The following is a 114561-nucleotide window of genomic DNA, read 5'->3' as shown; positions in this document are numbered from 1 at the left end:
TTGATTTACCAAAGAAACCTTATGTTTTTTACTGTGCATTATGGTTGATATTCACAGCCTAGCAAAATGTAAATAATAAGGTTTCTTTGGTGAATCAATATGAAAGTAAGTGTAGATTAGTCATGGTGATTTCAAAATGGATAACGAACAACCATTCATTTGAATGAAAGTAGTTGCTGTTAAATTGACAGCCTAGTCAAATGTAAATCATAATTGCTTTACCAAAGAAACCTTATGTTTTTTACTGTGAATTATGGTTGATATCCATCACCTAGTGAAATCTAAATGATAAAATTTATTTGGTGAATCAGTATGAAAGTAGGTGTAGATTAGTCACGGTGATTTCAAAATGGATAGCAAACAATCATTCATTTGAATGAAAGTAGTTGCTGTTAAATTCACAGCCTAGTGAAATCTAAACCATAATTGATTTGCCAAAGAAACCTTATCTGTTTTACTCTGAATTATGGTTGATATTCACAGCCAAGTGAAATCCAAATCATAAGATTTCTTTGGCCAATCAATATGAAAGAAGCTGTAGATTAGCCATGGTGATTTCAAAATTGATAGCGAACAGCCATTTATTCGAATGTAAGTAGTTGCTGTTAAATTGCAGCAGGAAAAGCGATTAATTTAATAGTGTTCTTATTTGGTTATAAACAGAAACATCACTATCACCACTTTTAATAATACAGAGTCCATATTAACAGAAGCATCACCATCACCATTTTAATAACAACACTTGATATAGTATATATTAAACTTATATAGTGTGATATATTAACAGATACCGTAGTACAATTTCTAAACAGAAGCAAAACCAACAAGCCAAAAAAACAAAAAAAACATAAATTCAACTTAACACTAAAATGTATGATATAACACCCAGATAAATTGATAAAAGGACAAAGTAAAAAAAAATTAATACCTGGTACAAGAAAGCAAGAACTCCAACCACAAATAGAACCTGTTCAAAAAATAAAATAAAATAAAATTGCATGCTCCAATGAAAGAACATCATAGACAGCAAAACGTCACAGTTCCAAGAAAAAAAAAAAGCTCAAAAGCAAAACAAAATCAAAGGCAAATAGCACAACAAAAATGAGGACCAAACTTACAAACCCAGATTGAGGAACAAACTTAAAAACCCAGATTTGCAAGCAGCAATACAGAAAGAGGAGAAAAAGCAGAAGTCGAAAGCCAAAAGGAAAGGGAAATAAGACAGCAAACGAGCGGGAAAGAAAAGAGAAATAAAAGAGAAGAGCTTACAAACCCAGATTTGCAAGCAGCAATACAGAAAAGGGAGAAAACGCAGAAGTTGAAACCAACAAGAAAGAGAAATAAGAGAGCAAACGTGCAGGAAAGAAAAGAAAAGAAAAATAAAAGAGAAGAGCTGAGCTGAAAAGCCAAATGCAAGGGATGATCAACATGTGACAGAGTGTAAACCAAAAGCAAGCAAAACATGTTTCCAGGATCGCCAACAGGCGGGAACAAAACCAAGAAGAGGGCAAAAGCGGCAAATCACTGTACAGTCTGAAAAAAAAAAAAACCCGAACACATGAAGAAAACTATGGGTGAAACAGGAAGCCCACTGTTAATGAACAGTAGCCATCCACTGGATTTTAGAAGAGAGTAACATATATGTTTGTAATTCTCAAGATAACTTATATGGTTTTGCTTTGCTTTTGCAACATTGGATAGCTGGCTACAGTGCCGTACGTAGTTAATATCTAAAGCATCTTGAAAAAAAAATTTAACAAGAGGGAAAATAAATTTTAATAATTGCATGGTGACACAATAATACAAAAAGAGCCACTTGGTACTACAATTTAGTGTTATATTTCTTCATTTGTAAGTGAAAGGTTGTAGGTTCGATTATCGCTAAATATGAATTTAAACCAAATTATTACTAATCCGGCTTAGCACAACTCTTCTGTTAGTGTAAATAATGTCGTTTGTTTAAAAATAAATAAAAATAATGCGTGTACCTTCAATGGGATGCGAAATTCTAATCCTCTCCTAGGAAAAATCAGATAGGAAGAGGATTGGTGGGATATTAGTGGAATCCTTGCAATTAAAAACAAATTAAATTAATAAATACTAATTATATTGTTCCACTTTGGAAAAAAGTACGACTTGGTCGTGGGGTGCGACAAACCTCGACAAATATGAAGTTTTTACTCAAACAATATATTATTCGTAAATAAATGTAATGCTTCGAACTTTATATCGTTTTAGGTAATTTGCTGGTATTGGGTGGGAAAAGCATTCTTTTTAATTTTAAAAAAAGATCATTCTTTTTAATTTTAAAAAAGGATTAGCATGTGACTTTATCACAGTAGTTTATCTTTTTGAGAGTCAGAAAAACTTATAGAGGCATTTTAACATCTCCACTATCATGTAATTCACTAATGCTAGAAATAGAACCTAAAATGTATTGTATAAAATACGAGCTTGAAATTCATCTTCAACAACTTAATCATCTCGTGATGATTTTGGGTGGAAAAGTTGGCCGATGATCCTTTTGGTAAACATTCAATCATGCAGGAATATATTATGCGTCAGTGCGTCGGTCGGTGTCTCACTTTTGAATTTGGAAGTCGCATCTCCTCGCATGCAAGCTAGCTTGGTCCACTCCGTCGATATTAGTTTGCTTAAGTGAGTGTTCAATCTTAGTTTAGTGATGCTCGGTGCTTAGGTGACATCTTTCAACGTTGCGAAGAGAAGTACAGAGAGTATAGTTGTTGTGGGTTTGTAAATCGGCTTGAAACGAAATGAATCTTCACCTTCGTTGTAAATTTGAAGTTTGATCGTATGCTGAATTTTAGGATGATTTCATGGGTTGGGAAAACAAAATTATGTATCAACTTATGAAATTCTGCTACCGTAATTGGGATGACAATTGAAAGAATACAAAACAAAAAAGAAATGCTTACTGCTTGTATCAAACTGTAGTTTTGATCCGTTTTCCTCTCCAAAGACACGTGTTGAATCAAACCGTCGTTTTGATCATTTTTCTCTTTATAGACATGTGTGAGTCTCCGTGTTGATCCGTTTTCCTCTTTACAAACAAGTGTTAGTCTCGCCTGTGGAAAGAAATATATTATACGTAGAGTTTATTCCGCGTGAAATATATGTTGAATTTCTTAACGAATCACCAGTGAATTTCACGATATAACACGAACATGATCCGTTTTTAACGTTTCTTAGCAGATTCACCCCTTTATCGAGCATTAACGCTCGACCCGAACATTAATTTTCATGCATATCTGAGTGATGCTATTGAGTTGTACATAATTTTACTAGACTGATCAGTACAAATTGTGCTACCAAAGTACCAAGAAATGGCAAATAATTGCAAGCCTGCTTTTGTAGAGTACTCAACCAAAATACATTCAGGCATCCAGGTCAGTAGGAAAAAACTTCTCCGTTGATACTAATTTGGAAATAAACAACTATTCTGAACAAGCCACAATATGCGTTCAACACCCCAAAATTTCGTGGTCCACTAAACGATACGACATCAGTTTACCACAATTCACTGATGTTCATCAAGTGATCCTCTTAAACGAGCAGAACTGCATTAACACACCCGTCGTTCTCTGGATTATTCGTCACCTGAGCATACTTCCCTGCATCAACCACAAAGAACAGATAAATGCAGAAACAAGTCAGAATCTAAACTATAAAAGAGTGTGATGGCAAAGCTAAATGAGATGGCATCAGCTAAAATGCCGACCACCACAAAAAAGGTTGAACTCACCCCACACAACTTTCCCAGCAGGTGTGACTAGACCCAGTTCACTGACATTCACCTGATATCCACAAAATAAGTAGATAGCGTAAAACACCAAGGGATTGGCATTATAAATGATCACATAATGAAAGATTTACCTCAATGATGGTTCCCTTGGTCAAGACATCAAGAGATGTATACATTTGACCATTAGGATTCTTCTTCACACCAATGATCTCAAGGTTAAAACTGGCTTTAAGTTCAGGGTGTGTCACGTGAGCTTTGGTAAATCGCAACCCACTGGGACGGATAAATCGCTCATACTTAGGAGGTTTCCTCGTGAAACCAGGTCCCACAAATGTAGCTTTTGTGACCATCCTCTTCCATTGCTTGGCTACAAAAAAGAATCGAGTAAATAAGCAACAGAGGACTAGGTAATACATTCACATGAAAATACTGGCATCAGTTTCAAACTTTCAATTATCCTCAATGTCATGTTATACGAACTTTAGCATGAACACATTTAGGCCGGAAATCATTATAAACGATAAATTTAGACAATAAATGAACCAACAGCACACTTTGATTGCTATGGAAGTAGAGAGGAAGAAGTTGGAGATACTTACTCTTGCGTTTTCCAGATCTAAGAATTTTGAACATCTCATCTTCAGCCACAGGCCTCACCTAGAGAAGATATAAAACAGTTAGAACATTATATCAATGATTAGCATACAACAAAAAACGAGTCGCATAGAAAAACAGAGAAAAAAAAGAAAGAGCGTGGCATGTGCTCTTACCTTGGGCAGTGGGACATCCCATTTCCCAGCTTTCTCCTTCCGCTTTTGCTTAATGGTGTTGTTCAGAATCTATTTCCAGCATAACGTCAGATAAGAAACATGAACAAATATCTTCCTTTTTAAAAAAAATATCTATTAATAGCTGGAAATCCATACTTTTGCACGTGTTGTATTGACACGATCGATCAGATATGCGGGAATAGAGCCTTCATGAACATCATCATCCACCTTGCGCCTAGTTGATGACTCCTCATGCATAATCAACCTGTGGGCATTCACAAAACATAAATTTTACTTTACATATATGTAAATCGTCAGTAGCATAACAAACAAAAGATACAATGAGGTATCAAGATAAAGACAATAGCCACTAAACAATATAAAAAGCCACAAATAAGGTCATGTAAAGTGCAGCTTATGCAGTTTAAATATGAATGTAACTATGTCTATGTGTATATGCAACAGCAAATTAATAGTCATGACAAGTGCAATATGAAACGAACTGTTAGAAGCACATCATATAAATGTAGTTTAAGTGCTGTAAGGTACATCTCAACAGTCTATTCTACTGGGAAAAAGACACTAGAGAACTCACGTTTTCTTCATGAGAGCCTTTTCAGCATAGCGCTTCTTAGCAAACATCTTACCCTTGATACCCAGAGCCTGTTCTAATACAAGCATTCCAAATGAACAAAATAAGCTTAAAGTTCCAATTTGATTGTCACTTTCCACGAAAAATAAAGGAAAAGGATTGGAATTGACCTTCTGAGCAGTCTCAGAACGCTTATGGACAAGACGAGCCTCCTTCTTGCGCTTTCGCTCGAAGTGGTCAGGTCGGTACCCATACCGCTTCCTGTGAAGGTCTATGTAATCTCCCTGCGGCTGAATTTCACAAAAAACCATTGCCAGACAATATTAAATGTGTCCTAAACATTATGAACGCTTAAAAGAAAAACAGCAAAGAGAGATGGAGAACAAACCATAGCTACTAAAAATTTGTCACTCCCTGTTTGTTGTCAGAAACTGTCACACAAAGAGCAAAACTGTCACACAGTAAGCCTCAGGACAAATCTATAAAACCATAATCACAAACATAAATTTAATTGAAGCTAAAATGGTTAACTATCAAACAGTAACAAAAAGAATTTTCCTTGACCTAGCTTACTTCCTATCCTGTGATATCATCCAACACCAACCACGTTCAAAACAAAATTTCTGTCATTTAACTTTCAAACTAGTGGAAGACTTGAGAGACAAGAGTTAGGATAGGCTGAGAGGAGGAGATGCGGCTGTAAGTGGTTTGAGAGAGGGTTGATGAGGAGGAAGGACTTTGAAAGGAACTCTGTGAGTTATCTGTGGCTAGGGTTTCTAATGTGTGGGTTAAGTGTTTTGCAATTAAGCAGCTCTAGCCTCGGATCCCATAGTTCTATAAAAAATAGCTTCCATTTTTTACATATTAGCACTAGTATACCCTATAAACACACTACCATACGCCGCATATCACCCTTTTTTCACTTTATTATAGAAACCCAAATAAAGAGCTTCACCGAATCTCCCTCTCACCCCTTTGTCTAACATGCAACCTAAATTCACACGGTTTCAATCCACAAAACTAATCACATTTTTTTAAGTCGAAGGTAAAATCACATTTCTGCGTATACAATCATGTCCTATGAGCAGAATTCTGGTAGTGCTTATCGAAACGGAGGACAAATCACAAGTCCAAAACATCATACAAAGTTACAAAAAAGTTACAAACATCAGAAACTTCTACTCTGCACTGACAGCATTGCAACTTCAAAATCTCAAGACTCGAGCTTTAAATTCACCCCATAAATTGAAATATATCTTCACATATATTAGAAATGCAGAAATACATATTCAAATTTACTCTTTCCTTTCACCCACGTTTAGCCAAAATACGCAATCACATATTTCACCTCTTTTATTTCAGAAAATAATTTGACAATAAATCAACAGGAGGTGAGTAATAAACAAAATAATTTCAAGAAAAAATATGGAATTAAAAAACGCCATATGAAGAACCAGTCGGAGTCAAAGTTCATACCTGTGAGTTTCAGTAAACCCTAGGGCCTAGGAAGAAGACGGAAGGAGGAGATGAAGAGCCAACAGGAAGAAGGCGGTGAACTGATTGGAAAGTGCTCGGGGTATATAGGTTTGTTCGTTGTGATAGACTGTGCAAAGGAACATGGTGCGCATCTGAAAGATCAATCAGAAGAAGCCACGTGTCCAGCAAGAGAGAAAATTGAGAAAAGAAAATAAAGGCGCATATCCAGCCCAGCCCACCCGCTCGTCTTCAACCGTCACGGCAGCTCATCCGCCGTAAGCCCAGCTGACATCACCAGCTCCGCCGTAAACGCCACCCGACTTAAATTGTGAAGGGAAATGGCAGGCAGTGTGAAAGGTGACGGTACGGAAGAGTTTAAAGGCCTTAGAATCACATCACTGGACGATGACAGGGACGAAGAAGAAGAACAGAAAGAGCCAGATGTTGCTATGGATGACGATGACGAAGAAGAGGAAGACGAAGAAGCAAGAAACTCTGTGATTTTAGGTTTTGTAAAAAAGACTAAGAAATCACGCTCTCTTCTTCGCCATTTCTTTCCTTCCAAGGCTGGAGGCGTTCCCGTATGCCATTAAACCCTTCAATTTCAATTTACATACTAGTCAGACTTTTCTGATGTCATATAGGCTTGGCTGGATCCAGAAAACTTGCCGTCCGGAAGATCTTGCTGCTGCGACATATGCGGTGAACCTTTGCAATTTGTGCTTCAGGTGAGGGATGCTTGAATTTCATTGATCAGATTATATCTTTATATGCCATTTCAAGTAGAGGGCGAGTTGGCGTAACGGAACGGAAACGTTGCTCCTACATGTGATCAAATGGTCACGGGTTCGAATCGTGGAACAAGCCTCTTTGCATGCAAAGCAAGAGTAAAGCAGCATACATACGAGTTCCACCCCGACTTTTGCACCAATTTTTGCAGAGCGGGAAGCCTTGTTTGCTTGGGGTCGCGCTTTTTATGCCATTTTCAAGTAGTAAAAGTTGACAATTAGATTGTGATATTTGGTCTTTGTGTTTATTGGGTGGCTAGGTATATGCGCCAGAGGAGAAGGAATCTGCATTTCACCGATTGTTTGTGTTTATGTGTACGTCAATGGCGTGTCTTCGTCGTGATCAACATGAACAATGGAAATGCCAGCGGGACGAGCCCTCTAGAAGGTATTGTTCTCCCTATCATGTCTATACCAAAGGATTTGTGGTTTTTGTTTCTGATTATGTGATGTTTTTCTTATAGCGTGAAGGTTTTCCGCTGCCAATTAAGCCTTTCTACTCAAGTGAGCCTCCGAAGAAGGATAGTACGGAGGATCCTCTTATGGCTGGAGGTAGCATATTGTATCAGTTAGCATTTACAGTTGCTAGCTTTTGCTTATGAATTATTGCTAGATTGTTTTAGCTTGTTCAACCTTGTTTATGTATATTTATGCTCCTTCAGTATTGCAATTTGACGTCTTTTAAACGCTCTTCCGATTGAAGGGATCTTTTGATGATATTTGCCTTTTGATTGTTGTAGCTGCACTATGGAATTGGTGTGGTACCTGGAAGGGGAGTAAACGCTGTACTGGTTGCAGAAAAACACTTCATTGCTCAGAGAAACATTGGGTAATTGGATTTTTTGGGTTTCTGCGGCATCTTTTTTCCCCTTTGAAGTAGCAACAGCCATCCTTAAAGCATACCAAATATGTTTTGGTGGTTTGTAGGTCAAGCATTCTCGGTCCGGTCATGAAAATGATTGTCAACGATGGAGGATTCAGCTGGCCGACAGTAGCTCTGCTAACAGTGAAACCACTTCTGCTGTAGTTCTAAAAGGCAAGTACGAAGTTGTATTTTCTTGGGAGGAGTTTTGGGTTGGCAATTTAACTGCACTTTCGAGATTGGGTGGGTTGGGTTCAAGGTCTTAATACATTCTCTTGTTTTTCAATTGTGAACAGTTGCAAGTAATAATCTATGGCCAGAGTACAAAATTATAGAGGAGCCTGAAAGTTCGTATGACACAGAGATGCCTGATGAGAGTGTGGGTACTAATTCCTTGGTCTCTAGTAACCGGATGGATGATGGGCTAATGTCGATAGCAGACAATTTTACGGTATTAATTGTTGTTCTCTCATAACTAACATTTATGTTGTCTATGTATTGGTAGAAATGAAAGTTGTGGTCTGTACTCTTCTTCCTTCATTTTTTCTCTGATAAGAGAATAATAGTTTTTAGTTGCTTGAACTCTTACACGTTTATACCTCTGTAAAAGGGTGATGGTGATAGAAAGAGCTGGGCTTCATTCCACGTGTGAATAGCCCTGGCCCCTGAACAAATACTAAGGTGAATTATTTTTTCGATAAATCCGTTCAAATCAAGATACAGATTTCTGAAGGATGTGACTTGGTGCAGAGTGTTACTTCAAAGTTTTTTGCGCTTGTTACATTCCTTGGCTTTCATTGATCATAACCAGTATTTTACTTCAAAATAGTTGATCCATTTCCATTTTTTTCTTCCAAATAACAGGTATTGTAGGAGTTCTGGTGCTAAATCCTTATGGCCTGTTTCAAGTGGCCGGCCATCCACTGCTGATATTCCTAAATATAGTTATTGTAGTGGCCCAATGTGTTTTGAATTTCAGGTACCAGATATAACAATTGTTCGTTTTGATTGAAGCCTGATTGCAAGTTTGTGCATTTCAGTTTCTTTTACTACCATGATTGCCCTTTTCTTTCCAGTCAAAATTTTAACCTTGTGAGTTTTATTGGCTTCAGATTATGCCTCAGTTGCTATTTTACTTCAACGTGAAGAATGACGTGGACTCTCTTGATTGGGCTACAATCGCCGTGTATACATGTGAAACCTCTTGTGATGCAAGTGTGGTTTACAAAGAAGAATTCGCTTGGGTTCAACTTTCTTAGCCATTTGCTTTCTTGCCAGATACTTTGTACTGTCTAGATATGAGATCAAGTCTTGCTAATATTAGTCTTGAATCAAGTTCTGTCGTTTTCGAGCTTTTCTTGAAACGTGTCTCCGATGTTATGTGCGTGGCTAAAAGACATGTCTCCGGGCAAGACAATGTGAACCTCCACAAAATAGTTGCAGTCAAAAGTGTATGCTCTCACTGTCTCAATGTGCTCTCCTTGGCATGGTTCCGTATCAGATATGTCAAATTTGCCAAGTACACTGCTGGTGCTGTATTCCCAATCAGGGACCGTCCGTGCCCAATTTCCCATTGTGTACAGTGCAATCTGCATCCCATCATTTTCAAATTTCAATTACACTTGTTGCCTTAAAAGAGTTTCGGATTAAGTACCTTTGATCGTTGTGTTTTATTCGGATTTCCAATTTTGGTTCACGTGTTTTCGATTTAGGTAATTCACGCCCTGTGTTTTAATTTGTTAACCTTGGACCATAGGAACGGGAAATTTGGAATACGAATCACTTTTCTAACAGAGAAGTGAACCAAAGAATGAAGCCTGACAAGAGGTGTAAGAGAGAATCCAAAGTTGAAGCCATTACTGCCAAAGATATGCTCTCAACTGAAGCATAAACTTTTGCCTGGAAAAGCACCCAAGTTAGCTACATTAGATGCATATATTGCCATCCTTTCATTTCTTGCAAGTTGGTTTAACGTCAGGCAAATAAACACAGATTTATTGATAGTTTAACGTCAGTTTTCATAGATGCAAACACGTGGGTGCATACACAACCTGGTAACATTTAAAGTTGTATTTGTTGCTGAGATAAAATGCTACTCCTTAGGGTATGAATATAGTGACTTATTTTAGAGTTTGGAGACTCAGGTCACACACGAGTCAAAATTTTCAAGTGCTATTGAAAGGCCAAAGATATTATACTTCTCATTTTTGCGAATTAGCTTCTGTAATTTATTAATTGTTGCAATTTAACTCCAATTATTTCTTTTGTTTTTCCGAAAAAATTAGAACTCTAAGACCATGTATTAGGTGCTTTACACTTCTATAAGGTTCCTCATTACCACATATTCCAGAAAATTAAAGACGTGTTTTTTGAGTTGCAACACTACAAGAGTTTAATAACGGATTTTTTCTTATTATAACTGATGATTTACACTAATTTACAACAAAGGAAAGAAAAAAGAGATTGAACCTGAAACGCATATTGTTCCTTTTTACATGGATATTTTACGTAGACATTGTTTCCTCTCTTTTTTTTTTTTTTTTTTTTTTTTTCCAAAAATAATGCAGTCCTGCTCCTGCACTGAGTGTTGAAGGGTTGTAGCCGGGTAGGGCATAGCGTCCGGCAGAAGCTTACTAATTATGAACCGTTTGGTAGTACTAAGCTTTCACTAAATAATTTCATCCGCATCTAACGGTTGATGAAAGTTAAAGATCATCCATCTCACATTTTTATGAACGATTATGAACCGTGAATATACGTGACTCTTGTAGTGGACCTCACGTACATTTGACGGCCAATTCATGCTCGATTATCAGCCGTTTACACAGAGTTTTCATAATAAATCACAAACACATTTAGCGGTCAAACGAATGTTAAAAATAGTTGTGTCACACATTTATAATCTCTTACGGGACATTAAACACGCGGCCCTCACGGTAAATCCACACGCATTTAACAGTCGCTGACCGTGGCCTCGAGAAAAAGCAATTAAAGAAAAAAAAAGAAAAAAAAAAGAAAGGAAAAACAGAAATAAAAACCAATTGGCAACACAATATGCAAGGAACCCAGAAAGCCCGACCCCATTGAGAGAGATACAGACAGATTCTTCTTCTGTATTTCTCTGTGTACGTATTTACACAGAAACTGAGCAAAGCCCTATTTTTCTCTTTCCAGGAGCAGTTCAAGGTTTGCGTTTTCATCATCGTCCACCTCAAAGATGGTGCGCACTGTCCATTTTTCAGCTCTATTTTTAAATTGTTAAATTTCTTCGATTCTGATTGGTTCGGTTTCATTTATGCTCATTGTTCCTGATCACTCTCTCGCTTCTCTAGGATTACTTTAACTTTTACTCTTTACTGTTTCACTTTATCATGATTTGTTCTGGAAATGACTAGTTCTGCAAATTATAGCAACTTTTTCACTCATATCATGCAAAATTTCGATTTTTCATGTTTTGAGAAGCTGGGAAAGCTGATAAAAGGGATTAAAAGATGTGTAATTAGAATTCGAGAACGTACACTGGTTACAGAGTTTTCGGGCTTTTTGGGTAATGAGAGCACTTAAAAAGGCTGTTGGTTTGTTAGGACTCGAGCCCAACCCAAAAGACTAGCCTGATAGGTGGGAGGATCGAAGGACTTAAGTACCACTACATCATTTCTGGTGTAGCCAATGTGGGATCATAACATCACACCACCCTTTGGTTATCCTGTTAAGATAGCCCTTTTCCAGGTCGCCCCCTCTGTAGCGTCGGGAGCCTAGGTTTTGATACCAATGTTAGGACTCAAGCACAAGGGAAGAATCCAACCCAAAAGACTAGCCTGATAGGTGGGAGGACCCCAATGACTTAAGTACCACTACACCATTTGTTAGGTTTTGAAGAAAATTGATGCAAAATTAAAATTTTCTAGTGTAGCCGATGTGGGATCAAAACATGGTTTCTTAGGTTTTGAAGAAAATTGATGCAAAATTAAATTTGTGGCAGGGAAAACCTTTGATGTGAATTTGAAGAAAATTTGGTTATATTTGGGGTTTTCTTGACGAAAAAAGTAACATTTAGTATTGGTAACACAAGATAGAGCCCATTACCCCCCTTTTCATTGTCTTATAAGATTACCCACATTTTAGTTACAATTTTGCAGAAATTAGTTCGTGGATGTTGATGTTATGCTAATCATATGCGTTCATTTGTTTGCGCGCGCATACACTTGCGTATACCTGAATCAATATGCATGCATAATTTGGTTTGTACTCTCTCTCTCTCCGCTTCACCTTGGCTTCTCTTTTTGACAGAACAAGTTGGGTAAAGGCCAACGCGATAAGCTCCAGCAGTTCATCATGATAACTGGAGCGAGGTAATCCGATAATCATACGCAACTTTTCTGTTTTTCTTCATTTCACGTCTTTGAATCCATGGCAGTTTTGCTCAGTGGTTTTGCTAGCTTATGCATGTCATGCATTGATATTTAGAGCACCATTTGAAACCAGTTGACATTGCATGTTGAATTGATCATGAGGAATGTTATAACTTCAACATAATTTTTGCCTTTCTAAGGGACACGTGTTTGTGTTGTGTTAGATTTGGTTGAGTTGAGCAGTTTTAATCGTCAGCTTGTTTATGTATCTTTTGAAGTTGAATTGGTTTAATTGGTCTGTGCACACACATATGTGCTTTGAATTAGACTGGTAGGCGTGTATCGTATCTTTTTCTACCCTTACTCTTGAGCAGTTTTTGTGTGATTCTTGGATTCAGTGGTCTAACTTCCCATCATATTCAGTGAAAAAGTGGCTCTGCAGGTTCTGAAGGAGAGTGATTGGCATCTTGAAGGAGCGTTTGATATCTTCTACACTCAGCCCCAGCTGCAAGCAGAGACTGATTCTAATACTGATTCTAATACCAATTCTAGACAACTGGAGGAATTATACAATACATATAAAGGCAAGCTTTACCTTTCCATTCACTCTTGTCCTCAATCTTAGACACTAATGTATATCTTTTGTTCACATTCGTAGGAAATTGAAAAGACAGAGATGTAAATCAGTTTATAAATTCACAAGCATGCGGTGTCATCAAGTTTGTAATAGATATAGATGAATTTGTTTGGAATCCTAATACTTTAGTTGTGAACGCGATGGGTTTTTTTTCTCTTCAAGCTTCTTCATCAGCTATATCTTACTCAAATATACATATTCAGGATACTGGATTGGTTCATACTGATGTACTTGAGGATTAGTGATAAATTTCTCGTTTGTAATCAGTGATACTGTGATAGCATTGTACCTAAAATCAATGGCCCATCAAATGTTTCTTTCTTCTTCTTGTTTTTTTGGTAATTTTTAACCTAAGTTTATGTGGTTAGCGGAATTTTCTTTTCACTAGTAGAATAATTCTTTTTTCTCAGATCCAGATGCTGATATGATACTTGTTGATGGTATCAGCCTCCTTTGCAACGATCTTCAGGTAACTGTTTGGTGCAGATATTAACTGTCTCAATCATTTGTCTTTAATATTGTTGTTTGTTTCTTATGATTGTTTTCTTTCGTTTTCTTGTTCTTTTATTTTGACTGACATGCGAGCTTTCATGATTTGACAGGTGGATCCTCAAGATATAGTCATGGTAGGTATATTCGAATAAACCTTGTTATGGTTAAGATGTGCATGCCTACAAAGTTCCTTTCAAGTCCGCCAAATTACTGTTTAGGCAATGTAAAAATTCAACTCTACGAAGTTCTGTCTATTTGAGCTAAAGAACCTTCTTGCTTCAAAATTCAACAGAAATTCTGACAAAATTTCATATAGATATAGTGATTTTCTGGCTGGGGCCTTTCACATGTATGGGCAGAGTCTAACTTAGATTTCTAGGGGATTAAATGTTACATTTTCAAGTTTGGAGACTATGTGTAGCGGGCTAAAATTTTGGGACATTGGTGAAATTTACTTTGAACTACATAAAAATGAAATTGGATGCAGGTAATGAAGTGTGTTTCCAATTTGATTGGTTAACTTTTGTTTTTTATTTGCCTACACTTTTTCAACTTAACCTTGTGACTTGGCTGGTTATTTTTGGTACAATGGGCTGTTGATGCAGTTAGTTGTTTCCTGGCACATGAAGGCAGCTACCATGTGTGAATTTTCCAAAGAGGAGTTCGTAGAGGGATTAGAACCACTAGGGTAGGTACAAAGGGTTTTGATGTTTGTTATATTCTTCTCTAAACCTCAAATTATAATAGGTACAGAGTCTATAACCATGAGAGAAATTCAATTAACAGAAATTTGTGTTATCTGATGGCAGGATAGATTCTTTGGACAAGTTCCGTGAAAAGATACCATTTATGAGATCCGAGCTGAAAGATGAACGTAAGTGAAATGTGATTATAGTTTTAGTTAAGTAATTAAAAATTTATTTGTATATCATTTTTTTGGTTTTTTTGTGGAAGATACTTTTGATGTTAACATATATTTGTTCAAATAGCTTGACTGTACTGTAAAGATATTGGTGTGACGAAAAATTTTGCGAGAGTACCTTTTCATCGCTGACATGATCTTCTTTTTATTTTCCAGAAAAGTTTCGAGAGATATATAATTTTGCTTTTGACTGGGCAAAGGAAAAGGTATGTGTTTTTACTTTTTAGCGCATGAAGAATTTTATTTGTTGTATTCTAGACAGTGCTTATTTCTCAAATTTGATAGATAAAACTAGAAATGAGTTCCTTGACATATATTACGATTCATGAACAAAACAAAAAAAAATTATATCTGATACAGTATCTTATATAAATTCTGGTATTAATTTGCGTGTGCACGCGTGATTATATTCCGTGTTCATAATCATATACGCGTATCTTGCTTCATTTTCATTTCAGGGTCAGAAATCTTTGGCATTGGATACTGCAATTGGAATGTGGCAATTGGTGTTTGCTGAAAAGCAGTGGCCGTATGTAGAACATTGGTGTCAGTTCTTACCGGTAAGTTACAGAGCTTATCATTTGTTGAAAGTAGCTACGCTGGGCTTGTAGTAATCATTTATATTATCGGATAGGAATCATTGCCAAGGAGTTTTGATAAATGTTACAGTTTCTCTGCAAAATGGAGGCCTCATGTTGTTACCTTTATTCCTACATCGTTCTTTTACTAAATCCTTGTCACGCCTGTTACATCTTTAGAAAGTATGTTTGTGTTGATTCGTTGAAATGGCATTATACATCCCAAATTGATTGCGAGAAATACAAAATTACCACCAAAAATATTGTGGTCTCCCATACTGCCACAGTTTCATAATTTCTTGTATTCTAGGTTATTATTTTCTTGATTCGTTCCTGTTAATATATTTTCTGTTCTGGATTCCATCATTTCAGGCTCGGCATAACAAGGCCATTTCGAGGGACACATGGTCTCAACTATTGGAGTTTGCAACGGTACTATATCAATCGTCTATGTAACAAACAAAACAACAAAAAAAAGGAACAATGCCACTCATTTCTTTTCTTTTTATTTCATTGGTTAACTTGATACTCCGCTTGTAGGCCGTGGATCCGTCACTGTCAAACTATGACGCGGAAGGTGCCTGGCCATATCTTATTGACGAATTTGTCGAGTACTTGAAGGAGAACGGAGCAATCCAAAAGGGTTAATTGCCTGAATGGAGCCAAAACTGATTAGGACTGCTTTTTGGTGAATTAGAAGTTTATCTCAGCTTATTACTGTGATTGAGGAGTACTGCCTTGTAATTGAACTCGGTTCGTCTTCAAAACAAGACGACCAAAACCTCGAGCTCTAAAATATATGATTTTTACACTTTACAATCGATTAGATCGTTGGTCTGGAATGTATATTATCTGGTACAATTTTTGCCTTTTTGTTTCGTGGAATATCTAGTACAATATCTGAATAAGTGAAGCCAGCATCTGGCGCTTACATTCTTTCTAAACAAAAATGAAATTTATATCTCACGAAAAGGAGATACTCTCTTATGCGATCAAAACACGTCACGTGGTGAGTTTTTATTGACCGAGCGTTCATTTTTTGAACACATGGTTCGTTAAATGAGTGATGTCCCAAAGACTACGCATTGGTTGCAAGAGAGAATATCTCTCACGAAGGAGGTAAGAGAACCAAGAGAATGAAAAGTACCACAAAAGGCCATCCGGTATTGTTTACAAATGGCAAACTTATAATTATACATTATCTGCCCTCCTTATTTTAGTGCTGGGTCCTCTCTTTTTCCTCAAATCTTGTTCATTTATTTACCCTCTCACAAAGAAACTCCTAATTCGTTGACAAACGTCAAAGAGTTTAAGGGTCCGTTCGTTAATGTTTTATAAAGGGAAATTTTATTTAAACCATTGTAACTTTTTTTTTTACACCTAACTTAAATTTTAAATGTTAATCGTCTATTTTACGCTATTGCATAATTACTATTAAGTACAAAATAAAATAAATAATAAAACTCAAATTTATCAATAAATCCACACACTATAATTAAACCCTAGCATTATCCTTTGTTTATCCTATGTTCTTTTCGGCTAAAACCCTAATAGCTCTAATAGAGAAAAACAAGCTTTTCTACTAATGGATGGTGATTTTGAAGTTTTGAGTCCTCCAATTAAGGTATGACTTGATTTATGGATATTTTGTTCGTTTGCTTCTTCCTTGGATTAAATTTCATACTTTTTTATATTATATTGTATTTGTTTTTCTCTGCATGTGTCTGTCTGTGCCCCAAAACACCTTGTAAGGACTTTTGATTAGTACTTAATAGACATATAACTTGATTCTTGGTGCAGATAAAGACAAATAATAAAGATGAGAATTCCAAACAACAATTAACTTCTACAACCTGGTAGTGTGATGTCTTCCTGACTCGCGTGATGATTATCATAGGCCCTGAGGAAACAAGGTTATTTGCATCATACATTCATTTAGAAGCAGAATAGAAAGATGAATGAAAAGGACTTAATGATATTATTACCCCTCAATGAACATGCCTCCATCCAAATTCAAAGCATCAAGGACAAATGTTTCCGGTAAAGTGATGGATTGAACTGGAGCTTTCATTGCATTATGTGGCATATTCAAGTCTATGGATGGGTTTGGTAGCAAAAAGAAAAAAAGCAACCATGGAAATGCCAGTCCTATAGGGCATATGCAATTATAGAGGGGCAAAGGATCCCTCTTTGAATAAAAACATTCAATTAGAGATATTATTCTGTAAAGGGAATGGGTGTAAAGATAACTTTACATTTTGAATTGGTTTTGAGAGGGTGGTTTAGGTAATAAATTTGGGTTTAAAGAGAGATTAATTCTTTAATAAAAAACAATATGGGTGAAGAGAGTAAGTTGAGTATAGAAAGAGGTTACATGGGTTCAAATAAGATTTCCTTATTATAAAACAATTTTGTATATACAAAAATGGGTGAAACTATGTTTGGTAGACTATTTTGTGAAAATAAACTTAGAAAACGAAAAATGCAGAAAACAATGGCCTATGTCCCGTAAAACATCAAATTGATGATTCCCTTATTTTTCAAGAATATTTTTCAAAATAATAGAAAATAAAAGATACATTATAGAGTTTTAATAAAAGATATAATCATGTATGTGTCATAGCTACCATAAACTATCGCCACTACCGCCATTACGACCACCAAAACAACCACCACTACCATCTTTGACACCACCACCTCCACTGCCACCACCTTCACCGCAATGCCAACACCACCTTCACCGTCTCACCGCTCCACCACCACTATCTTACCATGACCACCACTGCATGCACCGCCTCCACCACTGACTCCACCACCACCATATTATCCATCGCCATCACCCGCTCCCACCCCATGCACCTTTCACCACCATCACCACATTCTCAACCCCATTACCTCACCACAGCCACCACCACCTTTGCCATCTCCACCCTGTTACCTTCATTACTACAACAATTCCAACCACCATTGCTACCAACGCCATTGTGACCAGCTCTATTACCACTGTCGGCTATTACTACCAAATTGTTATAAATAGGGAAAAAGAGTGAGAACCTTTGAGTGAACAGGGAGTAACAAAACACTATGTTTATTTTCTTCACTGAAGTCAAACAAGAGAAATGAACATAGAGAAGGAGAGGTGACGAAAACAAAATTGTTACTTTTTGTTTTTCATCTCTTTGTACTACCGGTACGATACAAACATACCTCTATATATAGAGAGATTTCCACCCGAAATCTCTTTTAATGCATGTAGAAATTAAGCTTACAGTTCAAAATAGTAAAAACTAAACTTCTACGTATTTGAGCCATATGATTTTGACATCTATGCTTTCATCCTCCATCCTTAGCCACGTACTTGTTTAATGTGGGCATATTCACATTACTAACCTTATCATCTTTGCACGCTCTTCAAATTTTGCTCCGAATTTACATACTTGAATTCAGAGAACATATTTTTTCTTCAGTGTTGCATTTCTTTTATTTGTTGCCGATTTTGAAGGCATATAGAGAATAACAAATTGGCTAGCTTGCCAAGCTTACAAGAACTGTAAGTAGCAATCGAATTGTGAGTTCGATACTTCCATTTATTATTCAGATTAGTATTCAAAAATGCGAAGCGAGGAAATTCCGTAAATGTGAAATCCTCATGTGGCAGGTACATACAGAATAACTCTTTCAGTGCTGAAATTTCTGCAGAATTGTAAACTGAAAAAAAAAAAAAAAAAAAAAAAAACAACACTTTTAATAAGTTTGATTTTCAATGATGTATGCAAGGCTATAAACGTGACAGTATATCGTAACCTAGAAAATTTATTGAGATATTTTCTATTCATCCTGTTGTTGGGGATTTTATCGATAATTGCATAATCTTCGAAGACAGTCATGTCTTCAGAGAAGTACTATGCCAGCACCCGTTAAGCGCTAAAACCCGAACACAATGGTTACATGTAGTAGAGAGAAATGGGGAGAGAGGTACTGGGTACATCCTTTCCCAAAACCCTCCCAAGAAGGAAATCATTCATTACTTATATGTCAAAAGTACTTTGATTGTATTCATGTGAAACTTTGCTTCTATATGCTCCCATAATAACGTCACCTCTTATAAGCTCTTTTTGGGAATTATTACATTGCTGAAGCCTGAATATGGTCACCAGGAAAATTTGTGATTGTAAAAAGAAATTTTCATCATGCTTCAAGTCCTTACTTTCACTATACACACAAAGACAACTGACATAAGAGATACTCTTGTCACCATACCATCATGTGGCAAGTTCTTAATAAACGAATAGTGTACTTTTTGAACCCATGACAAACACATGTTTGATGAGTAAATCTCTTGAAACTATGTCATGGTTTCCAGAAAGAATCTCTCCAGCAGTATAGTGATGGGTTTTGATTGAGAGGACAATTATTTTCTAATTTTTGTTCCTTATTGTAAATAGGATTATAAGTAGACTTCCACACACACACACTCACATATATATATATATATATATATAGTATTGCTATCTTTTATATATTTATAATTTTTTACATGTTTTATACGATTTTAAATTCGGAAGCAACACTTTTGCTAGCTATTCGGGGCTATGCGTGGTGGCGTCCCAGTGTGATATCAACTTGAAGATACAAGGTGGCGAGATCAATTTCTGCACCCTGTTGGATATTATACTTGTGGTGTATGATGATACTATAGTCTATATAGCAACACTTTTGCTACCTACTTTTTTTTCTTCTTATTTTTACATGTTTTGCATGTGGTCCAATATCTTAATGAATAAGGTGTTGAGTTTTCACTCATACGTCCCCGATTTGAAACGTCCCTTAAATTATTGTAATACCTACGACAAAAAAAATGAGAAAAGAGACTCAACTATTGCGAGAACTGTTATGTATGAGCTATTTCCTTCAATCAGTGTTACATGCATATGCTATTGCTGTGAGAAGGAAGATGATAATAATGCACTACACTGCCCATGAGACTAAACTAAACTACAAAGGTTAAAAGAGTTAGCCAAAATGCGTTGACATAATCCTATCTAATTTTTCCACATAACAATATTATTTTGATAAACTTCGAGCAAGTTTAGTATACTAAAAGGAAGTCCAAGGTAAGTCATTTTTTTTGGTGAACGATAAATGATATCGATAAGAATTAGAGATGAACTGATACTAGCTTTGATATCAGTGGCTATGATATTGACCATACCTCAGAGTAACCAAATTAAGGAATAAAACAGAAAATTAAAGTTGATCTCATTGTAAATTAGGAAAGAAAACAGAAAATTAAAGCTGTCCCCATTGTAAATTAGGGAAGAAAACAGAAGATTGAAGTTTTCCCAATATAAATTAGGGAAAGAAAACAGAAAATGGAAGTTGTCCCATAGTAAAAAAAAAAGAGACTAGCTACCACAGTACTGTAGATGACTTTATTTCCTTGATCAAACCCTGAAAATTCATACTATAAACCCTAGGGTCTTAGGATGTCTCTACGAAACCATACTATACAGTGTTGGAATAAGCTAAGAGAGAGTTGTAGCTGTAAGGCAACTGAAAAATACTGAAGAAAGAAGGGCATGGCTACTTTCGCAAGGAAGCTATTTGTGCTTGTTTAGTTGCTACATCATCCTTCTAACTTCTGGTAATTATGTACTCTCACTCTCTCCCTCTCACACACACAACAAACACAATTATGGACAATCTTTTATGCATCATTTGTGTTATTGACATGCAGATGAGACAGTGAAGAACACCGAAGCTGTTGGACAAGAAGAAATGAAGATCACGAAAGCTGTTCAAATTGGGGATTGCACGGACCATAAACTTATTGGCTTTTGCATCAAGACCCGCATCTGTAATAGGAAATGCATAAATCAGGGTTATGAGGGCGGCAGTGTGCTACAGGCCTTGCCCTACGTAAAATAATTCCTAAATAAAATTACCATGCAAATTGCAAGATACTGCAATTAGTGTGGTGATGATAGCATTATTTTAAGTTAATTATGATTAAATAATTGAGCTAGTGAACTTGTTAAGGTACATTATATATGTGTATCATGAAATAAGATGCATGTGATTTTCGTATCATCAATCAATGAAATTATTACTGGAAGTGACTTTTTTATATATATAATTAAGCTATAGCCGACGCACAATCATAATCTTTTTTAGGTCTAATTTTCCTTCGGTGTTATCACACTTGGATAAAAGTTTATGATACACAACGAGAATATTAACCAAAACACATCATTCAAAAACAAAAGAACATAGATATTACCTTCGGTTGGAAAAATTACAGCCCTTAAAATTGACCAATTTTTAAGAATAATCTTAGAAGAAATATTAAAGAGACTTAGGAGAGAAGAAAAACTAGTTTTAGAGAAACCCCATTTGGAGTAAGACCAATACCTAGCTATGTGGTTAATACCCTTAAAATTGTACTACTTCTTAAAGGGGCGTGTGGAAAGAGTGCTACTAAAACCACCCTATTGTCTTATTTTCCCACCTACTTTTTAATTAAAATGTTAATCACATAATTATCCTTTTAGTAAAAGACTTTTAAATCCACATTTATAAATTTGTTATAACTTTAATTAAATAAACTAAAACAGAACAAAGAAAAAAAATAAAACTAACAAAACTAAACATAAATCCATCATCCTCCCAAATCATCCACGATGGACCGACGGCTATCAAATCTCCAATTTACCCTCCCTAGCAACAAACACCACCCCACTCTCCCTTCCAATTCTGATACTACCACCTCCATCCTCTCCTCCTTTTCCTCATAAACGAACGACGACGACAACCCAGATTTTAAAATCAAAGAATACCCAATTCTAGTTGGAATAAATCGATTTGGAGCAATCTGCCTCTGTATTGGAAAACTCCCCATGTGCTTCTCTCTTCCTTTCCCTTTGGTTTCTCTCTCTTTCCAAAGGAGATGCCGCCAAGCAGGTGTCAAATGTTTTGGTTTTTGATGGGGGTGGGAGGAGGTTCTGGTGCGGCTAGGGTAGTGGCAATTACGGAAGCATGAAGTTTTTTTTTATTTTTTATTTTTTTTATTTTTTTATTTTTTTTATTTTTTAAACATATTAACATTATTGTTTAAAAATTAGACATTAGAGGTTATTTTAGGAATAATGGTGGGTGGAGAAATAATATTTTAATTTTTATGGTGGGTGAAATTATAATGTGGGCGTAGAAATAGGACAATGGAGTGGGTCTATTATCACCTGTGTGGAAATCATCTCTGTTTTTTTTTTAATATATAAGACCGCTACTGTTTTTTTTGTTATTAAAAAAAAAATATATATATACACCTATGTGGTTAAATCCTTCAGTAAACTACCCAACCAAAAAATCTGAAACAGAACTGTGAATCACATTATTAAATAACAACAAAAATTGGGGGCTTACAAATAAACAGAATAAAAATTGGGATTTATTTCTAAACGGTGTTTTGTTTGGGGATTAATGCATACTAAACCCTCTGCCGAGGTTTTTTTATTTTTTATTTTATTTTTATTTCTGTAGGAAAGTTGTCTCATTGTAAATTAGGAAAGAAAACAGAAAATTGAAGTTGTTCCATTGTAAATTAGGGAAGAAAACAGAAAATTCAAGCTGTCCCATTATAAATTAGGATAAAAAAGGCTTTTTATATTAGCACTCTACAAAATGTTGAATGCACCTCCACATTAAAATTTAATATTAAATGACTTATTTACCCTACTATACAATGGCAATTTTGACCTTATAATGTTTTAAAAAAATAAAAAATTTCTAAATACACCCCAAATCACTTTTAATGTATTATTTATCTTCTTCAACTATCAAAACCCTCCGACCCTTCATTGTTGAACAAAACTCTAACTAATGAGATTACAAACATGTTAATTGAAAAAAATTATTTTTGACGAATGAAACACGAAATCGATGTTTTGGAAGCTTCACATGAGGTAAGACTTCATATTTTTTATTGTTTTAGTGATTTGACGACATCGATACTTATTTAATCTTGCTTTTGCTGCGTTATTCAAGCTTTTATGTTTGTATTCATCTTTTAGGGATCACATGGATTATATGAAGAATTAAATACCTAAAATTACCACCACATGTTAAAAACAAACGACATGGGTTTTAATGGTGGAATTGAAAACGACCCACATATGCTTTAAAGGCAGCATCTTTTGTCAAAATTCCAGTCGACATTTTTTGTCCAAATTAAATGCTTTATAAGATTTGAGAAATGTGGTGTGTATAGAAAATATGGGGCGCATGTAGAAAATGTAAGGTATATATTGAGAATGTGGGGTGTGATGGTATTATGAAGAAGTATGTGAAGTGTATTAAGATAATTTTTAATTGAAAAATCAAATGTGGGGTTTATTTAACAATTTGTAGGATGTTAATATAATAAGCCTAAAAAAAACAGAACATGATTTCGAAGTATCAGTTCGTCTCTAAGTCTTACGAATATCATTTATGGACTGTTCTATTTTCATATTCTCATATTCACATTATAAATTAGGAAAGAAATTCACAGAATTGAAATGTTCGCACTATAAACTAGGAAATAAAACAGAAAATTGAAGTTGTATAGATCATGATAAATGAGGAAAATTAACAGAAAATTGAAGTTCACCAAGTACTATGTACACTGGATTACCACACTGGTGTTACAATTTTTAAATAATCACGTTGTTTTCCTTGATAAAATCCTGAAAATCCATATTATAAAAAGCCCAGGAGTCTAAGATGTGTCTGCAAACCCATACCATATCCATATAGTGCTGGAAAGAGAGAGTCGAAGCTATAAGGCAATTGAGAAACGCACGAGAGAGAAAGGTTATGGCGACATTGGCGAGGAAGTTCTTTGTGCTTGTTTTGTTGCTCATCATCCTTCTAGCTTCCGGTAACTATGCTCATTCTCTCCCTCTCACACAAACAATTAGTAAACATATATTGGAAGAAATCAAACTCGAAACTTATTTTCTTCGTAAATCATTAGGCCGCGGTCGTCCCTATTAATTAACCCGAGGGCTTGATTTTTAACATTGAAAATTACTTAAATGATGAGTTAATATTTTATCCCCAAGCTTATTTTGAAGCTCAAAATTTAGTGAATGCATGATATATCATCTGTATTAAATTATTAATCAATCTTTTTATATATCATTTGTATTATTCACATGCAGATGAGACAGTGAAGAATACTGAAGCTATTCAAATCGGGGACTGTACAGAACTTATCGGCGGATGCACCAGGACACCTCCCTGCGTCAGAAAATGCAAGAGGCACGGTTACGATGGCGGCAAATGCTCCTTACTCCTCTGTTTGTGCAACAAGCCTTGCCCTCCATGAAATTATATTATTTTTATTTCTAAAATAATAGCCCACCATGCAAATTGCAAGGCGCTGCAATTAGTGTGGTAGGCTGGTAGCGATAGTCATAACGGTATATGAAATTTATTTATATTGTTAAGGAACATTATATGCGTATTATAATGAAATAAGATGCTTGAGATTTTGGTATCACAAATTAATGAAATTTATACGTGAACTGATCTTTTTATATATTTTGAACTTTTGAACATGCTGGAGGGCTGGAGGCAGTATAAACTCAATTAAATATCACATATAAATCATACTAATATCCACACAATCACAATCTTTTCCATGCCGAATACACAATCGCTGCATATGTGTAGATCCAATTTTCCTTCTGTCTTATGACAGATAAAAGTTCATGAGCGGCAACGAGAGTATAAACCGAAACTGATCTTTCAAAAAAAAAACAAGAATTTACAGATGGCAACAAAACTCATGGATTTCTACTTTGGGCCGGAGCCTCCAAAAACTCAATTCCAAAATATGAGTTGTAAGGGCCTATCTCTAAAGAACTTGTCCTTTTTTTTGTCACTAAAGTGCAAAATTTGTAGGTCATCTGCCAAACAAAAAATAATTGAACGTCTTAGCTTTATGAGATTTACCATATCCAAGTATATAGATGTCTATAACTAATGAGAATCCTAATTAACAGAAAACATGATTCTCCCTCTCACATGAAGCCAAAGAGCTTTGTATCCATGCCTGCCACTAGACACCCATACTTATAGTAGATGAGATGCATTGAAGTTTTGTAAATAGCCACCTCAAAGATTATTTGTTTGGAAGAGCTGGGCTTTTTTTTTTATTTTTTTTTTAAATAAATAAAATCCGACTATGCTTTGTATGAGAATTAAGAGAGGATTTCATAATAAATCTCGAAGAATTAATTAAGCAAATCGCTTATGTACGAGACATCGACAACTAACACGTGCAGCTCAAGTTCATATGACTTTGGTGGGAATCGGATTGCCTGATTTTGAGCAATTATGTTTAGTTTGTGGTTCGAATACATCTGATGTACAATTTATCCATCTGTTTTCACAAGCTCAAACGTTTAGATCCAAATTCTTATTTTTCGGTTCAACTGTGGTGACATAGCTACTTAGACATACAAACTTAGCCTTCCACTATGTTCACAGTAAGCCAAAAAGTGAGTGTGATACCAATGTATTAAACTCATATAAGAATCACACCTGTACAGCGGGCCGAAAAATTTGAGTGTGGTACCGATTATAAAACATTGTATCAAAGTATCACTCACACACTTAATTGAACTCACACTAGTGTAACATTACTGTTATAAGTATCAAACTCATACTACCTGATTCTTATATATATGCGTTACACTCACTCGAACTACTGTGGAAGGCCTTACTATGACTTAATTCAAGCTGAATCTATGTTAACAATAATGATACTTAGCCATACAAAACTAAGCGCATTTTTAATTTATGTCGCGAAGTAGCATTATTCTCACTGCAAAGGCTTTTTAATTAACCCCTAATTTTTAGCCTCTAAGGCACAGCTTGTTGAGCCTTGAACTAGGTCGACACTGGGTCTGTATGCATTTTTTCTACAAAATCCCTGAATTGAGAAGCAAGACAAGTTCCCACATGATTGTCTAGATTAAGGCCGAAAAAAAGAAAATTTCACTGGAAAGGATAGAGACTGTACTAGCAGCCAAGAGAAGTACGAGAAAAAGAATAATTGACACAAGCCAGCTTCTTACGGTGTACCCCTGTCCACTATTCTAAAAATCCCCACCTAAGCGCTATGCCTCAACGCACCGTCCGACTAGTGCTTGACTTCTTTTAGAACCTTGTCCCTGTCATGAAAGTTGCTCCCAGCCTAAGGGTGATAGGTGAACTTTTGGACTTTGGTTGTCGAAGCAAAGATGGTAGGAAATTTCCGACAAAGTTACGGATAAATTATGAGATCATTCACGTTAAGACTTTTCTTGGACAGAAAGGGAAAAAGGCCCTTCAACAGAGCGGTATATTATAATGCGGGTACAAAATAGATGATGTATTTAGCCAAACAACCTGGGAACTCATCATACAAATCAAATTTTCCATTATTTTCAAGTAGAATTGTGCGACGTCCGTCTAAATCTCCACTTCAATAAAAACGAGATCATGTGTATAAACTACTCTTCAACCAAACTCATAGCAAGCATCAAAGTGCTAAAATTTCGGAGGCACTCTTTGACAACCAATGCCTATGCTGCCACTAACGCCATGTGCTCTATGAGGTCCAAAACTCGGTTGCTGTAAGAAATACAAAAGCGTGATTTAGTCATACGCATTGAATTAGACACCATAGACTTTGAATTAACAGATACCGTGGGCAGCAAAACTGTAATATGCATGCAAAGCGTAGAGTGTGTACCTGTATCCCCACTCGTTGTCGTACCACGAAACAAGCTTGACAAAGGAGGAACTGAGTGCCAATCCAGCCTTGGCATCGAATATACTAGACCTGGAATTTGAGGAATAAATTAAAGACAGATCAGTAAAGAACTTCCACAACTGAATCTTACCGAGTAGATTCATGCTAGTGCCGCTTTCCTTTTGAAATAAGCTTAGGAAAAAGAAAAGGATCCTACCTTGAGTCACCGACAAAGTCATTGGAGACAACATCTTCTTCTGTGTATCCAAGGATGCCTCTAAGTGGCCCATCAGCAGCATACCTTCATGTAAGATATCAAAGTGAATGAGCTATCCAAAGAAGGGAGTAAGAAAGAAGCATAAAGGCAGATACTATACAAACAAAATGCAGAACATGCACCTGATCGCGGCTTTGACATCCTCATATGAAGAACTCTTCTCAAGTCGACAAGTTAAGTCCACAACAGATACATTAGGAGTTGGGACACGGAAGGCCATACCAGTGAGCTTTCCATTGAGTTCTGGTAGAACTTTTCCAACTGCCTACATTTCCAAGAAACAAAAGAGATTAGCGTACCTTTAGACCCCGAATATAATTTAAAACGCCAAAATATCTTAGGTTAGTATCACCAAGAATCTAATTTCATGTATAGTACCTTTGCAGCACCGGTAGAACTAGGGATGATGTTCTGTCCAGCTCCTCGGCCTCCTCTCCAATCCTTCATTGAAGGGCCATCGACTGTCTTCTGTGTTGCTGAACGTGTAAAACCATCAGTAAGTTAAACCCCATAACAAGTGATCTACAACGCACATACTTGAGTTTTAGAGAGAGAGAGAGAGAGAGAGAGAGAAACCTGTAGTTGCATGCACAGTGGTCATCAAACCTTCAAGAATACCAAATTCCTCATGAATCACCTACAAAATAAATTTAACGAGGTAAGATATGGCAAGAGGCCGTAGCTTGTTATGAAGTGCTAGCAACAGACATAATAGAGATAACAAACTATTTGGTGACCAATGCTAAAAAGAATTATAATTGGAAGGAAAAAGATATAATAGCAGACATGTTTTTAGATAACATCTAACATCCTGAATGATAGTTAAAATTATACTGGAGCCAAAAGTTAATATCAATAGTTTATAAGATGCAACCAAACCTTGGCAAGAGGAGCAAGGCAGTTGGTGGTACAGCTTGCATTTGAAACAATGTCCATGTTTGGCTTGTATTTATTCTCATTTACTCCTACCACAAACATGGGTGCATCAGCTGATGGGGCGGATATTACCACTTTTTTTGCACCACCCTGCAAAAGAGAAGCAATCAGAGATTAACTTGGTGTGCCAGTAACGGGCAAAACAGTGCAGAAAATTGACAAGCAACAAACCTTTTTATGTAATGCCGCCTTCTCAAGTGTTGTAAAAATCCCAGAAGATTCAACAACATACTCAACCCCATAATCACCCCAAGGAATCTCAGCAGGATCTCTGGATAAGGTTCAGAAGTTAATTCCAAAACAAATAGCTCCATATGATACTATTACAATAAGAAAAGAAAATTCTTTTGTCCACAACATTCTCTAGAGTAATAAATTACTATTGAAAATCACAGCACAATACCTTTTGCTCACAACTTTGATTTCCTTCCCATTTATTTCCAAGGTGGAATCATCCACAACACTAATTGATCCATCAAATATTCCATGTGTAGAGTCAAACTTAAACATGTAAGCCTGGACATGGAAAAAATGAAAGGAAAATTAAACCTTCATAAGAATCAAGGAAAAACACAAGAGCATTCTTGTCAGTAATAAGTTTGAAACTGGGTATACGAAGGGAGCAAAATGAAAACCCACGAAAAAAATCATCAATTTTTTACTTTTTACTTGCATGAAAATAACTGACAAAAATATCTAAAATTTCAATCTTTCAGTTACTACATACAAGATCAACTGTACCAATATTAACAGAAAGAAAAACAGGGTAATTGGAAACTGTTCAAATATGACACTTCCTATAAGTTGACTCTGTTCCACATCTAAGCACAAATTCCATAAGACTTTTTTAGTGCGGTCAAGCTTTCAATACCCAAACAGAGACGACACTGTCTAATGAACATCACTCTAATCTTAAAACATAAAGAACAACTGGCAACGATATGGCACTATTTGCTATGTAATTATGACAATGGAAATTAGCATATTGCAAATAAACACTGTTAATGCTACATCCTTATTGCTTACCATGTACTTAGGATCAACTAAAGGATCATTGACTGCTACCACTTCTATATCATCTCTAGTGGTTGCAATCCTTAGAACCAACCTTCCGATTCTACCAAAACCTGCAGGAATAGTGATTTCAGCATATACCATCACCTTTTCTAAGCCAAGACAATCTAAACATTATTAAAATGTAAACAGTGAGTTATTGATATATCAGCAGTACTATGACTAACAGCTAACAATTGTTTAGCATCCAGAAACAATTAAAGAAGCTAATGAGAAAAGCAAAAACAGTAATATTGAAATTATAGTCAAACAACTTATTACTTAGTAATCAAACTAACCTAAACTAAGCAAAGAAAACATCAATCATGCCTACAGACAAGCAAGAGAACGCACAACTTCAACGAACTTACCATTGATTCCGATCTTTGTCTTCCCACCACTCCCTGATTCTAAACAAAACAAACCAATCAAATGTAAGCTTCGGAGCAATATAAATCAATTCCATGTTTGAAAAGTATTTTTGGAGTTCTTACTCTGAACTGTGGGTGGCAGTTCAGTGGCTGTGGCCTTGATGGGTTGGACGCTCCTGGCGCTGCATATCCTAGTAAACATAACATATATCACAATCTATTACAAACAAAGCCTCAAATCAAAAAACCAAAAAGTTAAACAGATTAAATGAGACCGATTTGCTCAACTGTAAAGATGATGACCCGCTTGGGATGGAAGTGCCAAACATGGATGATTGCACCTTGGGACAGTTCAGATTGCGACTGAACCCGACGCTTGACACCTGAACATCAAATAACACAAAATTAAAACAGAGAAAAATAGAAGCTGCATTTGCTATTTATTGCTTTAGTGAGTACTGATTTCCTCTTTTTCATGAAATAACTCGGAAAAAAAATTAAAAAAATATAAAAATCATAGAGCTATTTAAAGCTAGAAAAACTCAACTAAATTACTACTAAATAAAAGAAGAAAATTTACTAAAATTTCAAAACAATATCAGCACACAGACACTAGAACATCCAAATTTGTAAAATTGAATACAAGCAGAAATTCAAACCATTAAACTTCATAACAAAAATTGGCAAAAAATCAAATAATTTATTCAAAAGACTACATTTTTCAGTCCTTTGTTTCACATACGAAATATACCGATATACAACAAAATTCTGAAATGCTTGAAGCAATACGACGACGTTTTGGAACAGTTAGGTGGTGATTCGCCACAAACAGCTGAGGGGAGTGAAAAAGCAGACCTTGAAACAGGCGGGGGCGGACGCTGCGAGTTCGGGGCGGGAGGCTTCGATCAACGGAGCTGAGACTGTAGATCTGAGCAGAGAAGAAGCCGCCATTTGTGATCGGATCGGAGCCCTCTTACTCTCTCTTCGTCGGAAGCAAATGGAATGAAAAACCCTAAAAAGCGAGAAGCTTTTAAGCAGCTTTTGGGGACTCCAAACAGCCCACCACCAGAACCCAAATGTGCTTTTTGTTTTTATATTTTTTAATTAAAAAAATATGAGAAGTGTGAGAAAGCCTGCGGAGGTTCTTATGGAGCTCTCCTGAGAAACTCTCTCTCCTGCCTCCTCTCTTTCTGCACGTTCCTTAAGGGAATAATCTCCTGCGAACCACCTCGAAACCTTGATGGATTTTAACCGTTGCTTTATCGAGGCTTTGAAGACAGACGGTTGATATTTGAGGATGTATGGCTTATGATGAGAATGGAAACAGCGGGTGTGCAGCTGTGTAAATTACGTAGGTGAGTTTGTCGTGACATGGGGAGGAGAGAGAGGATCTCGTAGTCCTCGACGGGTGACAGTTGGACCTGTGTGGGCCTTTTGGGGCTTTTACCTTCTTTTAGATTCCGGTCCAACAGGCGGCCGGTTCACGTTCCCGGTCCATTGCACTTGTTTTTGTTATGAGCCGGACTCAACAGGGGAAGATGTTCGTGTCCGTCTAAAGAATCACGCCATCTTTTGGTAATAATTCAAGAATAATAATAGGGAGATCAAATTTTTTAAATCAAATAAGATGTCACTAATAAGAAATAAGCACGTTAATCGATACTTAATTAATAATCAAATTATCTATAACCACACCATTTAGTTTGCAAATTTGGTTTAAAAAATTTAGTCTACCTAACATTACTTATAATTCAATCATCAATATTCATATTATAAAAATTGATTTAAAACTTTAGTCTTCTTGCCATTACCTTTATCTATATTAGAATTACCAAACTATCCACCGAATTCAAAACTTAAATCTTTAATTATGCGTTAATAAAATGGAAGACGGGGTGATTTAGGTAAAGAAAATATTTTATTTTGCGAAGTATAGCAACCGTATACGATAACAAGCACAAAAGATGTAGTTGAGTTGGATGTGTTTAGTGTGTGGGAATAGAACTTAGACATCCATGTGATTCGTTCGTGTGCATACAAGAGGTTTTCCCTCTCTTCTTGTTTTTCTTTTGTATAAGGTTCCAAACTTTCTTTCATGCAATCAAAGAGTCAGTTACATTTGTTTATTCCATACAATACGTTTTAGGTTTAATTATTGGGGCTAATGAATTACACGAGAGTGACCAGAAGAAGTTGAAATGTTTTTGTAAGTCTTATCGACTCCCAAAGTATGGACTGTCATAATGAAGCTATCAGCTGTTCCCCTTTTTAATAAAAATTACCCTAAATATCCCAACTTTCTTAGTTCGCTTAACTTCTAAAAAAGGAGTACGTATGGATCCGATGCTATCTTGGAACTTTGAAAAATCATTGCATCTTGATTTGAATATGGTTGTTCAGGAGTAGAGGGAGGAATCCAATTGCCAATTATTTCGTTGACCAACATGTGTTACTAGTAATTTATTGCAAAAATTGATATATATGTGAGACATAACTAAAATATATGACGCACTAAATAAATGGTGTTCAACAAAGTCATACTAAACATAATTCACACGCAGCCATGGAGGATTGAAACTTGGACGTTCAACCTCAAAGTCTAACTCGAAATTTAAACTCGTACTAGAAGATTACCATGGACCGAAAAACGTAAGTTCAGTATTGTTACTCGAGTCTAACACTTGGAAAAAACGAATTTTAATAATTATTTGTACTTATGGGTTAGTTATTTTTCTTGAAGGGAGAGGAATAATTTGATATGAAATCTCTTACCATCGACAAAAGAGAAGTATCGACATCTAACGAGTTTTTTTTTTTTTAACAAACGATATTATGAGATGGGAAATGCGCTAAGCCTCACAATGAGATTGTAATAATGTGATTCAAAGAAGTTTTTGGCGAAAATTGAACATAAGATCTCTACTTGACCATGTATAGTACTAAGTGGCTATACCAAGCTTATTAAGTTAGGTAAATTTAAACAGGATCAAGTTCTAAATCTTAAGTCCTAAAATCAAATTTTTTTTTTTTGTCAAACCTAAAATCAATTTGAATGCCGCAGAAATTCTATTATATTTCAGTGTATTTTATTCATTAAAATTTTTAGCCCGTTAAATGTCACATCCCAATCTCAATTCCGCCGTAGCACGATATTGTTCGATGAAGCCAGTGAGTTCCCAAAAGGCCTCGTGATATAGGAGTTGGACATGTACATATAAGGCACATCACCCCTTCTCCATTGGTCGATGTGGGATGTTACAATCCACTCCCCTTAAGGGCCTGACATTCTCATCGTACCACACGGCAGAGTGGCTCTGATACTATTCTATCACATCCCAGTCTCGACTCCGCCGTAGCACGATATTGTCCGCTTTGGACCCCAGCCACGCCCTCATGGTTTTGTTTCTGAGAACTCACGAGCTACTTCCCAGTGGGTCACCCATCCTGGGATTGCTCTCGCCCGAACTCACTTAAGTTCGGAGTTCCAATGGAACCTGAAGCCAGTGAATTCCCAAAAAGCCTCGTGCTATCGGAGGTGGACATGTACATATAAAGCACATCACCCCCTCTCCGTTGGTCAATGTGAGATGTTACATTAAACATTTTGGTCAAAGAATTTTTAATCAAAAATTTAATAACAACAAAAAAAAAAAAAAAAAAAAAAAAAAACCCTGAAGTACAGAATATACTAGAAAATATCTAAATACCACCACTAACTTACCAACCCTTCAAATCCGAACCGCACAAACCTGCTTATGTTATTTTGTGTTTGTCGCCGGGGGGATCAAAGTGGGGACCTTCATCGTAGAAGCAGAGGAAAGTGTCGATAATCTAAATTATCGACATTGATTATTGAATGTGATATCTCAGCGTCGAGGCCACGCGTTGGGCACACAGTACTAATTTGGCCTTTGCTTTGTTGGTGTGTGAAGTGGTAGGTAGGGTTGAAAACAAACAAATACAGCTTTGCACGTGGTCTTCCCTAGAAGTAGGAAGATACTCCATGCATGCACAACAATAAATTAATCACGTGCGGCCATTCGCATTTGATTTTAACACTCTTTATGACGTTGATTAAGAACTAAAAGCCGGAAGAGAAATCGATTACGCACACGCACACGCACACGTTTGACTGACCTTAGCATGCATCTTAGTATAAGGTTAGGAAGGTAAAAGCCGGACGGCATATATGCTTGCAAAGTAACAAGTGCAATTCTTGCTTTCGGGAATGACATGATATGTTCGCTGTCTCCGTATAAGGTTATGGCATTTCTTAGGCACAACCGCACAAGTTTGGACTACTACACAAAACATCTGTTTGATGTCAATGGGTGCTTGGCTTTGTTCTCACATGGTGACAACGTGTAACATGATAATGAAGTGGACATTATTCGCTCCCTAATGAAATACTTAATTATGGGACCATCCATATAGTCGATAGTACCTGTAAACCTCAATAAAGAGAGACTTTTATGAAAGGGGTTTAGCGGCTACCACAATAGCAGTGTACGCGGTCTCTTTCATAAGCAACTATTATATATAGTCTCAACATTTTTCATTGTAGATTTAGGTGTGCGAACTAGTTGTAAGCCTCAGTTATTAGATTATGGATTCCATAGAAGGCTTAGAAAATAAAGAAAGTTGTTGGAAGAGAAACATTCAAAGTTACCCATCAAATATAGGCACACCAATAATAGTCTATAGCCTACTTGGTTATAAGCTTATATTTGAATGATAATTGTAATTAGATGCCTACATTATTGAAGGAAAAATTTTGTCCTAGCTAAGAATATGTGAGGACATTTGAACACATAAGCAAACTAATAACACTTTAAAGTAGACATGCATTCAAAAACAATTCTAAAACCCATGATTTTCAAAGCCTAGTGAATGGTGAACCACAAGACTGCTTAACAACATTAAAGAGAAGAAAGGATTTTGAGATTTATTACCCTTGAAGCTCATCCTTGTTTACACAAAGGATTCACCCAAGTGGAGGGCCTTCAAGTCACCTCCTAGCTCCTTAGATCTTCCTTGTGATTTTCTTCCTTTTGATACTCCTTTGCTCCTGGAGGATGTGAGGAAAGGATCTCCAAGAACACCAAAGGTTTAGTGTCTCAAAGTCTCCACACCAAGGATGAGGTGTGAAGATGAAATGGATGACTTAGAGGAAGAAAATATTGCTAGCTATTTTTCCCCTAAGTGGCCGGCCTCTTTAGAGAAAAAGAGAGAAAAGGTTTCTCTTCTTTGCCTCAAGAAAACCCTAATGAGGGAATGACTATAAAGTTACCTTTATACCACTTCACAAGTGAGTGGCAAACTTGTTTTTGGGCTATTTTTCCATTCAGTTTTAGTTGTCACACAACATAAACTCAATGGGCCTTATGGACCAAAAACCCTTTTGGGCCCCGAAACCTGAAACTAACTTAAAAGCCCAATATGAACCTTTCGTATAATTAATTAATCTTGACCATTCTCAATTAAACCATTTAATTGCTTATCCATCTCATTTATATTTCTTCACTTTCATCCTTACTCGGTGTACGATCCATTATGTTCCAATTAGCGAGGCAGTGGGCGATTGTTACTCTTAACGATCGATTGTGAATTGAAATGTGATTTCAATTCTCCCTTTGATAAAGATTAGTGTTTGCTAATCTTCAGGGCTTCCACAAACCATGAGTGACACCTAACAATATGTCATGGCTACCTAAGCTAAGTAGAAGTGGTTGGAGAACCTATCCAGTTACAATTACAACGCAATACGTTCCTTCTCTAATACAATACTCTTAATCACATTATTTGAGTGATAGTTTGTTTCATGTCTATTATCCAATGTGATACTTCTCTATATGATTCAATTGAATATGATTTGGAACAAACTTCCTAAGTCATATTCATATGCTTTGGCCAAAGACTCTCGAATCATATTTCAGAGTATTCTCCCTCCACCATGGAAGGTTAGAGATCCCTTGTTGTGCATTCATATGCCTACATGACTAGATAGCTTGACCCCAACAATGTCGTGGACACTCTCGATGGAATGCCTTTGACATGATCAAAGATCAAGGGCCTAACCATTAGACATCTATGATGCCTCAGGTCAAATGGCTACTTTGCATATTGCAACTTATGAGTTCTTACATGACATGTATGTTCGAACTCCTTTTTTATCGTTGTTCAGTGTACTCAATTACCTTTTGAGCACCTATGTGTTTGTCAGTGTCCAATACTAAATGACTTGAGACTAGTCATACTCACGTTTGAATTAACATAACACATATTAACCTAAGTGGATTGTCAATGCCCAATTGGCAATCCTATGGCTAGGAATGTTTTAGGAATGAACATAAAAGAAAGGTCTCGTTAATCTAACTTTACTTAGATCACTTCTCTCTTAGATTAAATACATTTCTTGGATTCCCTTATTGCTTAAACACATAATACAATAAATAGTGATTAACAATAAGCTTTGCCCTTCATTAAACATTTAATAGTTTAATACAATAAGTATTCCAAAAGCTATTACATCAAATGAGTGGCTTTGTGGGCATACTTCCAACAAATATAATAAGAAATCAACACACATGAGTAGTTGTTTACTAATCAAGAGGTTAAAGTTGTATTGGGAACTCATGATACATGCGATTATATGTTGCTACTTGCCTCTCAACGCACAAATGAATATAAGAAATGAAAAAAAGTAGCTAATTCATGGTTGAAAATTTTGTTTGGAATTGCTTATGTAGGAAACAATTATCCTCACAATGCTTATAGTGTTTTTATCACAAATATGTAGAGATTTACATTAACAATCTAAGTGTTTCACATGGAAGCGCTTATTGGAGAAGCACCTGACTTAACCCATAATTACTTTTAAGATTTTCTGCTTAACGAATTTTTAATGCAATTCTGAATGTCAAAAAGTGATTTTACTTAAAAAAACAATCTCAAACATTTTCTAAATATTAGAAGGCAAAACACCAATATTGAAACATATTACTTTGATTTTAGATTTTATATGATCATTTTGTATATGTTTTCTTACTCTCCTGTCAACTTTTCTCATCTGTCTTCCTTCTATCTCTATTCTCTTCTATTAAAATCACGGCCATATGTAGATTTCGAGTACTCATTGTATATAGTATATATACGCAAATGATATTATTTAATTCATGTTAAACTTAGATTGGTGTAGATATTTTGGTATCGCATCATGTATGCAAGATTGCAAGTGATCACCAAACAATTTCGTTATTTTTTTCCAAGTTGTCAGTAATTCTTACATGATGCTAAATGTTAATATACTTAATATAGTAATTAGGTTTGCATGCATCAAATTAGGTTAGTCAAGTGATTTACGCGAGCTTGATGCAGCACTTTAGGTTAATTATTAGGTTTTGGGCTGGTAATAGTTTTCTTCTCTTCCAAGTTTTATCATGTGTTCTTGAGGTTGTATGTTTGTATTTTGTGTTCATTTACATTTGAACATTCATGATTTCAAGTAACCAAACTTATATATTTTCTACAAATAACGTTAGAATAAAATTGATAATTTATGAAGGCGTAATAAAAATAAAATTAACTTTCTATTTTTTTTATGCAAACGATATTGAGAGAACAAAATTAAACTCAGAGCCTCGTACGCGAAGATAAATTATCTTAACCAAGTTATTAACCTCTTGCAAATTACTTTTTTACTTGATGTAGAATTTATGTCTCAAAAAAGAAAAGAGCAAAAACAGAAAGTTTTTAGTTTATTAAGTAAAGAAATTTAGGGATACCACATTTTGAAACTATTTTTTGTAGATCACATGATATATCGATTGATGGTTCAACTGTTTTTAATGATTTAAAAAATGAATCCAACCATCAACCGTCAAATCATGTGTTCTATAAAAAATAGATTTAAAAATTTGGTGCCTTTAGAATCATCTGAAAAGTAAAATGAAGAAAGTTTCAGCATTGGTTAGGCATGAAAAGCCAAGTGTCATTCTCTGACAAGCTCTGCCCAACGAAGAGTGGCATTGCCACATTCCCGGCAACCATTGTCAATTTTCCACCTTCCGTTTCGTATATAACATTTCAGCATTCTTTCCTCTCTCGAGATCAAAAATAAAAAATAAAAAAGAAATCCATTCTCTCCTCTTTCTCTTTAGCATCGGCCCCTGGGAAGGAGGAAGTGAAGGAAACTATTTCCTCCTTCTCATTGCACCTCTTTGCGCTGGTAATCCAACTCTTCTGCCTCTTTGAAAAATTTATCTTCCCATTTATGTTGTCAAAACGTGAATAAAGATCGTTGATTGTACGAGATCATGCATGTTTAAATGTAATAACATAGCTTGACGCACATTTTTAACTCTTAGTATAACAACGCAAAATGTCACATATATGATTAGAGATCACCAATTTAATTATGCATGGAATAAAATTTATATATGCATATATATATTGTATTTCTATGTGTTTGTTTTGGATTGGCATGTTATAGGGTTTAATTTCGGTTTTCTCGTATGTTTGTGTTATTTTGCTTTATTACTCTTTGCAAAGCAAGGGTAAGGCTGCGTAGACGTTCCCCCAACCCCCACTCTCGCAAGGTGGTGAGCCTTGTTGGCCTGCGGTCGCCTTTTTTTACTCATTGTTGGTTAGCTTTATGTTCTGTGGATAGTTTATCATATGCAATATATAGTGAAGAACTGCAGCTTTTTTATGGGGTGGTTCATTTGTTTTGAGCTTCGGATGTTGTCAAAGCGGAAATATGTTTGATTCAGGTTGCAAATTTTCGTATTAGGGAACAAATGGATTAAATCATTGTTTACAGCCTTAAAACTGCGATGAATTGCCCGGTATTGGATTTAATTTGGGAACTTGATGAATACTGCTGTAAGAAATTAATCTTGATGTTGTATATCAGATGCTAGGATAAAGATCCAACAAAATTACGAGGATGGCTGTCAGCTATAAATATTGGAATGACTGTGTTGATCCCCACGACCTAGAAGAAATGTGGAGTAGTCCTTATGTGGCTGCAGAATGGTTAGATGCTGGAGAGACCAAAGGCCAGAAAGTTCACATCTCGCGTGATCCCGATGGAAATGCTTACTTGACACAGATCGAGATGAAGGTGAAGCAGTTGTAACTACATTGAAGGAAATGACAGTTACTATTAGTTTAACTAAGAAGTTTTGAAATATGAGACTAGGCAATTAGCCGATTACATTTTCTTTTACAACTGTTAGTATCGTTAACGGGAACAATTGTTACTAAAAAGGCTAAAGAGAATTCTTTTGGAATAAATTAGGCACAGACCATTTGCTTCCGAATTTGTTGAATAATTTACCTTGCATCAAATGGCTGTTTTGCAGGCTGTGGCTGAGATCATCATCCGCCGGCATTTTGGTTCACAAATAGATCCTGTAAGTTTTCTATGACAAGAAAAGATTAGCGAGTCTGTTTCCCTTCTATAATGTGTTTTAATCAGCCTGAATTGAACACACTTTTTCCTTCATCCAAAAGAATAAAAGAATGGACGTTTCCTGCATATACGTCTGGTCGTCGCAATTGAGTCATCAGCTGCTGTGAATGCAGCTTCAATTTCTGCAGAAAAATAAACATCCCATTGCTACGCGGCTATGTATTTTCTTTCCCCTTAATTTTTTTCCTTTTGTTTCCTGCAGGATATGATTTGTGCTATTTCTGAACTTGCAAGTGATAGACAGCCCCTTGCTACACGGTATGATAAAAAATCTAAGTCCACCTCTGTAGGGATCATGCAACTTTTTCCAAAGACTGCTGACTGGCTAGCTAGGTACAGCCTTTATGAACTGATTTGATTTGAGAACAGACCTCTTAAATGGACCAGCAATGTTGGTTATCTACTTTTTATGTAATTTGGAGCAATGACGATGTAAGTGAAACTTTCTTGCAGTGATTTGGGTTACCATGCATATGATATTCAAGGGAATCACGATCTTCTGTTCAAGCCTTTTGTAAATGTATATTTTGGTGCTGCGTATCTTAAATGGTTAGCAAAGTTTGATAACAAGTAAGTTACAAAATATAGTGTTCGTCTGATCATTTTTTGGTATCTGGTTACATGTGGCTCCTAGGAGTGTGAACTTGGTCATGTCCAGCTACTAAGATTAGTATTGATATATACTTCCGAGTTCCGTCTTTGTTTGTAGAGAAAGAGGTGAAGAGTTCATAGTTAGGGCATATAAAGGTGGTACCAAGAAGGCGACTCACAAATCAACTTTGCAGTATTGGCAACGGTATCTTTCAGTCAAAGAAAGTCTTCCATCCAGGTTGCCGTCTCCTCTGTATCACTATAATCTGGAACTTGGTTTAAGCATTTTCCGTAACGATAGTTTTGTTTTTGACAATGTAAATGATGCATTGAAATGTTTTCCACTCAACTGTATAAAGGTTTAGAATGTTTGGTGAAGAATTGGAGCCAAGTTAGAAATTGTTGTGCAGTGAATGACGTATTATTTGTAGCGAAAAGAAAACAATGTGTTATGTTTGTTGAATTATGAAGTCTCATGGTTAAGTAGAAGCTAACTTTTTTCAGATATATTCCATTCTGATAACGGTGTATCACACCTTTGTGCAGAAAATGTTTTGAAGGTCATCCATCTCCAATTCATGGTTCTACTTCTAATGCCCATCATGCTGCGCCGACTGCACCCTCACACAACACAGGTTGGTCCTCTTTCCAGTTACAGACCGAGCTACTGTTATTCGCATCAACTGATAAATCTGTTGTAGAAAAATATATTATGTTTTGTTTAGTACGAACATTGTAAAGAGAACATTTGTGGAGGTGGCAGTCCTTCAGTTGGGACGGATGTTACTAATCCAACCATGTTTTGTTTTGATAAGAATTTCTGTCGTTTTTATTCCTCATTTCATCAGGTCATCATGTTTATTGGGATGCCAGAGCTTCCCCAGAAGACATGGCAGAAATGTGGAATCATCATGACGTCTCTAAAGAGTGGAGCAGGACTGGAGAGAAAAAAGGAAAAGTACGATTCTCCATTGACGAAAAGAAAAGACCATATCTTTCTCGTGCAGAACTGAAGGTATGAGTTTAGAAAGACTGGTTTGGAGTTCAGGATTATATTTCTATGGCTATCGTTGTGAATGAAATCAAGCTTAACATGTCACCTAAATGATATGGACTTCTTGCAGGCAGTTGCAGATATCATACTCACAAAGCACTTCAGTACAAAGCCAATGAAAGCTGTAAGTATAATCTCTAAGTTGTGAAATATGTTTTCGACTGTTTTGGACACCACTTATTACAACCTGGTTCTTCATCTGAGATATGTAAAAGCCTGGAAGATAATAAAACTATTTGTCATTTTCGTCTTGTGTTCTTCAGTTTCATAAGCATTTCTATCCTCATTCAGTTCACTTCTTTGACTCGAACAATCAGTCTTTTACTTTGTCATTCTTCTTTTCGGGGGACTTATTTTTTGCACAGTCAGTTCTTTGTGCTCTTGCAGAGGTTGTTAGCTTGCGTTTCCTGAATGGTGTCGGTCCACGTGCTGGAATAATGGGAATCGACTATTCTACAGCTTTATGGCTTTACAAGTATGTCAATCTCATAAAAAGAACAAAATTTCTTAATTTGAACCGAGAAGCATGCTCGAACAATCTGTATAGAGATCAAGATCTTAGCTTGTCATGGGTTCCAATGTTTGGAAATGTCACAGCAGATTATTTTGAATTTTTACTATGCACTTAAACTTCCACGTTGCGTGCAGCGAGATGGGCTTTAGAGCATATAAACCTAATCAAGCCGATGATATTTGCAAGCCATTTTTCTCGATGTACTTTGGTGCAGCCTATTTAGTATGGTTAGTGGAATATGAAGGGAGGTAAGTAAGTTAGAGGATTAGTTTATCATTGGAAATAATTTTTTGATCGCCTAATATTGACATCGTTGACCATGTTATGTCTAATTTGATGGTCATAATAAACGAGCAGGTTAAGAACTCCGGAGTTTGTTGTTCAGGCTTATATCTTGGGGCCAAAAAATGTGAATCTTCAGGAGTCAGGTCCACAGTGGCTCAAGTTTGAACAAGCCTTGAGCCACTATGGAGACGCGAAGAAGTGTATTGAGTACGTACCATCTCACTTCACTTGTAAAAATTCAGAATCTTCTGTTTATGACTGATGAATCAACCTTGTCGTTGTAGGGAGCACAGGAGCTGCTCTATCATGTAAGCTGATGAAAATCACGTACATTGCCACCTTCGGTTGTAAAGGGTTCCATCCTTCGGATTGAGCAGAAGCATACATGAAAAACTCGAATGAATTGAGTAAAATGCTGCCAGGATATAGAACTGGTTCTCTTATAGAATTGCTTTTGTGATATTTTTGAAGAGCTGCTTTTTGTTTTTGGCAAAAACTATGTCCGAGTACAAAATATTAACACTTTGGTGCGTCTGTTTTCTGTTTTCTCAAAAGAGGATAGTTCTTTTTGTTAATCATCATTGTATCCTTCTGTAAAATGACTCAAAAACAAAAACTTAAACTCTAAAACATCATATTATTTGCTCTAACCTCAGAATTAAACTCTAAAACAAAAAATTAAAGTCAAAATTGGATGCTGCAAAATCAAATTATGATAAATGCATGTGCTCAGCTCCCCTAATTAAGAATAATCCTCAAATCACAGTCAAAATCTTGATCATATCGGTGTTAATGTCATCACTTCACAGTCAAGATCTTGATCATATCAGTGTTAACGCGGTGCAACGCCACAACAGAGTCTCCAGTCTTGCAAAGTCCCTTTGCTTTTGCATGTTGAATGGCAAAATGTATACTCTCTTCGGTGGACTCAGCATGAGAAGCCCTAATGGGACTTGAGCTGAGAAGAGGCAGAACTCCCCGGTAAATAAGGCCATGCCTCGCTGGAGCTGCATTGCTGCAAGACCACTCGAAAGAGTCTGTTGTTATCTCAGGCACCACCACGGACAAAATTGGCATACTTGGCCTGTACTTAGCCACCAGCTTAGCCGTGCTTCCTCCTTTGGTCAGGACTAAAATCAGTGCCGCCTTGATGCAATTCGCTGTCTGAACTGCTGAGGAGGCCAAGCTCTCTTGTGGGGACATAGGCATTGCTGCAACTTCCATCTTTCTTTTGAAAAGCTGCCCATAATTTATAGAGTCCTCAGCAGAAACACAAATTTTGGCCATGGTTTGAACTGCAATTTCTGGATAGGCTCCCGCTGCTGTTTCACCGCTGAGCATCACGCAGTCAGTTCCATCAAGAACTGCATTGGCAACATCGGTGGCTTCAGCTCGTGTGGGACGAGGAGACTTGACCATGGATTCTAACATCTGAGTAGCAGTCACGATCGGCTTTCCTAGTCTGTTGGCCTTCTCTATCATTAATTTCTGAGCTAAGAATATCTTCTCGATTGGAATCTCCATTCCGAGGTCACCCCTCGCCACCATAAACGCATCCGAATTTGCAAGAATTTCATCAAAGTTGGAAACCCCTTCTTGATTCTCAACCTACCAAAGAACAAAACACAAAACTCCATAAGAATCAGAAATACAAAAAGTTAAAACTCTGAAACCAAATAAGGTTTAGCGTTTAGTCTAAAATAATTTTCAACCACTTACCTTGGACATGAGCATTATATTCTTTGCATGCTCCCCCAACAATTTTCTGACCTCAAGAAGGTCTGAACCTTTGCGAACGAAAGAGAGTGCGATCATGTCAATCTTATTGGGAACCCCCCACTCCAAGATATCAACTTTGTCCTTCTCTGTTAGTGTTGGCAGATCAACAACCACTCCAGGGAGATTGACATTCTTCTTCTCACCCAACTCTGCAGAGTTTTCACAGCGACAATGCACCAAACCATGCTTCTCGTCGCAAGCCAGAACCCTCAGAGTAATTTTTCCATCAGCACACAAGATATCGGTTTGCGGGTTCACATCCTCAGCCAACCTTTTGTAGCTCATACAGATCAAACTCTCATCACCAAGAATGTTATAGTCAGTAGTGATGGTGATCTCTTGACCTTGTTTAAGATTTATAGACTTCCCGTCTTTCAGAAATCCTGTTCGAATTTCTGGACCCTGTAGAAAGAAAATAACACAATTGTTAGCCAATTGTTCACAATAATCACAAGAAGGAAAAGGAAAGAAAAGAAAAAATCATCAAACAATTTCTCATCTTTTTTTTTTTTCAAAAATCAGAATCTCAACAAGTAATTGCATGAGATTTTACCTTAGTGTCCAACATGACGGCGCAGAGGATGCCGGTGTTGTTCATGGCGGTCCTAAGATTATCCAGAGTTTCTTGATGGTAAGCATGAGTACCATGTGAGAAGTTGAAGCGAGCCACGTTCATCCCGGCCCTCAGAAGCTTCTCCAGCATCTCAACAGACCGCGACGACGGCCCCAACGTGCACACGATCTTAGTCTTAGGCCTTCTATCCCCCACAACTTCAAGCACCTTCTCCATTGCCATCACAAACCAAACTTCACAGAAAGCAAAAGGTGTAGGAAGGGTTTTGGGTAGGGTTTTGAAACAAAAGGTTTCTTGGGCAGGACGTCTCGTGTGAGTTGTGACTTAAAGCGTTGAAAGATGAGATATATATAGGGGTGTTACAAACTTATTGTAGGGACTTTTGCGTTGGGGTTTTCCTATTGCAATTGGCACATTCCCTTTATTCCCGAGTGAGCAAGGAAAAAGAAATTGAATTTATTTTCTGTGTAATTATTATTATTGCTTTGGACCAAAGGACTTTCCTAGTTAATCTCTTTGTTTGCCTTGGACCCGAAGGCCGAAATTATTAAAGGGAATATAAAATCTCACATATGATTATAGAACACTCTTAACATATTCAGACTCCCAACCTCAACTTCTCGTAGGAAAGAAAAAAAACCTAATAAATTCAGCATTCATGTGTTTCTTGGAGGATACTTTGTTTTCGGTTTTGATTTATTTGGAAAATTATGTACCTCCCTAATTTTTTGCGTACTCTACCTTCTTCTTTGTTTATGTGGTCAAAATCGAATACTCGATGGTGGGTTCTTTTCCGTTTTTATTGCAGGCCTTGCAATTTCTGGTGCCTTATTTGCCTGGTTAAGTGTATTTTTTTTATTTTTTTTATTTTAAGAAATGATATTATCTACCCTATGGAAGAGGAGGTGGGTTAAGTTTCACAATGGGTTAACAATAATGTGGTTCAAATTTGCCTTTGATAAGAATCGAACCTAAGACCTCTCACTTACAAGTGAAGAGGAATATTACTAGACCATAGTACTAAATGACGGTTAAGTAATTGTATTAGATTGAGGATTAATTTGGTAATAATGATAACCTAAGCTTTAATTAATTAATTTTTTTTTCTTCTATAATGATATTTGAGTGTGAGTATTTGAATTAAGTTACAAGTTAAAAGCACTACTAATCCCTAATGTCACTGGCAGCCTTAATTGCTATTTGTTTGTTTGTTTTTATTATAATTATTATTACCAAGGGGAGGAAGATAGTTTGAAACTATTACAATAATTTAAAGAAGGAGAGTTCCCCGGAATGCATGAGTAGAAGCTCAACCACTCTATCCACTAAGATATTGGACCACAAGCCAAAAAAAAAAAATATATATATATATATATAAACTAACTAGGGAAGAGAGAGGAAGAAATTGGTGTTGAACTAACTATCTACGAGATTCAAACTTATAATCTCTCAATTACAAATAAAGAGAAATATTATTATATCGTTTGAGGTAAACTGTCAATGTAGTCCCTAAATTATTACTTGAGTGAAAATTAGGTCCCTAAAATATTTTTTAAATGAATCAGTCCTTAAACTAATAAAATCTATCAATTACATCTCTAATATTATAGTCAGAGCTATTCTATTAAATTTTTCGTCAATTTAAGTTGCGTGACTTGCATGTCACACATTTTAGAGGGTAAATTGGTAATTTTCCATAGTTTGAGGACTTTTTTTTTTCTTTTTTCCCAAAGATGTAGTATTTGGAGTTAACCTAAGAGGGTAAATTAGACGTTAGATTCACAAATTATATGCAAGGTTAAGGGCTTATAGGCAAAACAATGACGGCTTTACCCTCTAAAATGTGTCATATGACTTAAGTTGACAAAAAATTGAATAAAATAGCTTTAATATAATATTAGGGATAAAATTAGCAGTTCTAATGAATTAAGGGACTTATTTTACCTAAAAAATAATTCAAGAACATAATTTTCACTAAGATGATAATTCACAAACCAAAGCGGCAATTCACCCAATCATATGTTGTATTTTGATCTCTTTTTAACCTACCAAACAACATCGTGTCGTTGTATTTTGATCTCTTTTTAAGCTACCAAACAACATCTTGTCACAATGTCTTAAGAAGGTTGGCTTAATTAGGGAAATTTTGATAAATAAAATTTTCAATCATACAAAACAATGAAATCTTGATCGGATAAAATCCCGCTTTGCCAACTGGGAACCCTCCCCCACTCAACTCAAACTCCAATCCCACCCTCAGTCAATTTGAAGCCCCCAACCCAATTTAACAAGTAGGGCATACAATGCTTACAAAATTGACAATATCCCAAGCAACACGTCCTACATATCAAAGATGATAGGCACGTCGAGGTTACAAACATCCTGAATATAGAAAATAGTCATGATTTGGTGCAATGTAATTAATTTTACTAATTCACATGTTATAATATAAATAAATAATAATAACGATATCGTAACACTTTAGTGATCTTAGCGGCCTAACACGGATGCCAAATAATTTTAGGGTAGATATCATCAAACCATCCGATGCCATTATAAGATCAACACAAAACAGCTATGTTCCAAAAATATGACATTCCAAACTGATAACAAGTATCTCAAGACAGCACTTATTCAAAACCCTAACCCTATAATAAGCCTCTACAAGATCAGCTCTGTTTTTACTTGATCCATTCTGGTTGGAAACCCAACCATCAAACTGCAACAAAATGCACAAAAACTGAGTAATATTTCAGCTTAAGCATCGTCCAGAGCAAGGACTCCGGGTAGTGTTTTCCCTTCGAGGAGCTCTAAGCTTGCACCGCCTCCGGTGGAGATGTGGCTCATCTTCTCAGCAAGCCCAGCCTTCTCAACAGCGGCAACTGAGTCACCACCTCCGATGATTGTTGTCACGCCCTTGCCGCTCAGCTCTGCAAGCTTCTTAGCTATTGCCTGATCACAAGAAAAGAATTAGATTAGTATCTGTGCCTAAATGTGTGAAGTCTCTGATTATCAAGGTTCTCAAGTACCAAAACAGTTGTAAATGACGACTTTAGACAATACGAATATACGGATCCGCATTTTATCAGACAATTCAGAAGTGATAATATAAGAACTTATGATGGACATCATAGCACGGAGGCTTCTCCGGATGAGCTTGATACTTGAAAATTTCAAAATCATCAGAAATTTAGTTTGTTATTTACCTCAGTCCCAGCAGCAAACTTCTCAAATTCGAAAACACCCATAGGTCCGTTCCAGATAATAGTTTGAGTGGTATCGAGAGCTTCACTGAAAGTTTTGATCGAGTCCGGTCCAATATCCAATCCCATCCAACCATCTGGAATAGCAGACGCTGGCACAACCTGCAGGAAAATATATGCATTTGAGACTCACAAAGGTATCACCTTTTCAAGACGATTTTTAAAAGAAAAGCGAGGAACTACTGACCTTGCAGTTTGCATCAGCTGCAAATTTGTCTGCAATAACCACATCAGTTGGGAGGAGAATAGAAACCCCCTTAGACTTGGCCTTCTCAAGAAGCGACTTTGCAAGATCAAGCTTGTCCTCCTCCACAAGGGAAGATCCAACTGAATGGCCTTGGGCCTTGTAGAAAGTAAAGATCATTCCTCCACCAAGCAAGAGAACGTTAACCTTCGCCAACAAGGATTCTATCACTCCAATCTTGGTTGACACCTTTGAACCGCCAACAATAGCAGCAAATGGCCTCTTAGGATTTGCCACAGCACCAACAAGATAGTCGAGTTCCTGACATCACCACATGAATAGAACATGGGTTAGCACAACAAGAAAATTGTTGTACCAAATATGAAAAGTAATTGTATGAAACATCCTGCGATCGCCCTTATTCTTAAGAGGGAAAAATTTCAATGAGAAGCAGGGCAGTGGAGCATTCATAGTTTAAGTAAGTGCAATTGGTCAGATACAACTACATACCTTCTGCATAAGGAATCCAGCAACGGAAGGCTTCAAGTACTTAGCGACTCCCTCTGTTGATGCATGAGCCCTATGAGCAGTACCAAAAGCATCATTCACATAAACATCTGCAAGTGAAGCAAGCTTCTTGGCGAAATCAGGGTCATTCTTCTCTTCCTCCTTGTAGAACCTAACATTCTCAAGGAGCAAAACTCCTCCCTCTGGAAGTTGAGCAACCAATTTCTCGACTTCCTCACCAATACAGTCATTGGCAATCTTAACCTGTACCAGAAAACGAATAAACACGCGATGAGCAAATAGTGCTTCCCATGAGAAAAACACCATCAGACAAAAATTGTAATGTTTAATAAAATACAAACCTCGAGTCCAAGGAGCTCAGAAAGCCTGGGCACGAGAGGCTTCAAACTGTACTTGGGAGTGACTCCCTTGGGACGTCCCTGAAAACAACAATTCAGAGAATATTTTCATAAGTAACTTTCAAAGGTTACCTCAAATTGGTATAGCAAATAAGAATGCAAGCACAAACTGAAACACCATTGACACCAGACCTTGCAACACAAATCCATCCCACTATATCCAGGCATTTAGCAAAAGTAATACACAAGTAAAAGAAGCGGTGAAATTTGAAGGATAACTGCTTAAGCAGCGGCAAGAGCTGCACAACTTGCCAAGATCATCAAAGGCGATGTTTTTAAGAAACGAACTTTTCAAAGTAAGCAATCTATACTGATTCTTCATTGCTTTCAAAGGATCAACTACAGGAGTAACAGAAAACAGTCACCGCTACGAAACAATGACAGATGAATTACTAGACCACTGGGAACAAAATTAAAGCAAATGATATGGTCAAAATAATAAGATAACTTAAAAAAATAAAGAATAGTAAAACAAAATGGGGATCTTCAAATTGACCAACATAGATCAAGCAGAAAATCCATCACAATCCTTATCAATCAAAATTATAAGATCTAAGCTGACCAAGCAAAGCAGATCCAATCAGTAATTTTCAGAATTCAGAACAACTTCAATAAAAAAACTAATCGATTCAAAACACACAAATCTTGCCAACCGACACAAACCCATGTACTTGATCACCCAAAAAAGGAACCCAGATTCTAAAACAGGAAAAAAAAAGTAACTGCGGATTAATCGCCATGAATTACCAAGTGAGAAGCCAGGATAACTTTGGCACCATGGCCGAGCAAGTACTTGATGGTGGGCACGGCGGCGCGGATTCTAGTATCGTCGGTGATGTTGGAGTTGTCATCCAAAGGAACGTTCAGATCAACCCTCACAAACACTCTCTTCCCCTTCAACTCAGCCTCCTTCAAGGTACTCACGCTCTTCTTGGTCGCCATCGCAGCACAAAAATCACCTTCAAAACAATCCAAAAACAGTACAAATCGATCAGAATTATAAAAACCCAGATCATTTAATTAGCAAATAAATACGACTAGAAGTGTAAGATTGGATCTTGGAGGGCTTACCGAACAAAGATGAGAGAAAATGTAGTGGGTTTTTGGGAGCGAGAGATGTAAAGAACAAGGACGGGAGACTGAGGACTCAGTTGTGAGAGAAAGCTTACTTTATAGAGGAAGATTTGGTGCGTGGGATGTACGACACGTGCGAGTTATACCTTAGGAGCGCACCTAGTTATTGTTAATCTTGGGCAGCACGAAGAGCTCAAAGGAATCTCGACTCTTCTTTCTCTGGGCCTGGCCTTAGGGAAAACCTTGGGCTGGCAGTTGATGGTTTTGGTATGAATTTTACTTTTCTTCACCTAAAGATGTTTTGAAATGTTCTTGGCATCCTAAATAGGGTCATTTTGACGTAATCTAGATTTCTATGCTAGCTATTAATACAATTTATTTTGTAAAAAAAAGTAAAAAATCTATTGGATCTTCTATTCTCAATTTAATACAAATATTAGAAAAAAAAAATTACGGACATAAAATAATTTGACCAAATTTTTTTTTTTTCTTTCCTCGCTCTTTTATTTTTTTATCACAAAGTCAACTTTCATTAATATAAAAACTAGTACAAGGTTAAAAAAGAACCAGATAAACAGTTACAGGAAAAGTAAAAGCCCAAACAAAATGAGAGCAACAATTCAAGACATAATGAGAGGCCCACATTTAGGCCCGAAGGCAGCAGAAAATAAACAATAAAAAAACCTAATCTCCAGCAGCAACGACCACATCCCCGCCGTCATCACGTCCTTCGAGGAAGCTAAACTTCAAACTTAGAAAGTAGACATCAAATCCAATTCTCCTTCATGAGCACCTACAAATATATACAAACAAAGTATCATACGGTTAGAGGGTGAGGCTAAGGGGTATGTAAAATACCCAACACTTGGCCTCGAATGGGATACGACATATGTATGCCGTTTGGGGGGTGGGGAGTGAAGGAGGGAAGTAGATTTGGTATCCCATTCTTGATTGGAGCCCGCTTATCCGAGTCCAGTGGGATGGGGATGTAGTATCACAGCTAAGGAGGAGGGAGGTTAGAAACTTAAAGACAGAAAACAATAAAAGTTGGCAAAAGATGCCGAATAAAGGGCATGAAGCCCATATATGAGACAAACTCAGGGGATAGTTGAGACTCAACTTAAGGAAACTAAGATAAATTCAGAGAGAACGAAAATAAAACAAAAGAAAGAGACTAGAAAGAGGAAATGAGGAAGAGATAAATGCAGGGAGGGGATGAAGCAGAGGAAATGAGAAGGGAGGAAAAAAAGAAAATGGCAAAGGAGGGAAGGAGAGAATGAGGGGATGAGGAGGGAAGGAGGAGAATGGAAAAAGGAGGAAGTGGCAGGTTGTCGCCTACCTCGAGCAAGAGCAAGGGGTGGCGGCTGAAAGTTGAAGCCGGATGAGAGGTTTGGATCTGGATTTCTAGAGAGAGAAACAATGAGAAAGGGAGAAAACGCTTCTTTTCTCACTCATGTCATCAAATCATCCCACCCCACCTCTGTCTCTAAATCCTAAGTTTCCTTTCCCCTCTCTTCTCTCTGTCAAAAATGAAAAAAAATTCAATAAAAGAAAAACAAATTAACTCACATTTCTCTCCTCATTTGCTCCATAAAATTTCAAAATTTTGCACACAAAATGTGTGGAGCACCTTATATCTGATATCTAACCTGAAAAGAAAAATATTCAACCCCAATGGATCTTTCGCTACAAAATCCGTATATGATTTGTTGGATTACTGGATATCTGATCCGATAGTATTACCTTATCAGTATGTGGGAGGATTGTAATGAGCGAGGTTGTGGTAGTGATGGGTCAATTGACACTTGATGTTTGATCAACACTTAAGTAATAATAAATAATCCAATTAACAACAATCACGTTATACGATTTATAAAATATGGTCTTGATCTCCCTAGCATTACCTTTTCTATAACAATTGTAATTACTGATTGAGAATTTCTAGGAAGAGACAAGGGTAAGAAAAAAAATTAAAAATATAAATACATGGATTTTTTTTTTTGTCAAATACATGGATTATTTTATTCAAATTCTACATTTTATTGAATACATTCCACATTATCAGATTATGTTCAAGGATCGATATTCACGAATATTTAATTCAAGTACCGAGGCTCTAATTGTGACAAAATTCATATATCTCGTATTTTTTTCCTCGGCTTCAAAAACCCTAATTCCTTTTTTATTTTTATTTTTTTCTCTGTTACAAAACTCTAATTCCACCTACAACATAGTTGAGTGGTTTTGTTTTTCCCGTATGTGAAACAGCGATTCTATTTTGCTTTTTCAATGACCACTGCAAGTTTTGAGCATGCTCGCAGTACCAATCGTCGCAACCGAAAAAGAAAAAGTAGGATAGATAGATTCAGTAATCTCCCAACCGAGATCGCTCATGATATTTTGTCTCGCCTCAACTTCAAAGACCTCACTAGGGTTGGCTGTCTGTCCAAAAGATGCAGAGAGTTTTATATATCGACCCCGTACTTGAATTTTCATGACTTATCTGGTGTGGATACATCCACTCGTCTGAAGAACGAAAGGGTTTTGGATTCCTTGAGCAGGTTCTTCGTTCAACGCGGGGTGCATCATAAGATACAATGCTTTCGTTTTCGTTGGGACCTTTGGGTTGATGATGACGACGACGACGACGACGACGACGACGATGACTGTGATGTTTATTTCCAATCGCGATTGAGGGAATGGATTGAAATTGCAGTGAGGTGCAATGTTGAAGTGATTCATCTTGTTGTCATTCCTAATAATACGTTTGGAGATCTTCCTGCTTCCCTCTTGCACTGTAAATCGTTGAAGTCTTTAACTGTGGACATGATCTGCAACATTAGTGTTGTGCCCTCCATGGATTTTTCGTCTAATCTCGAATGCCTGAGGTTAAAAGATGTTTCGATAAAGAATGATGGTGATCGATTTTTGAAGTGGATTTCAGGTTGCTGCACATCCATTAAGGAATTACTTCTTGAAGATTGTGCTGGGGTCAACAACCTTGTCATCGAAAGCTCATCTCTGGAATCATTTTGCTATCAGTCTCATGAATACAACGACGGATGCCATGTTAACATCTCCGGTGACAGACTTGAAAAATTACATTTTGTTGAACCGACTGGGAGGAAGACAAACAGATTGGTCAACATTTCTGCTCCGAATCTTAAGTATTTGGAATGGATTGGGGAATTTTCGAATCGCCAAAATCTTGGAAACTTAATGTTTTTGGAGAAGGCTGTGATTTGTTCTTCCCCTTGGAACTGTAACTTTAATGTCTTATTTGATTTTCTTTGTAGCATCCGCAAGGTTAAATTGCTTTTTTTGGACCCAGATACTCTTGAGGTAAGACTACACTACACAAATTCAGCAAAATGATTCACGTTATGGTTCGCAAACTCGTTATTTATTTCGTTGGTGTTTTGTTTTCATTCTATTTACTTGATTGTCTGTCTTTTCAGTGCCTATGGTTAAAAAGGGACTATTGGAAATCAAAGGAGCTTTCGTTTATTTCTCATGCCAAGGAGGTTGTCATACATTATAAATTTCGGTCTAATGTTATTGAGTTCGCATATTATATTCTCGAGCATGCTCATGACTTGGAGAAGATGATCATATACTATCCTCATGGTTCTGAGGTACTCAACGCCGTGATGAAGTTGAGAACAACGGCGACGTCGAAAGGAATCCACTTTCACAAAATTGTGACCCATTACGACTTTCAGGTGATCAGATCCTTGGTTCGGTTCAATCTTTGGTGATTTTGTTTAGTTTTCTTTGTTTGCTGCTAAGGTGAGTTCCAATGTCATGGTTCCCACCAGGTTATGAGATTGAAATGTGAACACCGGCTGTATTTGTCTAGATATGTTGGCATCATTTCTTCACATACAGCAGAGTACATGACCACCGTAAGCCTTTCCTCGTTTGAACCTCGCATGTATAGTTAGGTTCCATTTGTATACTTGTGGAATCTAGCCGTGCATTTGTATGGTTTGGATAGGCTTACTTGTCTTATAGTTTAGCTACTTTATTCATTTTTGGTTTTATTGCTTGTTGCTTTGTTTGATTCAATAATACCACCTATCCTAATGAGTTTTATGGACCCACTGGACCAGAAGCTTCTCAAGCTCAAGCATTTACTTTTTTGGTTAGAGACCAACGTCTTGGGGCTAACAAACAACGTATGGCTGCAACGTAACTAAAAATTCTAGTTCTGGAATAAAGAATAAAATCCGTACGCATCTTTTATATACCATGACGAACAACGTAGGCTTTGAACTTTTATTTTTTGGTCTGAAAACAAAGGACTAACTACATTTATGAAGATTGTAGTTGTCATTCCGTTGAATGTTTGATTTTCGCAGCTAGGAAAATTGTAACTTAGAATCGGAAACCAAATCCGTAGGGCGCAGGGGTTAACGAATTTATTAGATTGCTCGGATAGCTGCATTTGTCCCTCCCCGCCATCTCTTATGGAAACATTATATAGAGACATAATGGAACCTTGTATTGAAGGTAACATCAGACATTCACAACTCGAACTCACATCTTCCTACATGCCATTTCTCGTTTACAGACTCGAAAGAAACACCAACACGGTAGGCAGGGAAAAAAAGAAACGAAAAAAGATTGTTCTTACACAGGAACTGGTGTGGCTTCGTCAAGAGCAAGTACACCAGGAAGTTCTTTGCCTTCCAACAACTCCAAACTCGCACCACCACCGGTTGATATGTGGCTCATCACACTAGCGACTCCTACTTTCTCCACGGCTGCAACAGAATCTCCACCTCCGATGATCGTCGTCACTCCCTTCCCACTAAGTTCCGCAAGCTTCTTTGCAACAGACTGCAAAGAATGAGTTGCAACTTAAATCACCACCCACACATCACATTCATATAGCCGGAGAAAGTAATCATAATGGGCGAGAGAAGCTAAAGAGTTCCCTCACACAACACAAATCTACGACACGGTCAAATACATTAAACTAAACTTAGGTAAACGGTGCAAACGGATTCAAGAACTATCTATCTGACCATATCATCTCTTGAGGATCTAGAGATAGATGTTGACTACGTTCCAAGATAACACTTATCCACTCAGTACGCATTCGTAAGAAGATGTATAGGAACTGCATATATCAGTAACAAATAGGATGACGAACAAAAACTGAACACCAGAAAAAAGACTCTTGCATACCTCTGTTCCTTCTGCGAACTTATCAAACTCAAACACTCCCATCGGTCCATTCCAGATGATGGTTTTAGTGGTATCCAGTGCATCATTGAATGTCTTAATAGAGTCTGGACCAATATCCAATCCCATCCACCCGTCAGGAATGCTTGAAGCTGGAACAATCTGCAAGTACAAAACCAATTTGTCATTTCTTTCACATGAAGTGCTGATCAAAGTTAAATATAAAAACACAATATTATTGCTGACGTTGAATCAACTAGTTTCCAGCAAGAAGATAGAGCAAATCGAAGAAACCAAAGAATCAAGTTGTACATGTACATTAAGATTATGTACCTTGCTGTTTGCATCAGGGGCAAACTTGTCTGCGATTACGACATCAGTGGGCAGCAAAAGAGACACTCCTTTTGCCTTGGCCTTTGCCATGAGTGATGTAGCAAGTTCTAGTTTATCTTCTTCCACCAGAGAGGAACCGACTGAGAGACCCTGTGCTTTGTAAAATGTGAAAATCATACCTCCACCAAGAAGTAAGATATCAACCTTCTCCAAAAGAGACTCGATCACTCCAATCTTGGATGAGACCTTTGAACCACCAACAATGGCAGCAAATGGTCGTTTTGGGCTTGACACTGCGCCAACGAGATAGTCAAGTTCCTAAGAAGAATAAATAAGCATTAACATTTAAAGCAGGAATTAATACAGAAAAGCGGGGACAAGGTTGTTGGGCTGAGACTTGATCACATTTGTAATGTCATGTTTTTGTTAGGAAGTAAACAGAAATTGGAAATCGTGATTTTAAATTAGTAAGACATCTTAGCAATTACTAATGTGTAAACTCTCTGCAAGAGTGACAATAACAGTCCAATTACCCAAGCCAGCATGAGTTGCATTTTTGAATCTAAATATTACGGTAGCTTGAATAGTTATAAGTTATAACTAAGGCTTCAAATTATGAAATCTGTATTCCTTGAAGGATTGGAAAGGTCTGCAGATTATTAAGGTCCATGATACAGCAGAAACAAGAATGGGAAGCCTCACCTTCTGCAAAAGGAAACCAGCAACAGATGGCCTCAGGAACTTTGTGACTCCCTCAGTTGAGGCATGAGCTCTATGTGCTGTCCCAAAGGCATCGTTGACATAAAGATCTGCTAAGGCGGCGAGCTTCTTTGCATGCTCAGGATCATTCTTCTCTTCTTCCTTGTAAAACCTCACATTTTCAAGAAGAAGAACACCACCTTCAGGAAGTGAAGCCACCAGCTTTTCTACTTCTGGACCAATAGAATCCTCAGCTTTGACAACCTGTTTCAGTTATGATAGGCAAACAAATTAGAAGTAGCAAAAAATCAGTTTCAACATACACCCGTCGTCACTGCCATTTTGATTTTTCTTCTTATACAATTTTCTCTTCAATAAATATGTAAACCTGAATGCCAAGAAGCTCCGATAGCCGAGGTACAAGAGGTGCCAAGCTAAATTTTGGGGTCACGCCTTTTGGTCGTCCCTGAAATAAAATGCGCATTGATTCAGCTTGCATCATACCACTGTATCTAGCAACAAACAGATGCCAAAAGTACAAACAAAACCAGAATCATAAAGCACCATAAAAGTTGAAAACATAGCCCCAAGGCCCCCAACCATCAACACTGAAATCTACAACAATATTCTTGATGGGCAATGAAAAAGCCTGTGCTTAAAGAAAAACCAAAGATTTATTGCAAGACATCATTCAATAACTGATGAGATCTGCCCAAACATCAAATCGGAAAATGAAGACATAAACCCCATCTGTTCTTGGTAGTGGCAGTGCAACTAATAGTCTAAATCCCAAACAGAACTATCAAATTTATCAGTCGGAAACAAAAATTTCCAACCAATGAGGGACAATGATTTGGAAATCCACATTGTAACAAGTACAGAGAAAAAAAGCCACCAAATTAGTACATTAATAAAACTGTAAAACTAAATAAACCAATGGGACCAAAATCAAGCCCCAAAATAAATCCAGAATCTCACACAAACCATTCAAATATCAAAAGGCCACAAACACAACTCAAAGCTCATACATTTTTGAAAGAGACATAGCACATATCGAAAGATTTCGACTTCAGCGCAATTCCGAATCAAATCAAAAGGGAAAAAAGAGAGCTAACTAACAGAACCCATTTCAGCAAAGTTGACAAAGAAACCATATAAACAGAGGAAACAAGCAAAACCCAGTAACAAAAAGCACATAATTGAAAGAACAAACATACCAAATGACTGGAAAGGATGACTTTAGCCCCTTTCTCAATCAAATGCTTAATGGTGGGGATAGCAGCGCGGATTCTAGTATCATCAGTGATGTTCTGGCTGTCATCCAAAGGCACATTCAAGTCAGCCCTGACGAACACCTTCTTCCCCTTCAGCTCCGCGGCCGTAAGGTCCCCGACGCTCTTCTTCGCCATCGCAACGACGCCTCTGACGCCTTTGCCGGAGCCAAAGGATCGGACTTTGGAAGCTACTTGAAGAGCGAGGAGGGGGTCGGCAGCGGAGAAGCCGAGGCGGCGGAGGGCGGTGGGTTTGAGGGAGGAGGGGAGGGAGACGTGGGAGAGGGAAGCGCGAGTGCGGGAGGTGGAGGCGGTGGCGGAGTGAAGAAGGGAGAAGGTGGTGGGTGCGGTGGTGGAGGCCATTGCTGTTGGTGGGGGTGTGGGATAGTAAACGAAGTTTGACTGAGTGAGATGAAAGGTTAATGTGGTTGTTTTTCCAACTGTGTATGTTGGGAGAGATGTGGAGGAGAAGAACAACGGGATTTATTGGGTGGTTTGTGTGGTGGGGCTGTGGATTCTTCCTTATCGTTGAGGAGAGGTTCAAAGTGTTGTATGATTTTGTGATATTGAGAGAAGTGGCAAAATGTGAAATGATGGGAGGTAAATGAACGCGCCTATGTTCACATAAATATTCATTTCACCAAACAGCATCACCAAATTGATGGGTTCTTTGGACTTATCGACTTCAAGTCTATCCTAGTCTCCCCTTCTTCCTTGTCCTTTTTTTTTATCTTTGTCATAACGTTGGTGTTTTAAGTCAATTCGCATTGTTAAATAGAAAAGTTAAATTACATGATAGCGCGTGATTAGTATTAAATATAGTTCTAAAAATCTTTGTTTAACGCCGTCTAAACGTCTCAATGCTAAACTCCTACACGTCGCCTAATTAATACCTAACGCCTTTTAAAACCCTTTAATGACATTCATGTTGTGTGTTTATAAGCATGTTGCCAAGAGCTCGTGAATGACTGCTTCACTTTGATCCTATAGTGGCTCCAAGTTGTTAACCACTTGTCCAATTGTCTTTTCACTGCTTGGCAAATAAACTAGTTATGAATTCGAAGGTAAGAAAAATTAAAAGGTTCCTAGACATACAAAATGTTGAGTAGTAGTAGACCTCATAACCTAATACGCTAATTATTTTCTTTTTTTAGTTGTATATGACCGTTAGATGTTGAAGGGACTTGAATGGATTTGATATTTCGTGGATTGGTATCTCACATGAGTTGAAAATTATAGTACGCAAACAAACAAAATGATAACTAAACTACGAATATTATTTTATTGACGAAAAATAAAGACGGCCATGACGGCCACGTATTAGAGGACTACATCTTGATAGACTTATTATCAACCAAAGATGCAACTCATCGTATTGATAGAGAGCTAACCTTAATACCTAATAGGCAAGAAAGCAAGACCCCAATTCACGAAAATGACTTCTTTCTCACATTGGTGACGAGGTAAGTTCTGCTCATGTCTTGTTAGTTTGTCTTAGTTGTGTGGTACTCGTTCCCAAATCAACATTTTTTCTGTGTTTTCTGTTTGCAAGGCGGAGCACAAGAGATTGAAAGTATAATTGGTGTAAGAAAGGCACTTGAAGTGCAGGCATTAGTTCATCACTAGGCTATTCCTCGGGAACCATTCGGATCTACAGTGAACATGAAGAATTGTCTTCCATCAAGTAGTTGGATCTTTCAAGACGGAAGATCTCGAGATAATTGAAAACTCCGCATAGAGAAATGATCAAATGGACTTGCTGACTTGTTGCTGTGATACCCCATACCAAAGTTTAAACAGTAAGAAAAGAAAACAGTATACATGTTGACGAACAGAGACGAGAGAGCACAATCAGATCAAGAATTCAAGAAGGTGAACCAAGAACCAGAAGTTGAAGAGGTAGCTTGGCAAATTTGTAAGTACTACACTGTCCAACACGAAATGTCCGGTTGCATTTTCTCCTGCTTCCTTTCTTATTGAGATAACCTGGATAATCATCTCGCGTGAAAGGTGCTTCCTCAACCAGGTATAACCCTACCTCTTCTGCTAACTTCACAATGTTCCAGTTGCCGAAAGGATGAGCGGTCTTGTGAGTCACATGAACTTCTCCTCTTGCCGTCAGCATTTCACACGCAGTGGTGAAGAATCGCCTGACCAAATCTTGATGCAACCTGAAAAATTCGTCGCCCTAATGCATCACTCCACATTTGATTCATGTAGAATTAATCTGTATTCAAACTCACTCAATTTGAAACCTCTGGTTTTCCATCCCGATGAAACCCGCATGAGGAAAATTAAAGACGATTCGATCAAATAGTTTATCAGCTAGCAGAGGGTGTTGGCTCATGGTATCTACATCCACTTCATGCAATACTACACATCCCTTTCCCTCTAACTCGTTCAAAGTCCTCACTGCATTTGGGTACTTCTCCATAAATGACTCTACAATTGGTATGGAAGGGATTTTAGTCAAGAAATTGGTATATACATATATATAAATATCAGTATGTAAGTTAAGGACATTCTTTTGAAGGCCACCCTAGAATGCATTTCAACGATTGGAAACCGTCTACATTTTTTGTTCTCATTTAAGGGACATTTTTGCCCTAAAAAAATAAAAAAATAAAAAATAAGAGTACATCTAAATTTATTTTTTTTAATAAATAAATGTTTGATAATCTAAAATGTGGAAAAAATTCGTTGAAATGAAAATGAAGACAATCAAACAACTAAACAATTGTCGATTTGATCTATATTTTGCACAAATAATCATTGAAATAGAATCCAAAAACTAAACAGTTTTGATTGTTGAACCACACACTAAAAATAAAATGTTCTTAATTTGAGAATGTCAATAATATCCTTAGCGTAGATTCTCATTGCACTATAGCAAAAATAAAATAGATTATCACTCGTATTACCTTTGGAGTCGAGAGAAGTGGCTACAAGGTTGTTTGCAGAGGCAAATGCAGTGGCTAAGCAAGCAGCAAAAGAGAAGTTGCCCTCACCTACTAACAATATCTTGTGAGAGCTGCTGTAGTACATGATCTTTTTCTCCTCTTCCATTTGAGTCTCTTTAATTTACTCCCAATTTCTTCTTATTTTATTTTGCAACATTAAACACAAAGAGTTAGAGGGAGGAAATGGCCAATCAACCGTTTGATTTGGAACTTCAAATTAAGCGCACACAACATAAACACCCCTGATTAAGAAGAAAAAGGGTCGCATTCAATTGACTGCCCTTGTTAATTTCCAACGCAGAACGTTAAGGGCTGGTTGGGGATTCTCTGCATGTTTTTTTATTGCAAGACTGTACAAGTCATTTAATATGCACCGTCCAAAACGATCCAAGGGTTATAACGATGCCACGTATTTAATATTTCATTCCCCAAACTTCAACTTTTCACCTCCCCACCCGTCCCTCTTCCATTCCTTTTCCACATGCAATGGGCCATGGCAGATCATCCTTCCCCCTCCCTCCTCCGCCCTCAAGGTAAGACTGCCAAAGTCTCATTGGGATGCCAACCATTGTCGTCTTGGCCACCTTTTTGCTCTTTCATCTTAACTGAATAATATTTTGTTTTGGTTTCAATGTATCTCAACTTGGAGGGAGGAAGGGAGACGGGGTGGGTACTGGTATTGACAACGGCGGCAGCCGTGCCACCGGAAAAAAGAAAGGACGGGGTGCGAAATATTGGTGAATAAAGAAATTTAGCCCTTCGTTCGTTTTGGACGGTGCATAGTAAAAGACTTGTAGAGTCTTGCACTAAAAAAAACATGCAGACCATCCTCATGCATTTTCTTAAAAGGAAATTACTATGCACACCCTCATTTTTTACTTTTTAGGTACTTTGTTAATTTTTTATTCTTAATCTTTTTCAATTCATTTAATTAGATAAAGAAAAATAAAGCACGATATAAGAAATAAAAATAAGTGTATAGAAATACTGCTCTTCTTTAAAACAGCTTATCAAAAAATTGGGGCCTAAATTGCATTTGGCGAAAAGAAAAGAAGCTGCATTAGTGAGGAATTAAAAGAAAAAAAATTTCAAAAGGGTTGAGGTTTGAGGTGTGAGGATGTGAAGAGCTAGGCGGCTGGCCAGGCGCAGAGGAGCGAGTTGGCGACTCGGACGCGATGGAAAATAGTGGAGGCTTTTTTGGTGTCGGCGCCGGTCGTCAGTTGCTGGCAGTGGTCGTCAGTTTCGTCGCTGCAGAGTGTTTGGATGTCTTTGAAGGAGGAGAAGGAGAAGGGGGAGGATGGGGATGACGTGCCGTGAATTTGAACCTTTGATTTGCTCCACGGCCGCCACATTTGAGGGTTGGGATCATAAGTTGGATTTTAGCAAAACCCAGATGAACAATTGCGCAAAGATTGAAACTTTATGAATTGGGTTGAAGAAACAGTGTAATAAAATAAAAAGAAAAGAAAATAGTGTAATAAAATAATATTTAATTTGACATATAGGATAAAGAGTAAAATTTTGAAAGGTATAAAAATGCCACATAAGCTATCAAATTCAAATTTTATGTTTAAAATTTGGCATCTTTTTTTAGATGCTCTAAGACCATCTCCTAAGGAGATGTCAAATTTTAAATCTAAAATTTAAATTTGAAAGCTTACATGGCACTTTAACATCTTTTAAACTTTTGCTCTCCAACCGATATGTTAAATTTTAAACATAAAATAATAATTCATGTGCTTTCTTTGCCTTGGAAATGAAAACAAACAAAAGGATAATGCTTTAAACTAATAAAAAGCATTTAATAATTAATTAAAAAAATTTGAAGATGCTGTCAAATTTGGAAGCAAGGGAGAGAGATGTCAATCCATGTCATGCCACATCAGATTTGACTTCTCGATTGAAAAACATTAATGTTATCTTTTGTTACCGTTATTGCTGATTTGGACAATTTAACATCTCATTTGGAGATGCTCTAAGAAGTCAATTTTATCTAGGATAATAATTCAGGAAATCAAACGACAATTTATCCTTATTATTGAGATAATACTAATTATGCACACAAAAATAACAAATTTGCTTGCATAGTAATTAATTCAGACATATCTCATATACGAAGGTAAGGTTTACTTCGATTAAAAAGTGGCAATTTTTTGTATACAAATAATATTATTGTTAATTATTTTTCAAGAGCTGAGCTTAAAGTTTTATTAATTTAAGACATTATATGGTATAGATGATTTGATTCGAATAAATAAGATGCTATTTTAAAAATATTTGGAAGGTATACATGAAAAAATGGTGACCAACTTGGAGATAGGAGACATTACTCAAAACGAAAAAAATCAGCTAATCCTTTATACCAAACAAGGCCTAAATATGAGTGATGTCCTACATGCTATGGTCAAGTCGTTTTAAACTCACTCCAAAAGTGGGAGAAATTTTTTATTGTGACGGGAATACAAGTGGTACACCACATGTTCTAATAGAAGTGGTGGGAATTTTTTTTTTTTTTTTTTTTAAGTTATTAACTTTTTAGAACAAATATCCCGCCATTTGTATAGTGACACGTGATGTACCATCCCGTGTATCGATCACTTTGAAAAATCTCTCCAAAAGTGGACAGTGTCTACGCGAAACCATGATAAAATTGATATAAATACAATCCAACACCTTCACTTCTTCATTGCTTCAAAATATTGAAGTAAACTTAATTGGGACAATTTTGTTCTGGTAAATTCCAATGTCAACGAAAACAACAACAAAAATCAAGAGTCAGATAAGGCCTCAAGGTTCATTATTTGCAGATTGCTTGGCAAACTTTGGAGGTACTACACTTTCCCACAGGAAATTCCATAGAGCAATCCCACTTCCTCTCCTGTTTAAATAACCTGGATAGTCATATAGTGAGAACTCTGCTTCCTCAACCAAATGCAGCCCAAATTCTTCCGCCAACTCTACAATCTTCCACTCATTGAAAGGATGTGCAGTCTTGTGTGTCACATGAATCTCTCCACAGTTGGTCAGCATTTTAAGCGCACTCTTGAAGTAATTTGTAACCAAATTCTGATGAAGCCTGAAAGTGCAATGCATGCAATATTATTTCACGTATAAATAACAAGGAACTAGCCTTCATGTACATGCTCACACATGTGCAGAATGCATTTTTTTAATCACAGTGTGCTATGCGCAATTTACACATTTTAAATGTATTTATATGCGTAAATTGTTTCAATAATTTTTTTTTTATGACAAAAAAAAAGTCAAATATTTGAAGTAAATGAATAATATTAGACCATGCTAGAAGAAACCTCTCATAAACCAATCAAAGCAACTGAATCTGCATAATAAAATTGGTCTTTCAATTTCCATCTACATTATATTGAATTTACATTAAGAATATAGAAAATAATATTTAATAACCAACTGATTAAATTACATTATTGCTAGCCTATTGTGAGGCTATGTCCACCCCCTCCACCTTAGCATAGATAACATCGTTTGTTCAAAAAAAAAAAAAAAAAAAGATCATTTGACAACTAATTGAATCACATTATTATGCAAGTGCGAAAGACTTTTTTTTTTTTTAATTGGCACACTACGACTCTTAAGTGTTTAAAAATATAGAAAATAATAAAATTGAATGAATCACATTATTGTGCGCGTGCGAAAGACCTTTTTTTTATCACATGCGGTATGCGTCTCTTAAGATGTTTTGAACGTGTTTAAAAATAGAAAAAATAATGTTTAATAAACAACTAATTAAATCACATTTTCGTGAGCTCATTGTGAGGCTAAGCCCACCCCCCTTCCACTTAGTCTAGATAATATTGTTTGCTGGAAAAAAAAAATAAATAAATAAACCAACCATTTGACAACTAATTAAATCACAATATTATGAGCGTGCGAAAGACCTTTTTTATAACCGGCATTATTTGCCTCTTAAGATGTTTTGAATGTGTTTGAAAATAGAGAAAATAATATTTAATAAACAATTGATTGAATCACATTATTACTTGCCTAGTGTGGGAGAGATACTAATTAAAAAAAAACATTGTACGAAAAGAATTATTTATTAAAAGTACTATTTATATGACGAAAATGCCCCTGCATTATTTGGTGCATTATTTTGGACTATTTTTGAACTTTTTTGTTTGGGGGGCACATTTTTGTCCAAATATTTTTGGTGAAGCCATGACCCCAAAATGGGGTTGCCGGCTTTATATATAAAGATATAACTAGATCTTTTAGTCTATTGGTACTTCTCAAACGTTAAGGTTATATATAAACTTACTCAATTAGGTACTTGTCATGTCCACGAAGAAAGAAACCAGCATGAGGAAAATTAAACACAATCCAATCAAATAGTTTATGAATCAGGTGAGGGTGTTGGCTCATGGTGTGGACATCCACTTTATTAAAGGTAGTAATGTAAACTAACAACGTGTGGTATTGTTAGGGTTTGTTATGAGAATTAGTTTGCTTAGTCATTAAGGTAGGTGGTTTATATATGTAAATGCTGGTATATATATACATATACCTAAAGTGTAAGATTATTCATTCAATACAATACACAATATTATTTTACTTTCTCTCTCTACTTCTTTCTCTAGTTTCTAACATGGTATCTATCGCTGGTGTCTAACGACTTTCGACGATCCTCTTCTTCCACTCTTCTGTGTTCTCAAGATCTTTCTTCTGAAACCCTAAGCCACCAACAATGGCGGTACCTCCTTTGCCTTCTTCTGATTCTACCTCTCAGCTTCTTCCTCCAACACATTCCTTAGTCCCAAATTTGTCCCCTAATTCGGCCAGTTCTTCGATCACAATCCAGAACATTGGCTTGCTGGTTCTGATCAAATTGACAACCAAAAATTGGCTTACCTGGAGTGCTTTGTTTGCACCGATCTTTCTCCAGTATAATCTCACCGGAATTGTTGATGGCTCTATGGTGGCACCACCTAAGTACTTTCTTGATTCTTCAGGAAATCGCATTTCAATTGTGAATCCTCAATATGTGGCATGGTTTAAGAATGATCAAAACATTTTGATTTGGATCAATTCTACGCTCTCGGATTCTCTAATTCCTTACATTGTTGGTGTTACCACCGCTCAAGAACTCAGGTCCAAATTGGAGTCGCGCCTTGCGACGACTTCTCATTCACACATACATGAACTTCGTTCTCGACTCTGGATAATAACCAAAGGTGATTTAACTGTAGCTATTTATCTTCAACAGCTTGAAGATATCGCGGACGCTCTCGCAAGTGCTGGAGCTCCGGTTGATGATTCAGAACTTATCTCTGTCACTCTTCATGGATTACCGCCTGAATATGATTCCTTTGTGGATGTTATTCAATTTCGTCTTGGTTCAAACACCATTGATGAATTACATGGCCTCTTGCTCAGTAAGGAGATTCAATTGACTAGTCGCAAGAAAGCTTCAACATCGGCACCATTTCAAGCTTACAATTCATCCACTGGAATTCTTCCTACACTGTTCGATGACTCAAGTTCTCAGGCGTATTATGTTCAACAAGGCTCAAATTTCAACTGCTCACAAGGATGTGGCATGGATCAAAATTTCTCTAACCCTAGAAAAAATCGCCCTAATAATTCTCGATCCTTCAATTCTCATCCAAATTTATCTCGCCAAGGTCAACAAAGGTACAATCGAGGATCCAGATCTCAGTTCAATAATTTCAACAAAAGAAATTCTTGTCAAATTTGTCGCCAATTTAATCATGAGGCTCTTGATTGCCCTCATCGAATGAATCCTGGTTATGGCAACAAGATTTTTGAAACTACATTTCATGCTAGCACCTCTTCTGCAAATCCTACATGGCTTATTGATACTGGTGCAAGCTCTCGCATGGCGAATTCCTCTGAGAACCTTCAGAGTTCTGAAACCTACAATGGTCCTGAGCAAGTCTACATTGGCGACGACAAAGGTTTGCTTATCACTCACTCTGGTTCTTCTAGTCTTACTACATCTACACATACATTTGGCCTGAACAATGTGTTACATGTTCCTGATCTGAAACAAGATTTGATTTCTGCAAATCGATTTTAAACTTGATAACTGGTGTTCCATTCATCTATATCATTTTCACTTTATTGTGAAGGATCTTACTTCGGGGAATGAGCTTTTTAAAGGTCTTGTCAAAGCTGGGTTCTATCCTTTTCTTGCACCCTCTATTGCTAGAAATCAATATGCTTATGTAGCAAGTACTAAAGCTCCTCAGGATATATGGCATTAACGTTTGGGCCATCCATCCTTCAAAATCTTAAATAAACTAGCTTTTCAGACTAGTATTTCTATTTCATATAGGCTTAATAAGTTTGTGTGTTCAAGCTGCGCTCTAGGCAAATGCTCTAGGAAATCATTTACTTTTGTTCCTTGTAACACAAGCAAGCCTCTTGAGCTATTACACACTGATGTATGAGGTCCTGCACCCATTTCTTCTGTTAATGGATATCGATATTACCTTATCTTGGTTGATGATTTCACCAAGTACTCTTGGTTCTTTCCCCTCAAGTATAAATCTAAAGTTTATAACACATTTGTTCACTTCAAATTTATGGTTGAACATGTTGGCCAGTTGGGGTTCAAGATTATTACTGTGAGATCAAATTCTGGTGGTGAGTTTGTCAATCATACATTCTTATATTTCTTTCAAACATTGAGATTTCTCATTAACTTAGTTGTCCTCGCTATGCTGAAAGAAAGCATATACATTTGGTTGAAACTGCCAGAACTATTCTTGCAGCTTTTAAGGTTCGTCACATCTATTAGGTTAAAGCTTTTTCAACAGCCCTATATCTCATTAATCGCATACCAACTGGTGTCAAATCCTCTCCTTGGGAATCTTTATTTCATAAACCACCATATTACACCACTCTCAAGATTTTTAGCTATCGATGCTTCCTATGGCTAACACCTTACACTTCTTCTAAACTTGATCCCAAAAGTAAACCATGTGTCTTCTTGGGATATAGTCTCAATCATAAGGGCTATCGATGTTTGGATGCTCAAACTGGGAAAATCAATATTTCCGGGCATGTTATCTTCAATGAGCATAAATTTCCTTATCACTAAGCCACTGAGAATTCAATTTCTTCCTCTACACCTCTCTCCACTCAACCTTCAATACCTTACTTGAACTAGACCTGACCTATCTTTTGCAGTTAATCTTGTGTGTTAGTTTATGCAAAGTCCAAGGCAAGCTCATTTTCAGGCTGTCAAAAAGATTTTTAGATATTTGAAAGGTTTTCTCTCCCTTGGTCTCTGGTTTCCAAAATGTTCACAACAACTCAGCATCAATAGTTTCTCAGTTGTAGATTGGGCAAGTTGTTCTTTAGATCAAAGATCCACATGTGGTTTCTGTGTTTTTCTAGATGATTCACTTATTAGTTGGAGTGCTAAGAAGCAACCTATTGTGGCTAGATCCTCCATTGAAGCAGAATACATATCATTAGCCAACACAGTTGCTAAATTGACTTAGATTTGCAAATTATTGGTTGATGTTGGCCTTGTTTTTCCCTATCCTCCCAAAATATAGTGTGACAACATATCTGCCATCTCTCTAGCTAAGAATCCAATCTTCCATGCTTAAACTAAGCATTGGAGATTAACTATCATTATATTAGAGAGAAAGTTTTGGCACTCTCTATCACAGTTCATTTTGTCTGTACACAGAATCAAACTGTAGGCATTTGCACCAAAGCATTGTCCAAAGATCGTTTTCTGCTTCTTAGAGGCAAACTTTCTCTTTGGCTACCTCAGTTTAGTTTGAGGGGGGATATTAAGGGTAGTAATGTAAACTGACAATGTATGGTATTGTTAGAGTTTGTTATGAGAATTAGTTATACTTTGCTTGGTCATTAAGATAGGTAGTTTATATATGTAAATGTTGGTGTATATATATATATATACATATACCTAAAGTGTAAGATTATTCATTCAATACAATACAAAATATTATTTTGCTTTCTCTCTCTACATCTTTCTCTCACTAAATCTCTCTCTAGATTCTAACACACTTCATGCAGTATACTTCTTCATGTTGCTCTTTGCACTTAAATACTTAAGAGAACAACTGAAAAATAATTAGCATAATTGCAAAAGATAATTGAAAGGATTAATTAATCAGCCAGGAAGAAGTTTATAATACAACAACAACAACAACAACAAAGCCTTGCCCTATTAAGAGGAGTCGGTTGTATGAATCCTCCAACATCATTGCACCAAAAAGTAGAATAAAATGGTTACCTTTAGAGTCTAGAGAAGTGGCAATCATGGTAGCAGAAGAGCCAAAGGTTTTAGCTAAGCAGGTAGCGAAGGAGAAGTCACCCTCACCCACTCAGACCAACTCCAATCCTTGAAGTAAGTCCTAAAATTTCCCTTCTATGCCCACTTCCCCCCTACCCCCCCCCCCCCCCCCAAAAAAAAAAAAAAAAAAAAAAAAATCATTCCAACCCTTGTTCTAAAAATAAGATAAGTGCTAGAACCAAAAAAAAAAAACTCAAATACCAGCCAAGAAACCAGTCTGGGCTAAATATCTTGACTCACTGTGCGTGCAGGTGCACTGTGAAAAAAAAGAAAGCGCGCTAGTTAACGCGCTAAAAGCATGGCAATGCGCCAAAAAGCTAGGAAAATGGGACACTTTGAGGGGAAGTGGGGCCCAACTTGATGGGATTGTCGGCCACTCATATGCAATCCCATCTCCTTTATTTCTATTAGACGACATAGATTTCCATCTCTTTTAAATCTAACGGGTAAGATTCATTCTTTAATAATTTAAGACTAAAATTTTAGGTCAAAAGGATTGGGGTAGAAAAACTATTTTTGAGTTAAAATTTTTAGATTTCATTCCAAGAGTTGGTAATGATCTAAAAGTATACTCTGAGAACTACTGTAATGTTTTATCCGTTTCTCTTGTTTATCCTCTTCCATTTGTCTCTGTTTTTTTTTTTATCTGAAATTTCTTGGAATTGTTTACTTGATCGTTGAAATATATAGCGTTACAGGATGGGGCAACTGTTAGGCTTCTCATTTGATTTAAATAATTACCATTTATCACTCCAAATTTATAGGCTTTACATGCATGCGCTTATATGGTAATTGTAGGGTCTCCTTGTTGGAAATTGGAAAACTACTAATTATGCTTAACTCTTGTGAATCCGTGCACCTTTGAGCTAGATACTTAGGTACTTACTAGTAAGTACTTATAAAAAATATTTTTGTTTATCATCTAGTTTATCATCGTTAGAAGAGTTTAAATTTCAAAATCTATATAGTAGATAGACATCAATTTTAAAATCTAAAATCATCTAACGATGATAAATAAGATGATGAGATTATCACTATGTTAGGGTGGTGAGCAATAATGCACCCTACTTTATATACTCACCTTTTTTATTTTGGCACAATAATATTTTAGCATGTTTTATTGTTTAAAAAATAATAGACATGTTCTTTAATTTTTTTTGGACTTAAAAAAAAAAAAAAAAAAAAACACGATACATCTTTTGATTGAGCCAAATCTGAATGTGAGTAGAGGATTGTACTATAGTTGATGATGCATGTCCATGTTGAAGGGAAAAAAAAAAGATACCAAGAAATTGAAGTAAAAAATAAAAGTAGACGAACTCAATAGCTTAGATTTTTTTTACCAAAACTATTATTAACAGTTCAAAAATGTGCTTATGAACTCGTGGAACCTTAACTTTTCCCTTATGTTTGTACAACTTACAACAGAGGAGTGCATGATAATAGTTGCCTTTTTGTATTAGTATGTAATTGTATAATATCATTCTTTCGATACTTAATGGGCCCATTCATCACATATCTTTCACATGAGCGGATAGGCATCAAGTCGTGGGTTTAGCCTGATAAATTCAAGAGAAATAACTATTTGAAGTCGCGTCTGTGTATTTTTGCAATTTGACTTTGAGTAGAGGATTTATAAAATTATATTCTCCACTCTAAGTCAAGTTCCACGAATACAAAAACAACTTTTAAGGCCCTCAAGTATGATTCCAATTTTATAGGAATCAAACTCTTACAAGTGAGCCAGAAAATTTGAGTTATATGAGAGTGATTTCAATTCTAAATTCAATTTAGATGACAAATCTAGCACTCCTGGAATATTTAGTATCTTCAAATTAAATTTCCCTAGTGAAGCATTCAGTAAAAGGGTGCATTTTTGCTCATGCTCGTGTCTATCTTCTACACAGATCTTGAAATTTAAACATACCCTACAGTGATAAATGATGCAGCAAGCTTCACTATCACTTGAGGGTGGTGAACAAAAATATTCCCCAAGTAAAACCCTTTCAGAGATTCGAGGATCAGGTAGCCGGACAAAAGGTAATACATGGTAAGAGGCACAAGATTAATACATCCATAGATAACTGCAGTTCATCGTCAGAATAGGAATATACATAATGTATTTGACTGGGATCATCCTACAATGTCTAAAGAAAGATCATCTTACAAAGCTTGGTCCTTGATTTTCTACTAAAAATCATATACAACAAAAAGCTAGGTTCTGTCAAATTGATGATCACTTTCAAAACTAAGCTGGAAAGTAAAACTTCTGAAGTTATAGGGAAAGAAACAAGGGGACTCATGTTTCATGAAGAATCCCATCGCCTATCGATCGAAAGCGTACTCTCCATGCTACTTCTTACCAGCAGTCAATATCACTTTATGCGTAAAATGGCCTGCAAGAAAAACAAGAGTTAGGAAAAAGGTTCCGTTACAATAAGTTAATGATGAACATATGAAGCTGGAAATACAAGGTGACTCCGTGCCTGGGAACTTATTTTCTTTCCACGGGTACAAAATTATACTCATTTTTAATGCCCTATTTATGGGGGGAGTTGCAGGGTCAATTTTCTCATTTGGTGTACTAACTCTAAAAATTTAGGCTCACGCAATGCAACTCGCTTGCTCATGTAGTAGTAATCAAAATCATACAAAACTAATCAAGAAAACAAATTTGATACGATGTGCTTACAGTTGCATGGGAGGACACGTATCCCATCCAGGCCCTGGACCCGAAGAAGTAGCGCCAAGGTGGAAACCAGAAGTGGTAGAACGGTACAACAATAACATTCTGGCAAATTTGAAGGTGCTAGACCTTCCAATAGGAAAAGTTTGATCACACATCCCAGCTCCTCTCTTGTTTTCATAACCTGGATAATCCCATATCAAGAATTGTTCTTCATGAACCAAATATAATCCAGCCATATAAGCTAACTCCACTATTTTCCATTCACTGAAAGGAAATGTTGTCTTGTGTGTCACATGAATTTCTCCTACTCCGGTCAGCATTTCCCTTGCATTCTCAAAGAATCCCCTGACCAAATGCTGATGAAACCTGAAAAATGCATGAATTTAATCTAGAATTTGAGTCCTATGTTTACATTGTTGTGCTAGTGTTCTGCTTGCTATCGAAATTAAGTCATTCCATCCTTCGTTTAGTAACCATTCTCATATAAACCTTAAATACCGGCTTTGCCATAAACAAACACCGTATGAGCACAAAATATACCATGAGCTTAAGCAAAAAGCTGCATAAATGAGTGTGTTTGAACTTACCAAATCTGTAACTTGTTGCGTTCAGAGCCATGCAAGTAACCGGCGTGAGGAAAATTATAGATTATGCGATCAAAGCGTACACTAATCAGGAAAGGGTGCCTGCTCATGCTATGGACATCCACCTCATGCAATACAATGCATCCCATGGACTCTAATTCCTTCACATTGCTCATAGCTTTTGAATAATTCACCATTAGCGACTCTACAGTTAGCATGCAAATGATCAATCAAAACCCCTTTAGTTTAAACATAATAAAAATCAAATCTTTGGGCCCCTCTGCCTATTATTTCACCATTGATGAATTCTACAATTAGCATGCAAAGGATTTCAACCAGGATTCAGAAACCCTCTATAGTTTAAGCAAAAAGATAAAATCGTTGATCCCCTCAATCAATTATTTCATTTGAGTCACTACTAAAATGTAAATTTTAGCACCAAATAGAGAGTTCATTTGCAACAACAATACTAAATTGGTTTTTTAATTTAATTTAAATTTCAACTGGGGTTTCTTCAAAATTCAAAGAATTGGGATGAAATTAGGAAAAAGATTTAAAGTAGTTGGATGTTGACACAAGTCAATGATTGTTGAAGTGTACACACCTTTGGTCTCTCGGTTTCTAGGGTCACCCTTCCTAGATATCAAGGTCATTATTATCTCAAGTGTAAAACAGCTATCTTCCCCTGATTGAAGGGAGTTGACGTGATTAACTTCATGTGTAATCTCCTTGCTTTAAGGATTGGATTAAGCCTAGGTTTATCCGGTCACTAGGGTTTCCCAGTTGGTTACTTGTAGCCATCTCTCTCTCCTCTCTTCTCTCATGTATACTTTGTCTCTTGTACATTGAAACACATGAAATACATTACAATTTAAATCAGAAAATTAACATGGTATCAGAGCAGGTTCTTTTGTAACCTGTCTCTGCCCATTCTTACTGCAGCGATTATTTCTTCAGAGCCTGAACTATGGCTGAAGAAAGTTCTATGAATCTTGAAGTTGAAATTTCACAAGGTCTCTTGTACATTTGAAATACGTGAAATACATTACAATTTAAATCAGAAAAGTAACAATGATGGTGGCTGTGTTGGAATTACCTCTGGAGTCAAGAGAAGTGGCAACCATGTTGAAAGCAAAGCCAAAAGCTCTGGCTAAGCAAACGGCAAAGGAGAAGTCTCCTTCTCCCACTAACAGTATCTTCTGGTAGCTGCTGTAATTCTTAATCCCTTTCTCAAAGCCAAACACTTCCATTTGACTGATTCAGTGATTCTCTTCTTTGTCTTCTTCAATTTTCTCAGAATTGTTTTGCCTTTCTACTATTATTTTCCACTTGGGAAACTAAAACTGTTTTAACTTTCGAACCCTTATTTAGCAGAACTTTTGAACTTTTTGAGTCGCTACGCTATCGATTGAAAGATGATTCCGATCAATTTAATAAGATTATTATTATTATTATTTTTAGAAAGTACAATGTTCAATAAGAATCCTAGAAACCGTACAATAAGAGGATAATGTGCGGATAGAAGCCTCCATAAAAAATTTGTCGAGAATTTCAACTTACTCGAAGATAAAAATAGTGTCCCGTATAATTGATTAAAAAGACAAATTACAATAGAAACGACTGTTATTCAAAACGAAAATCAAATCTAACAATTCTCACCTACAAGTTACAACTAAAGAACAATACTAATAGGAAATGTCTAGAAAAATTTAAATTTGAAGATGGAACAGTATTTTGGACATAGTAACATTCTTATTATTCATACGGAAAGCGACTCCCGCACAACTTAATTTTTCAAGACTCATGTTTATTTTTGACATTTACATTGAGTAAAGTAAAGAAGAATAAGAAATTCGAATAAATGAGAGTGTTCAAGAACAAAAATGAGTGTGCAGTAAACATTGTTCATTCTAATTTACAAAGATATATATGGATTCGGATTTAGGTGCAAGATGATGAACACACTTCTTTATCTAATTGGTACAACTCACTTACGTTGTTTTCAACCTGGTTTTAGGTTGGCCAAAAGTCACAAATACTTGGGATATCTAACAATTAGACAGGCTCTAGCGGTTATAATTAAAAAAAATAGAGTTTGTTAAACGTATTTTTGTAATGACTGAAAACATTATTTAGGAAAGTATTTTTGAAATTCAAATTAAAAAATATTTAAAGTGCATTTTAAAAGAATCACCAATTGCAATAAGTAGTATAGATGCATACTAAATTTTTATTCTTATTATCCGTTGGAGATTAACGGTTTAAAGTAATATAAACCTCAAATTTAAAATTTATACTAGGGGGACCATTTCATTTGAGGCAATGTTCGTTTAGGTATGCAATGATTCTTTTTAAGTCCCAAAATAAATGAGGTAATGGTGGAAGTCCAAAATAGGACGTCGGCGTGTCGCGTACGTGCGTTATAGAAGCTTGGGCCTCTAGCTTCCTGGGGAAGCTTCCTCTGTCAAATAATGGAGAAAAACATAAATATCATGTACAATTAAAAAAGTGATTTACACGATTTTCACGTTTTAAATTTATTTATATGCGTGAATTCATAAAAAAAAAAGTTAAATGTTTGAAGTAAATAAATAATCTTAGATCATACTTAAAAAATCTCTCACAAACCAATCAAAGCAGCTGAATTCATATAATAAAATCAATCTTTCAAATTTCATCTACATTATATTGAATTTATATTAAGAATATGAAAAATAATATTTAATGAACAACTGATTGAATCACATTATTGCTAGCCCATTGTGAGGCTAAGATCAATTATTTAGAGAAAATAATCGATCTTTCAAATTCATGCAGTGGTATGTTTCAGTTGTCAAAATAACTTCTAATTTTATGCACAATGATTCACTTGAACAATTATGAATTTCTTAGCTTATTCTTTTGATTTATGTGTTATTATGAAACCAAATAAGAAGTATGATTAAAAAATTTGACATGTTTTCAATTGGATTTTGTTTAAGAGCATTTTCAAATGAGATGTCAAAATATCCAAATTCGCAATAACGGTAACAAAAGACAGTATTAATATTTTCCAACCGAGAAGCTAAATCTGATGTGACATGACGTGGATTGACATCACTCCCCCTTGCTCTAAATTTGACAGCGCCTTCAAATTTTTTTAATTAATTATTAAATACTTTTTATTATTTTTTTTATTGGTTTAAAGCATTATCTTTTTGTTTCTTTTCATTCCCAATGCAAAAAAATTATTATTTTATGTTTAAAATTTGACATATCGGTTGGAGAGCAAAAGTTTAAAAGATGCCAAAGTGTCACGTAAGCCTTCAAATTTAAATTTTAGGTTTAAAATTTGACATCTGCTTTAGAGATGGTCTAAGCTTCAATTAAGACCAATTTAAATTGGTGTATCTAAATGTAAATGTTTGAAAACTATTGTGGTGTTTTTACGTCTTTGCGTATATAATACTTATAATATATTTGATATTCGCGCGGCTACAACTTCTACTCGTTTACCAATCCGTAATCAAATTAAGAGGAACTAAATTGAGGAGGAATTGGATTGAGAAGGAATTGAAATGAGGTGGAATCAGAATCGGATTCCTATTGAAGTTGTTTACAAAAACTGTCTAGAATCAGAGTAGGAATGATTTTGATCCATATAAGTTGTTTATTAATTCACTTCAATAGGAATGAAAACTCGGTTGATTACTGTATTGCCCTTACATAAATAAATTATTTTCACACTAATTAATTTAATTAAATTCTTAATTAAATTTATATAATAAAATTCATCTATATAAAAATATATAAATAGGTTTTATTTATTTATTAAAAGATGATATGAATGATGTTGAATCCATATAAATTGTTTACTAATTCACTTCAATCAGAATGAAAACTAGGTTGATTACTAAATTGCCCTTACATAAATAAATTATTTTCATACTAATTAATTGAATTAAATTTATATAATAAAAATCATCTATATAAAAATATATAAATAGGTTTTATTTATTTATTAAAAGATGGCATAATGAGTGTCAAATGAAGGGCAATGTTGAAATCATTAGAAACAAGTGAGGGCATAATTGGTAAATAAAATTCATTCCAGATTCCTCAAGTTGCAAGGAATTGAAATACCTCCCTTATGTGGGGAGTCCAATTCCTCCAACATTAGGAGTTGGATTCCTTAAGGCATGTGGACCTCACATGTATTTTGATTCTCCAAGATTACGTAAACAAAGATATATGCCGTAATCGAAATCTAATTCCGTAAATTGATTCCGATTACGAGTACGTTAACGTGCTATTAGTGAGAGTCTATTTCTGTAGACTCAGCATCCCATTAGATTACCCCTTGTGATTTGTGCCCCAGATGTACTGTTGGACCCACTTGTCACTGCTTTCTTTGGGCGTTGCATCTACTCGCCCATGCGGAGCGAATCTTTGGTCCACCAATTTCCGATACTTCATAATTTTTATGCTTTTGCTTTGTGTAGTGGCACTGGTGGCCCTTTACGCTTTTGCTCTTCCTTAGTTTCTTTTTTTCTATTCTGAAGAGATTCTTTAGTTTTCCATAAATAAAAAAAAAAGAATTAAAAAAAAAAAGAGATTCTTTAGTTTCTTTTTTTCTATTCTAAAGAAACTTTCAGAATAAGGATCGGATTCTCTTTATAAGGATTCTGAAAATCCTTAAATCGTATCCGTTCATTGTACATCGTGCAGTTATAAATCATTTTAAATACTTTTATTTTAAATTAAATATGAATAGTACCTGAGGAAAACTGACCTCACGATATATAATGAACGGATACGATTTGAGTATCCTCAGAATCCTCACAAAGAGGATCCGGACTTTTAAAAGATGATAAAGAAATGTACCTAGAAATTCAAAATAAAAAACATAAATAATAAATTTCGGATCAAGAGCTTCTTCTATTGTTTATGTATTGCAGTGTGTTTAAATTTGAGTTTGACGATATATTTTAAACTTAAGGGTTCGATTAAACTACATAATAGACAACTTAATTTGATATCAAATTCTTCATCAACGAGATTCAAACCTAAAACCTTTTATTTACAAGTGAAAAAAAGTAACAGTAGATCTTAATACTGAATTACCAATGCGTATAAATTTTAATTAACTAATAAAATACGGCTAGAGAAACGCTTGAACTGGTCGTCATTGAGTCATTACTTCCTTCGTGTAAGGAGCCCTGATGGTTCTTTACTCTTTTGCTTTTCATTAGTTTCTTATCTTTTTTTGGTCGAGAGTTTTTTCTTTTTCTAAAGAGACTTTGGCAACGGTTCGTTTTGATGACGGAAATGTTATATACATTCTCATAACCACAAAAATTAACCATATGTATAACTGTAAATTAACCATTGAGGATTATCTATAACCATATTCACCGGATAACGGATTTTCAATCAATTATCGGTTATATCCATCTTCGTTAAAAAAAAAAATATATATATATATATATATATATTATATTAATCCAATTGATGCACTGCAAATTTTAGTAGATACTAATTCCGTCATTAAATAGCAACATCCAATTACAAAAAACATAACAACATATTTGAAGTTGTTCATGATAAGCCAATATGATAAATTGGTCCAATAGAAAAGAAAAAGAGGAGAAAAGCAAATACAAAAGGAAGACAAAACAAATTGTCTAATAATTCCAAAACTTGTGATGACAAAAGAACGAGATATTTGCACTTCACTTCTAGTTCCACCAAGCCAGCATCGTATTTCATGGTGCTTCTCCTTCACACCCATCAATGGAGCATGATTCCTACATTATTAAGCAAATGACGAAATAATTAATATGAACCGTTGTACACATATAATCTACAAAGAAGATAGTTATATACATATAATATAATTGCCAATACTTACCTCATTCATATCTAGTTTTGGGCGCACATTAAGGCTTTCAATGTCTTTGGATGAAGTCTAATACGGTGTGGACTTACAAATCTCCCACTAGTACTACAAGCTAATTTGGAAGCAACTGTAGATATAAGAACAACAAATATATCCCTTGCCAAAGCACTTAAGATAGGATATTTAGTCCCATTTGATTTCCACCAACCCAAAATATCAAAATTAGATGTTCTAGGCAAAACAGCCTCGTCCAAATAGTGATCTAATTTTGACTTTACATTATCAGTGCTTACAGTACTAGAAACAAACAAGTCAAAGTTATCCATTAAAGGATTCATCTCTTCAAACTCAAATTGATTTAATTGAGATGAAGTGAATGATGGTTGATAACCCATGTTAGAGATGTTATAGATCCACACTCTTTTACCAAATCATAACAATATTTGCGAATCTTATCAATTTAATTTGAAGCATATTGCCCATACATAAGAGGAAAGAAATACTCAATCAGCCTCATCTTGAATCTTGGATCCAATACAATAGCTACAGCCATTATTCCATGAATCACACTCCAATATTTATCAAATTTCTCAATCATACTTCTTGCCATGTTTTTTTATTTCATCATGTCTAGAGGTAAGCCACCGGGTTAGCGACAACCTGATCTCACAAATCTTTGGAAAATAAAGATTGGTTGTAGGGTACTTAGTTCCAAAAAATAACTCGAAGACATTATAAAAACAACTTTAACTTCTCATAAATCTCTCTTGCCATCTCCCAATCTCTATCATCGGGCAAACACTTGTATTGCGACTCTCGTTGTTTCAAACGAGGGAAAACATAATCATTAAAAAAGTGGAATTCCACTTAGTTTTACAATCAAGCACCATCTTTTCTTAGTGCTTGGAAGCTTCAACTGACGTGCTGCTTCCACAAACTTTTCCTCTTTTTTTGTGTGTTGCTTTCCAGTAAACAACACTATCACGAATTTTCCCAACACCACCACCAATCACTTCCAGACCATCCTTCACAATTAAGTTTAATATATGCGCACAACAATGCATGTGAAAGAACCCTCCACCCAACAAAAGTGAACTACTAGAATTTTTTTCAAGAATAAGATCAATCATTTTATCATTTATAGTGCAATTATCTACGGTTAAGGTAGCAAGCTTACGATCGAGGTTCCAACCTAGCAAGCACTCCATCAAAACATATGAAAGTGTCTCGGTGGTATGCAGACAAGGCACATAAATAAATCTAAAAAAGTTACAAGGAAGATGGTTACAATAAAGAATCTGAAATATAAATCTAAAGCTAGACAATAATTAAATAGGAATTAAAGTATTAAAAATATAACCTTATTATTAGCTCTGCAACGTCCAAGAGTCATCAATAAAATATGCCGTTATTACCATAAATCCTCTGTTCTGATTACTTGCAGTCCACATATCAATAGTGAAGGCAATTCTAATCTTATTTTCATCCAACAATTGCATTGTTTTCGAACGCTCATAATCATATATTTTTAGGATATCACTCTTGATTGTGTTTCTTGAAACAACCTTAAACAAGGGTTGGACAACACTCATGAAGTTTCTAATCCAACATGCTCAACCATGGAAATAGGGTACTCATGCAATATTATCATTTGGGCGAGAGCTCTCCTTGCACTTTCTTGATCAAATGTATACAACTCTACTTTCCCATCTCCCACTTTTTGGGTTAGCGTTTGCTTCAATTTTTTTTGTCTCCGACACAGACATATTGTCACATGATGCCTCAAATGGCTGGTTCTAGTGTTCCCACCAAACTTCTTGTTATAATAATTACATATTGCTTTCATCACCCCCATCAACTAGTGTTCTTGTATAATGTTGCCACACCAAACTGCAAAGTCTTGAATTATTACCTTCACCTCATCACCTCCAGGTTCCTCAATCTCACCAACGACCTCATTTGGAGTTGGTATATCTTGGGGCCAAGCAATTTGATTTGGTATTTCTTGTTGCACAACACTTGGATTCAATAGGTGCTAGATTACAATCAGTTGGGGTAGATATTGTTTGTTCTTGAGACTTAAATTTTCTTTTAGACATTTTGATTGCTGCGAACACAACCAAATCCATTAATATGTAAACAAAGACATGGCATAATACTGAAAATGAATCAATTAACATGTAAACTAAATATATAACAACAAACAAGAAGACAATTATTGATTTAACTTTTCATAATTCTATGGGCTCATAAAATATGTAATAAACTAGAAAACTAACGCTAATTGAGAATTTGCATGAATCAAATAACATGAAAAAGAATGAAAGAGTATCTATTGAGCGGACAACGTGCACCAGTTTCTTGACAATGAAACTCTTGAAAAGAGATGAATCTGATAAACTTGGAATATTTGATAATTGATATATAAAATGATTCAATGAATTAATTTGGTTGAGTATAACAACAAAAATATTGAATTAATGAGGTTGTTGGCATGCTCCATGCATGATGTTTGGTGCATAATAGAGATAGTATAGGATTTGATGCTTGCATAATGAATTAGTATAAGGAGGATTCGGTAAATTGAATAAAATTATATTTTATATATATATAAAATATATATATATATATATATATATATAATATTCGGGTCGGATTCGGGGACGGATACGGATTGAGGACCCCTATAACCATATCCAAAATCATAACTGAATAAAGTTCATGGTTTTTCCCCATATCCATACCATACCCGCATTTTCATATCCAAATCCAATCCATTCGGATGGTTATCCACGGTTATCGGGTTTAACAGTTATAATTGTCATCCATACTTTTAAAAGGTGATAGACATGTACCTAGAAATTCAAAAATAAGAAAAGACGATGATTGTTGAAATGGATTCCCACATGCGTGAAATGGATTAAAGTCTCGTAACATGATGAGAGTTAGAAAAACTACGCGCGACTTATACATTTTAAATGTGTTCATATGCGTGAATTGTTTTAATAATTCTTTTTAATCACAAAAAGAAAGTCAAATATTTGAAGTAAATGAATAATATTAGACCATACTAGAAGAAACCCCTCAAAAAACAACCAAAGCAACTAAATCCATATAATAAAATTGGTATTTCAATTTCTATCTATATTCTATTGAATTTACATTAAGAATAGAGAAAAAAATATTTAATAAGCAACTTATTGAATCACATTACTGCTAGCTCATTGTGAAGCTAAGCTCACCCACTCTCCCTTAGTGTAGATAACATCGTTTGTTAAAAAAAAATAAAATCATTTGACAACTAATTGAATCACATTATTATGCACGTATGAAAAACATTTTTTATAACTGACACTACGTGCCTCTTAAGTGTTCAAAAATAGAGTAAAACTGTACAAAAAGAATTAATTATTAAAAAACACCATTTATATAATGAAAATACCCCTGCATTATTTTAGGCTGCTTTTGAATTTTTCATTTAGAGGGCATTTTTGTACAAAAGTATTCATACATCATATGGATTTATAAATATATATTTATTAGGGCCCAAAGGAAAGAAATCATAGTTACCCGCTAATATTGATCTTGTAGTTTCTTCCTTTCTTTTCTTTTTTTTTTTTTTTTTTTTTTTTTTTTTTTTTTTAAATTTGATTTTGTACAATATCGAAGTAGTTAATCAAGTTTGATAATTGGCACATCGTTGCATTGAATTTTGAGCCCTTTGTGATGAATTCACAGTTTGGTGTCTGTGTTTTTGTTGATTGCTCCTACGAAACCTTTGCTTTGATTGTTCTCGAGAATTGTGAACATTTATTTGCCCCAATCGAACTTCTTCATTGCCGAATTTGGATTCTCAAATCGTATTCGTTCATTGTACATCGTACGGTCAGAAATTATTTTAGATACTTTTATTTAAAATTAAACATCAACAGTACCTAACGAAAACTAACCGCACAATATACAATGAACGAACACAATTTGATGATCTTTGGGATCCTCACAAAGAGGATCCGGAGAGGATCCTCATCCGTCATTGCCGACCTATACGAAGAAATTGCAAAAGAGAATGAATTTTTGTTTTTTTAAAAAAGGAAAAAAAAAATCATATTGAACTACAACGAAGGTGCAATTGTAAAATCTCCAACCAAAATACAGGTTTAAGTCTTATGTATTTTGATCCGAGTGAAAAAAAAAAAAAAAAAAAAAAAGAAAAATGGTTTTGTGTGAAGGTAAGTGAACCCTACTAATATAAAAAAAAAAAAATTGAAACATTATGCAACAAAACACTGAAATTTTAGTCAATAAAAAATAGAGTAGAAACGCAATTAAGATGACAACCTGTGATATATTGCTCCTATCACATCCCTCCATACTTGATCTGTTGAAGTCAACTTGGAATTTTTCGTACTCCTGCATGAACAAAAAAAAAAGAACAAGATAATTTATTTTTGAAAAAAGAAAAGAGAACATGAGGATTGTGAATTGTCAACAGTTAAGTAACATATAAAAGTGATGTTAATAATAAAAATTCATATCAAATATTTCATACAATACCATCTACGTGTATATTGTGAGTTACAAATATTATCCTTTGGTTTGGCCAATTTATTTGGCAATGAGTGAATATTAGATATCCATGTTTTTGTTGCACTTGGAAGCAAGTTTGAGTAGTAGGGGTTTAGGAGTCACAGCATGCGGCATTTAGAGTTTTTCCCATTCATATTTGTGCATGCATAGCGATATTTTTACTACCAAACATTTCGTTGAAATGGAAGACAAACACTAAAACACTTCGTACAAGTTCAGGTTTAAGACTTTTATATTATCGTCCGAGTGGGAAAGTCCTTTTTTGTGAAGGTAACTGAACCATACTAATGTAGAATGAAAATTGAAAGCCATTAGCTAAAAAGGATTGGATAGGATTCTTAATAGAAACTACATTTTGCTAAATCTAGCTAAATCTTACTTACATTTTGTCAAGGACAATGGCCTCTGTGTTGGAAGATCCAGAAAATGGTTTCTTTGACTCATTTTAAAAATGAACAAATTTAAATAGGCATTTCAGGAAAGACATACACAAACATGAATGGTTATTCGTACCTTATAAAATCTTCATGCATATGTTGTTTGCTTCTTTCTACAATTTTGATAATAATCTGCATTGCACATACACAAAGATGATCACAAACAGGGAGGAGACCAATATTAAAGGAAGCAACACAAATTAATGCAGCGTTGAGTGATGAAACGTCAAAAAAAGAACCTGTGCAACTTCACGATCAAAGTAAGGACCATCATGTCCAAATACTAATAGCCGATTCTTATAATCTTGGAGCTACAATGAATCAAATAAAGGCTGGAGCTGCAATGAATCAAATAAAGGTTATGCATCAGAGCCTGCTATATCACTTCAAAACAACTTTGCACATAAGAACGAATTAAACCCCGTACGTTGAAAATAAAATTTGCAAGATAAGTATTTTCTTGTTTGGAAATTAAACAATTTCCCTTGATTTTCTCGGGAACCAAACACACTAAAGATCATTATTTGTAGTAGCCATCGATGGAATAAATCAGAACGTGCATCTTCAAATTCAAGAAATTCCCAAAAAGAGAGAAAAAAAGGAATAGAGTAGTACAAACCTGAGAACGTGCCCCGATCTTCTAGATGCCGTCATTATCCAATTACCAATTCAATCAACAATCCCTTCAATTCACTCAACGAACTCAAGCATAGGTAGAATGATCCTCAGGAGAGGATCAACTTTCTCTTGGGCCGAGATCAAATTCCGGCGGGATTGGGCGGAATCGGCAAAACTCCGCCAGAAAACCGTCACTGTTCTAGGCTCCAATATTTGAGCACAGTTGATTTTGAGGTATGGGTGTCATATCAGATGGAAGAGGGTTCTGATACGAATCTATAGGCTCTGACCTTGCGCGATTTCGTTACCGTATGAAAAAGTTACGATGAAATGAAGTTTTTGGAGTGAAGAAGAATTGAGGAGGAGAAGAAGAACAGCAGTGCAGCTGCTGATCTGCACGCAGGGAGGAAAATAATAATTATTTAAAAAATACTGTTTATATGACGAAATACTTTTGCATTATTTGATACCTTATTTTGAGCTGCTTTTGAATTTTTTTGTTTTAAGAGCATTTTTGTCCAAAATTTTTTTGGTGAAACCAGTGACACCAGATTGGCCTGCTGGCTTTATATATAGAGAAGATGTTGGTAGTTGGTACTTCACTGTTCCGCCAACTTTTAGCAAAGAATGAGAATTCATTTAGGTTGTATATGTATCGATGTATAAAATGTGCAATTTTACCAAAGAAGCTACCACCATACACTATGAATATACTCAACCAGGTCTAAAGGATGTCTAAAACTAGACATGGCGTTTAGGCAATCCTTGCTCGCTCAGCGAGGAACTGGTTGAGATATATTCCTTAGCTTTACCGATTTGGGTTTTAATGTCCAGATTCATGCTCATGGTGTTTCATCTATACATTGATAGTCACTTAAGTCTCTGTTTTATAAAGAAAAAACTCTTTCCAAAACAACTGCTACGAAACCAACTAGATTGGATTGGATTTATTTGGCTTCTCACAAGCATATCCGTCATCCAATCCACTCGTCGGGTTTGGTGTTTAGGGATTCAATGCAATCTGCCAACCAAACAGTGATAAAATGGATTAAGGTAATCTTGGAAACCTTAGACAGATCTCCAAATTTTGTATCCCTTCTTTGATGTTTTCATCTCTAAGCTCTCCAGATAAGTGCAAGCCATATCGACCATGTCATCAGACCACGTACTAATACTCAAAGCTCCAGGCCGGAAACTTGAAGCAGCGGGAGAGTACAAGCGCTTGGCAAATCTGAAGGTGCTCGCCTCTCCAACGTGAAAAGATGCATCACATTTCCCTGCACCTCTCTTGTTTAAGTAACCTGGATAGTCCCCTATTGAGAACTCTTTTTCTTCTTTAACCAAAAATAAGCCAGCCTCTTCTGCTAAATTCTCTATTTCCCACTCAGTGTAAGGATATGATGTCTTGAGCGTCACATGAATTTCTCCACTTCTGGTCAGCATCTCCCTTGAACTCTTGAAGTACCCCTTTACCAAACTTTGATGCAACCTGAAAAATGCATGATTCAATCTAATAATTAGACCTAGACGACTGTCCTATAGTCCATGCAATTTGGGTCCGGCTGACTCTGGACAATTTCCCACGGTTAGCCTAACTCAAATCAGCTCGGTTCAGAAATGTGGTCGTATGGAGAACTAATACTGGAATACGCCACGTGGTATAACTAATATATATTTGTTTAACACATGCATTAGTTATATTCTACTCCAAAAATATATTCGTTGTTCACTTATATCATAACAAATTTCAATTAAAGTAACATTTTTGCCCTATTTTGAGAACTTACAAAAGGTGGTGCTTCTTTTTCTCCGATGAACAACGAAAATTCGAATATCCAGCACGAGGAAAATTAAATATGATCTGATCAAACTCCATCCTGGTAAGTCGAGGGTGGGGGAGCATGATGTGTACATCTACCCCATGGAATATTTTGCATCCCATGTTCTCCAATTCCATCAAGTTTTTCATAGCTTTTGAATACTTCACCTTCAACTCCTCTACAAACAACATAAAAATTAAATAATTTCAATCTCTATATTGAACAGACATAATAACGTGTTTGATTGATGTAAATTAATACCTCGTGAGTCGAGAGAAGTTGCAACCATGTTACTAGCTGACCCAAAACTTGTGGCCAAACAAAGCGCAAAAGAGAAGTCTCCTTCTCCCACTAACTGTATCTTGTGAAAGCTATCTTGTGAAAGCTGCTGTAATGCTTAGTCTTCATTTCTACACCCCAGCCAAACACTGCCTCCGTTTTGTTCCCTTTCGCTCGAGATTTCTCACATATCTCACATTTCTTTAACTTTCATTTCATCTTCAATTTCCCCATTTTCTGAGCTGCTTGAATTTTTCCTCTATTACTCTTGCAAGTTGGAAAATTTATAGGCAAAAATGTTTAAACTGATTAATTGAGAAGAAATGTGTCACATTAATTAGAACGAGTGTTGGAAATTGAAAGGTCCCAAATTTTAATTTTTTTGTCAGTCTGTATAACTTCTATTCTATCTAGTATTGGGCATTGTTGATAAGATATAAAACTAAGTAAAATTAGAAAATAGTTATTAACACTCCGAGCATGTACAAATACAGGAATAAAATACAATTGAAAGGGGTGCAATCACGAATAAAGAATAATGATTATTTTGGAACTTGCAATTTGGTAACTTGTGTCGTATCAACTTACAATGCTTAGTCCCATTCCAAAGTTCTTTTTTGTGTGGCACTAGTCATTTAAACAGGCAATATTAGAGCATCTCTAATGAAAAGATACAAAATTAAGATATAAAAAATTCATTTCATTTACATTTTGAGAAGATGTAAATATAGTATTTGAATTAATGGTGAAGATGTATGTAAATTTAACATTGAAAAAAAAAACATTCAACTTCCATCTTTTTTACATCTTTCGGTCAAGTTTACTATTTTACATTTCCTTAAGATTTTCCATTGAGGAGCTTCCAGCCAACAAAAAAATGTATGTGTTATGCATCCCCATTCAACCCCGAATGGAGTTACTCTTAATTTAACCATGCATGTTGCTGAAAAGTAGATAAGAAATAAGTAAATAATCAAACAGAAAATAGAGTCATTTCCAACAAGATAATCAACGTTTACCATTACGTTTGTATAAAAAAAATTGAATTAGTAATAATTTCGGAGGCCCAAACAGATTTCATCTGTGATATTCTGTCCCGAGATTTATTATATTTAAGTGTTACTAAGCTCACTCCAGTATCTTATTTTCCCATTCACTTTGAAATGATAATTTGATTGACCTTCAAAGACCTAAAGACCGCCCAATCATGTCTTGCCACATAATTAGTTATATTGCCAAAAACCTAAAATACATAAATGAGAGAAAAAAAGAAAAAAGAAAAAAAAAGAGGAATCAAATTATGGGGCTGAAAATGGAGGAGTTTCTGGCTTTAGCAAAGAAGATTTAGACCTGGTTTGGTACTGAGGTGATTCTGAAAAAAGCTGGTATCAAAAAAAACTGGGAGCTGTTTTTGTGTTTGGTAAACATTCAACTTCAGCTTTTTTTTCACAGTTTTGGGTGAAAAAAAGCCAAAAACAAGAAGCTGCAAAACCTAGCTTTAAAAAATCGGTTTTTTTTCACATCTGTTTTACATAAAAGTTTACCAAACATTATAATACTGTTTTTTTTTTTAAAAGCACTTTTACAAAAAAGTTTACCAAACACTCTGCTGATTTATGTCACAGTCGCTTATTCTCACAGCACAGCAGAATCAATTTTTTTTCAAAGTACAGCAATACCAAACCAGCCATTAATGTTGTGACGGGTAAAGACCCCGTTTGCAAGTGCCGAGGAGAAGCAGGTATCATTTCAAAGCTTTCACTGCTGAGTTTGCTACAATATTAATATTCCTTTGCCACCAGCAAGAGCTTCCTCTGATGGGTCTTTCCATTCATCAACTACCCAAGCGTAACGGCGGTCGAGCAAAAGGCGTTTGGAAGGGGGAATTTCACAACGTTGCAAGCTTGTAACGGAGAGTGAGGAAGCAGCTGAGGACTCCATTATCTACCTCTACCACCCTCCTGTCTAATGATAATTTTTTTTTAATTATCATAATTCTTTTAAAGCAAAGGAAAAATTGAAGAATAAATATATAGGGTTATTTTGGAATAATGGTGGGTGGGAAAATAGTTATATGTTTTTTTTCACTTTTTATAATGGGTGTAAATATAAGATGGATGTGAAAATAAGACAATGAAGTGAGTATATCACCACTCTTATATTTTATTCTTAATAATGATAAAATTATTAAAATATTCATTAGATGCCATGTAAGCTTTTCATGTAGACCTCAAATTTCCTTTCATTTTTTCACTCTTATTTTGCTAGTTCCAAATAGTATTCAATTTTACGAACCTAATACGGAACTTAACCTGAAAATATAATGAACAAGTTATATTCGAAATAATATAAATTTACTTGAGATAAATTTTAATTTTTCTTGTGCAGTGTGCATCACTTCCTTATTGTGATGAGAGACTGATTTTGTGGCAAATGATTATTAAAATATTGTTTTGTTTGCTTTTTTGAACACCCTACTTTTTCACTCCATCAGACACCATCATTAACTTTTTAGAAACTTTTAACGAAAGTTTCTGATACTCTTCGTTCTAATAGAAAATTATATTTTTATAATAAAAAATTAATTATAATAATATTTACCTTAACTTTTATTTTATCTTTATAATTAAAATTCAAAAATTTTAAAATTTTTTCGTTAATTTTCTTCACTTTTTATTAAATCTCTCTCATTTCTCCTCTCATGTCCCATTCCCCAATTTTATTTTATTTTTTCCCCATGTCAGGCTGTCAGCTGGTTCTCTCCCTCTACCTCATCCTCTCTCTCACGCCGCATTTTTCTTATTATTTTATTATTTCTTTTCTCTCATTTCTACCGGTCCCATCTCTCTCTCACCTCTCTCACAATTTTCCCTCACATCTTTTCTTTCTCTCTCTCTCTCTCTCTCTCTCTCTGACACAGACACCCCACTTTCCCGTGCACTTTCCACTCCCTCTCTTTCCACTCATCTCTCTCGCTTCTCTCCTTCATTTTTCTGAAGTTCCTCTCTCTCTCTCCCTCTCTCTAACTCTCACTCTCTCCAGAGCTCTGAGAGCTCTGGTCCCCTAACCTCTTCGAAATTTAAACAAACCTAACTCCAAAACCATGAAACCTTAATCTCTGGGACTAGAGGATCCTAGCTATACCGTTGCATGCGTCATTGGACCATCACGGTGTAAACCACCATTGAAGCCGAGAGCTTCAAGCTCTGAAACTCGAACCCAGGTAAGGTTCTCTATGAAAATGCTGTTTCATTATGTTTTAATGTTGCTTGGGACAAGATTTGTGGTGTTTTCTAGTTCGAAACCAGAGGTTTAACCCCCCCTGCAATTTCTCTGAAACCTTGCCCAGTTTTTGGTCACCTCCTCCGAGCAAACTCCGGCAAGTTTGTGGGATCTGGAGCTCGTGCTCAGTTTGAATCCATTCCAGGTACTTAAATACCTCTTTGCATGTGAAAATTAGTTGGAAATTACTAAGGTTTGACATGCTAACATACTGTTTTTCCCCATTTCCAGAATCCGGCGAAGAAACCCGGCCCTTGCAGGCCATTTTCCGGCCAAATGCGACCACGGACGAGAACCCCAATGGTATATTTCGTTAATCACTTTAGGTGTTAGTAATTGTACAATGTTAGAATATGCTTATTTGGTGGGAAATTTTAGAAAAGAATGATGTTGCTGTACTGTTTACACAACAAGGACCAAACTGCAAAAATTGTTGAAGCTTTAGGGTTCTTTGGTAATTCTAGGAAGTTGGGGTCATTTTTGCAATTACCTCTAGTTTTTGGGGCAATTTTTGTAAAATGTGAAATTTGGACAGAATATAGTAAATCTGTCCATTTTGTATATTAATTATGTTTAAGTATTTTGTTAAGTCAATGTGACTTGGTATAGGTACAAACTTATTCAGTTTGACGAATGACAAGGCTTATCGAGAGCAAACAAATATATATGCAGGTATCTCCCAAACAGTACCGGTCCCAACATGAAAGGGGGAAGCTTCAAAACTTCAAGTGGTAGCGGCAGTACGGTACAACTGCTTGGCAAACCTGATGATGTTACGTATTCCAACAGGAAAAGTTTGATCATAGATCCCAGATCCTCTCTTATTTTCATTACCCGGACAATCCCATCTCGAGAAGCTTGCTTCATTGCTTAAATATAATCCAGCAGCTTCTGCTAACTTCACCATTTTCCACTCACTGAAAGGATACGATGTCTTGTGTGACATGAATTTCTCCCCTTGCAGTTCAGCGAACCCCCAAACCAACTTCAGATGAGCCTGAAAAATGCGGGATTTTAGTTTAAAGATGCATCCCTTTAAAAATTAAACCTCACTTGAATGAATATTATTGTATGAGCCCATCACATATTTGATCCCTCTCTCGCAATATGTGCATGTATAGGACTTATCCTTTCCAGTTCCGCTACCAGCATGGTTGCAACTTCTCTGGTAGCGGAACTGGAAAGGAGAAGTCTCCTCCTCCGACAAAGAGTATCTTCTGGGAGCTGCTGTAATACTTTATCCTTTTCTCCAAGCTAAACAATTCCATTTTCTTGCCCTTTAACTTACTCGAAACTTGCTAGCTACGTCCAAAGGTGAATCGCACTACTTAATTATACAAGAGCGGCAAGCTAGGGGGCAACATTTATGTTTCTAATCGAAAGGTCTCTCTCTTAGTTTTCTTTCCCAGTCTTTATGTTCCATGTAGTTTTACTTCCCTATCTGTGCCATTCATGACCACTAAACATTACTTAATTTTTGTGAATTCATGCACCTTATCTGATTTAAATACTCAAAATAACGAGATACTACAATCATGTTACTGAAACAAATCTAAAAACAATGAAGGGAAGGAAAAAAATTGGCACGCGAGATGACAAATTTTCCTAAAATATACAAATGGTTCGTCTGAGTATAAATTTTTCAACGCGACTCACAAACAGACCATAACTAGTTACGAAAGTTCAACCTGCCTCCAAACTACTAATCATGTGTTGTTTATGAATTTATATTTGTTGAGTTTTGTCCAAACTTCTAAATATATTTTCTTCTTCCAAACCCATGGTTTTAGTCTCCTCCAACAATCCCATATCGCTCAAGCAGAAAATGTAAAGTTGTTTATATATCGCTATCCATAAGAATGGTTTGCCAAGATCACTAGAATTTGAACCAACAAAACACTTGAACTCTCTTGAACTTGGCTTTTTTAACTTTCTATTTTGGGAAATTTCTGTTTTTACTGTAAACATTTTAGTTAATTTTACGGTTTGTATATAAATACTACAAATCTTCTGAATCCGTTATTTTGTCAAGCTCAAATTCTTCTCTCCGTAAATTCGATGAGTATAAAATATCAAATTATCAATTGTCAAAAAAAGGAGAATAATTCTAAATTCTTTTATTTTTCTTTTAAAATATACTTTTTTTTTCAGATGTCCAAATGATTCAACGGGTGGTGAACTATAAACAAAACAATGTTGACATTCAAGCTGCTAATACATACGGTCACAAAAATATGAACAGCCATGGAATATGTGCACCCGGCCACCCCGGGTGCCGGAAAGATATCGACACACTGCAGATATAGCCCGGGGCAAAAAAAAAACCAAAAAAACGATAATTCTACAACAATGTCACTGCTCTGACAGAATGGCTGGGATGTAATGGGACAACTCGGCCGTCAGAGTTCAGCTTAAGAAAACAACTTATTTGCGAGTTGTAGGTACTTCACAGCAGAGTCAACGGTAAGTTTATGCACCATATCCCTCTACCTCAGCTGCAGTTGTCTCAGAGCTGATCTCAATGCTGACCATCGGACAAATTTTACGTAAAGCAGTTATGTGATCCTTGCTCCAAACACCATCATTTCTAGCAACAAGGGCCTACACAAGATTAAAACAGACCATTAGCTAATAGTAAAATAGTGAGCACTTTCACACTTAAAAACAGAGAACAGAAAAATGTTTCATGCGGAGGTTGCATTGCGAAAAACCGTAGCACTTACCTGCATTACAATACCAGTCACAGCAACACCACACTGAGCAGCTTCAGCCCAAGACTGCATTTCCTGATGTGCATCACATAAATGCAGTAACCACATTATGTGAAGGTCTGGGACAGGGGCAAATGCCATAGAAAGTCTATAGAAGCTTTCAGCAGCTGCATATCTATCCATAGTTATCAAAGAGCCCTGCAAAACAAATTGTAGCTGGTATTACAACGTAAATCCAAAAGCGTCTCCTCATCTCAACATTTGTCAGAAGAACAAGAAAAACTTAGGGCAACCCAATTTCGGGAAATAATATATTGTTTCTGTTCAGAAGAAAATGAAAAAAGCATGGTGGGACAAAGTTGCAATTTAAATAGGATGGGGCATGTGAAACCACATGAAGCTTCACTACATTAGTTTTAAACTCAAAAACAGAAAGCCAAAGATAGTGGTACTTCTTTTATCATTGTCAAACTGCTTCTATTTTTAGGCACAGAAATCAGTGGCTTGCTAACAATTACCTTCTAACAGCCGTAAAGAATTTCCATTGTCTTTAGAGAAAAGTATTACTTTCGAAAATATTAGAAGTTCAGTGCCTACGAAAAAAAATAAAAGAACCTAGTAAAGAAGCAAAGCACCTGGTAACACAAGATACAGATGTATATTCCCTAACAAACAAAGTTGATGTAGGCATTGTCAAACTGACCAGGAGTGCATGTTCCAAGCTGGCATCAAGAGCAAGAAGAAGACTGTCAGCGAGAAATTTCACTTCTGACCAGGACCATCTATTTTCTGTCATTTTTTCTGGAATTTCTAACAGAGCACCGTCAGGAACTCTACACTCTCTCAACAGACTGGGGCCCTTAGCTTCATCTGCCACTTCGTCAAGTGACTTTCGAAGACGCCGTGCTTCACCACTCTCTTCTAGTGTTCCATCAGCTTTCATCTGAGTCACTTGTACTTCAGACATCAACTTAGACAATGTGATGATCAGCATGACCCTCAACCTTGCTGTTTGCATAAAGTAATAGAAAGAACTCTGCAACAAGGAAAAAAAACGAATGGGAATTATTTTTTATGTTGAAAATTAACGGGAGCATACAATGCCAATGTGTCAGGGAAGCCTACCCTCATAAGCATTTGGAGCCCAATAACAGCCCTTTTTCTGATACAGGCACCCCGAGCATCTAAACCACTTTGTTTGTTAAAACAGGCACCCCGAGCATGGAATTCCAAATTTACAAGTTACTTACCTTCCCTTGGATTCAAAACTTCATTATCAGACACCAGTTTGTTTGTTAAATTAGATGATGGTGATGTAATCATTCTATTATTGTATGTTGATGACATTATATTGATTGGTTCATCCATATCAAAGATTCAAGCAGTTATAAATACTCTTGCTGAGGTATTTGAGCTCAAAGACATGGGTCGACTTATGTATTTGAGCTCAACGATTCTTGCCATTGCAGCATAGTGTGGGTGGACATTAAGGTAGCTTGATGTTAAGAATGCATTTTTGCATGGTGATTTAGTTGAGGAGGTGTATATGGAACAACCACATGACTTTGTTGATGGTACACATGCTAATCATGTTTGTAAGTTGGTTAAGTCTCTTTATGGCTTAAAATAGGCACCCTGAGCATGGAATTCCAAATTTACAAGTTACTTACCTTCCCTTGGATTCAAAACTTCATTATCAGACACCAGTTTGTTTGTTAAATTCGATGATGGTGATGTAATCATTCTGTTATTGTATGTTGATGACATTATATTGATTGGTTCATCCATATCAAAGATTCAAGCAGTTATAAATACTCTTGTTGAGGTATTTGAGCTCAAAGACATGGGTCGACTTATGTATTTCTTAGGGCTCCATATTCAATATCAACCAAATGGTTCTTTATTCATTAGTCAATCCAAATATGCTAAAGAGTTGTTGGTCAAGGCAGGAATGGAGATTGTAAGCCTACTTCAACACCATCTAAACCACTTACTCAACTTCTTGTTGCAGAAGGTACACCATTGTCCGATCCTAGTCTTTACAGAAGTCTAGTTAGTGCCTTGCAATATTTAACATTTACTTGTCCAGATATTGCTTATTTAGTTAATATGGTATGCCAATTCATGAACAATCCTACTGAGTACATTTTCACATGGTTAAGTGCATGCTGAGATATTTGAAAGGGACTCTGGACTGTGGTCTGAGATACAGAAAGAGTGAAGATATCTCTATTACTAAGTTCTCTTATTCAGATTGGGCTGCTAATATTAACACAAGGAGGTCTATTATAGGCTATGTGGTGTTCCTAGAAACAAATCCAATATTGTGGCAATCTAAGAAACACGATACTATGTCCAGAAGCTCTACTGAAGCATAATATAAAGCTTTGGCTCATTGTGCAGCTAATGTGTTCTGGATTAGATCACTTCTTAAAGACATTGATCAATTTTTGCCTTCTCTTCCTTGCTTGCAGTGTGATAATATTTCTGTTCTTGCAATTTGCTCAAATCCTTTGTTTCACTCCAACATTAAACATTTAGACACCGATTACCACTTTGTTAGGGGAAAGTTCAAAAAGGCGATCTTAAAGTTTAATACATTCCAAAAGATGAACAAGTTGCTAATGTGTTTACTAAAGGGTTACATGGTCCTATTTTGTCAAGCATTGTCATGCTCTTGATTTGGGGTCTGGTGCTCAGGCTTCATCGTCTATAGTTGCCATTCCTTCTTCAACCGTTGCTCCAGCTTGATGAAGTTTCTGAGGCACAATGTCTCATGGTTTCTCTATGCATGACTCCAAACTTAGCAGTGATATTCCCAGCCTCGTTTGAGGGGGGAAGTAATAGCTATATATATGTATACATACATACACTTGTCATGTTTGTATTGGCCTAGTCAGTTAAAGGTGGTTAAGGGTAGTTTTGTAATAAGTCATTGTAAGATTACTATATAAAAACCCTCTTGTACAACTCATAGAGGATTATCTTGCAATACAATAAATCTTCCTTATTTCTTTCTGTCTAAGTTTTCATGCTTCTCCTTTCTCCTTCATTGCTCTTCACCGACACAACCTTGAGAGTTATCAATTTTGACAAAATTCTGGCGAAGTTGACGAAAATGGCCATAGCTACACGTTTTGATGAGTTGAGGGATCCCAATTGTAGCAATGGTCGCTGCAACATAACTCATTTTGATAAAATTCTGACGAAGTTGACGAAAATGACCATAGCTACATATTTTGATAAGTTGAGGGACCAATGGTAATGAATTTTTAGTTGAGGGACCATAGCTCATTTTTACTTCTCACACACCCTTATTAATTTTTGGTCACTGATCTTCTTCAATTCATTCAATCCAATGACCAAAAATTGAGAAGAGTGTGTAAGAAATAAAGATAAGTGTGTATAGTACTACCCTTCATAAAAACAGCTTAGCAAAAAGTTGAGGCCTAAACTGCGTTTGGTGAAAAGAAAAGAAGCTGCATTAGAGACGAATTAAAAGAAAAAAAATTCAGACAAAATTGTGTCATTGGCAGAAGACTCAGCCCTAGACATGCTAACAACAAATTGGATGAAAAAGTTTAAGTCCTTAATTTATCACGAATAATAGTTTAAAGAGTCAATATTTACTAGGGTGATAGTTCAAGAGATCAAACAACAGTTTATCCTAATTATTGAGACAATCCTATTTATGCACACAAAACTAACAATTTGCTTGCATAGTAATTAATACAGACGGATCTCATATAAGATGGTAGGGTTTACTTATATTATAGAGTGTCAATTTTGTGTGTACAAATAATATTATTGTTAATTATTTTTCAAGAGCGGTGCTTAAAGTTGTATTAATTTAAGATATTATATGGTATGGATGATTTGATTTGAATAAATAAGACACTATTTTAAAAATACTTGAAAGGTATACATGGAAAAATGGTGACCAACTTGGAGATATGAGACATTACTCTAAACAAAAAAACTAGCTAATCCTTTATACCAAACAAGGGCCTAAATCTTAGTGACGTCCTACATGCTAACGTCAAGTCGTTTTAAACTCACTCCAAAAATGGACAGTGTCTACGTGAAACCATGATAAAATTGATATAAATACAATCCAACATCTTCACTTCTTCATTGCTTCAAAATGTTGAAGTAAACTTAATTGGGACAATTTTGTTCTGGTAAATTCCAAAAATCAACAATCAGATAAGGCCTCAAGGGTCATTATTTGCAGATTGCTTGGCAAACTTGAAGGTGCTACACTTTCCCACAGGAAACTCCATAGAGCATTTGATCCCACTTCCTCTCCTGTTTAAATAACCTGGATAATCACATAGTGAGAACTCTGCTTCCTCGACCAAATGCAGCCCAAATTCTTCTGCCAACTCTACAATCTTCCATTCATTGAAAGGATATGCAGTCTTGTGTGTCACATGAATCTCTCCACAGTTGGCCAGCATTTTATGCGCACTCTTGAAGTAATTTCTAACCAAATTCTGATGAAGCCTGAAAGTGCATTGCATGCAATATTATTTCACGTATACAGAGCTTTTAGTCTATTGGTACCTCTCGAACGTTAAGGTTATATATAAACTTACTCAATTTGGTACTTGTCATGTTCACGAAGAAAGAAACCAGCATGAGGAAAATTAAACACGATCCGATCAAATAGTTTATGAATCAGGAGAGGGTTTTGGCTCATGGTGTGGACGTCCACGTCATGCAGTACTAAGCAATCCCTGTCTTCTAACTCCTTCACGTTGCTCTTTGCACTTAAATACTTAGAGAACAACAATTCTAAAAATTAATTAGCATGAATGCAAAGGATTAATTAATCAGCCAGGAAGAAAAATCTAATACAACAACAAAATTTTGCCCCACTAAGAATGGTCAGTTGTATGAATCTTACAACGCCGTTACATCAAAAAGTAGAATAAAATGTTACCCTTGGAGTCGAGAGAAGTGGCAATCATGCTAGCAGCGGAGCCAAATTTTTTAGCTAAGCAGGCAGCGAAGGAGAAGTCACCCTCACCCACTAAAAGTATACTCTGAGAACTACTGTAATGTTTTATCTGTTTCTCTTGTTTACCCTCTTCCATTTGTCTCTTTTTTTCAATCCGAAATTTCTTAGAATTGTTTACTTGATCGTTGAAATATATAGAGTTGCAGGATGGGGCAACTGTTAGGCTCCCCATTTCATTTAAATAATTACCATTTATCACTCCAAATTTGTAGGCTTTACACGCATGTGCGCGTATTTTGGTAATTGTAGGGTCTCCTTGTTGGAAATTGGAAAACTACTAATTATGCTTAACCCTTGTGAATCCGTGCACCTATGAGCTAGATACTTAGGTACTCATGAGTGAGTTTTTATAAGAAATATTTTTGTTCATTACCTTTAAATTATTATCGTTAGAAGAGTTAAAATTTTTAAAATTTCAAGATCTATATAATAGATAAACATCACTTTCAAAATCTAAATTCAATACATCCTACTTTATATACTGGCTTTTTTATTTTGGCCCAATAATACTTGAACACATTTTATTATTTTAAGAAATAACATATGTTATTTAATTTTCCTTAGACTTAAAAAAAAAAAACCATGATGCATCTTTTGATTGAGTCAAATTGGAATATAAGTAAATGATAGTACTATAGTTGATGATGCATGTCTATGTTAAAGGAAAAAAAAAAGATACCAAGAAATTGAAGGGAAAAAGAAAAGTAGTCGAATTCAAACTAGCTTAGATAACTTTTTATCAAAATTCTTATGCAGTTTAAAAATGTGATTATGAACTCGTGGAACACTTTTCCCTTATGTTTCTACATCTTGTAAGAGAGGAATGCATGATAAGACCATTTTCAAATGAGATGTCAAATCCTAAGTGGAATGTCATGTAATCAAATTTGAAGGTAGAAGCAAGCTCCAACCGATATGACAATCCTATGTGAATTGATATATGAGTTTTCATATGTCAAATTTGACAGAAGATGATCCTTTGCAGATCTACTTTGACTTTGTGGGGATCCTAAGGATCCTCACATCCTAGCAGTTCATCATACATCGTGCGGTCAGTTTTTGTCATGTACTATTTGTGTTTAATTTTAAATAAAAAAAGTCAAATGATTTTTGAAAGCATGATGAATGATTAAGATGTAATGATCCCTATGATCCCCACAATTTGGATCCGGATGGGATCCAAATCCAAATTTAACAAATGAGAAAAGGTGATGTCAAATCATTTATAATTATTTTATTGTGTGGGTCTCATTAATGCATCAATTATAGATCTTAAAAATTTATTTTAATTAATTTCTTATTAAAATGAGTCCTACAAATATCATTTATAATATAAAAAATATCGATTGGAAAAAAGAGAAAATCTGATATTGTCACGTCAGCTATCAAATTAACATTTGACATTTATCTTTTGACATCTCCTTTGGAGAGAATAATTTGGTTTAAATTCGCTTTTGGCAAGAATCAAATCTAAGGCCTCACACTTACAACTGAAGAAGAATACCACTACACTGTAATACTAAGAGACAGTTGCCTTTTTGTTATCATCTCCAAAGATCTCGGTCAAAGGCATATGCCAAACACGAATAACCCCTGAAGCCATAGGCAAAACACCTGGTAGCAAGACCCAATCTTGAGTGAAATAAATATCACGGCTTCGATCTTTTTCAACAAAATCATCACGTAGTAAATCAACAAAGCCTAAAGTAATCTCTCTTTTCCCCCTCAAGTTTACCTACTACGATACCAGAATGTATATGATCTCCTCCAGATATACATAACACTCTAGCTAGTATACGGAAGTGTATACCATGATTCTTTGTCTATCGTTAACTGCATGCATTGCACAGAGAATGTGAAGAAGTAGACCATTATCTCGGCAATAATGAGGCAAGCTAATATGTGCAGTGAATCCCCTTGTCAAGTAACCATGCATTGAACCTCAATTCTCTGGCAAAAATACAGCTCTTTTGATCATCTCTTCGCATGTATCCTTCTTTCGATACTTAATGGACCCATCACAAATCTTTCACATGAGCGGATAGGCATGAAGTCGTGGGTTTAGCCTGATAAATTCAAGAGAAATAACAATTTTGAGGTGCTTGCTTGTGTATTTTTGCAATTTGACTTTGAGTAGAGGATATACAAAATTATATTCTTTACTGAAAATCAAGTTCCACGAATACAAAAAAACCTTCCAAGGCCCTAAGTGTGATTCCAATTTTATAGTAATCAAACTCTTATAGTAAGCTGGAAAATTTGAGTTATATTATATGAGAGTAATTTCAGTTCTAAAATTCAATTTAGATGACAAAACTAGCACTCATGGAATATTCAGTATCTTCAAATTAAATTTCCCTAGTGTAGCCTTAAGTAAAGGGTGCATTTTTGCTCATGCTCACCACCCTACTTATTATCATTGAATGAATTTAAATGTTGAGATTAGTGTCTATCTTCTACACATATTTGGAAATTTAAACATACCCAAGGGTGATAAATAACATGGTGAGCTTCAGCATCACTTGAGGATGGTGAGCAAAACTATTCCCTAAGTAAAACCCTTTCAGAGACTCGAGGATCAAGTTGCTGGACAAAAGGTAATACATGGTAAAAGGCAAACTGCAGTTCATCATCAGAATAGGAATATATACAGCCATATAATGTATTTGACTGGGATCATCCTACAATTGTCTAAAGAAATATCATCTTACAAAGCTTGGTCTTTGATTTTCTACTAAAAATCATATACAACAAAAAGCCAGGTACTGCCAAGTTAATGATCAAATTACAAGACCATCCTTTCAAAACTAAGCTGGTAAGTAAAACTTCTGAAGTTACAGGGAAAGAAACATGGGGACTCATGTTTCATGAAGAATCCCAATGCCTATCGATCGAAAAGCGTACTCTATACTACTTCTTACCAGCAGTCAAGATCACTTTATGTCTTAAAATGGCCTGCAAGAAAAACAAGAATTGGGAAAAATGTTCCGTTACAATAAGTTAATGATGAAGATATGAAGTTACAATAAGTTAATGATGAAGATATGAAGCTGGAAATATAAGGTGACTGGGAATTATTTCCTTTCACGTGTACAAAATTATACTCATTTTCAATGCCCTATTTATGGAGGGACACCAAAAAAAATTTCGGCTCACGCGATGCAACTCGCTTGCTCATGCATGCAGTAATCAAAATCATCACAAAACTAATCAAGAAAAACAAATTTGATATGGTGTGCTTACAGTCGCATGTGAGGACCCCTAATTCCAGTATATCCAGACCATGGACCCGAAGAAGTAGCACCAAGGTGGAAACCAGAAGTGGTAGAACGGTACAACATCTTGGCAAATTTGAAGGTGCTACACATTCCAATAGGAAAAGTTTGATCAGACATCCCAGCTCCTCTCTTATTTTCATAACCTGGGTAATCCCATATCGAGAATTGTTCTTCATGAACCAAATATAATCCAGCCATATAAGCTAACTCCACTATTTTCCATTCACTGAAAGGAAATGTTGTCTTGTGTGTCACATGAATTTCTCCTTCTCCGGTCAGCATTTGCCTTGCATTCTCAAAGAATCCCCTGACCAAATCCTGATGAAACCTGAAAATGCATGAATTTAGTCTAGAATTTGAGTCCTATGTTTACATTGTTGTGCTAGTGTTCTGCTTGCTATCGAAACAAAGTCATTCCAGTCCTTCGTTTAGTAATCATTCTCATATAAACCCTAAAAACCGGCTTTGCCCTTAAACAAACACCGTATGATCACAAAATATACCATGACCTTAAACAAAAAGCTGCATAAATGAGTGTGTTTGAACTTACCAAATCTGGAACATGTTGCGTTCACAAGAACGGGAGCCATGCAAGTAACCGGCGTGAGGAAAATTATAGATTATGCGATCAAAGCGTACACTAATCAGGAAAGGGTGCCTGCTCATGCTGTGGGCATCTACCTCATGCAAAACAATGCATCCCCTGGACTCTAATTCCTTCACATTGCTTATAGCTTTTGAATAATTCACCATTAACGACTCTACATTTAGCATGCAAATGATCAATCAGAACCCCTCAAGTTTAAACAAATTAAATATCAAATCTTTGTGCCCCTCTGCCTATTATTTCACCATTGATGAAATCTACAATTAGCATGCAAAGGATTTCAATCAGGATTCTGAAACCCTCTATAGTTTAAACAAAAAGATAAAATCTTTGGTCCCCGCAATCAATTATTTCATTTGGGTCATCACCAAAATGTAAATTTTAGCACCAAATACAAAGTTAATTTGCAACATCAATACTAAATTGATTTTTTCATTTAAATTAAATTTCAACTGGGGTTTCTTCAAGAATAAAAGAATTGGGATGAAATTAGGACAAAGATTTAAAGTATTTGGATGTTGACACAAGTCAATGATGGTGACTCTGATGGAATTACCTCTGGAGTCAAGAGAAGTGGCAACCATGTTGACAGCGAAGCCAAAAGCTCTGGCTAAGCAAACGGCAAAAGAGAAGTCTCCTTCTCCCACTAACAGTATCTTCTGATAGCTGCTGTAATTCTTAATCCTTTTCTCAAAGCTACGCACTTCCATTTGACTGATTCAGTGACTCTCTTCTTCTTCTGCTAATTTCTCAGCATTGTTTTGCCTTGCTACTATTATTCTCCTCTTGGGAAACTAAAATAACTTTCGAATCTTAGATGAACGGGCACGATTAATTCATTCTCACATTCTCACAAAAGGACTCAGAGATGATCCTGGTCCTTTTAAGTCCTTAAATAAAAAGAATATATCACCTTCGGATCTTTTACACCAAACCTCACCAATTAATTAATTTGGATTCTTAAAATTTGATTCAACGGTACAAACAGAGAACATATTAAAATGTTATAATAATTATAATCGTTTCAAATTTTAAAATTCCAGATTAATTGATTGGTAAGATTTATGAAACAGATCGAAGGGCATCTCTTCCCTTAAATAAATTCTCAAAAGTAACTGTGGAAGTCCAAAATAGGACGCTGCTGTGTCGCGTACGTGCGTTAGAGAAGCTTTGGGCCTCTAGCTTCCCGGGGGACGCTTTCCTGTTTCAAATAATGGAGCAAAACATAAAAATCATGTACAGTTAAAAACGTGATGAAATATAAAATAATTTTTATTGGAACTAAATTGATGATACGTTATCTCAAAGATTTTTATCACAAATGATATTTGAAATTAAACATCACTATCAAGATGATCTCTGAAATTGAAAATCAATCAATGTAATTCCTGAAAATAGGTGTCGTAAATCAATATGGTCATTCCGTCACAATTCCGTAAAAATTTCTCACAAATGGTCATTGAAATTAACATGTGACATCAAAATAATTCCTGAAATTGACATGCGACATCAAAATGGTCACTGAAATTGAAAATTGATCAATGTAGTTCTGCAAGTAAGTGCTTCAAATCAATGTAGTCATTCTACCACAATTCTGTAAAAAAATTCTGTTATATGATGTGTTACACTTAAATGGATCACACAAGTCTAATTAAATTAAAAAAAAATTACAAATAGGTTTAATAATTTAATAGTTAATAAAAATTTGTGAAACCAAAAACTCAGTCCTGCAATCATCTCCGATCTTAGTCCACATTTCTCTACCTCTGTTTATTCTGTAAAAAAAAAAAATATCAATACACCAATCTTTACACACTTCGACATCCTTCACCGAATTGAATCTGGATCGATATCACCTTTGGTGACGGCTTGGCTGATTGGCAACGACTTTTGGGACATCACCATTAACATTTAGGCGATCAACATCCTCACAACCTTAATCTTGGAGAGTTTGTTCGGCACTTCCTTGGTGGTTTGATGACTTAAAGAACGGTGAGGTTTGCCTTGAGATGATGAGGTTATAATCAAGATGCGTCTATTGTTGGTTGAAAACTATTTCCAAACCCTCTTAGGCCTTGGTTAAGCCTTGTATCCTTGAGAATTTATGGAAGAGATCTCTCTTTAGAACAAGTCCTACTATAAGAAAAAAAATCTCTTGTGCAAAAAGGTATTTAGACAACTTTTTTAATTAATTATTAAACCTACATCAACACAATACAAATTTGTTTTACAGAATGGTGGCGGAAAAATCATATTGATTTGCGATACATATTTTCAAGAACTACATTCATCAATTTTCAATTGTATGGATAATATTGATGATGTGGATCAATTTCAGAGACTATCTTGATAGTGTGAGTTAATTTCAAGGACCATTTGTGATAAAAACTCGTAAATCATATGGAGCCCATTTATGTGTCACATCAGCATTTTACAAAAAATTTAACAGAATTGTGACGGAATGACCACATTGATTTACAACACCTATTTTCAAGGACTACATTGATTAATTTTCAATTTCAAGGACCATCTTGATAATGATGGTAAATTTCAAGGACTATTTGTGATAAAAACCTGTTAACACAATATGTTGGTAGTTGGTACTTCAGTGCTCCGCCAATTTCTAGCAAAGAATGAGAATGCATTTGGGTTCTATACTCAAAGAAGCTACCACGATATATATTATGAATATACTCAAAGAGTTGAGCTCTTGCATAACAGTATGGATTCAAACTTCGTTGGTGGCTAATCTAACAAAACTTCTTGTTTAACAAAAGAAAATGAAAAAAAAAAAAAACCATGTCTAAGGGATGTGTAGAACCAGATATGGCATTCAAGCGATACTCGCTAGCTCGGCAAGGACCTGGTTGATATATATTCGTGAGCTTTATGGATTTGGGTTTTAATGTCCAGATTTATGCTCATGATGTTTCATCTATAAATTTATAGTCAATTAAGTCCTTGTTTTAAGAAAAAACTGTTTCCAAAACAACTGCTACGAAACCAACTAGATTGGATTGGATATATTTGGATTCTCACAAGCATATCCGTCATCCAATCCACTCGTCGGGATTTGGTGTTTAGGGATTCAATCCAATCTGCCAACCAAACAGTGATAATATGGATTAAGGTAATCTTGGAAACCTTTGAGAGATCTCCAAATTTTGTATCCCTTCTTTGATGTTTTCATCTCTAAGCTCTCCAGATAAGTGCAAGCGATATCAACTTGTCATCAGACCACGTACTAATACTCAAGGCTCCGGGCCGGAAACTGGAAGCAGCAGGAGGGTACAAGCGCTTGGCAAATCTGAAGGTGCTCGCCTCTCCAACGTGAAAATATGCATCACATTTCCCTGCACCTCTCTTGTTTAAGTAACCTGGATAGTCCCCTACTGAGAACTCTTTTTCTTCTTTAACCAAAAATAAGCCAGCCTCTTCTGCTAAATTCTCTATTTCCCACTCAGTGTAAGGATATGATGTCTTGAGCGTCATATGAATTTCTCCACTTCTGGTCAGCATCTCCCTTGAACTCTTGAAGTACCCCTTCACCAAACTTTGATGCAACCTGAAAAATGCATGATTCAATCTAATAATTAGACCTTGACGACTGTCCTAGAGTCCATGCAATTTGGGTCCGGCTGACTCTGGACAATTTCCCACGGTTAGCCTAACTCAAATCAGCTCGGTTCAGAAATGTGGTCATATGGAGAACTAATACTGGAATACGCCAAGTGGTATAACTAATATATATTTGTTTAACACGTGCATTAGTTATATTATACTCCAAAAATATATTCGTTGTTCACTTATATCATAACAAATTTCAATTAAAGTAACATTTTTGCCCTATTTTGAGAACTTACAAAAGGTGGTGCTTCTTTTTCTCCGATGAACAACAAAAATTCGAATATCCAGCATGAGGAAAATTAAATACGATCCGATCAAACTCCATCCTCGTAAGTCGAGGGCGGTGGAGCATGGTGTGTACATCTACCCCATGGAATACTTTGCATCCCATGTTCTCCAATTCCATCAAGTTTTTCAAAGCTTTTGAATACTTCACCTTAACTCCTCTACAAACAACATACAAATTAAATCATTTCAATCTCTATATTGAACAGACATAATAACGTGTTTGGTTGATGTAAATTAATACCTCGTGAGTCGAGAGAAGTTGCAACCATGTTACTAGCTGACCCAAAACTTGTGGCCAAACAAAGCGCAAAAGAGAAGTCTCCTTCTCCTACTAACTGTATCTTGTGAAAGCTGCTGTAATGCTTAATCTTCATTTCTACACCCCAGCCAAACACTGCCTCCATTTTGTCCCCTTTCGCTCTAGATTTCTCACATCTCACATTTCTTTAACTTTCTTTTCATCTTTAATTTCCCCATTTTCTAAGCTGCTTGAATTTTTCCTCTATTACTCTTGAAAGTTGGAAAATTTATAGGCAAAAATGTTTAAACTGATTAATTGAGAAGAAATGTGTCACATTAATTAGAGCGAGTGTTGGAAATTGAAAGGTCCCAAATTTTAATTTTTTTTGTCAGTCTGTATAACTTCTATTCTATCTAGTATTATCAAATAAAATTGGGCATTGTTGATAAGATATAAAACTAAGTAAAATTAGAAAATAGTTATTAACACTCCAAGCATGTACAAATACAGGAATAAAATACACTTGAAAGGGGTGCAATCGCGAATAAAGAATAATGATTATTTTGGAACTTGCAATTTGGTAACTTGTGTCGTATCAACTTACAATGCTTAGTCCCATTCCAAAGTTCTTGTTGTGTGGCACTAGTCATTTAAACATGCAATATTAGAGCATCTCTAATGAAAAGATACAAAATTAAGATGTAAAAAATTCATTTCATTTACATTTTGAGAAGACGTAAATATAGTATTTGAATTAATGGCGAAGATGTATGTAAATTTAACATTGAAAAAAAAAACATTCAACTTCCATCTTTTTTACATCTTTCGGTCAAGTTTACTATTTTACATTTCCTTAAGATTTTCTATTGAGGAGCTTCCAGCCAACAAAAAAATGTATGTGTTATGCATCCCCATTCAACCCCGAATGGAGTTACTCTTAATTTAACCATGCATGTTGCTGACAAGTAGATAAGAAATAAGTAAATAATCAAACAGAAAATAGAGTCATTTCCAACAAGATAATCAACGTTTACCATTACGTTTATATAAAAAAATTGAATTAGTAATAATTTCAGAGGCCCAAATAGATTTCATCTGTGATATCCTGTTTCGAGATTTATTATATTTAAGTGCTACTAAGCTCACTCCAGTATCTTATTTTTCCATTCATTTTGAAATGATAATTTGATTGACAGCTTTATCCTCGTAGAAAATGACCTTCAAAGACCTAAAAACCACCCAATCATGTCTTGCCACATAATTAGTTATATTGCCAAAAACCTAAAATACATAAACGAGAGAAAAAAAATAAAAGAAAAGAGGAATCAAATTATGGGGCTGAAAATGGAGGAGTTTCTGGCTTTAGCAAAGAAGACTTAATGTTGTGACGGGTAAAGACCCCGTTTGCAAGTGCCGAGGAGAAGCAGGTATCATTCCAAAGCTTTCACTGCTGAGTTTGCTACAATATTAATATTCCTTTGCCACCAGCAAGAGCTTCCTCTGATGGGTATTTCCATTCATCAACTACCCAAGCGTAACGGCGGTCGAGCAAAAGGCGTTTGGAAGGGGGAATTTCACAACGTTGCAAGCTTGTAACGGAGAGTGAGGAAGCAGCTGAGGACTCCATTATCTACCTCTACCACCCCTCCTGTCTAATGATAATTTTTTTTTAATTATCATAATTCTCTTAAAGCAAAGGAAAAATTGAAGAATAAATATATAGGGTTATTTTGGAATAATGGTGGGTGGGAAAATAGTTATATTTTTTTTTCACTTTTTATGATGGGTGTAAATATAAGGTGGATGTGAAAATAAGACAATGAAGTGAGTATATCACCACTCTTATATTTTATTCTTAATAGTGATAAAATTATTAAAATATTCCTTAGATGCCACGTAAGCTTTTCATGTAGACCTCAAATTTCCTTTCATTTTTTCACTCTTATTTTGCTAGTTCCAAATAGTATTCAATTTTACGAACCTAATACGGAACTTAACCTGAAAATATAATGAACAAGTTATATTCGAAATAATATAAATTTACTTGAGATAAATTTTAATTTTTCTTGTGCAGTGTGCATCACTTCCTTATTGTGATGAGAGACTGATTTTGTGGCAAATGATTATTAAAATATTGTTTTGTTTGCTTTTTTGAACACCCTACTTTTTCACTCCATCAGACACCATCATTAACTTTTTAGAAACTTTTAACCAAAAATATATAAGCCAAGCGCTTGGCAAAACTGAAGGTGCTCGCCTCTCCAATTGAAAACTCTTTTTCTTCTTTAACTAAAAATATATAAGCCAGCCTCTTCTGCTAAATTCTCTATTTCCCACTCAGGGAATGGATATGACGTCTTGTGCGTCACATGAATTTCTCCACTTCTGGTCAGCAAGTCCCTTGAACTCTTGAAGTACCCCTTCACCAAATTTTGATGCAACCTGAAAAATGCGTGATTCAATCTAATAATTAGACCTAGATGACTGTCCTAGAGTCCATGCTATTTGGGTCACGATGACTCTGGACAATTTCCCACGTTCAGCCTAACTCAAATCAGCTCAGTTTCTTAATGTGACCATATGGAAAACGTCATGTGGTATAACTTATGTGTCTTTGTTTAACGTGCACGTTAGTTATATTATACTCTAAAAAAATTATTTGTTGTTCACTCATATCACAACACATGTCACACTGTTGTGTATCATTTTAATAAAAGTAACATTTTTACCCTATTTTCAGAACTTACAAAATATGGTGCTGCTTTTTCTCCGACAAACAACGAATATTCGAGTATCCAGCCTGAGGAAAATTAAATATGATCCAATCAAACTCCATCCTGGTAAGTTGAGGGTGGTGGAGCATGGTGTGTACATCTACCCCATGGAATATTTTGCATCCCATGTTCTCCAATTCCATCAAGCTTTTCATAGCTTTTGAATACTTCACATTCAACTCCTCTACAAACAACATACGAATTAAATAATTTCAATCTCTAAATTGAACAGACATAATAACGTGTTTGATTGATGTAAATTAATACCTCGTGAGTCGAGAGAAGTTGCAACCATGTTACTAGCTGACCCAAAACTTGTGGCCAAACAAGGTGCAAAAGAGAAGTCTCCTTCACCCACTAACAGTATCTTGTGAAAGCTTCTGTAATGCTTAATCTTCATCTCTACACCCCAGCCAAACACTGCCTCCGTTTTGTTCCTTTTCGCTCGAGATTTCTCACATTTCTTTAAACTTTTTTTCATCTTCAATTTCCCCATTTTCTGAGCTGCTTGAATTTTTCCTCTATTACTCTTGAAAGTTGGAAAATTTATAGGCAAAAATGTTTAAACGCATTCATAGGGACTGATTAATTGAGAAGAAATGTGTAACATTAATTAGAACAAGTGTTGGAAATTCGAAGGTCCCAAATTTTAATTTTTTTTGTCAGTTTGTATAACTTCTAATCTATCTAGTATTATCAAATAAATTTGGGCATTGTTGATAAGATATAAAACTAAGTAAAATTAGAAAATAGTTATTAACACTCCAAGCATGTACAAATACAGGAATAAAATGCACTTGAGAGGGGTGCACACATCGCCCTTTATTAAAGAATAATGATTATTTTGGAACTTGCAATCTGGTAATTTGTGTCGTATCAACTTACAATGCTTAGAGCAACTCCATCGTGGGAAAGGTCTTCCCAGGCTATTCACTAATTAATCCACCCAATGAACAGTAATTGCTCTTAATGAACAATAACAGCCTTTTGCATCTCCATCCCTATACTGAATAGACCTGGCAATAGGCAATAAAATATTAGTATTTTTTTTATTTATAAAATAATACAAAATAATTTTATTTGTAATTTCGAATAAGATTTTTAATCGTTCTCGTTATGCCACGTGTCATTATCCGAAAAGACAATTATTGGTGATGGATTTCGATAAAACTTTTATCCAATGTCGTCGTGCCACATTTCGTTACCTTTTCAAAATTGTTGAGGATAGATTTTCGATAAGATTTTTAACCAATCATGTCGTGCCACATGTCCCAATCTGTTTACAATCTTTGAGGATAGATTTCGATTAGATTTTTAACAAATGACAACATGCCACGTGACATTATCTACAACCTGATCCTTTCTGAATCCTCCATATAAACCACCATCCATCCTCAGAAATCTCACACCAACTTTCTGAAGATCTCTATTATTATTCATAGTTTCGGCTTCTTTCTTCACCAAAATCAAAATCGGTATCATTATTCATAGTTTCTGCTTCCTTCTTACAATGTCTTTTTCTTCAGGGATGATGTGGGAAATCGATCAGCAAGAGGAATAATTGTTTAACTAATCACAAGGAATGTTCAATCTCCAGGTGGCCCAAAATGAGAAAGAAGAAGATAAGGAGCGTAGAAGGAGAAATGGCGAAGCAAGAATGGGCAGAGCCTCACATTCTAGTCGAGTCATCCAAGCTGCGGGTCAGATCTGCAGGCCCAGCCGTTCCAGAAACCTTGATAGAAGCATGCAACAACGAGGTATGGAACTATTGGACGATTATTTTGTCCGTAATAGTGCATTATCTGATACGTACTTTAGACGTTTTAGAATGGAACGACATTTGTTCAACAAAATCATGATTGTTGTTTGAAACCATGATTCTTACTTTGTGCAAAAGAATGATGTTTTTGGTTCTATGGGTCTCATTCCTGAGCAAAAAATTACTACTGTCTTGCGGATGCTTGCATATGGAGTATTTGCAGACCAAGTGGATGAGATAGCGAGGATGGGGAAATCAACCATTCTTGAGTCTCTGATGAGGTTTTGCAGAGCAATCGAATCTATCTACATCACAGAGTACCTCCGGATACCTACTAACATGGACTTGCAAAGGCTTCTGAAGAAGGGCAAGATGCGAGATTTTCCTGGGATGATTGGAAGCATCGACTATATGCACTGGACTTGGAAAAATTGCCCAAGTGCATGACAAAGCGCTTATGGGGACAAAAGGAGAAAAAAAAATATATCATTTTGGAGGCAGTGACATCTTTTGATACATAGATTTGGCACGCATTTTTCGGGGTTCCGGGAGCTCAAAATGACCTCAATGTCCTTGACCAATCCCCAGTGTTCAATGATGTCCTACAAGGAAATACACCAAAAGTCACGTACTGGGTCAACTGACATAAGTATGACAAGCCATACTACCTAGCAGACGACATTTACTCAAGGTGGTCAGCATTTGTCAAAATAGTGCCACGTCCGCGAAGTGCAAAGGAAAAACACTTTGCAAACTGTCAAGAGGGGTGCAGGAAGGATGTGTAGCGTTGTTTTGGTATCCTCCAAGCTCGATGGGCGATTGTCAGGGGTGTTGCCAGAATGTTTGATGTAGAGTCGCTTCGATCCATCATGATAACGTGCATTATTCTTCATAACATAATTGTGGAAGATGAGTACGATTATGATACTGTTGATGAATATGAGTCAGACACAATGAACAATTCCAGAACACAAATATATTGTGCTCATGATGCCACCGAAGAACTCGTGCAACACGAAAGGGATGGATGTTACAATGAAAGGCTCATTCAACGATATATTGCACTTCAAAGGCCATATATGCATAGTATCCGGCAAATTGACTTGATAGAGCACCAGTGGTAATTGAAACAAGTTCAAGATACTTAAGTTCATTTAGTGAGTTTTTTATTATTTGGTATGTTTATGTAATTTTTTTTGGTGTGTTTATGTCATTTGAATAAAGATTCTCTTAGTATAAATAAATTACTAAATTAAATAAATTTACTCTTACTTTAAATAAAGTACTAAATTCAATAAATTGGAAACAACATAAAGTATTATATTCAATAAATAATAAATTACAACCTAAAGTGATTGGAAAATAAAATCAATTTTTTTCTTTAATTTTTCAAAAAAAAAAATTTTGGATTTTTATTAATTTTTTACATTTTTTTTAATTTGTATTCACCTAATTAATCTCTACGATTGGATTAAAAAAAATTGAATTCCAACCTCTAGATTGTGCCACGTGGCATAACGGTAACATTTCAGAATTTTAAACTGTTTTTTTTTTAATTTATAAAAGCAAATAATGTGAACCGTTGATATCAAATCCAACAACTGAAATTAAATAAGGTTTTTAAATTTTTGTTACCGTTGGAAATCCAACGGTCCACAAATTTTTGCCGTTTAAATCCAACGGTAACATTTTCAGACTGCGCCGTGGGCCTCGCTTCTGAAATCTTATCTGACGACGTGCGCTTGAAATCCACACGCCTGACAGAAAAAAATAAAAAAAGTGGCTGACGTTTGGGCGACGTCAGCCTTGCGCCAAGTCGCCTTCGGGCTGTTGGGCTGGCAATCCCTGCTGGCCCTGTCGCTTGAGCCTGGCCTGTCCCTTGGGCTGGCATACGCTGGACATTATCCCCCGGCCTATTTGGCCTTGTTCCATCCCCAGTCCACCGGGCTAAACACCACAGTGGAACTGCTCTTAGTCCCATTCCAAAGTTCTTTTTGTGTGGCACTCGTCATTTTTACATGTAATATTAAAGCATCTCCAATGAAAAGATACAAAATTAAGATGTAAAATTTTCATTTACATTTTGAGAAGATTTAAATATAGTATTTGAATTAATGGTGAAGATGTATGTAAATTTAACATTTAAAAAAGAAACCATTCAACTTCCATCTTTTGCATCTCTCAGTCAAGTTTACTATTTTACCTTTCCTTAAGATTTTCCATTGAGGAGCTTCCAGCCAACAAAAATGTGTGTTACACATCCCCATTCACCCCCGAATGGAGTTACTCTTAATTTAACCATGCATGTTGCTGAAAAGTAAATAAGAAATAAGTAAATAATCGAACAGAAAATAGAGTCATTTCCAACAAGATCATCAAGGTTTACCATTAATTACGTTTAAAATTTTGAGTAAGTTATAATTTCAGACGCCCAAACAGACCTCATCAATTGGTTTGGATAGTTAAAATTTTCGATACTTCGAAAACAACAACAAAAAATAAGGAGAAATTTTTCTGTCTGTCAAGAACACAATCCAGTACATTAAAAAATGTCTCAAAAACAAGGGTTTTACGCAGAGTGGTCTTGGAGCTTCACGAGAGAGTTCATCAGACAAATATATATGCAGGTATTTCCCAAACAGTACCGGTCCCAACATCAAAGGGGAAGCTTCAAAACTTCAAGTAGTAGAAGCAGTACGGTACAACTGGTTGGCAAACTCGAAGATGTTATTCCAACAGGAAAATTTTATCATATATCCCAGATCCTCTCTTATTTTCATTACCCGGACAATCCCATTTCGAGAAGCTTGCTTCATTGCCCAAATATAATCCAGCAGCTTCTGCTAACTTCACCATTTTCCACTCACTGAAAGGATACGATGTCTTGTGTGTCACATGAATTTCTTCCTTTGCAGATCAGCATTTCGCAAGTTAATGAACACCCAAACCAACTTCTGATGAACCTGAAAAATGCAGGATTTTAGTTTAAAGATTCATCCCTTTAAAATTAAGCCTCACTTGAATGAATATTATTGTACGAGCCCATCACATATTTGATCCCTCTGTCGCAATATGTGCATGTATAGGACTTAGGACGCATATTGCAAGATTAATTATATGTGATGGACATTGGGTTTGTACCAACATTTCAACTATATAATTTTCGTACTTAACTTACATAATTGGAAACTGCTGCGTCCAGCAGAAGAGGAACCATGGATGTAACCGGTGTGAGGAAATTATAGACAATGCAATCAAACCGTTGGTTGATTAGGAAAGGGTGTTGGCTCATGGTGTTGACATTCACACCAAGCAATGTTGAGCATCCCCTGGCCTTCAATTCATTCAGGTTGCTCGTAGCTTTCGAATAATCCATCATCAAAGTAACTGTAAATAGCATAGTGAATAGCATAATCGCATATTAATTGGTAAAGAATTAACCCTCTCTAACCTAAACTAAGCTAAGCTGCATATTGACGATAATTACCTTCGGCGTCCAGAGAAGTTGCAACCATGCTGGTAGCGGAACCAAATGTTCTGGCTAAGCAAACTGGAAAGGAGAAGTCTCCTTCTCCGACTAAGAGTATCTTCTGGGACCTGCTGTAATGCTTGATCCTTTTCTCCAAGCTAAACAATTCCATTTTCTTGCCTTAACTTACTCGAAACTTACTTACTAGCTACGTCCAAAGGTGAATCACACTACTCGAAACGTTCTTCGAATTGTTTTTCTGATCTTTTCTGAGACTAAAACTGTTCGAGCATTTTTTTTTTTTCTCCAGTAATCTTGCTAGCTACGTCCAAAGGTGAATCACACTACTTAATTATACAAGAGTGGCAAGCTAGGGGGCAACATTTATGTTTCTAATCGAAATGTCTCTCTCTTAGTTTTCTTTCCCAGTCTGTTTATGTTCCATGTAGTTTTACTTCTCTATCTGTGTCATTCATGAAAACTAAACATTACTTATTTTTTGTGAATTCATGCACCTTATCTAATCTAAATACTCAAAATAGCGAGATACTACAATCATGTGGCCGAAACAAATCTAAAAACAATAAAAGGAAGGAAAAAATTTGGCACCCGAGATGACAAATTTTCCCAAAATATACAAATGGTTTGTCAGAGTATAAAGTTTTCAACGCAAAGCACAAACAGACCATAACTACTTAAGACAGTTTAACCTGCCTCCAAACTACTAATCATGTGTTGTTTATGGATTTTTATTTGTTGAATTTTGTCCAAATTCTAAATATATTTCCTTCCTCCAAACCCAGGGTTTTAGTCCCCTCCAACAATCCCACATCGCTCAAGCACAAGATGTTAAACTTGTTTATATATCACAGTCCATAACCACGGTTTGTCAAGTTCACCAGAATCTGAATCAACAAAAACCTCAAACTCTCCTGGGCTTGGCTCTTTTACTCTTAAACTTCCTTTTTTGGGAAATTCTCATTTTTACCATAAACATTTTAGTTATTTTTATATGAATACTTCAGATCTTCTGAATCCGTTATTTTGTTAGTTATTTTTATATGAATACTTCAGATCTTCTGAATCCGTTATTTTGTCAAGGGAGAAGAAAACTGGTGGTAAACTGGGCACGAAAAAGAACAATTCTAAATTTTTTTTATTTCAACGGGTGGTAAAGAACAATTCTAAATATTGTCAAGCTCGAATTCTTCTTTCCGTAAAGTCGATGAGTTTTAACTATGAGATTATCAATTGTCAAAAAAAGTAGAATAATTATAAATTTTTTTATTTTAAACTTCTTTTTTTGGGAAATTCTCATTTTTACCATAAACATTTTAGTTATTTTTATATGAATACTTCAGATCTTCTGAATCCGTTATTTTGTTAGTTATTTTTATATGAATACTTCAGATCTTCTGAATCCGTTATTTTGTCAAGGGAGAAGAAAACTGGTGGTAAACTGGGCACGAAAAAGAACAATTCTAAATTTCTTTTATTTCAACAGGTGGTAAAGAACAATTCTAAATATTGTCAAGCTCGAATTCTTCTTTCCGTAAAGTCGATGAGTTTTAACTATGAGATTATCAATTGTCAAAAAAAGTAGAATAATTATAAATTTTTTTATTTTTCTTTGAAAATATACTTTTTTTGAGATGTCCAAATGATTCAACGGATGGTAAACTGTGCACGGAAATTTTTTTTATTTTTCTTTAAAAATATACTTTTTCAACTATATAATTTTCTTACTTAACTTACATATAATTTGGAAGCCGCTGTGTTCGGAAGAAGAGGAACCATGGGCGTAACCAGCGTGAGGAAAATTATGGACAATGCAGTCAAACCGTTGATCGATTGGAAAGGGTGTTGGCTCATGGTGGTGTTGACATTACCACCATGCAATGTTAAGCATCCCTTGGTCTTCAATTCATTCAGGTTGCTCGTAGCTCCCGAATAAGAGAACTTTAACGAAAAACTCTCGGTACTGTTCACTTTAGTTAAAAACCACATTTTTACACTAAAAAGTCAATTCTGATACTATTCACTTTATCATTTATTTTATTCTTATCATTAAAACTCAAAGTTTTTAAGTCTTTTAACTAAACATATTGACACTAATTACCTTCAGAGTCGAGAGAAGTTGCAACTATCTTGGTAGCGGAACCAATTGTTCTGGCTAAGCAAACTGCAAAGGAGACGTCTCCTTCTCCGATTAAGAGTATCTTCTGGGAGCTGTTGCAATGCTTGATCTTTTCTCCAAGCTAAACAATTCCATTTTCTTGCCCTTAACTTACTCGAAACTTCTCCAAATTCTTTTATGTTCTTTTCAGAGACAAACTATTTGAGCATTTTTTTTCCTCCAGTAATCTTGCTAGCTACGTACAAAGGTGAATCACACTACTTAATCATACAAGAGTTGCAGGCTAGGGGGCAACATTTATGTTTGTAATCGAAAGGT

General features: G+C 35.9%; 15 protein-coding genes and 1 pseudogene across 15 annotated transcripts; 4 read left to right on the top strand and 12 right to left on the bottom strand.

Moving 5' to 3' along the window:
- Positions 1–3338: 3338 nt before the first annotated feature.
- On the bottom strand, positions 3339–6733 carry LOC137729272 (uncharacterized). The gene is made up of 10 exons (XM_068468144.1): positions 6602–6733; positions 5514–5556; positions 5296–5415; positions 5129–5196; positions 4690–4798; positions 4534–4602; positions 4363–4420; positions 3895–4130; positions 3764–3815; positions 3339–3632 (listed from the first exon to the last, which is right to left on the bottom strand). Exons 2-10 carry the CDS (start codon positions 5514–5516, stop codon positions 3565–3567), a joined length of 783 nt encoding a protein of 260 aa, XP_068324245.1. The 5' UTR covers positions 5517–5556; positions 6602–6733; the 3' UTR covers positions 3339–3564.
- A 206-nt stretch (positions 6734–6939) lies between these two features.
- LOC137729271 (uncharacterized) lies at positions 6940–9869 on the top strand (annotated as a pseudogene).
- Positions 9870–11235: 1366 nt separating this feature from the next.
- On the top strand, positions 11236–16081 carry LOC137730297 (uncharacterized). The gene is made up of 11 exons (XM_068469363.1): positions 11236–11471; positions 12542–12603; positions 13027–13187; positions 13651–13709; positions 13843–13866; positions 14338–14420; positions 14542–14606; positions 14811–14860; positions 15113–15214; positions 15605–15664; positions 15773–16081. The coding sequence occupies exons 1-11, from the start codon at positions 11469–11471 to the stop codon at positions 15878–15880; spliced, it is 777 nt and encodes a 258-aa protein (XP_068325464.1). The 5' UTR covers positions 11236–11468; the 3' UTR covers positions 15881–16081.
- A 10573-nt stretch (positions 16082–26654) lies between these two features.
- Positions 26655–30794, bottom strand: LOC137727895 (glyceraldehyde-3-phosphate dehydrogenase GAPCP1, chloroplastic-like). Its single transcript, XM_068466755.1, has 14 exons — positions 30507–30794; positions 29940–30034; positions 29775–29842; positions 29652–29690; positions 29254–29354; positions 28631–28743; positions 28399–28498; positions 28171–28317; positions 27868–27928; positions 27670–27767; positions 27414–27556; positions 27232–27315; positions 27015–27104; positions 26655–26893 (listed from the first exon to the last, which is right to left on the bottom strand). Exons 1-14 carry the CDS (start codon positions 30600–30602, stop codon positions 26845–26847), a joined length of 1284 nt encoding a protein of 427 aa, XP_068322856.1. The 5' UTR covers positions 30603–30794; the 3' UTR covers positions 26655–26844.
- Positions 30795–37779: 6985 nt separating this feature from the next.
- LOC137730349 (uncharacterized) lies at positions 37780–42163 on the top strand. Its single transcript, XM_068469412.1, has 13 exons — positions 37780–37878; positions 38566–38775; positions 39017–39067; positions 39329–39459; positions 39580–39696; positions 39836–39955; positions 40264–40352; positions 40566–40732; positions 40842–40895; positions 41137–41246; positions 41420–41533; positions 41643–41777; positions 41855–42163. The coding sequence occupies exons 2-13, from the start codon at positions 38599–38601 to the stop codon at positions 41880–41882; spliced, it is 1293 nt and encodes a 430-aa protein (XP_068325513.1). The 5' UTR covers positions 37780–37878; positions 38566–38598; the 3' UTR covers positions 41883–42163.
- A 205-nt stretch (positions 42164–42368) lies between these two features.
- On the bottom strand, positions 42369–44139 carry LOC137727301 (pyruvate kinase, cytosolic isozyme-like). Its single transcript, XM_068466165.1, has 3 exons — positions 43903–44139; positions 43290–43751; positions 42369–43178 (listed from the first exon to the last, which is right to left on the bottom strand). Exons 1-3 carry the CDS (start codon positions 44137–44139, stop codon positions 42369–42371), a joined length of 1509 nt encoding a protein of 502 aa, XP_068322266.1.
- A 2316-nt stretch (positions 44140–46455) lies between these two features.
- On the bottom strand, positions 46456–49516 carry LOC137728718 (phosphoglycerate kinase 3, cytosolic). Its single transcript, XM_068467465.1, has 7 exons — positions 49368–49516; positions 49044–49255; positions 48240–48317; positions 47881–48141; positions 47374–47691; positions 47130–47288; positions 46456–46875 (listed from the first exon to the last, which is right to left on the bottom strand). Exons 2-7 carry the CDS (start codon positions 49236–49238, stop codon positions 46681–46683), a joined length of 1206 nt encoding a protein of 401 aa, XP_068323566.1. The 5' UTR covers positions 49239–49255; positions 49368–49516; the 3' UTR covers positions 46456–46680.
- Positions 49517–51659: 2143 nt separating this feature from the next.
- Positions 51660–53128, top strand: LOC137728445 (putative F-box/FBD/LRR-repeat protein At4g03220). Its single transcript, XM_068467227.1, has 2 exons — positions 51660–52712; positions 52829–53128. The coding sequence occupies exons 1-2, from the start codon at positions 51660–51662 to the stop codon at positions 53126–53128; spliced, it is 1353 nt and encodes a 450-aa protein (XP_068323328.1).
- Positions 53129–53777: 649 nt separating this feature from the next.
- LOC137728717 (phosphoglycerate kinase, chloroplastic-like) lies at positions 53778–57447 on the bottom strand. Its single transcript, XM_068467464.1, has 6 exons — positions 56810–57447; positions 55981–56058; positions 55596–55856; positions 54894–55211; positions 54564–54722; positions 53778–54212 (listed from the first exon to the last, which is right to left on the bottom strand). The coding sequence occupies exons 1-6, from the start codon at positions 57224–57226 to the stop codon at positions 54003–54005; spliced, it is 1443 nt and encodes a 480-aa protein (XP_068323565.1). The 5' UTR covers positions 57227–57447; the 3' UTR covers positions 53778–54002.
- A 1280-nt stretch (positions 57448–58727) lies between these two features.
- LOC137728443 (uncharacterized protein At4g26485-like) lies at positions 58728–59929 on the bottom strand. Its single transcript, XM_068467226.1, has 3 exons — positions 59785–59929; positions 59107–59305; positions 58728–59034 (listed from the first exon to the last, which is right to left on the bottom strand). Exons 1-3 carry the CDS (start codon positions 59927–59929, stop codon positions 58728–58730), a joined length of 651 nt encoding a protein of 216 aa, XP_068323327.1.
- Positions 59930–70254: 10325 nt separating this feature from the next.
- On the bottom strand, positions 70255–72785 carry LOC137730181 (uncharacterized protein At4g26485-like). The gene is made up of 4 exons (XM_068469240.1): positions 72525–72785; positions 71432–71633; positions 70848–71210; positions 70255–70551 (listed from the first exon to the last, which is right to left on the bottom strand). The coding sequence occupies exons 1-4, from the start codon at positions 72676–72678 to the stop codon at positions 70536–70538; spliced, it is 735 nt and encodes a 244-aa protein (XP_068325341.1). The 5' UTR covers positions 72679–72785; the 3' UTR covers positions 70255–70535.
- Positions 72786–84016: 11231 nt separating this feature from the next.
- LOC137728442 (uncharacterized protein At4g26485-like) lies at positions 84017–89597 on the bottom strand. Its single transcript, XM_068467225.1, has 4 exons — positions 89535–89597; positions 85030–85123; positions 84736–84946; positions 84017–84437 (listed from the first exon to the last, which is right to left on the bottom strand). The coding sequence occupies exons 1-4, from the start codon at positions 89595–89597 to the stop codon at positions 84017–84019; spliced, it is 789 nt and encodes a 262-aa protein (XP_068323326.1).
- Positions 89598–95254: 5657 nt separating this feature from the next.
- Positions 95255–96139, bottom strand: LOC137728441 (uncharacterized protein At4g26485-like). Its single transcript, XM_068467224.1, has 3 exons — positions 95986–96139; positions 95639–95837; positions 95255–95546 (listed from the first exon to the last, which is right to left on the bottom strand). Exons 1-3 carry the CDS (start codon positions 96137–96139, stop codon positions 95255–95257), a joined length of 645 nt encoding a protein of 214 aa, XP_068323325.1.
- Positions 96140–98694: 2555 nt separating this feature from the next.
- Positions 98695–100696, bottom strand: LOC137727394 (uncharacterized protein At4g26485-like). Its single transcript, XM_068466261.1, has 4 exons — positions 100505–100696; positions 99892–100102; positions 99307–99669; positions 98695–99018 (listed from the first exon to the last, which is right to left on the bottom strand). The coding sequence occupies exons 1-4, from the start codon at positions 100656–100658 to the stop codon at positions 99009–99011; spliced, it is 738 nt and encodes a 245-aa protein (XP_068322362.1). The 5' UTR covers positions 100659–100696; the 3' UTR covers positions 98695–99008.
- Positions 100697–103140: 2444 nt separating this feature from the next.
- Positions 103141–104267, bottom strand: LOC137728440 (uncharacterized protein At4g26485-like). Its single transcript, XM_068467223.1, has 3 exons — positions 104105–104267; positions 103812–104019; positions 103141–103513 (listed from the first exon to the last, which is right to left on the bottom strand). The coding sequence occupies exons 1-3, from the start codon at positions 104265–104267 to the stop codon at positions 103141–103143; spliced, it is 744 nt and encodes a 247-aa protein (XP_068323324.1).
- Positions 104268–106389: 2122 nt separating this feature from the next.
- On the bottom strand, positions 106390–107374 carry LOC137728439 (uncharacterized protein At4g26485-like). The gene is made up of 3 exons (XM_068467222.1): positions 107146–107374; positions 106852–107062; positions 106390–106546 (listed from the first exon to the last, which is right to left on the bottom strand). The coding sequence occupies exons 1-3, from the start codon at positions 107372–107374 to the stop codon at positions 106390–106392; spliced, it is 597 nt and encodes a 198-aa protein (XP_068323323.1).
- Positions 107375–114561: the final 7187 nt, after the last annotated feature.

This window comes from Pyrus communis, chromosome 3 (assembly GCF_963583255.1).
Source record: "Pyrus communis chromosome 3, drPyrComm1.1, whole genome shotgun sequence".
In the NCBI taxonomy this organism is placed as follows: Eukaryota; Viridiplantae; Streptophyta; class Magnoliopsida; order Rosales; family Rosaceae; genus Pyrus; species Pyrus communis.
The sequence above is the reverse complement of the archived record's forward strand: the minus strand, read 5'-3'. Positions and strand labels throughout refer to the sequence as shown.

What these genes read in the sequence shown, in the direction of transcription:
- LOC137728718 (XM_068467465.1), bottom strand. Translation starts at nt 49,238, where the DNA reads ATGGCGACCAAGAAGAGCGTGAGTACCTTGAAGGAGGCTGAGTTGAAG. An exon ending in CTGGATTCCTTATGCAGAAG is followed by an intron (nt 47,692 to 47,880) that starts GTATGTAGTTGT and finishes TGGTGATGTCAG; the next exon opens with GAACTCGACTATCTTGTTGG. An exon ending in AGTTTGCTGCTGGGACTGAG is followed by an intron (nt 46,876 to 47,129) that starts GTAAATAACAAA and finishes TCTTGTGATCAG; the next exon opens with GCAATAGCTAAGAAGCTTGC.
- LOC137728442 (XM_068467225.1), bottom strand. Translation starts at nt 89,597, where the DNA reads ATGGAATTGTTTAGCTTGGAGAAAAGGATAAAGTATTACAGCAGCTCC. An exon ending in GCTCCCAGAAGATACTCTTT is followed by an intron (nt 85,124 to 89,534) that starts GTCGGAGGAGGA and finishes CACAAGATACAG; the next exon opens with TTAGTGGGAGAAGGAGACTT. An exon ending in AACTTCTCTCGACTCACGAG is followed by an intron (nt 84,947 to 85,029) that starts GTATTAATTTAC and finishes TGTTGTTTGTAG; the next exon opens with AGGAGTTGAAGGTGAAGTAT.
- LOC137727394 (XM_068466261.1), bottom strand. Translation starts at nt 100,658, where the DNA reads ATGGAAGTGCGTAGCTTTGAGAAAAGGATTAAGAATTACAGCAGCTAT. An exon ending in CACTTCTCTTGACTCCAGAG is followed by an intron (nt 100,103 to 100,504) that starts GTAATTCCATCA and finishes TGCTAAATGTAG; the next exon opens with AGTCGTTAATGGTGAATTAT. An exon ending in CGCAACATGTTCCAGATTTG is followed by an intron (nt 99,670 to 99,891) that starts GTAAGTTCAAAC and finishes ATGCATTTTCAG; the next exon opens with GTTTCATCAGGATTTGGTCA.
- LOC137728443 (XM_068467226.1), bottom strand. Translation starts at nt 59,929, where the DNA reads ATGGAAGAGGAGAAAAAGATCATGTACTACAGCAGCTCTCACAAGATA. An exon ending in CACTTCTCTCGACTCCAAAG is followed by an intron (nt 59,306 to 59,784) that starts GTAATACGAGTG and finishes TACCAATTGTAG; the next exon opens with AGTCATTTATGGAGAAGTAC. An exon ending in AACCAGAGGTTTCAAATTGA is followed by an intron (nt 59,035 to 59,106) that starts GTGAGTTTGAAT and finishes CGAATTTTTCAG; the next exon opens with GTTGCATCAAGATTTGGTCA.
- LOC137728440 (XM_068467223.1), bottom strand. Translation starts at nt 104,267, where the DNA reads ATGGAGGCAGTGTTTGGCTGGGGTGTAGAAATGAAGATTAAGCATTAC. An exon ending in AACTTCTCTCGACTCACGAG is followed by an intron (nt 104,020 to 104,104) that starts GTATTAATTTAC and finishes TTGTTTGTAGAG; the next exon opens with GAGTTAAGGTGAAGTATTCA. An exon ending in AAAAAGAAGCACCACCTTTT is followed by an intron (nt 103,514 to 103,811) that starts GTAAGTTCTCAA and finishes TGCATTTTTCAG; the next exon opens with GTTGCATCAAAGTTTGGTGA.
- LOC137729272 (XM_068468144.1), bottom strand. An exon ending in GGGATGTCCCACTGCCCAAG is followed by an intron (nt 4,421 to 4,533) that starts GTAAGAGCACAT and finishes TATCTTCTCTAG; the next exon opens with GTGAGGCCTGTGGCTGAAGA. An exon ending in TAGATCTGGAAAACGCAAGA is followed by an intron (nt 4,131 to 4,362) that starts GTAAGTATCTCC and finishes TCTTTTTTGTAG; the next exon opens with CCAAGCAATGGAAGAGGATG.
- LOC137728717 (XM_068467464.1), bottom strand. Translation starts at nt 57,226, where the DNA reads ATGGCCTCCACCACCGCACCCACCACCTTCTCCCTTCTTCACTCCGCC. An exon ending in TCATCCTTTCCAGTCATTTG is followed by an intron (nt 56,059 to 56,809) that starts GTATGTTTGTTC and finishes ATTTTATTTCAG; the next exon opens with GGACGACCAAAAGGCGTGAC. An exon ending in AGTTCGCAGAAGGAACAGAG is followed by an intron (nt 54,213 to 54,563) that starts GTATGCAAGAGT and finishes CATTCTTTGCAG; the next exon opens with TCTGTTGCAAAGAAGCTTGC.
- LOC137728441 (XM_068467224.1), bottom strand. Translation starts at nt 96,139, where the DNA reads ATGGAAGAGGGTAAACAAGAGAAACAGATAAAACATTACAGTAGTTCT. An exon ending in CACTTCTCTCGACTCCAAGG is followed by an intron (nt 95,838 to 95,985) that starts GTAACATTTTAT and finishes ATTAATTTTTAG; the next exon opens with AATTGTTGTTCTCTAAGTAT. An exon ending in CATGACAAGTACCAAATTGA is followed by an intron (nt 95,547 to 95,638) that starts GTAAGTTTATAT and finishes ATGCACTTTCAG; the next exon opens with GCTTCATCAGAATTTGGTTA.
- LOC137728439 (XM_068467222.1), bottom strand. Translation starts at nt 107,374, where the DNA reads ATGGGGAAATTGAAGATGAAAAAAAGTTTAAAGAAATGTGAGAAATCT. An exon ending in AACTTCTCTCGACTCACGAG is followed by an intron (nt 107,063 to 107,145) that starts GTATTAATTTAC and finishes TGTTGTTTGTAG; the next exon opens with AGGAGTTGAATGTGAAGTAT. An exon ending in AAAAAGCAGCACCATATTTT is followed by an intron (nt 106,547 to 106,851) that starts GTAAGTTCTGAA and finishes CGCATTTTTCAG; the next exon opens with GTTGCATCAAAATTTGGTGA.
- LOC137730181 (XM_068469240.1), bottom strand. Translation starts at nt 72,678, where the DNA reads ATGGAAGTGTTTGGCTTTGAGAAAGGGATTAAGAATTACAGCAGCTAC. An exon ending in CACTTCTCTTGACTCCAGAG is followed by an intron (nt 71,634 to 72,524) that starts GTAATTCCAACA and finishes TGCTAACTGTAG; the next exon opens with AGTCGCTAATGGTGAATTAT. An exon ending in CGCAACAAGTTACAGATTTG is followed by an intron (nt 71,211 to 71,431) that starts GTAAGTTCAAAC and finishes TGCATTTTTCAG; the next exon opens with GTTTCATCAGCATTTGGTCA.
- LOC137727895 (XM_068466755.1), bottom strand. Translation starts at nt 30,602, where the DNA reads ATGGCGGCTTCTTCTCTGCTCAGATCTACAGTCTCAGCTCCGTTGATC. An exon ending in CCGCCCCCGCCTGTTTCAAG is followed by an intron (nt 30,035 to 30,506) that starts GTCTGCTTTTTC and finishes TTTGATGTTCAG; the next exon opens with GTGTCAAGCGTCGGGTTCAG. An exon ending in GTTCTACCGGTGCTGCAAAG is followed by an intron (nt 27,557 to 27,669) that starts GTACTATACATG and finishes TTGGAAATGTAG; the next exon opens with GCAGTTGGAAAAGTTCTACC.
- LOC137730297 (XM_068469363.1), top strand. An exon ending in ATTATACAATACATATAAAG is followed by an intron (nt 13,188 to 13,650) that starts GCAAGCTTTACC and finishes CTTTTTTCTCAG; the next exon opens with ATCCAGATGCTGATATGATA. An exon ending in TCCTTTGCAACGATCTTCAG is followed by an intron (nt 13,710 to 13,842) that starts GTAACTGTTTGG and finishes ATGATTTGACAG; the next exon opens with GTGGATCCTCAAGATATAGT.
- LOC137727301 (XM_068466165.1), bottom strand. Translation starts at nt 44,139, where the DNA reads ATGGAGAAGGTGCTTGAAGTTGTGGGGGATAGAAGGCCTAAGACTAAG. An exon ending in CCGTCATGTTGGACACTAAG is followed by an intron (nt 43,752 to 43,902) that starts GTAAAATCTCAT and finishes TTCTTTCTACAG; the next exon opens with GGTCCAGAAATTCGAACAGG. An exon ending in ATATAATGCTCATGTCCAAG is followed by an intron (nt 43,179 to 43,289) that starts GTAAGTGGTTGA and finishes GTTCTTTGGTAG; the next exon opens with GTTGAGAATCAAGAAGGGGT.
- LOC137730349 (XM_068469412.1), top strand. Translation starts at nt 38,599, where the DNA reads ATGGCTGTCAGCTATAAATATTGGAATGACTGTGTTGATCCCCACGAC. An exon ending in GTACAAAGCCAATGAAAGCT is followed by an intron (nt 40,896 to 41,136) that starts GTAAGTATAATC and finishes TTTTTTGCACAG; the next exon opens with TCAGTTCTTTGTGCTCTTGC. An exon ending in GACGCGAAGAAGTGTATTGA is followed by an intron (nt 41,778 to 41,854) that starts GTACGTACCATC and finishes TTGTCGTTGTAG; the next exon opens with GGAGCACAGGAGCTGCTCTA.
- LOC137728445 (XM_068467227.1), top strand. Translation starts at nt 51,660, where the DNA reads ATGACCACTGCAAGTTTTGAGCATGCTCGCAGTACCAATCGTCGCAAC. An exon ending in TGGACCCAGATACTCTTGAG is followed by an intron (nt 52,713 to 52,828) that starts GTAAGACTACAC and finishes CTGTCTTTTCAG; the next exon opens with TGCCTATGGTTAAAAAGGGA.